Source organism: Abrus precatorius, unplaced genomic scaffold, assembly GCF_003935025.1.
Source record: "Abrus precatorius isolate BTA unplaced genomic scaffold, Abrus_2018 Scaffold7, whole genome shotgun sequence".
Lineage (NCBI taxonomy): Eukaryota > Viridiplantae > Streptophyta > Magnoliopsida > Fabales > Fabaceae > Abrus > Abrus precatorius.
This window is the reverse complement of record NW_020874417.1, coordinates 2,756,584-2,872,892: the sequence shown is the minus strand read 5'-3', so window position 1 is coordinate 2,872,892 and position 116,309 is coordinate 2,756,584. Positions and strand designations below refer to the sequence as shown.

The 116,309-nt window shown below is 30.0% G+C and overlaps 10 protein-coding genes across 18 annotated transcripts; 6 read left to right on the top strand and 4 right to left on the bottom strand.

The window, feature by feature from the left end:
- Positions 1–14,556: 14,556 nt before the first annotated feature.
- LOC113872922 (protein LIGHT-DEPENDENT SHORT HYPOCOTYLS 4-like) lies at positions 14,557–15,413 on the top strand. The gene is made up of 2 exons (XM_027510812.1): positions 14,557–14,957; positions 15,053–15,413. The coding sequence occupies exons 1-2, from the start codon at positions 14,695–14,697 to the stop codon at positions 15,411–15,413; spliced, it is 624 nt and encodes a 207-aa protein (XP_027366613.1). The 5' UTR covers positions 14,557–14,694.
- A 16,170-nt stretch (positions 15,414–31,583) lies between these two features.
- Positions 31,584–36,338, bottom strand: LOC113872146 (U-box domain-containing protein 3-like). Its single transcript, XM_027509460.1, has 5 exons — positions 36,109–36,338; positions 34,919–35,199; positions 34,612–34,728; positions 32,505–34,388; positions 31,584–32,148 (listed from the first exon to the last, which is right to left on the bottom strand). Exons 1-5 carry the CDS (start codon positions 36,116–36,118, stop codon positions 32,083–32,085), a joined length of 2,358 nt encoding a protein of 785 aa, XP_027365261.1. The 5' UTR covers positions 36,119–36,338; the 3' UTR covers positions 31,584–32,082.
- Positions 36,339–42,376: 6,038 nt separating this feature from the next.
- Positions 42,377–44,974, bottom strand: LOC113872360 (rho-N domain-containing protein 1, chloroplastic-like). Its single transcript, XM_027509860.1, has 2 exons — positions 44,845–44,974; positions 42,377–43,836 (listed from the first exon to the last, which is right to left on the bottom strand). The coding sequence occupies exons 1-2, from the start codon at positions 44,882–44,884 to the stop codon at positions 42,749–42,751; spliced, it is 1,128 nt and encodes a 375-aa protein (XP_027365661.1). The 5' UTR covers positions 44,885–44,974; the 3' UTR covers positions 42,377–42,748.
- Positions 44,975–46,489: 1,515 nt separating this feature from the next.
- On the bottom strand, positions 46,490–50,989 carry LOC113872831. The gene is made up of 5 exons (XM_027510668.1): positions 50,820–50,989; positions 49,736–49,908; positions 48,505–48,688; positions 47,245–47,351; positions 46,490–47,154 (listed from the first exon to the last, which is right to left on the bottom strand). The coding sequence occupies exons 1-5, from the start codon at positions 50,889–50,891 to the stop codon at positions 47,073–47,075; spliced, it is 618 nt and encodes a 205-aa protein (XP_027366469.1). The 5' UTR covers positions 50,892–50,989; the 3' UTR covers positions 46,490–47,072.
- A 3,718-nt stretch (positions 50,990–54,707) lies between these two features.
- Positions 54,708–70,427, top strand: LOC113872066 (structural maintenance of chromosomes protein 1). 2 transcript variants are annotated; one of them, XM_027509292.1, is made up of 18 exons: positions 54,708–55,414; positions 55,494–55,730; positions 57,415–57,648; positions 58,006–58,244; positions 58,944–59,210; positions 59,325–59,595; positions 60,311–60,435; positions 61,366–61,475; positions 61,821–61,928; positions 61,996–62,135; positions 66,783–66,872; positions 66,954–67,162; positions 67,875–68,044; positions 68,285–68,394; positions 68,473–68,849; positions 69,250–69,501; positions 69,761–69,988; positions 70,096–70,427. In XM_027509292.1, exons 1-18 carry the CDS (start codon positions 54,977–54,979, stop codon positions 70,166–70,168), a joined length of 3,678 nt encoding a protein of 1,225 aa, XP_027365093.1. In that variant the 5' UTR covers positions 54,708–54,976; the 3' UTR covers positions 70,169–70,427. The 2 variants fall into 2 exon arrangements, with proteins under 2 accessions (XP_027365093.1, XP_027365094.1); XM_027509293.1 differs by having other exon boundaries at positions 60,311–60,451; positions 61,367–61,475.
- Positions 70,428–72,245: 1,818 nt separating this feature from the next.
- Positions 72,246–74,072, top strand: LOC113870722 (patellin-4-like). The gene is made up of 4 exons (XM_027507154.1): positions 72,246–73,082; positions 73,186–73,310; positions 73,551–73,692; positions 73,809–74,072. Exons 1-4 carry the CDS (start codon positions 72,246–72,248, stop codon positions 74,070–74,072), a joined length of 1,368 nt encoding a protein of 455 aa, XP_027362955.1.
- Positions 74,073–81,400: 7,328 nt separating this feature from the next.
- Positions 81,401–84,148, top strand: LOC113872556 (glycinin G4-like). Its single transcript, XM_027510192.1, is given in 6 exon segments — positions 81,401–81,683; positions 82,022–82,278; positions 82,684–83,119; positions 83,152–83,251; positions 83,253–83,469; positions 83,759–84,148. Coding segments are annotated over 6 exon segments (1,683 nt in total).
- A 797-nt stretch (positions 84,149–84,945) lies between these two features.
- On the bottom strand, positions 84,946–88,536 carry LOC113872230 (protein root UVB sensitive 2, chloroplastic-like). Of its 7 annotated transcripts, none has more exons than XM_027509617.1 (10): positions 88,401–88,536; positions 88,197–88,319; positions 87,732–87,820; positions 87,563–87,647; positions 86,877–86,936; positions 86,690–86,783; positions 86,494–86,591; positions 86,117–86,296; positions 85,729–85,851; positions 84,946–85,628 (listed from the first exon to the last, which is right to left on the bottom strand). In XM_027509617.1, exons 1-10 carry the CDS (start codon positions 88,410–88,412, stop codon positions 85,203–85,205), a joined length of 1,290 nt encoding a protein of 429 aa, XP_027365418.1. In that variant the 5' UTR covers positions 88,413–88,536; the 3' UTR covers positions 84,946–85,202. The 7 variants fall into 7 exon arrangements, with proteins under 7 accessions (XP_027365418.1, XP_027365419.1, XP_027365423.1 ...); XM_027509618.1 differs by having other exon boundaries at positions 84,966–85,628; positions 88,222–88,319; positions 88,401–88,472; XM_027509622.1 differs by having other exon boundaries at positions 84,966–85,628; positions 88,258–88,319; positions 88,401–88,471.
- Positions 88,537–98,287: 9,751 nt separating this feature from the next.
- On the top strand, positions 98,288–101,701 carry LOC113872583 (chromatin modification-related protein MEAF6). 2 transcript variants are annotated; one of them, XM_027510247.1, is made up of 7 exons: positions 98,288–98,461; positions 98,546–98,640; positions 99,161–99,261; positions 99,836–99,905; positions 100,858–100,885; positions 100,968–101,028; positions 101,121–101,701. In XM_027510247.1, exons 1-7 carry the CDS (start codon positions 98,449–98,451, stop codon positions 101,224–101,226), a joined length of 474 nt encoding a protein of 157 aa, XP_027366048.1. In that variant the 5' UTR covers positions 98,288–98,448; the 3' UTR covers positions 101,227–101,701. The 2 variants fall into 2 exon arrangements, with proteins under 2 accessions (XP_027366048.1, XP_027366049.1); XM_027510248.1 differs by having other exon boundaries at positions 98,301–98,461; positions 98,554–98,640.
- A 1,163-nt stretch (positions 101,702–102,864) lies between these two features.
- Positions 102,865–106,178, top strand: LOC113872038 (inorganic phosphate transporter 1-4-like). The gene has a single exon (XM_027509220.1). The coding sequence runs from the start codon at positions 104,607–104,609 to the stop codon at positions 106,176–106,178; it is 1,572 nt and encodes a 523-aa protein (XP_027365021.1). The 5' UTR covers positions 102,865–104,606.
- The last annotated feature ends 10,131 nt before the right edge of the window (positions 106,179–116,309 follow it).

Here is a 116,309-nt window from a genome sequence, read left to right as displayed (position 1 = left end):
CTATTTTTAATATTATAATTTTATAAAATAATAAATCAGATATACTATTTAGAAGTATAATATCTAGCTAAAATACAATATTGAAAGATTTTTTTAAAAGAGAATGAAAAAGAATGAGGAAAAATAATGATTAATACGAAATTACTTAAATTAGGAAAATTTAAAATTATAAATTATAAAGAATTTCAAAGTATTTTTTCATCTAAAAACTTAAAATAATTATTATATAAGTTTCTTCCTTCCTTTTCTTTTTTATAAAACTAACTCTAATGAGTTAATCTTCTCACGTTAAACTTGAAATTCCCAACTCCTTACTACTAGCTCTGACATTTTGTCTTGGCAAGGGTATCACACAATTGTTGTAAGATCGTTCTTCAATTTTGTCGGCAGAACAATATGATTGGTCGACCACATAGCTAGCTAGCAGCTTCATATAATTAGGATAAAAAGTAAATAATTATTTAACAAAAGTACAAGTAAATGAGTTATGATAATCATAATGGTATATAGAAAGAGTACGAGGAAGAAAATATAAATATTGTTTCTATGAAAATCAAACTCAACTACCAACTTACAAAATTATCTTTATTTGGATTTAGTCTTTGAATTAAAAGCATAATTACTGTAACAAGCAAAGTGCAAATTTAAGAATCTTACAAAGTTAGGATATGATCCTCTTAAACCTTAAGTAATCAAATTCTTCTCAACTCAAGTTTTAACATCTAATTAAAAATTATTTATTATACTAGGTTAATTTTAATTTCTTGATAAGTAGCCGTTTTCTTCCACATTAGGAACTATAATTCATAAGATTTTCCTAATTGGAATAAGCCTTAGTTTCAAAAATGTATAGAATTACATAATTATCAAATTTTATTCTTAGGATATCAATAAGTATAATGAATTACTTCAACATTCAGTTCATTAGTCAATTTTTTAATTATAAAAGTGAATCTAATATTAATTAATGGTTGATCAACCAGAAGAACCATTAACAATAAAAGCTAACAAACACTTAATTGAAGAAAAAAAAACTAAAATTACAATAGAAGGATTCAATTGTGATTCATCATCTTAACCTATAAACCTAATTACACATGATAAAAGAAAATAAAATCATAAGAAAAAAAAAGAGCTCCACAAAAAATTGATAAATCTACAACTTAATTTTTAAATGTTGAATTTCACCAACAGTAACGGCGCGAAGAGGGAGACAAAATGTTGCAAAGAGAATTGAAATTTCTACTACACAAAATTTTATAAACAAACTTTAAAAACTCTTCCAATATGATTTTTGCCTCTTTTTAAAGAATTAAGCTTGAAACCAACGTTTCTAAAGATGTTTCTAGGGTTGCTAATGCTAGAGTGACAAAACTTGTCCTTTCTTTTCAAGAACAAGTGGTGTTCTCTTGTCTAAAATTGAATGTAGACATTTTTATTATTATATGAAATGATAAAATAAACTGAAATCAATACAAATTGAATAAAACTCTATCACTAAAACACTTATAAAAGTCATTTCATTTTTAATGACAATTAAGCACCAAAATTACTTTTTTTATATATAAATATTAAGAAAATATATAAACTCCTCTTACTTTTTTAAAAAAACAAGTATCATATTTAAGACGTCTCGTACGTTGTTGCGTTGCATTAATAAGCATAACCATGCTAGGAACCAAAATCATTATAATATATATTCATTTGTTTTTAAACTTGGGAACATGAATGAACAAGTTTAAAAGGTAAATAAAATTCATAACATCTCTTCGGCAGACCAAGAAGAGCATTAGAAGGTCAAATCACTGAGCCCGTTGCTTGCGCCTAAGAAGGTTTCAGAAGGGTCATTTTCCATAATGACTGGATTTATACAAGTTTTGATTGAGGAGAGATATTTATCAATCCCATACCAAATTACATATGCTTTGTTTAACTTGTATTTCCAAACACAATCACTAAAAACACTCACCAGAAGATTAATGATAAACAAACTACAGTTTTAGAGTTTCACATACCATTCAGCTTGCTAAATATTTTGTTTAACAAGAATAACTTTTATTCGATAATATTATTTTTTTAATTATTTTTCTTTTACCTCTTCAATTTTTAAAACTTTCTACCTTTACTCTTTTTCATGTTTAACTTTTTAAAATCACTTTCATCACTAAATTTTATTAAAATATAATTAAATCCTTGAATGTTTATTTTTAATATCAAATTAATAAAATAATAGCTTAAGTTCATTCACATTATCTCATTTTTAATAAAAATATTTTTAAAAAAGAGTAAAATTAAATAATTATAATTTTTTAAAAATTATAATTACTAAATTCAAAAATCAAAACTAAAAATTAATAATATTTTTATTTTTATTTTACATTTATCACCTAATTTAATAATTAATTTTCTAAAAAAATATTTTAATTAATTAACATTTAATTTTAACTTTCAGCTAATTATCTTTACTAAAAGTTCAAAGGTTCAAGGCATGGCTTTGACTAATTGGACATTCTATGCCATAAGATTAACTAGTATTTATAAATAGAGACAAAAATAAGTTATACTCTCTGATACAGTCTAACATTTTTAAAGGCTAAATTGACTTAACCTAAGTAATAAGTTTTAGATTTTTTTATAGACTTAATTAATTCAATAGGTGAGCTTAAAAAAAATTTATTAGACCTATTAAAATGACTAATTTTAAACCCATAAAATTTATAGTAATATATTAAATAATTTTATATAAAATTATAATATAATATTATATTAAATAAAATAAAATTTAAAATTAATAAAATTTTAAATTAAAAATTCTAATCTTTTTCATTAAAGTTAAAGAGTGTTTTTATTACATATCTATATGAGAAAGAGTCTTATTTACTAAAATCTTTTATATTATTGTCGTTTGGTTTATATTATAAGTATAATATTAATTTATTATCTTAATTACATTTATCACTAGTTCGTTTCATTCATTGTCTTTTTACATATTTTTTTATATTCTATTAAACTCTTTTTTTTTATTTTTAAATTAATAAAATATTTTCTTTAATTAAAAATAATAAAATAATTTATTTATTTAAATGTCTAAACACGAAGTAAGTCATTAAAAATATTAATAAACTAAAACAAATTTTTATAAAGGCTAAATTTAAGATTAATAAAAGATTCATAACAGATAATATATTAGACTTATATTTCAAAATTTTTAAGTAGATCAAGCTTATTTAGTTAAAGTTTAACCTAATATAACCTATTTCTATCCTTATTTACAAACAAAAAAAAAAAAAACTCAAATAAATGGGTATTTATTTCGCTCCTTCAAATTAAAATCCTTATCAAGTATGTATCCATTTGTCTCTTTTTCTTAACATTATCTAGTCAGCATCTCAATTCATCCCCCTTGTATATAGTCCAATTCACAAACTTTTCTTAGACGTTAGAAAATAAAATATTTATTATACTTTTATATTTTTATATAATAATATTTACTTTTTAGTAAAACTTTATCATTATTTAGTGCTTGAAATCAATCTTAAAAACTATTATTAAGAGTTTATTTGATTTAGTTTTGATTTTTAATTTTTAAAAATTATATTTTAAAACAATTTTATAAAATTATTTTTAGAAAAATAAAATAAAATAAATTTTGTTTGATAATTTAATTTTTAAAACTGCTTTTAGTTATATTTTTGTTAGTTTTAAAAAAAATATCTAAATAATACTTCTGTTTTTCAGGTTTAAAAATAAAAAATAAAAAATAATTTTTAAAACTTATATTAACAAGCAATTTTTTTTATTTTTTTATTTTAAAAACTAAAAACTCTATTTAAATAGAAAAAGCAAACAAGCTCTAAGTCTTTTCAATTTTTATTAAAGGAACATACAAGATTTTTGTGATCGTGAACTTATGGGACATGTCATATTCAACTGATAAATTTAATTAGTTTATCTAAGAAAATTCAACTAACTACAAACATAATGAGCCTCTTTATGATCAAACCATTCAGTTAAGAAAAATAATTTATTTCTTACCTTTAAATTTCTAAGTTTCAAAAAAAGCACTTAGATGTGCAATTTGATTAGATTAATAAAAATAAATAAAGACATTCGATTGAAAGTAAAACGTAGAAGCATAAAAAGGACAAGTAAAGGCAATGTAAAATTGGAATGATGAAGTTTAAAAAAACGATAATGCCTATGGAAATTCGCCCAACCTTTGTTGCTTGGGGTGTTTGATGCGTCCACAAAAGGGGTAACAAACAATTGCATATTTAATTAGCATTTATATGTCCATGTTAGCCACACTAAACTTATTCACTATGTTGATCAAAGGCTTAGCAAACGAAAATAACATAATAATTATCACGTTAATTAATTGTGATCACCTTGTTCTCTAATTAATGCCCAGAGTTTTCTCTTCTACTTCAGCTAATCATCCGGTTATGAAGAATTATAATTTCTTTAAAATTTTTAGAATGTTCTATTTTTTTTTTCTAAGATCTCTTTCTTTTTATATATATTTTTTCATATACTTTTGTTTTTTAATAAAAATAATAATAATATGACAATCCAAACTAACTATTATTTATTAGTTTGCATTCTTATAGAATTAGAACCAACACAAACCAATTATACCCTTAATTACAAGAGAAACATTGCCATATATTTTTTTTCTTTTCTAAAATCTTCATAAAAAGAAACCAAACTTTGCTTATTTTACAAAAATAAACAATTTACACAACCAAATGAATCATTCTCCCTCCCTCTTAAAGAGAGGAGCTTGAGATCAAAGTGTAAGAACTTAATAATAGATAAAAATAAGATATAATAATTTTTTATTATGTCTCATTTATTGTATTAATTTAATTAACAATGTGTTACTTTATACATTTTCCTCCCGCGTGATTGAGTAAAAAGCATATATCGTGATTTTCTCATCTCCAAATCCAACAGAAGTTTTGTGCACAGGAATATGTTCAAATAGGTACATCTATTTCTAATGAGTTTACTGTGTGTTAGTTATTTGTCGGCGAACCTTAACACCAAATGTCATGCCCAATGCCTACACCAATAAAAAGATTCTTTCAATCACACGTATTAGCTTTTACTTTAACAATACATTTACTTTTCCCTTTTTTCCAGACTTTTCTAAGGCTAAAAAATTATCAAAGTTAATATTTTTGAATAAGATATTTTTCATATACACTACAGGAATCCGAATCCTGAAGAGTGCAGTGTTTGTATTTTGTGTTGGCATTATTATTATTTTAGAAAGAGGTTCATTATTGAGGGAATTGATATACACTACTTCACCCTCATAGTCTCATATCATATCTGGCTTTCAGTTGATAAAGACGCTCCATAACCCTGCAGACATAAATAATTGAGTGGGGCGATGATTGAGGGACGGGAATTGTGGCCATTTCAGATCAACATTGCTTACACTGCATCACTATCTTCTCAGTTCCCAAATACTCTAACTCAACCATAACTATATTATTAATCTTAAGTTTATAATATACACACAAATTCTGTGTTATTACAAGTTTTTTTTTATTTAAATAAAATTAAATCAATTAATAATATATATTCGAGAAAAATGTTTGAAAAGTATACATAATTAATTCACTAACATTCCTTAAAATACTTCATATTGTAAAAAAGATATATATTGTTAATTTAGAAGAAAAAATTAAGAATGATGTGTGTGATTTTATAAAAGAGCATACTAAATACATGTTTGAATTATGTTGTGGGGAGATTCATGCTGATTTACAATTAATAGCATTAAAGTATGCATGCACTAAGAGCATGCTTTTTTCCTATACTATAGGTATCTTTTCTTTTTGAGTCACTCTTGTTTGAGCTGAATATAATCATTGTAGACAGTAAAGTTCTTCTTCCAAAAAAAAATAACATTTATTTAAAGTGAAACTCGAGACAACATGCTAAAATGAAACCATCTCTTATACATGTTCCATGGTTAAGAGTAAAATTTTGATATTTTTTATGTGTATCTAAACAAATAATAATTGATAATTTTTTTGCTAAAACATAAACTCACAAAGATAAATCTTTGAGAGAGATTAGTATCCATCAAAACAGGCCAAATTTTTTATCCTGCCTTTGGGCCCTAATAATTAGAGGGCCATATCTGTGCATTGCCCCATGGTTTCTGAAAAGTTGCTGTGCCATTTGGTTTACTCAATAGACAACAACAGCTTTCAGCACTGCTATGCCAAAATTATTTACGTATGAGTTTGCTTACTTTAATTAGGCAATAAGGATCTCACACCCTTCTTTTACGGGCCACAGCACCTCTTCCTTGAAGGTTGGGGCTTTGACCTTAGTAATATTCTTTTGTTGCTTTTCCTGAAAAAAAAACAGGGAATCAAATAAAGGGTGAAGTAGTGGATATGCTGTGCCATGTTATTCCTTTCAAGCCCAACCATATGGCCCCTAAAAAGTGAAGGTTCATAATGCAACAAAGTGGTACCCAGTTTCAGTTTCTTGCCCCAGTTGGTAACATATTACACTCTGCAAATTCTGGCACACTTGAATGTGATTATGTTTTCACTTTATTATTATCGTTATTCCATGCTATGGTTAACACCCTGTTGCCAATTCTTTCACTCTCTCCCTCAAAGATGGAGATGTTATTTTTAAGACTAACTTATTTTGGTTCCCATCTATATTTATTTTACAAGTGTCCAAAGTTAGACGTTAATTAATTAATAAATAGTAAACTTTCATTGAAAATTTGTAGCATTTAATGTTATCAGTTTATTAATTTTGTGATATCTTGTGATTTTTAATAAAATTTCGTGTGTATAAATTGTTACACATTAGAAATGTTGTTATTTTGTCACCATCAAGACTGAACAAAATATTCTAGTATTTATCTTTTATATTATTGTTGTTGATGTGTGAGCAAAAAAAAAAAAAGTTATAGTATTTCATACTTTACACTAAAAAACTCCAAAAAACATATGTATATATAAATGACACATTAAAAATAATCATAAAAATAACCTTAAAAATGGTGGTAATCCTAACGATTGTTCTAAGCTTCATTCTAGAGATCTTAGCTGAATTCTAGTATTTTCTCTAACTCCATTGTCACAGGTTCAAAAAAATTATAGTCACGGCTCTCCTTCAGATGCATCAGACTTTTCAACAACACTTTTGTAAGAGCAAAATTTATTTAAGTAAATTTTATGTAATTTATTATTATTATTTTTAAATTCACATAAATGAATCTAAATTTGTTGAAATGAAAATAGACTAGCCAAGAAAGATCGAATGCTTCTCGTAATCTAAAAGCTTAAAATCAAACTGCAGTGTGAGGCCCAAAAGAATGCTTCATAAAATTATTGGCCCAACTAAATACAACACATCAACCTATCATGACCCCAATTTTAGGAGAATATTCGTTTTTCTTTTTGTTTTAAAATAGTTTGTAGACAATAAAAAAAAATCTTTGGACAAATTTGTAAAAACTGCCTGGGCTACTGCACCTGAGGACTTTGGTTAAACTATCATTTACAATTTTAATATCACTCATCTTTTTCCTTTGTTAATTGAGTTACGTGCTGGTTGTCGAGGTATATATTAATTGTTATTGGTGATTTTTTTTATTTTATAATCATGGATCCCTTTTGTCTTTCTTTCAAGTTAAAAAAAAATCCTAATTAATTGCTTGATGGTGTTAAGAATGACACTAGATTAACAATTTTTAAACGTAAAATGGTAATAGACGTTTATGAACAAAATATTTATGTGTTTGATTTTTCAATAATTAAAGATTAGAATGTATAAAATTACTCATCTTATGTTTAAATAAAAAATGTTTATAGAACAACCCAAGAAAAACGATGAAGCATAGAATAAAAGTTTAAAATATTATCACTCTTCAAATCATGAGACTACGTATATATTGAAAAAAAAAATTTATATCAGTATAAGTCTAAAAACTCTTACATTTAATCTAAATGTTTCATTTAACTTAAATCTAATAAGTTATAATTTATTATATTTAAGTTAAATGGAAGGCTTAAATTGAGTGTAAAAATTTTTACTTACACTAGTGTAAGAAGATCTTGTTCTATATTTATATATATATATATATATATATATATATATATATTGAATTATGTTTATAATAAAGCAATATTCATAATAATTAATCATGATATTTTTTCTAATAATCATGATATTTTTTAAAGTTTTGGATTATGTTTTCTTATATGAAGCTAGATCCAAATGCCGATCAATTTTTTTTCTGTTACATATATATATATATTAAAAATAAAATTATATCATAACATCTAATACATAAATAGTTATATTTTTTTAATTATTATTTATTGAGCTTAGAAAATAAATCGTATCTCACTGGTGAATTCTAGCACAGATACAAGTGAATTTAATGTGTGATCGAAGAGGAAGATGACAGTGCGTTTGAGCAGAGATGGAAAGAATTGAATTGGGGTCAGATGAGAGAAGCATAGGACAAAATTGAATGCCTTTACCAGTTAGAATTGTACTGCCTTCAGATCAGTGGAACTTCTAGTCTACTAAGCAATAACACTAAAGTAACACCCAACCTCCTTTTTCTATTCATCATTTTCACAGGTATCAGTGAGATACTAGTTCCTCACTGCAACCAATGGTAGCCCCATAACATTTCAAGACTCTATACCAACAAAATTCATTGTTAAACTATAAATTTATAATATTTGCATTAATATTCTTTTTAGAACAAAGATATATAATAACACATCTTAGTCCTCGGCATTGTTCTTAGTGAATAAGAGAACATAAGAAAAATGGATATTAATGTTGAGCTTCTAATTGAAACATTTTCTAATTGAAACATCAGAAGATGGACAATCTTGAATCCAGGTGAGGAAACTGAAGGTGTCACAATTCACAACTGTTGAATGAAAATACCCATCTTCAGTGTTACAGATAAAGAAATGCTCATCCCAGGCCCCATAGGGAAATTTATTCTTGGGGTCGTTGTCAATTTCTATCACTTTATATTAAAGTCAAGTCATAAAAATTTATACCCTTGTACTCATCCTTTATATATAACTTAAATTAAACTTTTATATTCTTTTAACTAAATTTATGTTTGGTTTTAAATGTCTTTTAAAACCCATTTTTATGTATATTGTATCTCAACTGTGTTTGCTATATAAACACGAAAAAAAGAAGGTAAGGTGAGAGTGGGTGTGGGTTGGGTTGGTGTCCCAATGAATTTCTCCCACTTTAATGCAAGTGGGATCGGATATCAAATCTCCATTACCAATGAAAATTGGGGTGGCTTTCGAGAGGTGGAGGCACAACGAGTTGTATTTATATCAAATCTTCAATATGAATTTTTTTTATTGATATAATTATGAAAATTATAACTAATGTTATTTTATTTTATTATTAAAAATTATTCAGAAAGAAGGAAATAATAATTAATTATTATTTCTGTTTTTTAAAAAATAGTCTTTATAGTTCATTTTCTTTTCTTAAAATAATAATAATTTTATAATTTTAAAGTAGATTTTTTTATTTTATCCTTAAAATGATTATTATTTCAAAGTTTAATTTTACTTTTTTCTCTATTTATTTATTTTATAAACAAATTCTAAATTTGATATAATAAAACAATTTATAATAATAATTTAATAAAATGAATATAATTAAATATATATTTTTAATTTTGTGCTAGAATTTTAAATATTTTTTTAAGACGAAATAATTCGTTTCTTATAATTAATCATAATTTATCCAGCAAAACTTATTAATTACCTAAATAGATAATGTTTTAGTTCACAAAGTTTAGTTTTAAATTAAGAAGAAATCAATTGGTGTGTGTATGAATTTATGTGCCCTATCATTAGTTATCTACATAATTAAATTCATAGCGGTTGGAATCACTCTAAATATCAGTGTAGCATTGTTTTGGTAACCACAGTGCAATATAATCCAAGGGTTAATTATTTGACAAAAGATTTAATAAATTCATGGAATATCAAACAGTGAATTAAAAGTTGAAAAACTATTTGCTAGTTAAATGTTTTTAAATAAACTTTTTCAACTTATATTTCCATTCTTATATATATTGTTTAAAGTTTGTGCAATACATATATATTTTATTTTAAAATAAATATACACATAATATATAACATATTTATTTAAAATAATAATATTTAAAAATTATTTTAATTTAATTTTATGACTATAAATATATTCACAAAATTTTTTAAAAAATTATAAAATAATAAAAGAAAGTTAAATAACAACTTTTATCCCTAAAATTTATACTAAAATTAATAAAAATAATAATAATAAAAGTAAAATTTTTGTAGTATAAAACATGCAATTTAACATTATTTTTAGATAATTTTAATATTAAAATATACATGTGTAATTAAAAAAATGTAACGATTAAATATTTCACTTTTTAGACAAAATACTCTTAGTTATAATATAAAAGTTGATTGTTCATAATAATTTTTATATTAAGCACTTATTTAAAAAAATTATAAAGAATAATTTATGATTTTTATAATTTTTTTTTAACTTATTTCAATAAATTTATTAATATAGATTTTTAAAATAAATTATTTTTGAACTTCTTCAAATAAATTTTATTTTTAAATTCATGACATTAGTTATATTTTAAATAACTATCAAATAAATGCTTAAATGAGTAATTATTCAAATAAGTCATAATTATTAAAAATTAAAATTTATTATTTCTGTAATAATTTATGATTAGATCACTATCAATGTATTTAAAATAAAAGTTTTATTTACTTACTAAAAATTTAAGCTAGTTTTAATTATTAATGAATTTTTTCAATCATATTCTTATTTTAGAAAAAGCGAGAGAAAAATGATGACGGGTAATGTTAAAAATAATAATTATAAGAAAAAAATAACTTATTAAAAAACTATAAATATTATAATATAAACGAGAAGATTAATAAATGGAGGAAGTGACGAATAGTTTCAAGTAAAATTGATTATTAAATTAAGCGATAAATATGAAATGAAGTATAAAAACATATATATTTTTTTCAATTTTTTTATTTTATATAGAAAATATAGATAGTTATAGTGTTATGTTTTTTTTTAGTTAATTTCTAGCTCTTACAAAATTTTCATTATCAAATATTTTATTAAAAATCAGAAAAAACAATTTAAAGCATAGTAATTAAAATAAACAGTGTAGTATGAAATATAACCTCAAAAACAATAAAAATAGTGTGGTGATTAAAATAAACTATTGATCATCTTTTTATTTGTATTTGAATTTTTTAACTCCAAAATAATAAATAGAATCAACCTATCATCCTAAAACAAGAGGGAGTAAAAAGGGAATTTTTATTTTCAAAAGAAGATAAAAACAAAAAGTGATAATGTACAAGCTCTGAAGTTATTTTAATTAGAGCCTAAAAAAATGCTATGACGTATTAGAAAGCTAATTTATCAAAGTCCAAGATTTTGTTTAAATAAGCTCATAAACTAATTAAATAAAATATAAATGAGTTGAATGACCCACTAAAATGGGCAAGATTGGAGCTTCTAAATCTGCAAAACTCATTGTGATTGCAACAACTTCTAATTTATTACTTCTGCTCTTTTGTTGGTCTTCTTTTTACAAGAAAAAAAACACTTAAATTCTCACCGCATGTTAGCTAAAATTTTCAACGAGTTACTGGGCATCAAACACGCTTGTATGGAGTGTTTTGAGGGAATTGATTATCAATTTTATGATGTGAAAGGCATTTCATGAATTGTCAAGTGTGCTTGAAAGTTACATTTACTTTGAAATTCATGACATATAAAATGAGATACACACTCATAATCTTAGATCAACTAGCTAGAATGGTCCACCCACTAATCAAAACTTTTTTCTGGTGTGTTTATTACTTACTCATCTCCTACAAAATATTCAAAGAACCCATATACAATTTTTCAAATAATGTCTCTTGTTTTCCAATTTAATCTACGGGTGTACATTTTCTATTTGATAGACAAGAACATATACCTATAAACTAATCTGAGTACTGTTACGATTAGAATTAATTAAAAGATAGGGAGAAGTAACGAATATAACACTTCAGATTGGAATTTCTTTTGGCTTATATAAAAAAATTTGTTAAAGGCAAAGACAGTCAAAGATCACAGTACGAAAATTTTCATGGCCAGCCAAGCAAGAATTAAAAAATAATCAGAGACAAAAATTTCCCTATCAAGGAGGATCGAATCATTCAATTGCCCCCACTTGAATGTACGTAGTTGGAAAATTAAAACCATGGTCATGTAACCACATTTCTCTCTTTATCCTTTAATTTTAAATGAATTACATTAATGTTTTAACACTGGCCAAGATATCTTGTATAGGTAAGATGCACTTGCATATGGGGTTCAATTTTTTTTTTTAATTACCATATTAAAATCTCTAAACTTCTTTTAAAAATCTAAGTGCATTTTTGGATTGGACTATTTTTTGTAAAATAATCATTTACTTTTTTAAAATTCTAGTACAAAGTTATAAAAAAAAAAAAAATTATTTTCAAAATAAGCCTATCCCAATATGTATTAAGAGTTTCAATTAATTACAAAATCACAACTATATTGGGTCGAGGGAAATATAATTTTTTAAAAGAAAGGTTTTAATATATTTAAAAATATATAAATATAATGAAATTTTATTTTAGTTTTAACTTAATTATATTTTTAGTAGTTTCTATGTATAGTCTAGTTTGTTGTATCTTGTTTCTTCTAAATTTAATAGCTCAAATGGTTGAAATTAAGTCTTTCATCTATTAATCAACAAAATTATAATAAAGATGTAATATATCATTGACTTATACAATTTGTAAAAAATAATAATAATTAAATAAATAAAACTTTTATTATATTTTTATACATTATATTTATTATTTTTGTTTAACTATTATATATTTTTATCTACAAATTAGTACAGATCAATAATATATTACACTTTTATTATATTTTTGTTTAATTAAAATAAAGTAACTAAAAGTATAATTAAATTTTTAATTTTTTAAAAAATTTTAAAATACTCTTATTGGATTGATATGATTAATTTATTCGGTTGAAATGATATGTATACTAAATTTTTGGATTGAGTGATATATAATTCAAATAAATTATATAGGAATTCAGTCTGACAATATTAATATTTTTTATTAATTAATTAAGTGTACAGATTATTTGATTTATCATATCTATCCTGAAACAATTGAAGCAACAGATCGAACCCCTCAAGATCAAAAGACAAGTATACATCATCACTTTCATACTGTAATCAATTTTTTTTCATTGGCAATATTATAGCCTAAATTTCACTCACAATAAGTGTGGAATTCTAAATTAACTTTTTTTTTTCACTTTTTTATATTTTCTTTTTATATTTTTATTATATTACTCATTTTTCAATTTGTTTCTCTTTTCATTCATTTTACATGCACTTTTTTATGCGGTGTGAAAAAATTATTTTTATTTTCATACATCAAAAAATTTGTTGATTATTCTTTTAAATTTTCTAATTTATTCCTATGATGCATGGTAAGAATTTATATATAATATTTTTAGTAAAAATTATATAATATATTAATAATATTATATATTAATTTTTATTATTTATTAAAAGATAATACTATAGAAACTTTTTTTGGGATTTTCTTTGACACCAAAATTTGATTTCCATGTAGTGAATGTGAGAAAGAGGGAGACAAAACAGCATTTTCTTTAGGAATGGAAAGGCAAAAAAGGTGAAATTCACAGGGGCATTGCAGTCAATTAGCAAGGAACTGTCATTCAAAGTTCAATCTATAGTGTGGAGAAACAGAATCATGTTATTACCTCAATTTTTACCCTTCAAACTTTTTCCTGTCTCATCCATCTAAAACTATTGTACCACTCTTTCCTATTTTTTTCAAAAGCCCTAGCACCCTTCCCTTTTCTCTGTTTACCTACCTACATAAGGAGGAATATAAATATAACCATTAATATATGTGATCAAAGTCTGAATTTGCACCACCCTTTTAAGGAAAAATAAATCCAAAATCTTGGCAATCTCTGAATTCAAAAACTACCATAAAAAACCAACATTGCCCCGGCTAGTCTTAGAAGTTTTCTAGTATTACTCAATATATAAAAACTACAACTGCAAATAGTAAATAGGAAGAGTCCAATCACTCTCCCATCAATCTTACCACTTCCTCAAACACAAAAAAAATCTTCCATATCACTCTTCTCACATCTCTCCAAAAAAAATAATTAAAATTACAAGTCTGTAATATCAATCAAGAATCAGAGTTTGTTTCCTTCTCCCTTTCCTTTTTCATTTTCTTTCAAGGTAGTTGTTTTCCTTAACAGTAACCTCTAAAATGAAAAGACATTAAAAAAACAATTTTTATAGAGAACAACAATTTTGCTCCTCCACTGTTTCCCAAATTATAAGTATAGTACCCTTTTATCTCTGCTAATCTTCATCCATCCATCCATCCATTCCTCACTCTCACTCACTCACTCACTGTGGTCACTGTCTTAGGAACCCTAGAAGAAGAACCCAGGTAGCAAAGAGACAAACAACCTTGGATCTGCAAAACCCAATAGGTCAGCTCAAGTTCCAGCTAAACCCACCTTCTCTCCATGGATTCACTTCAAGAATTTATGGACTCGTGTAACTCAGACAACATGACCAACACAAACATCAGCACCACTAGCAGCAACAACAACAACGGCTTAATAATTGGTAGCTCCAATTCCCCTTCTGCTTCCTCCACCACAAGCAGTAGCCGCTATGAGAACCAAAAGCGCCGCGACTGGAACACCTTTGGCCAGTACCTCAAGAATCACCGTCCCCCTCTCTCCCTCTCAAGATGCAGTGGTGCACACGTCCTTGAATTTCTCAGGTACATATATAATAGTTAGTATATGTATGCAGTAAGCTTATATGCATGCACTTCTTATTTTTCTTTTCTTGTTGAATTGTTATTGTGATGTGTAGGTACTTAGACCAATTTGGAAAGACCAAAGTGCACACTCCGATCTGTCCCTTTTATGGACACCCGAACCCTCCAGCACCATGTCCATGCCCCCTAAGACAAGCATGGGGTAGCCTTGATGCTCTCATAGGTCGCTTAAGAGCAGCCTTTGAGGAAAATGGAGGGAAGCCAGAAACAAACCCTTTTGGTGCTCGAGCTGTGAGACTCTACCTTCGTGAGGTTCGTGATCTGCAGTCCAAAGCAAGAGGAATCAGCTATGAGAAGAAGAAACGGAAGCGTCCACCACCACAACCACTACAACAAATACCACAATCACTTCCACTACCTCATCACCAACTCCCTCCTCCAGGTGCAACTCAATAAGATTATGGCTATTCTCATTCCATGGAAAAAAGGGTCATTTCTTATGATCTTTTAATTAATTAAGTAGTACTAGTATCTTTAGGGTTTTCTTTCTTCTTCTTTTTTATGTTATTTTTTTCTGAAAGATTTCTGGTAGTCCATGTAGACTGCTTGTAGTTGTATCCTGTTTGCTCTGGCAGGAACAAAAGGTTAAAGATCGATGTGGGATTTGTTTTTATGAACCTGCTTTTAAGGAAGACAGTGTGGTACTGGGAGTAGACTGTTAGTGGGAGTACCCAAAAAGTGGTAGTGAGAGTGAATGAATGTACATGGAGGCCATGATATCCTTGTTTGGGAGCAACCGAAAAGCAACGTGTTATTCATAGTTCTATATAATTTGTATGTACTTCTATCATCCATATATGTCGAGTTTAATTAGACTTGCAGATTATGTATACATGCCTTTGATATTTCATTCTCACTTTTTGGGTTTAATTCTTAAATTGCTGATTTTGAATGGTTCAATTGTATATATATACTCCTTGGTCGCTAGAAGAATTCCATTGCTTCAAGTGGTTAATTTGATTGTTTGAAGCTATAGAATAATAGGTAGAGTCACTTCCGTTCATCTTCATGATTACCGCATTATTTTCATCTTCTGTATGTGTCTCATAATGATGCTCATTAATTAATGGTTTCGTATTCACAAATTTATTAATTAGATTATTATTTTTTTCACAGTTCCGTCTTTCGAAACGAATTGCCACTTTTTACCGTGTCCTTTTGTGTTGTGTGGAAAAAGAATGATAGAGCTCTTGAGGCTTAATCATAATCAGTTGTGTGCTTCAGATCACTGACAAGTTTTTTGGTTTTTCCCATCAAGACTAACTGCTGACCGTTACCTTGGTCAATTTGATTGATGATATTTGTTTATATATGCAGTAGTGCTGTCATTTCAACTGAAGGGAAATGTCGAAAAAAAGGAAAATTAATGGCAGACAATGTAATTAATTCCTCTATGACTAAATTTCTATTATTATTTGTGACTTACATATATAGTCATATACAGACATCAGATCCTAATTAATCTTACCAGTTTGCGAAGACTTCCAATTAATCAAAATTTCTTCCTTGATCATAATATGTCTTTAATTCCCTTGTTTCCATTTTAGCTGGGCTATGGCATCCAAACTGGAAAGTTTGAATGTTCAAAGCTTTTAATTAATAACAAATTAGGTAAGCTTAATAAATATTTTCACCTTACTTAGAAATAACAAAGGATGCATGTTGGAGGCTTATTACATCTACAAATCAAATGCCTAGCTTCTTCAAGGTGATTAATTAAGCAAATTTGTCGGTAAGAGAATACAAAAAGGTCAGCAACAAGGGTAGAAGGGAAAAGGTGAGAAATAGAGTGAAAGTACATTGACAGATCCTTAATATAAGAAATATTCTTAATCTATTTATCGAGCGGACAAACCTGTCTGTCTAATAAAATAGGTTTTGTGATTATTTTGGCCTTAAAAGATGAATTTTTCCGCAATCCCTCTGATCATGAAGAGGCACCTATTTGGCCAAGGCTAGGCGAATTATGCCCAATAGGACATTGGATAGATGCTAGAGAGATTAGAGAACCTTCATATTTTCCTTTTATGTGTGATTCTAGTGGGGTATGTATGACACTACCACTTTGAGACATAGAGGATCTATTCCTTCCTCTAATCATATTTAGGTATATATTATTTCGTTAGTTTAGACTTTAGGCAGTATACATATACTTTTTTATAATCAACGTTTGTCACAGAAGGTTCCCTTTAAAATATGCAGTAAAATTAATTAAGGATTATACGATGAAAGCATTATCTTTATGGGGTCATCATTGATTTGTTTATTAAGCGGTAGGTGAATGCTGTTAACATCGTACTATATTTACGAGGTCGCGCGGCTTCTTTATTGTTTTGTTAGTGTTTGATTCCCAAATGATTATTCTAATTAACAATCCTAGCTAGTTTCCACTTTGCATTGCTAGCTCCATATTAAGCAACTTTTAGAAATGTTAATTGCTTCAGTTTTATAGCTGCTCTATATTTTAATTTTGAAACATAAGTAGCCATTTTCTATAGTTGTATATCTTTCCTTTTCTTTTATTTTGAATATATATTCATGTCAAAACAACAATATTTTGGTTAATTAAATTCATAGAATAAACTCTTACTTTAGTTATCTTGAGATTGCGTAGGTCAAATATTCAGACTACGTTTTAATGTTTAATAAGTTAATTTTAAATTATGGTTTATATACTCCATAAATTTTAACCATAATATTTATTTTGAAAAATTATACTCAAAATTTCATTAAAATGAATTGACAAGAACTTGTGAAAATCATAAGCTCTTTTAAATAGATTTTTAAAATTTTATAATCTCTAACTTTGCAAAATGATATTTATTAAAATATTTTTACTTTAAAAAAAAATAAAAAATAAAAGAAAAACTAACATAAATTTTCTTAAATTTTCAAAAACTAATTCGTTGGACTAATATAATCTTGACGGTTGACTCGAGTTTTACTTTTAAAATTATATGTATGCGTGACAATTAACTTTATTTGTAAATGATTGCATAGACGAATTAAACACATCAATCATTCTTGTTATACAATTCAAGTTACAAAGCCATGGCTCCCAACAAACAATTGCTTAATCAATGAAATCATGGCTATTAGCTATAGATATATGGCAATGAATGCTAATCATGAAAGGAATATTTCCTTATACTAAAAGGTGAGAAAGAGAGGACGGGAGACTCATGATCACTTATAACATATATAATAACATTTAGTAACTTTTTATGAATAGTGTCTTTGTCACTTTAACTATTAAATTATTAATTTGTATGGAGTAAATTAAGTTAAGTAGTTAATTCTTTATTTAATTTTAAATATAATATGTTGTTTAAAAAATATTTGTTACCTGAAACTTCACTGTATTACTTTATATTAATATATGATATTTTTTTTAAATATAAGCAAATGTAAATAATTAAACTGTATATTTATACAAATTATAAATGTCATATTTATATTTAATTTTGTGATATTCTCAGCCATATTTGTATGATTTTAAAAAAAAACAAAAATTATGATAATGTTCACAGCATCTAAAATGTGTTCTGCTAACGTGTTTTGACGCCAATATGATGATTATATATATCTTACAATAATAATTATTTCACACCTAATATAGAAAGATATAAAATGAATAAAAAGAAGATAAGAAAATAAAATAAAAAATATATATTTTAAGTACTGTTTGAACGCATTCTAGTACAGTGATTATGTTAAAATAATGGTGCTTCTTTTATTACTCAAACACACGTATACATGACATAACCACGCTGCCTTTATTTGTTTGCACATTGCACCCATGCATTGAAAAACTCAACAATTTTTTTTTCCTTTTTTTTTTTTTTACTGTTTTCCACCGTTTTGATAGAGAAATTTCCATCTGAACTACGACGCATGCAAATTGCCAAGTATATTATTAGATTTTTCTTTGGTTTTGTTTGAAAATTTAGAGTAAGAAATAAATAAATAAAAAGAAAAGGAAAGAGCAGGATAAAAAAAATTAAAAATTAATTTGAAAAAAATTAAAAAATATAAATTATAAAAAAATTATAAAGAAAAATTATGGAGAAAACGGCTAATTAGTAGCCGTAGAAAGGTTATATTTTGGGGGAAGACGAAAATAATGTGCTATGTATTATTTATTTATTTATTTTAATAAATTATGGGATAGGCACATACGTACGTGCCAATTGTTCAGATGGTTTACGTGTGGGTATACAGAGAAAGGGATTCGTTTGTTCAAGAGTAAATTTTTAATTTATTTAGTTTAATACTTTTTTATTTTTTATAATTTAAATGATAATTTATGATAAATGAAGTTGGAGAGAATTTTTTTTATAAATATTAAATTTTATTAATTTGATTACTGAATTATGTAATGATATTTTTGTAATTATGCATGTAAAATTATAAACAAATTAAACATTTATAAATATATAATTTTATATTCTACATTTATTTTATTTTAAAAAGTATAACATCCATTAAATTTTATACAATTTTGTAGACTTAATTAATATACTAAGAACTGTTAAATCAATAGTTTAATGTGATTTAATATTTATAAAATTAATTATTAATATTATTATGATGATGTTAAATTTTAGATAAAATAAATAACTACAAATACAATTTAATAATTAATATTTTTTTATTTTAAAAAGTATATTATTTATTAAAATAAATTATTTGATAATATATTAAATAATTTTTAAATTTTTTACAATTGAATAATATATTGAAAATTTTCAAATTAATAGGTAAATTAATAAAATTCTGTATTGATATATATTCATTTTTAAACAAGGACAAATTATATTATTTTACACAATTAATAACATAATGTTAAAAAATAATTTTATCAATTTAATCATTAATTATAATTATATATTATTTAAATTATTCGAATCAAATTTTATTCAAATTAAACACAAGTAAGATTGCTATGAAAAGATCTTTATTTATATAAATTATAAAAGTATATATTACATTAATTTTAATAAATAAAATATTAAATAACTTTAAATTAATATATATAATATGTAATTAGAACTTTTAATTTAAAATTAAATTATTAAAAACTTGAACACCTACTTTTCTAAAGTGTAGATTATTCAAATAGTTTTTAACTGTCTTTCAATGGTTAAACAAACGGTCTTTTTAGTGACATAGTAGAACTTGAATTTTTTTAAAAAAATTATCCTTATCGTCATTTGAAGCTTTAATTTCACATTATACTCATAGATAAATTATTTCATCTATATTTAAATATTATATTTTTATTCAGACATTAAGAATCAATAACTTCAAACATTCTTAATTTTAACACAGCATATATGAGTGAGTGTATTGAAATTCGACATTCACTATATATACAGTCAAAGTGATATATTAACTGTAGAAATGATTAAATCAAATTTTTATGAAGATTTACACAATCTTTCCATTACAAACTAACTTTTAAAGGTGAACTAGAACTAATCTATATTCAAACATAATAAATATTTTTCTCATACAAACTTTCTTTTTTTTTTATATTTTCCTAAAAACAGCATAGTTTGCTTATTGCAGTAACACTGACTGGTATGGTTGAGTGTGTGTGTAAAATCCATATACGTATGAATAGACATTAACCATACCACCTTTCGTTGGGGCGAGTTATTAGTAGAAAAACATTGTAATTTTAATGTAAAAAAAGGGAGGAACATTGTCATCAAGAAATTATATGAATTGTATGAAAAACATATACATACGGTTTTTCATACAATATTAGTTTTTAAATATCCAAATAACATATATTTCTAATTTTAATACGAATTGTTGGTAATCGTACAACAATTAGCTACGTGCATCTAAATTTTCGTCTCATTAATTTGAGCTGAAATGATGTCTCATTAATTGTTTTAATTGTTTCCCGACATAAATTTATAGAGGGACCTATCTTTTCAAGCAACAATGAACAACTAAATCTAACGAATCTTTTAGATTGACTGGAAATTTGTTACTATGAATATAGTTTAAGTTTGTCATTCAAATAATCTTCATGCTTTGCTTGGATGTGAGGAAATAAATAGAGTGAGAAAAATAATAAAAGATAACATAAAAAAATAACTAAATTTTCTATTATTACTAGCTTGAACTGATACAAAAGGGAAAGAAGTAACATTTATATGCTTATAATATAATAAATATTATTAAAAAGGATATTTTCTATTAATATTTAAATCCTTTTTTACTTATCTATCTACAAAAAAAAGAAATTAAACAAGTAAAAAAATTCAATCATTTTATTGTAATTGCTTCATAAAATTTTTAATTTATTATTTAATTAGTACAAATACTTTATTTATTACACTTGATATTTTTATATGAACAAAAGGTATCAAACAAATACTAATTAACTTTACCTTAAATGTTTATATAAATAAATAAAAATAAATGCAACGTTTTTATTTCTTCCGTAGTTTTCTTTTCCTCACTCAATTTTCAGCCGTTATAAACGAATGAACTGGTCTCGAAATCTATATTATATGTTTCTGCCTTTTCTTTGTTTTGCTGTTGATTGGTTCCAAACAAAGAGTTAAGCAAATCAACGCTGAAATTAAGATTGCCCTTTTACCATTTGAGATAAAGCTGGTCTTGCTGAGTGCTTTAAATGGCCAACGGGGAAGAGGAATTGCCATAAAATAATTGAGTACAATCAGAATACTCATCATGTTCATGCATTCTAATTTCCTTTTTCTTTTCATAGCTCAAAATTAAATTTTAAAAATTCAGAAACGGAGGTAGGTTTTGGATGAGTTGAAGGATATTCCGAGCCATGTTTGGTCATTTATGCTAGATGTACGAGAACGTACTTGAACGCAAATCATACCATATAAGCGTGACGTTTTGAGATGGAACATTTCAACCAAACAACCTCCCATTATTGAAGACGAGCTTTTGATTATACATTTGCCTTGTAAACTATGTTATTCCAATTTGTTCGGTGGGATCATGACTGCAATATATTGTAACGGTACTCTTGTCTTGTTGAATGTTTATCATATTTCATAAACAATACAATCTCTTAATGCAATTTATAATAATCCTACCTTCCCTTAAAATTTCTTGCTTAGACGTCTCCTAATCAAAATCGATAAGTCTATGATATTAATTTCTTACTTAATTTGGATTAGACCAGTCTAACTCACATGTTAACATCTGGTACGAACAAATTGAAGATAAATTACTCGGGTCCAAATTTAATAGATATCTTTAATGGACAAAGTTTTTACTTGTCAAATGAAATTAAACTAATATATAAATAATTGTCAACAAAATTTTGTATGTGTGAATGCAAATTAAGTATCACATATTATATTTATCATATCTTATAGTTAAAAGATTAAAATTTTATTATTTAATGTTTTTTCAATTAAGTTGTAAATACTGTTTTTATCATTAATGTTAACATATAATAATATTTATATTTTATTAATCTGTCAAGTAAATGCAATAGGAGAGACCATCGGTGAGTTATTAGAAATGTGAATATAAATCTGAATACAAACATATAAACAAACACCCAATAAACTACAAGTGTATTAATTGATGTTACTACTGCCATAAATGCAAGTCGTTTTTTGAAAAAACAATTAATATCTTACACCTTATTCATTATCATTTTTAGAACAAACAGTCATGCCATAAAATGTTTTTCTTATTAAAAAAGGGGGTACAAAATTGAATAAAAAAGTTACCTGAACATTTGGCAACAGGAAGAAAGGAAGAAGATTAAAAAAGTGATATAGATAGAATTATGAGTGGGGGAGCAGTGTAATGTTGGAGGAGAAGCATGCAGAAACAGAGAGTTATTGAGTGATATGAGTTGGTAGTAGTAGTACTAGAGTAAGAGTAAGGGAGAAAAGATGGGGGGCAATAGAGGCCAAAAGGGACAGTAAAGCTGCACAAAGTTTACCTTCCCCATAACTGCGTGATTTAAGCTAGTGACTGCTATTTCTGATTAATCAAAGAAAGAGGGTTTCACCAATCCAAGGGACTAGCCACTGCACCCACCCTGCCCAACTCTGAACTCTTCCCACGTTATCAACAGTGTTTTGCAGATCCAACCACAATTATTGCTCCTCCAATTTCAACTCTTTCTTTTTCTCTCGACTCCACAAAACCAACCCCCCCCTAAACCATACAGCATAAACACGTCAAGAGACTCTACCCAATGCTACATTACAAGCAACCTTATGCTATACATATATATTGTTCAATTTGCATGCATATGTCAAAAACACCTCTCTCTCCGCTGCTAGCTTCTGCAGTTCGTAATTTTGTGCATCTTACATGCTAATTGACTAGGCTTGTCATCCCAAACTATAGTGCTCCACTACAGTCAAATTTTCGTCCTTATTCGTTTGCTTTAATAAATTTCACCACAAGAAATGTGAACATTTAGGAAAATTATAAAAGAATGTATGTAAAGATTTCTACGTTATTGATAACCTGATCATTCTTGACGGTAAGTCTTTGGGAAAAAGAAAAATTACTAAATTATAAAATATCTTACTAGAGGTAGAAAATAAATTATGTTCTTTGAAAGAGAAATATACTTCAAAGTTTAATAGCATAGACATAACTTTCAACTAAAAATCAAAGGATTTTAGGCTTTTACAATTTGACATAAATTTGTAAATTTATTCTAAAATTCTGTTAGAAGATCTATCTCTTTAAATATGTTATATTTCGAACAATTTTGACAAAATGTGAAGAGACCCAAAACTGGTAAAAGAAAAGACTAATAAAAAAATTATTCTAAGCTTACAAGACTGAAGTCTTTTTTAAAGAGTTTTTGACAATTTTTCTAGTCTCTGGATTGAAAATAACTAAAACTGATCAAAAAATAGGACTGATAAGAAAATATTCTAAGTAAGACTGAAAGACTTTTCGAGGAGTTTTTAAAAATTTTTAAGTTTCTAACACACAAAATTGGTCGAAAAGCAGGAACTGACAAGGAAAATATTCTAAGTTCACAAAACTAAGTAAGATCTCAATCTTTTCTCAGAATTACTCAAACAATATAAATTGATGAAAAAATTATTCTAATTACTCAAACAATATAAATTGATGAAAAAATTATTCTAAGTCCACAAGATTAAATGAGCTCCTAGATTTCCCTCAAAATTGCTCAAAAAATAAGAAATTACACAAAAATATCCTAAGTCCATGAGACTAAATGAACTTTCAAAGTTTTTCCAAAATTGGTTGAAAAGTAGAAACTAACGGAGAAATTATTCTAAGTTCAGAAGACTAAATGCACTTACAAATTTCTCTCAAAAATTGCTCGAAAAATAAGAACTTAAGAAAAAAATATTCTAAGTTCACAATAGACATGATAGAGCTCAAAAAGTGATTTTGAAAGAGTTATAAGACTCAAAGCAGTTATTAATGGTTACCATCAATAAAAAGTTCAAGACATGAAAAAAGATTGTGGGCGATAGCAGTTATAGAATAAGCCACAACCATAGTGCGATCATAAGCAATCGTGGATAATGAGCAGCAGCAATTGAAGGCAAGCATATATGGAAGACAGTTGCTAAGCAGTGCCGCAAAAAGAGAAGACTGGAAATAGTTCATTTGCCTATAAATACTACAAAGCTTTATATCATCGATGACGACTTTTTGCACATAAACACTGTACCTAAAAATCTCTGCACTCTGAAATTCTGCACTGAGACAAACACCAACTATTAGAGACACACAGTGGTTGTTATTTGTCGTTGCTAGGAGTTGTACATTATCTTTTTACAAATTTACATTTTTGCAATTTACCTTTCTGCTTTTAATATTTAATTTGTTTCTATAAGCTACATTCTGCTTAATACTATTTCATTATTTTAACTCTATTTCTATTCCATCATTATTATATTACTCTTACCTAATTTTGTCTTACAACATCAAATTTGATATATTACATTAACAACATACTTAAAAAAAATCTAAGAGGTCCTCTCTATATTGCTTTTAGCTTTATTTATTTATAATTGACATTTTTCACCATAAATAATAGATTTCTTGGATTAGCCTGCAATATATATATGAAACTATGCATGCTGATATAATGACAATGTAAGATTTTGTATTGACTATTTAATTATTACAATGACTCGCTGTGTTTTTTTTATTGTTTGGAAATAAGTGTTTTAACGACCGGTTAATTTTATTTTAAGATCTTATTCGGTGTAATTAAGGTTCGAGAGGTTTATTATACACGTAAACGCAATGAGAGTTTTATTATCCTTTCCTCTTATTAAGTGTGTTAAAAAGAGGTTTGAGTTTTCTACTTCTAATAATATATATTCAAAGTGGTTCCCTCATTCTTTCAAGTAATCTTCATTTTTCTATCATTATTCCTTGTTTTTCTATCACTAATTTTTTTCTTAGTAGTAATTGTGAGATTCAATTACATTTAATTTTAAGAGCATATGTTCAAGCATATTGCTATGTTAAATTTTTAAAAAAAATTGACTATCAAAGTACACTAGAAATTTGCCTAAAATTTATTTTTTAAGACAACAATTTTGATTACAATACAGCTATTTATTTTTTAGGATGCATGCTTTTTATACAAGACTAGTACACAAATTTAGTATGATATATAATAGAACTTTGTAACTAGTCGTTATTGTTCTTTTTCCACTGCGTTCTGAATCTCAATAATTGAAGCCTATTTTTTACTCCTTTGGGGTTCGCTCTTAATTTTCTGATCCACTGAGTCTTCTTCTGCATATTCCATGTTCTTTGCCTAATTAAGAGCCGAGAATTATATCGTGTCGTGTGAGCCTTGAGAAACAATATTGTCATATTACACCTTAATGCTCTAGAATTATCGGTCTAACATGATACATGATTTATAATGACCCCTTCACTGCATATTTCTCAGTTGTTTAAATGGTTTTAATTAAATACTTTTTATTAAAATTAATTATGATTAATTTATCACATATACGTATATATAGGACAGACAGACAAACAAAAAAATAAAGTTAAAATGTCTTTTGACATCTGAATGTGATGAAGGCATGTTGGCCAAACCTGCCCCACAAGGAAACTCGTACAGACACATGTAACTGCTGCTGTTCTCCTCAAGACCCAGAATTTCTTCCTTATCATTAATTTGTGTAACATTATATGATAGATTTTTACCATTTGTAATGTTATGTTGATTAGGATCTTTTCTTTTCTCTTTTCTCATACCACTCCTCTTATTTTATACATGTCTCCTTTTTCGTTTCTACAATCTTACGTTATAAAAGAAATTATTTTTATTGATATGACAATTGATGATTATATTAAGTATTTAAATTAAATTCTATAACAATTTACCGTGAGCTGTTTAAATTAAGAATAAATTGTAATTATCCACTTCAACTTTATACTTTATCCCCAGAAGTTTTAATTTTTGTCACTTTAACTTTAACATTTAGCAATCTTATTTTATTTTTCCAAAATCATAGCAAGTTTCCATACAACTTTAATAATGATAGGAAGTATTTGGCCGAAAAAATGAAAAAGAATCCTGATGATGTGTTTGACGTTGAGCATATAAAAGTAACCTTTAAAATAGTTTCTAAGGTTGATTTAAACTTAATTCAATTCTAGTATATAGCATAGTCACAAGGCTAGAAACATGGCCAAAGTTAGCCTTTATAAAACTTTAGTCATTCTTTGTTCTTTAACTTGCTTTTACATTAGGGTTGTATGAATGATAACATAGAGATTTAAATACATAACTTTTTTTTTTATTTAGATGAATAATAAAAAAAGGTAAAAATAAATAAGTAAGTTGTGTTAAAAAATATGATAATTTTAAAAACTTAATTAACTAATAAACAATATTTTTGTATCATGTAAAAATAATTTAAATTGAAATTAGTTTTAATTAAATAAAAAATAGCTATTCTCTTCTCTACTTTCTAATTTGTGAAAAAACATTTTTTTTAACAGGTCCTACCACTAAATTATTCCCTCCTTCTTGTCAAAATACATAATTCTTGTTTTCCTTTCTTCAACTTGCCTTGTGCATTTTCTTCTTTCAATCAATCAAAGTGTTAGGGTAGCGTTTGACTTGGTTTATTAGCTGAGTTTTAAATTTTTTATTGCTATATTTATCAAACTGTATTTTAATATTTGCTTAAATATACGTAATTAAAAATTAATAAATGGTAAATTTTATTAAAAATTATAACATTTTAAGAAAGTATATATATATTTTTAATTATTAAATTGTATTTTTAATAACCATTTATTGTGTATCTTTAGACGTGTTAAAAACACTGTTCATAAAATAAAGTCTTTAGTGGCAAACGTTTTAACCTGTTTATCAAATGTAAAAAATAATTACATCAACAAAATTAAACTATAATTTATATATATAAAAAAAACACACACATATATATACATATAATTTTTGTAATAATTTTTAATCACTTTTTTATGTAAAAATCTCTTAAGTCCTAGCCTATCTTCCAGTACAGAGACCACTATCCTGTGTTTTCTTTTTAAGTAATCATCATAATACTTTTAATTAAGAAGTCCCCTATAAAGTTTCATCAGAAAAAGAATATATATATATACTTATAAAATTGACTACCACATTTTGTGGCGTTAAATTTTCCATTATAGCTACATCAAAAAACCAAATCTCAATTATAGCAGCTATAATGAGTCCAAACAAAAACAGTTGTAAATTTCTAATCATCAACGCCATCATATGCCTAGCTAGCACCATTTAAAGGATATGTTTGATTGGGATTTGAAGGTTAATTTGCTTAATACTGGCTTGTTTTGAATTATGATATAATTTATTTTGATAGAATTAATTTTAAATGATTAAAATGTGTATATATTAATTTTAATTTGAAATTTATGTTATAGTGTGTAAAATTTATTTTGAGCACGACCTAAACAAACATATAACATATTCTTTTACATTTTTATTTTTTACATTTTTATTTATAACATTTTTAATTTTCTTTTGACGTAATTATATTTCTGGTATTTTATTTTGAATTTTGTGTAATTTTAATTGTTTAATTTTTTATAATCTATTAAATATCTTTATTTTAAATTTTGGACAAAATTGTCATCTGTCAAATTTTTTTACCCAAAATATTTATATTCTCATTTTTTACATAAATTAAATTATTTTTTGTTTAAAATATTTTAAAATATTAATTTTTACTATTAAAAAAACTTAAAATTTTCTATTCTCACTTTTAAACCCAAATTTTACTAATTTTTTTAACTTATTTTATATCTTTAAATATTTTGATGGAAGATAATTTAATTGGAAAAAAAATCAAATTTTCTGAATTTAAAAATAAAGATAAAATAAAAATTTATCAAAATTATAACAATCAAAAGTGTGATTAAACATTTTATTCTCCATATAAACATACCCTAAATGTAAGGTAACTAATTAACTCTTCAGATTATCTAGTATTGTAAGTCAAAGTTGATCTGACCATTGATTGGGATTATCTCACGATCAGGTGCATCTGAATCCCTCTGGTGCTATACCTCGATTGCAAAACTTCGGGACAATTTCATTTAGAAATTCAAATTTAGTAAAAAGAAAAATCGATGAGAATAAAGATAATAATAAATTTAAATCCTCTTATATTAAAATAGATATATTTTTTATCAAACAATTTATTTTAATTGATTATAAGTTTTATTAATTAAACATAATAAAAACCGTATTTTTCTAGATATGATCATATTAGCATGTTATTTATCAAGATGAGAAAATACAAATATGACAAGAACAAATAATAACCTTTTTTTCTCAAAATTTTTGAATATTCTGAAATCATGTGATCTTGTTATGTGTCTATTTTTTTTTATATATAAAAATACACATATGTTGTGCTACCGTTGGTTGAGACTATGAAAAAATTTCTCCTTCTCCTTTTTTAGCATTCCATATATAACATTCTAAGTATTTTTGAATAATTAATAATATAAATAACATTTTATTCTTAACATGATAAAAATAAGGAAAAAGTTATATATAAAGTAACCAAAAAATGTTTATGAAACATATTGGAGATAAGGACAAAATACACCTGCCAAAGAGATGAAGAGCCTAAATTCTATTTAAACTCTAAATTTGAAAAGAAATGGATACTAATACAATGACTGAATACCAATGATATAAATAAAAACAATTAAGAGAACATCTAAGGACATGTTTCTCCTTCTTTTACTGTGTTTGAAAAAGTTTCAAACCATAGTTTGAGTAAAAGTTGATGTCATGTAACTTTTACTCAAATACTAATTATGAAGTTCTCAAATGATTGATTGAGAGAAGGAATTGCTATTTGAAAGGCATGGCATGCAGCGTTAATTGTTTGAGATTCAAAGAGGAAAGGCTGCAAATATTTATAAGCCAGAATGAGGGAGAGTCCAAGTTTGTGTCTGCCACCATCTCTGCTTTCTTTCTCTCTTTCTTTTTTACAATTTTTCTCCCCAGAAAATCAAACCAATCACACACTAATTTTGGTAAACTTAAAAATGTTCAAAAGTCAATTTGTGCGCTGATTCATGAAAAAAGGGTCATTTTTAGATAGGAAAGTATTTTTATTTCAGATATTTCATATATAATAAAACTTATTTTGTATTTAGTTATAATTATAAAAAGTACTTTACCTTTAAAATAAGTTTATGTTCATTTTTTATCAATTGAACTGACTGGTCTAACATTGTAAATTTCCAATATCATATAAATCAGAATATTTTTGTGGAACAATACAAAATTAACCTCTGAATCATTGCCAACAACATGACATGTAATAGGTATTGCTGAACAGAAAAAAAAAATATTTAATTTGATATAGAAATCAATAAAATGTGGAAAATATCGCTTTACAACATATTATTTTCCTACAGAGATTTAACATGGAGAATTTGATAGGTTTAGAATGTTCACTTACTTAATTTTAATTTTCATCATATACTCTTTAACTACATTCATGTACAGTGACAATATTTATTTTGATATATACAAATAATTGAATTGAAGTAATAACAGCACTAATCTCTTGTTGGTTTTACATCTCACGTCTACTTAAATTATTAAAATGATATGAACTTCAGTCTTTGATGATAAATAATTGATAACAATGAAATTTTATTAAATGTGTATTTTTTTAATAAAAAATAGTTTATAAATACTTAAATTCAGAGGACTGATTTAACAAAATCTAATTATTAAATAGTTCCTTGCATTTCATCAATAACAAAAATAATTACATTGCCTTTATACCAAATAATTATTATATTAAGGTGGACCCTATGCAGAATCTGCATAGCTCCATGGTAATTGACGTGAAATGTCCTCATCATTATTTCATTATCTAATAAAGAATAATTTCATTTAGAAAAAGGAAAAATTTCTAAATTAATCAGTTTCTGTGCCAATGTATCTTCATCGTAAGGAAAGGACAGAAAGGTCAAACCGGGCCCCCATAATTCTTATTTCACTTTTTTTTTTATATATTTTTCTTTTGGAAAAGCATAAAGAGAACGAAATTGATCAGATCCAAGGGTTATAAAAGCGCCACGTGGATGGTAGGGATGCATTTTATTTACCTTGGGGAGGTCTTGTCACGAAACAGTGAGCAGAGAATAGCGACAAGTGTGGATGTGGGCCTTGCAGGGTCGTGGGGATCGCAAGTAGGACCCACTTTTTTTTTTTTTTTATTCTCCATTTCAGGACCTCAACTACTTTACATGATTTTATCATATAGTAAAAAAAAAAAAAAAAGATTAAATATTTTTTTATTCTTTCTATGATAACAATTTTTTTGGTTTAGAGTAAATATATTTAGTTTTACTTTTTATATTATCATTATTGTTATTATTATTAGCTTCTCTTATTGATATATAACAAAAAAAGTTGACATACGACAATCTCTTAATTATGTCAATAATAAAAAAAATTCAAAAAAATGTAGAAATAAAAATAAAAAAATATATTTAAAAGGAGTTAAAATAAAAATTATTAATATGAAAAACTAAAAATTCAAAGTAAATACTAATAACACACTTTTTACTGCATTTTAATTATTAATTAAAATTTATAAAAAATTATAAAAATTGAGTTCTAAGAGCAATAAATCGAGCCTTGCTAACCTAGTTAACCCACTATTTAGGCAAGTTGAATTGGGTGACTCAAAGCCACCAACCTGCTTCATCCATCTTATCAAACCTCTAAAGCCCAATGTTTATTTTAGTGAAGACAGCAAGGCCCTTTAGGTGATACATAATATACCCACGGTGAGAATTATGTTGGTTATGACAACAAGGCCCAGTGGGTAGCTTGAGTAACGTTGGAAAACAACCTCAACAACAATTATTATCATTATTATTATTTGGAGATAAAACATTAAAACTCTTCTATGCTTAATGAAACCCGTTTAACTAACCATAACATGTGTATTAACCATCTTGTGCATGAGCACAAAACTCTAACAAAAATTAGTGTATAGGAGCCTGAAAAATATAGGTTGACAAGGTTGAACAAATAGCAATAAAACAGCCCAAAAAATAGTACAAGGTACAATAATTTATAGTAGATCACAAGATTCTATAGTATATGTATAAATATGTACATCATTGACTTGGGACCACATCAGTTATGCTTTAGTAGATTAGCATTGAGGTTTACATCTTGCCAAGCTAAATGTTCATAAAGTAGCCTAACTCCTCTCAACAATAGCTACCAAAAGAAAAGGAAAAAATACAAGTCCACAAAAATAAATGGAAAATACTTAACAACCCTGTCATTAGGGGGACAAAAGAGGCAGCGTGGAAGTGATGTCCCATTTTGAAGTTGAGAATAAGCAATCACAAACCACTGAAAGATTAAAAAATAAACAGCTTTGCAAATTATACATGTAAAAATCAAAAGAATGCAATAAATAAAAGTCCTAAAGTCCTACACAGCAGCTATCACATTACTTAGGGGAGAAAAAATAAAGGCCAACGATATAACCAAAATTGTCTATTTTCATGACTTTCCCTTTGCACTAGCTCCTTCCCGCAGGTTACGAAAATGACTCAGAAGCTGTTGTGCCTGCATGAACATCTACATGTCAGTATTTTTTCTTAGACCTTACAGATTATGAGATACTGTATGCCATGACCACTAAAGTTTGTTGTGATAAATTTCATAAGTTACTACAATTGAAATCTTCCATGTTCATATAATAGAAGGGAAAAGCATGCACTATGAGAAAATATGGGAAAAAAAAGATTGAAGCCCCTAGTTTCAACAAAATGAGTGCATAATTATGGTTCACCCTTAAGGCTTCGACACTATGTTACCACATGAAAAGGACAAGACCTCAGCCAAATGCAGCAAACTGATATTGGTAGGTGTATTCACACAATAAAAATGTTAACCATCAATAAGGATGATAAGCTCCGCACCTTTTCTTTTGCTCTTGGTGTGCCAGATTGAGATAATGCAACAAGGGGAGGTACAGCTCCTTCTTGCAAAACCAGGGTACAGAACTTAGAACTATGAAAGCATAATTGCAAGAGAATGGAGGAAGCATTTTCCTTTCCTCTCTGGGAACCTGACTCAACAACTTCAACTATTAAGGGAATGCCCCCTTCCCTTGCAATTTCTAGTCGCCCCTCTGGAATTGTTGACAGGTTTGACAGAAGAGCAACAACCTTGTCAACCATTCCATCAGCAGGGTCCATTAACCGAACCAGAAACTTCACTGCTCCGGCTTGAACAATACGAGCTTTGTTCTCATGAAATATTGACAGGTTAAATAAAGCAGTAGCAGCATCCTTCTTTCCTCTGAAAGTTCCTGAGGCAAGAAGATCCACCAAAGCTTTAACTGCTCCAGAACGGCCAATTTTTTCCTTATTGTTCTCAATTACTGAGAGACTGAATAGAGTTGCTGCGGAATTTTCCTTGGCACTATCATTTCCTGTCTTCAAAACATGGATAAGTGGTTCTATAGCTCCTGCTTCCATAATCAAGGCCTTGTTGTTTTCATTAATAGATAAATTCAGCAGAGCTGTCACAGCATGTTCTTGTGTTTTCTTCATGTCTGAATATAGCAGCGAAATCAAAGGCATGACAGCCCCACATTTCCCTACTAAGATACGGTTTTCCATGTTATGCTTTGTAAGGAGCCTTAATTCTTCTGCAGCAGTAGTTTGCACCTCAATTGATTTGCTGTGTAGGTCTTCAATCAATTTATTGACACGAGATGAGGTGGTCAATTCATCCAATCCTGAGTTGACAACAGGATTGGAATCAACTCTTGAATGACTATTATTAGTATCACTATTGTTGGTATTTCCATTCTCCAACCCTCCCACATGTGATCCAGGGTTTTGAAATTGCTTTCCAGATAACCAAGGAGATATCTCTGATTGCTTATCACCATGACACACATTTGTTTTTTCTTCAGACAGCACCTTCACATTTTGATGCTTATTTGATATCCCAGACAACTCCTTCGAAACTGCAAGTGCACAATCAGCACTAGAAATTGAACTTGAAGATGATTCGCTTCTGCTGTGAATATATGGGGATTGTTGCTCACACTTTTCAGTTGCTCCACTCTGGCATCCATTGTATTCTCCACATGATCTGAAAGAGTTATCATCCTTTGCAGTTTGAAGAGACGATCTTGAAATGGAATTGCTACTAGATAAAGACACAACAGAACAATCATGAGTTAAATCTTGAGGCAATAATTGATTTGAGACGGACGTGATGTGGGAAGATTTATTGTGCTCAGAGTTACTGGAAAGTTTGACAGTATTTTCCTCACACCATGCTGCTATCATAGATTTGACAGCCAAATTGGAAGTGAGATTTCTATGCACAAGTCTCTGACCAGTTTTAGGACAAACAGTGAGCCCATTATCAAGCCATTTTTCAATAAATCGCCTCTCATATGTTTGACCTGAAGTCACAACAACAGGATCCAACATGAGTTCCATTGACAAAGGACAGCAGAATTCTGGAGGAATTGAGACACCACTCTTGAGTACAGGACCCTCAGTTTCCATCACATAACCACGTAAATTATGGACAAGGTTTACAATTTCTTTAATTTCTTCCAAGTCCACATTCATTTTGTTGCCTTCAGCATTCAACCTTTCTTTCTCCACAGCAATACTTTCTTTTACGAGTTCCTGTTTTGATGTTAATTTAAGTAACCCAATAATTTCTTTGAGATGCTCCTTGCAAGGTTCAATATTGTTTCTTTGGTTTCTCAGTGCTTCTTCTATACATACCATTGCCATTTCCTTCTTGAGACACTGAATTTCCTGGATATAGTGCTGAAAAAGTTGCTGGACATTAATGTCATATAAATAGATCAAAAAAACAACCGGAAAATTGACAATGATTTTTCTTGCTAAATACAGGATTTTGATATGTTTTTCTACTTTTGTTTTTGGGAGGTATGTGGGGTTGGAGAAAAATGATCAGGAAGCAAATCAACCAGAAGATTCTCCTAAATAAAGAAGAGATAGAGGAGGCAACCTCAATCTTTCCACATACCTGAAGATTAGCCAAAACTGATGCAGATGGAGGTGACTGAAAAGATCTAACTATCATGTGGCAAATATCTAGTGAAGTGCTCTGTAACTTTATCAACAACATCCCACCTTGTAGAACCTGAAAATAGAGTAATCCCGACAAAACAATCAAGGGGTTGCAATAACCTCACCCAGAGAATAAGATAAATGGTGGAGGTGTTGTCTCTTCCAACTTTCAAATGTCAATAAAGAAGCCAATGATCTTAAACAAGATGAAATTATAGCTGTTGGGTAATGGAATTTGACTAAGAATACAAGAAATTGCTTACGCTGTGAATCTTGCTCATCTTAGGACCCCATTTTTCAATGAAATCTCTAGCTTCATTAACTCGCATTTCCAATTCCTCACACTTTTCAAATAGATTCTCATCTAAAGGGATTTTGTAATCCACAACATCATCAAGCACTGGTTTCAAATGCTTTAACACCCCAACCATATTATTACAGATATTCTGGAGGGGCATAGGGTTCATTGTTTGGCAAGAAACCAGATGAATGAATCGAGAAATGCTGTTGATTAGACATTTCACAGAACTTCTGTCCATTTGACCTGCTCAAGGGAAACCATACAACAAACTAATATTACAGAAACAAGAGACTGATTCTAAATGAAGCATTATAAGATATACAGGGAATTGACTTAAATGTGTAAGATAGTCCCTTATTTTGTCCTATATTCATTTGAAACAATTAAATAGGACTCCAGTGCATGGTAGACTCCAATTTTGATCAATATTCTCACTGTAGACTCCAGTGCATATTTGAATATCACACTAAAGGAGACATTACACATAAACCTTGTTGAATCCAAAAGGTATATAGAATCCACTCATAGAAAGAACAGGTCTATTACAAAATTACAAAGAGGTTATTAATGATCAAGCAAAGGGTGCATGCGACATTACTTTTGTGGAAATAGTGACACAGGCCTATCCCAAATGAAAATGGTGCATGCAAGACAAGTCAATGTCCACAAAAGAAGAAAGAATTTTTGGTTCAAACATTACAGTAAAATATTCGTGGGAAGTCAACAACGTCCACTTAAAAGCACCAAACTCAACTACAAAGCTCAAAGAGAATTCTTCATCCGCATAAATAAAATATTCTAAATCACCCTCTTTTCTTAACAACTTATCCACAGATTTTCCACCAACACCCAAATGGAAAGCATGCAACTTTTTCCATTAACCAATCCAATAAATCAGTAACAAAGAGTTCTAACAACAACATAGCAAAAGTTACCCATTTGTTAAGGAGTTTTCATCAAACGCTTCCAAATTTATACCACCCAAAGCTCAGATTTTCAGTAAAAGTGATGGAAGAACTAATTGATCCACCAATAAATCAAAAACAAAAAAAGGGTACCCTGAGAAATCTACTAAAAAATATATTTTTTAAAATTAAAAATTACATTTTTTATGAGCCAAAACAAAAGGTTTGGATCATTGCATACTCATACCTATATGCATGGTCGTGAAACTGAAATGGGGCAGGTAAAACAGATCGTGATCAGCTTCAAACCATAAGGGAATGGAATGGAAGTTTCAAAAAGCATGTGATTTATGAATTGAAATCGTTGTCACTGAAGGCCATCATCTTCCTTCATCCATTCATTCATCCCAACAAAGCTGTCTGAAAAGCCTTGGAGAAAGGAGAGGGTCCGACAACAACACCACCAACAACAACGGAAAGATTTTAAAGAAAAAAATTACATAAAAATGGATTAATGTGGTGGGTCCTTCATGTCATACGGATACGGTTGCTAATTTTTTATGTTTTGCGTTACAAAATTTAATTAAGAAAATAATGAACACTGGTGAGAGGAGACAAATGCAGATTACATATTTGAGGTTTTATTTTATAGTTTTTTCATCAAATTAAAAGGCAGAAAACACAAAATAAAGACTATTTCAAAAAAATCTCTTCCTATTTTTTACATGTGAATATGATTATTCAAATATGAACGATTATTATTTATTAATATTGAGTGATGGTTTCGTTTCTTCCTACTGGATTAATGTTTCTTGCACATTCTTATCCTTTATGGCTTGATATTACTTCTTTAAAACAATTATCATATATTTTTGGTATTTAAGATTATTTATAAAAGTTCAAGAGTTTTTATTATTTTTTTACGTATTTATTTTTTATTATTGAACCTTTTTAACTTGCTAATAATTAATACTATTATAACAATAAAAATTAACTTTAATTAGAGATAAACTTAGTGATTTTTTCTACTTTAAAATGGACATCGTTTCCTTTCTTTAAAAAATTAGAAAAATATAATTAATATGTTATTTTTTTCATTTTTTTTCTTGCTGTAATACTATTACAATATTCCAAAGCTGTATATTTTTTCCCCCAAATCCAGGCATAAAAATTTCAAATCTCAGACAGCAAATTCCATTATTTGCATTTTCGGCTCAAACAAAAACCCTGTATTTGGCAAACACATTTTTCCCTTTGGCAAAAGTGGAAATTGATGCAAATCTCAACGACTTGTACTGTATGATATGCTGTCTCGCATCTTTGGACAGTTTGCGTCAAAAGGTTGGAGAAAATGAGAAATATTTTCTTAGAAAACAAAAGCTTATGTTGTTAATCTAAATTATAATTATAAAATATGTACATTACTGTGGTTTACATATTCACCACTCATCGGATATGGAAGATGAAAAAAAATATGTTGATGGTTTCTTTAACAACATTCTACATAGTATTTTTTAATGCTGCATATGTTTTTTAAAATTTGGTCAATTTAGAAAATAATAATAATAATAAATAAATAAATATATATATATATATATATATAGTTAGATTGAGTCAAATTTCTCTGTTAAATTTATGATTTAATTATCATAAAAAAATATTTATTAAATAATTAACTAATTATATTGTCTTACAAAACCCACAATTAATATGTTTCTTTCTTTTTCTACTTTTGAGATGAATGAGTTTCATGTTAAACACAAGCATTTAGATAAAAAGGTATACATATTTTTAGTTTCTTAAAATATACTCACACTTAATTAACTTGTGAGAAACTAAACTCCACACTCTTGACTCCTCCTTAGACTACATTTTATAATGATACAAATCTTCTTCCATTCCAACCTAACACAGGTTTATCATCAAAATTTGTATTCTATGTTGTTTGTTGCCATTGCAATAATCCTTAATGACCTAAGCAAGAAAAAATGACAAGTTTTATACTTTTTCAAATACAACAACATAGAGTTACAATTAAATGCCACTTTAAGTTCTTAAAAAAATGTTTCAACGATTTGGTTTTGGCAAGTGAAATTCCAAAATTATTATTTGTCATGAGTATAAATTTAATTATTATTTTTTAGTTTGTTTCCTGTTTAGAATCTGCTGATCTCAATTCTAAAACTGTGATTAGGATTCCAAGCCACAATTAAATGAATGTCTCTGTTTTTAGTAGATTGCAGACAACCTAATACCAACTGCAATCAAATGATTGACAAACTTTCCAAATTTTCATAATAATTTAATTTGGTCAAATAAAATAATGCCGACTTCTTTCAGAAAAGAATCTACACATGCATGAAATAAGAATAGTTTTTTTTTTTTCAAAAATCTTCTTACAATCATCTTATTACATGTAGATTGTATTAAATATTTTTAATTTTTTTTAAGAAACTAAATAGATTTACTTTTCCATTTTTTCCTAAATTTCGAGACCATAGGATGTCTCTAGATTTATATTTTCATTTAATATTTAACTTATTATAAGATAAAAAAAAATATAACACTACTCATGGAAATAAATTCCACCTTGCATGATTTTAGACTTCTCTGAGAGCTTATGGAAACTAAAACTCCTCATCCATATCTTATATAGTTTATATAATATAGAAAATGGTTAAAAGGCTTAAAATTGCAGAAAAGGAAACTGAAAGGGCCATTAAAAATAATTGCAACCTTTTTCATATACAGATAGGGGTAGTATTATGTTGATGGAGACAAATAACAACTTCATAAGGGTACTGTGGACTAATGCAACAAAATTAGCTAATTAAAACCTACTATGAATACAACTAATTTTTTATTTATAGTTAATATTTATAAATACAGATAATTTTGTCATCTTTACAAAATCTAACACAAAAATTATAACTAATAACATTAAAATAAATATAAACTCATATACATTTCAAACTTAAAACCAAACATAACATAAAACTAGTGTTTTTTCCAACAAAAACCTAGTCAACCTTTAGGTCCCAATCAATAGGGATCTGACACACTCAAACATTTAACTTTGTGTGTGACATTTGTGGCAAACATGTGAGGCTCACCATTCCATGACTTTCGACAGGTTCATCTTATTTCTCCACAAACAGGGAGGACTCATAGATAGGATTCAGTGTACTACGAGTAACTTTCAAATGATTCTCAACATTGCTCATTCTAGAAGCCACTTCATGCATGCTAAGAGATTGTGTGTTTAAATTATTTTACGCAGTTTAAAACATTCACTTATAACTTTTATAATTTTTTTAATTTATGTCAATAAATTTTATTGTCTAATTTATATTACAAATCTCTTGTATAATAAAAATTATTAAATAAGTGTTTGTTTAAATTGTTATCTAAATACACCTCAAGCAAATTAATAGACCCATGTTAATTAAGTCTGTTTCCTAACCTACTTAGGGTGTATTTAGTTAATCATTAGAAAATCATTGCATACGTTAAGGAAAGAAAATGTAAAAGATTTTTTTTTACATTGGTTCTAAACGTATGTTAAGTTTTATTCTAATAGAGAAACTACATACACACTTATGTTTTATTATTGTTTTCGTCGGCATCATCTATTACATATTTACAAAGTTCCAAATTTTAACAGGAAAAAAAGTGCAATAATGAGTTTTTATTCATAATTAAACTTATTAGATTATAATAAATAATGTGTTATAATAATAATTACGTTTCGTTGTGACAGCTTTATCTTTTTGTTCATAGCTGTATCGTTCTATAAAGTTGCACCAAAAAGTCCCTACCAACCTCCTCTACAGATAAAACCCCATAATTTTTTTGTGTGAAATGCCTTTAATTTAATCCTAACCTGTATATTATATCATTCCTCATTATAATGTTTCTAAACAGAAGCAATAAAGGGATTTTCTTCAGGCACAAACTCTCACTAACCTTCACAAAGCCTCAGAACTCAAGTAGACCATGATTATGCTAACTAACTAATTAAGATCTTAATATTAATGTCATGGATTACGTTTTAATTACTTATCTTGTTTGCCGTATACGTCATGATTTGTATTATAAATCATGAAAAGATTTGTTTCCCTTTCTCCTTCTTACGATGTGAGGGATTAAATTTGGATAGAAAAAAGAACACATTAGAACTCGTGTCCAACGTCACAAATTCAGCAACCCAAAATCCGTTCTTTGATATTTTATTTTATAATGTTAACTGCTATTGGAAGCAAGCAAAAGCATGCACGTGCTGTTGTTTCAGAAGAAAAGGAAAGGAAAATAGGAGTTTAATTATGGGCTCCAATCCAAACTCCAATTACATGACATAATAGTGGGTTTTAGATTCGGATAATAACTAATTATGGGCCTGTGAGATTCATCAAGGGCCATGCCCATTCCATTGTTATTATTTTAAATTATTAGTATTGATTACCTTAATTATTTATAATTTTTAAAATTTAAAAAGTTAGAATAATAATTCTATGAAGTTAAAGATTAAGATGACTTGTACTACAGTTTTAGAAATTAATCTAAGACTTTACATTTAATTTAACATGATTCGTTATAATTTTATTTAACTCACATACTCATTTTAATTTACTAAGTAATTTAAGAGTAAATATATTGTTATTTCAGTACACTATTACTCCCTTGGTAGGGGAACTCTTATTTTCCACCTTAAAAAACATCCAACTCGACCACTGTCCACGTTTGGTGGTGTACTGAAAATGAACTTCCTGTTAAAAAGAAAGAAAATAATGGTGCCGACATTCTAGGGTGTGTTTGCTCATATTTTAGATCGAACACATATTTTGACAAAAAAGAAAAAGATGGAACAAAATCAAAGAAAGGTCCTTCAAAGTAGAAAATGTTTCATTAAATTCGCCACATTCCTACAAGTTTGATTAGAATATTGATGAACAATTTTCCACATCATTTTCCTTTTCAATTGGTATTATAATCCTCATTCAATTGGCCGTTATATATTTCTTCATCCCAATTGTTGTGTACCTCTCCAAAAATATATAGTTGATTTAGTTTGTGATATATAGGATGAAAGGCTTTAGTTAAAAGAAAAAAAATATGAAGCTCGTATGAATTAATTTTAAGTGGTTAATCATACTACTAATAATTACAATGCAAATATGAAGGACATTATATATAGCTATATATTATCAATCTATATGTAATAAGGATGTTTAAAACCTGATCTTGTCTCCAAATTCATTTTAAATACTTATGATCAAGTCTGATATTGTTCTTTAAAAAAATATTTTGTTAATTTTTCAAATCATAACCTTGTGTTGACTTAAGAAAACTCCATATTAATACTTGAGTCACTTGATTCGACTTGCATATATATATATATATATATATATATATATATATATATATATATTCATTAATTCATATTATTTTCACTCTTAGAGCAAAAAAACCTGATTCGTCCATTCCTCTTTTCTTGATTTTGCTTCCCTCTCCGATTCTCCTTTCTTCACACATTGCTAGACTTGTAACTTCTCTTGTTGGCCATTAAAAAATATTTGTGAATTGCTCTACCATAATATTTTTTGTTATTTTTAGGTTGACATATGGTCATTATCATATTTACAAAATATTTTTCAAGTCAACCTGATTCTGTCATAATTAGCTCTAATCTTAGTTAGACCCTTAAGCATCAAATTCTGAATTTAAAGACGGGTTTAAATTAAAAAAAAGAAAAAAGAAGAAGTAACCTGATCAAAATTTAAGATCAAATAAAAGACAAATATAATCTATTCTGCAAACTAAATAATGAAGTTAAGGAGTCCTCTTTCTTTCATGGAAAATATAAGAGATAAGGTCGAAAATGATATCAGATTAATAGCATATTTGTTTCCATGTGTAACTAAGGCTCCAAAAGGCCATATTGCCAAAGTTTGGTTTTTGGTAATCATGCCTGATGCATCAGACCATGTGCCTACAGCAGGTGAACAAAATCGTAAACCAAAATGCAGCTAGACCCATTTTTTAAGCTACCTTAAGCCTGTTCTTGAGTAGTTTCATAAACAAAAACATGATTAGAACATGTTTGCATAAACAATTTAATTAAGTAGTTATTCAATAAAATCTTATCTAAATTTGACTATAAAACTAATTTTCTAACTTACTAAATAAATTAAAAAGAAATTATTTTGATATATTTCTCTATCAATCTCATAAAACAAGCCTCATACAAAACAGAGAAGAGCAAGATACGTGCATGAGGAAAGAAGAATGCGTTAGAAAAAAAGGAGTGATCTGTTAATATATAAGGTTTATAATAGATAAGGTTTAACCAAATAAAACTAATAGACAGAGTCAAAATATTAGAAAAATATAAGTTGGACCAAAGGACCAAGTAAAAAAATAATCTCAAAAAGTTTTAGATAAGATAAATTTTCTTATTTAAAAATAAATATTTCTTATTACTATTCACCTAGTGAATGTCAAAACAATTACTCGTAAAAAGTCCAACAACTTGCAGGACATTGATAGTAAACTCACTAGCCTGATAAACATTATCAATACCTAGTACCTGGATCACTTCATTCACCGACAATAGAGTCCCTGACAATATTTTTACAGATCTCACCATGGGAACAACTACAGATTTAAAAATCCTCCAAGGAAAAGATATCGTGATTACTCTAATGATCCACAAACTCTCAACCTCAAGTACTTGGAAGAATGAGATTAGGGGGAGAAAAAAAATAGAAGCAACACAAAGAAACATCAGATAGAATGTCAACTTAAAAACAAGGGGGGGGGGAAAACTAGTTTTACTATGACATGTGTTTCCCTCTCCCTTTTTCTTCTCGTATGTCATTCAAGCAGAATCAGCTCTCAGTTAGCAAGTTCGTGAGCTCACCCTTCTTCATTTTTGAGAACCCTTTCAGGCCTCGAGACTTTGCAAGTGCCCTCAACTCAGACAGCTTCAGTGCACTCAAATCCTCATGTTGAACCACTAGCTGCTCCTCCACATTCTCATCGTTATAGGTTTGCTCAGAATCATGAGAATCATCATCCTCTGACAATTCAGCCATCACTATATTTGGGAAGAACAGGTCGTCCTTTGAATCAACATCAGATTCAGAGTCAGGCTCTTGTTCATCATCAAGCTTCAAATCTATCTGATCCTCATTGTTCTCTCTATCCTCACTATCTACTGGCATTACATTCATATCATCCTCATTGTTAGAGACAGACTGATATTTTACACGAGGAACCGGGGACTTTCTTTGGAATTTTGACCGAGGCCTGGTTGCAGAGGAGATGTTGACTTTTGAGGATTCATCCTTTGGAGCACTATCCAAATCCAAAATTTTAGTGCTTTGTCCTCTGTCATATTGGTTACTTTCTTGTGACTGGTCTGAACTAAAATCTTTTCCTCTGGTTCCTCCACTGCTTCTCTTCACTTGCTCAACTGAGTGTTTCTTCAGTAGTTTGAGGAGGGAATCTACAGTACTGTTCTCTTTACCTTGCCCTTGAGAGGCTTCAACTCTCTTTTCTTCTTTGGTAGCAGCCCTCTCACGCAGGCGAGCCTGAACCTTCCTAAAGAGCTCAACAATCTCCTTCTCTCTAGGACCAGGGGCTGCAGTGGACTGGAATTTTCCTGAACCTGAAAGAGAAACAGGTGGTCCATTTTTCAAAGATAACATATCTTCTTCAAAGTTCTCAAAGCTATCTCTCCCATCGTTGTTCCTATTCCTGCTTCTGGAGAGCCCCTGCTTGTTTTGCCTTGAGAAATCTGGGCTCCTCCTTGCTTCACATACTAACGATGCACCCCTATAACTGCACTTCAGTCCTCTAACTTTCACATGAGAATGAATCCTGCGATGACCTAGAGAAGAGCAAGAATATACAGCAGCATTCCTTCCACAAACACCTGAGCACGGGAGACACTTGCCTTCTGCCATTCCACATCCTTCAATACCATAGAATCAATTTAATTACCACGAAGATATATGTGAAGTATGAGAACAGTGAAAAAAATTAAGATATCAAATGACACAAAACATGTCCCACCATGTAAACCCACTATAAGGTACCAACTACCAATTACACAACATCTGAATTTAGTGATGATAGACATCATGACTAATAGCAATAATGGGAAGCCAACTCTGGAAAAGGAAGCTTAAAAACAAACTATTCATGGCTTAACACTATTCTACAAGCAGCTTAAAGATGAAACGTGCAGATCCACATTGGTTCAATTGTCCAAGAACAAAAAAGTGACACACTTTCAGATTGGTGAGTGCCCCTCGAAGAGTCATCCACAACATAAAACATGTTCCCCATTCTCAATGAAGACCAATATATTTAAAACCACTACACTTCAATTATTCGCTTTCACTAAATGGATGCTGATAACCACGGTAGAAAATGATGTATAAAAAGTCAAAACTATCAAAAATTGCAAAATGCAGGACAAAGAAGATCATTAAGACAAGCAAAAATAACATAGAAAAAACTCAAAACAAACAAATAAAGTAGTTCAAAAGAAAGAAAAACCAATACTGGAGAAAAAGGGGGCACTTCCATTAATAATGCAAGTGTCGAATGGCTATGACTTAACACCCCCATTCCATCATTTCAACAAGCAGTAATATTACATCAACAAAAGTTTACTGATATTTTAATTACCAAATTTTCCCTTTGGTTAATGTTTACTTTAGTTGTTGAAAAACATATATATCGTTAGTTGGTTAACCACTGTAATTGGTAAACAATAATTCACATATCAAATTCTCAACAACCAAGATTAATCATGGATTAGCTACACACAAGTGACAACATACACGACGGGGTTAAGAAACCATTACAGTTGGAAAGAGACAGGACAATTAACCAACTAGAAACACAGTATTGAAAGCCCTAGCGTTAAATTTGTGTTTGTTTATGTTTGAATGAAAGAGAGAAAGAGACTAACCAAGGTTCTTGGGGACGAAGAGATGCAGTGTTTGGGACATGGTTTGAGCAGAGGAGAGGGAACACTCTCAATGCCGCTTTTACTGCTATTCGTAGGTTGTTTTGTTTGATAAGGGACATTCTCGGGAATTTGTTTTTCTTTAGGACCAGAGTTGTCATCATACACTCAGGTCAACCAAACTTGTGGGCTAAATCCACAACATTCTGTAAGAGGTTATTTTGTGTTTGGGCCTACACAGTAATAGTGTTAGGAAAAGTAAAAATTCATGTTGAAAATTGTAATAATACATTAATCCCATAACTTTTAATGAAAAATACTATTTATTAATTATTTAATTATTATTTTAATAATACTTATTAAAAAATTCATAATTTTAGATGTAAAATATTTCAAAAATAAAATACTCTAAATAGCTTATTTTAAGCATAGTTTTGGTAAAAATAATATTTTTCACATTAAAAGTACTCCTTGATCCATAGTTAGAGAATAATCTCTTTCAAGATAAAGATATTACAGCATCTTCCTTTCTAGTTTTTTTTAAATCACAAGTATCCTCTATTTGAAGTAATTTTATTCAAGTCCAATAAAATTATTATGGATGACAAAACCCTTACAAATCTTTTATACTAAATACAAAGCTTTGATATTTATGTTTAACTAAAACTTTAAAAAATTAAACTAAGAGAACATTCTTGAATTGGAAAATCGAACGTGCCGTCACATAGATTTTCTGAAAAAAACAATTTACCAATATTAATCCCTCAAAGTTCTGAAACACAATCATGTTAATTTTTCGAAGATTTTACCACAAAATTGTAATATATTTTGATTTTCCATTAGGAGCCTCAAAACCTTGGTCTGAGACTGTCCCATCGTATCCAAACATGTTATCCCTCCGCAAGGATAAATATCACCCATTTTAATTCTTTAAAAGATCATCTCACAAAACTTTTGAAAAGTCAAAATGACATTTTAAATATTTAAAGTTAATTTGACAACCAAAATATTTGGAAACCTAATATGATGGCACATAATTTTAACAAATCAGTTTAATTTATAGGTGTACTCTAAAAGAAGACAATAATTAACTCACTCTCAAAATGGTAAACTTTAATTAAATATATAAATACAACAATAGATCAGTTGTTATTTGAGAATCGAAAGAAAAAGGTTTAATATAAAAAATTTAAAAGACATTAATTCGAGAGAATATAAATAAAAAAATTGTAAAATACATGGAAAATTTTGAGATTAACTACTTTAAGAGTATCAATAAATAAATAAAGCACAAATTAATTTTTAAAAATCAAATAAATCACTAAACGATGATAAAATTCTTTATAAGAAAAGAAAATAATAAAATAAAAACTTATCCCACCTTCAATAATAAAAAGTGCGGATAAAAATAAAATGAGTATTTTATGATTACATTAGAATTCTGCAAATTATCATAATTTTTTTTTTGGGTCAATGAATTATCATAATGATTTAGAGCGAGCAATATAGCAATGCATGACTGAAGAATGAAAGTTTGTGAGGAAATGATGAATCTATATTATCAACAGACGATCCAAGTAATCCATTCCGCTCGTGGATGCATTATGTTAAAGCAGATCGTTAACCATAAATTTGGACGCAGAGAAGGAAAAGAAAAACAAATAAATTTTAGTAAAAGCAAGAATGTGTGCAAGTGTGATTCAACTAACTCAACAGACTAAAGAAAATAAAAATCAAGGATTATTCATCACCTCAGAAATAAAAAAATGGCAAGTGAACTCTTGGGGAATTTTTTCTAGTGGCACTAGCGACTTCACAACTTTTTATCACTGAGCAGCGAAGAAAATGGAAATATCTGGAACAATATTTTCTGACAATGCAGCATTTGATCATCCTCGACCATTGACAAGCTAACCAAAAATTGGTCAAAGTTTAGAGCCAAATGAATGACTTACAAATATAACAATACGCAGAGGAGTCCTAGCTAGAACTTCAGCTCACAATAATGTTGAAGTCAAGCTTTAACACAGGTTGCTTCAAATTTTGCGGTTGGGAAGAAAGTGCCAATCGTCTTATATGCAGAGCTAAGGACTTCCACATAACACCACCATCCCATTGCAACAATTTAAATATCATGTATTTTATTCTTCATTTGTGCTTCAAGGAAAATCCACAAGAAGAAACCAAGGCATAACAAAACTAAACAAGTTAGTGCTTCTCAGGACAGAAGTTTAGGCTTTGTGATTCTTTGCCATCTCATCAACATCAAGTTCTACTTCCAACACTGGTGTGTCCTTTCGCATGCCGAAATGACTGCGAAGGAGTAAAATAGATCAATAAATGATCAATTAAGAGCCATCCCCATCCGTGTGTGATAAAAATAGACTGAAAATTTTAGTTCACCTGTTCTGTACACGGCCATGGTCTACTGCAGTTCGCAGGCAATATATGACTCTGCCTACAATGTTTGTCATTTGAACTGGGCCAAATGTTCGACTATCATTTGCTTCCTGGAATTTGAGTTAGCAGCATTAAACAAAGAATAATTCCATGTTTTACAAGCAATTGAGGAGGCAAAAGCATTGCTAAAATGTCACAGCAGATGCTATTAGCCTTTATGGAAACATGCACAAAAGCTTAAAATGATAATTAATTGGTCACTTACAAAATTTCAAAGCTGAAAGGAGACGTAAAGGAAAAAAAGACTAACATGTCCCAGGTTCAAAATTAATTATAGTCTCAATTCCCACTTAACCATGCAGTGCTGTATAAAAAAATTGAGAATTGTTTCTGTTAAGAGTTGTTTTTTATTTCAGGTACAATTGCGGTTATTGTGTAAGAAGCAGCTAATTTGATATTACCAAAAAAAATTATGAAAGTCATGAGTGAAGTAAAACATGTATTGAAGATTTCCACTTGAAGACATCTAGCATCTAGTCATACCATAGGGTGCATTTGAGAACACGGTTTTATTTAGCTCTTATTGAATAAGCTCTCTTTATATCAAAGCTTATAACATAAATTTAACCATATAATCTTTTGAAATAGGCTAAAAAGACTTACTTTGATAATCTATACACAAATACTTATTGAAATAAGCTGACAACAGCTTATAAAAATTATAAGTTATTTGCATAAACTCTTTCAAATGCTCCCTAAACTGAATTGCAAAAGCTGCTTAACTAAATTGCCAGGCCAAGCTGTGAAATATTTCATTTCTATGTCTTGGAAAAATGGGGTTTAACTAGAAAATGAAGTCCAGAGCCAGTCAATAAAGTCAGATCCGTTGATACAAGTGTAAGAATTGGCTTACAACATCTATTAATTCATCATAGAAAAATATTTTAACAAATCAAACTGTAGAATCAAATACAGTTCTCATTTTCCTTTGTAACAATCCTGTTATCACATTAATCTTACACATAAAATTCAGAAATTTTAAATAACTCCAAGTACATGATCACTTTAAATGCTTGTCATCAATGGTAACTCGTGCTTGATTAAATGATATTTTAATCTAAATCTTCAACTATGACACTAGTACAGTAATACTGTTTGAAATTGCGGCAAAGGTGCATAATAATCAACCTAAGGATAACAAATGTGATATTAAATTGTCAATGTAAATATAATAATTAGTTTACAGAAAAGTAAAGTGTTTACCTTAGCTTTCAATTTTTCATTTTCAGCCACTACCCAGCATTGATCCTTCTCAAGAGTAAAGGGTTCATCCTTTTCATCAGCAGAAACCATTTCATAGCCTTCAATTGCAGCTAATCTTCTGACTAAGTGGTTGTCTGGCTTCTCAGGGTCCTTTAAAACAACAACATCTCCTACAAAAACTCGCCTGCCAAAGAAACATGTCTATCACTAACAAATAATGTTAATGAGAATACACTAATCAATGAGCTCTGGTTGAAAAAGTGAATTGGAAACCAATCTCCAACTTATGGAGAACTCAAGAATGGCAGGAACAAAATGGAGCAAGACCTAGCTTCAATATTTTTAAAATGACAGTCAGTTAACAATATTTTTTTTTTTCAGGAGACAGGGATCATGACTCATACCATCCATAAGCTTCAACCTGATAACAAATTATTTTTTTTAAAAAAATTCTACACGTAGCCATGGCACATGATAAGCATGAAGTTTGTCTCACCACAGGATGGCAGCTAATTTATAGTTCTATACTTTACATCTGCTAAAATCAAGCATGTCGCCAAACTGGAACTGCACCATATTCATGTTATAATACATCACAGACTCACAGGTAAAAATCAACCCAGAGTTTCAACTATTGAACTGACAAGTACAGGAATGTGAAAGTGTTTAAATATCTTCACAAAGAGTCAAATTCATTGTTACTATTATATTTTGTTACAACGAAAAAGAATATTGTCACTCACAAACTGTAGGCTCAAATCTCAATCATTATATATTGGCCAAACATTTAAGAACAATTATTTAACAGAAACAGTCCCAGATATCAATCTCCATGGGCCACTTATTGACAAGAAATCATTATCTGAACTCAAAAAGGAAAGTAAACCAATACTTCAGAGTTCCTCGCAGCTTCCAAGTTAATGACTATAGTGGCCCACCACAAATGTAGGGTTTGGGGAGAGTTAGATGCTCACAATCCAAATTCTTAGACCATGAGTTGGAAGGGTGTTTCCACAACAAGCACCTGACCACCAGGTTACAAAGAAGCTAAACTTAATGTCACTCCAAGGTTTACCCTAATGTGTTATTGATTAAGCACTAAAAAAAAAACTAGGAATAATACATCCAAGAAGATGACACAACATACTAAGAGTCCAAGAAAGTCATATAAAAGCAAGTAAATTTGCACAAAAGGGTAGTGTATGCAAATATTAGATGACTATAAAATTACGTTGGGTCTGCAGTTGGTAATTTCCGAACAAGCAGAGTTGCTCCGTTTCCAGCAATAGTAGGGGTCATCTCCTCTCCATTGTTCCAGTGCAAGTATGTCATCCTTCCTCGAAAGAAGTTTTTCCAAACAACATCACCTACCTCTCTGTCTGTAATTTGACCTCCTTTATAGTTCTGTTCACATTACAACATCGAATAGTTAGAAACCACTTCAAAGTAGGGGCTTTAAAAGTGCTAACAATATGAAATACAGCTGCAGAAAAGCGGAAAAACAGGTAAATCTAGCACTGGCACAGTTGTAGAACTTTAACTATGACAAAAGAATATTCCTACAAGTGCCATTGCCTCGTTGATAACTTTGTTATTGTTCCAAATGTTGATAAATGCTACCTTACCTTCAATATCTAAGCTAAAATATTCTCTTCATACAGTTACGTCTCAAATGTCCCCTAAGATAATCATCTAAAATTCAAATAGCAGAAATTCAACAGACATTATGGAAAAGGAGAAAAGAGAGAATATATATGTGTGTAAAACTATGAACAATTGCAACGTTGTGATACAAGACACTGACCTAATAACATTAAAATTCTCCAACAAATACAAGTATCAAGTAATTATGCCTAGCCCAAAAACACTCCTGAGACAATATTAATCTTAATAATCTGTAAGGAATTCATAACTCTTCTATTTGCTATATTTCCAACAAAAGAAGAGTAAAAGAAAGATAAATTAAAAAAACAAAAAACAAAAAACATAAGCACTTAAAAAAGAACTCCAAGAGCAAAGGATGAAAAAGCATGATATAGGAAGCTAGAAATCCTATGGCCCTCAAGTGCCTTGTTTTTCTAATGTTTCCTTAAGTTCTGATAAAATAAGATAGAAATCCCTTAACATTGCATACATCCTAATTGAAACCCCAGCACAGCAACGACGCAAGGAAGATAACAAAATTATTAGGAAAATTACAGCGGATAACAAATTGAAGAAACATACAGAAAAAGAAAAGGGTTGCATAATATTTAAAAGAATAATAGAATTAAAAGAAAGAAAAAGGAAAAGAGGAAATTGTTGCGAAGAGGAACCTTCCAGCTGAGGGAAACGGAGTATTCGAGCTTGTGGGCAATGTAGCGACACCATGTTGATAACGAAACCATTGCAGATTGCAGATTGCAGCCACTCTAGTGTTGTCACTCTGCAGAGGCACTGTCCAGAAACCCCAATTTCTTTCTTCTATTCTTCCGTTCTTGCGATTTTCTTATTACAAAGCGTTTATAATTTATCAAAACATCTTTCTTTAACAGTAATCCTTAAATAAATATATTACAATCTAATTTTAAAAATATTAAGCCTTCAATATTAAAAAAGTCATTACATAATTTAATAAATATTATAATAATTTTTAAAATATTTTCATTTAAAAATAAAAACTTAAATTTATAAATAATAAACTTTTATAATTATAAGAATAATTCATTAAAGTTATTATTAATACATATCTAAGAATAGACAACAAAAATATAACAATTAATTTTTTATTAAAATTTATAATAATATTAATATATTAAATTCTATAATTTTTAATAAATATTTAATATGTGACTTCAGATACATATTAAAAAAAATCGTTATATATACCAATGTGATTTATTTTCATTGCTTGAAAACGGAGTAACAGGAAGAGTAAATGCAAAAACAACCCGTTCCAAAGTTATAGGATATCTTTCATATAACATTTGTTAATAATGAAGTTTTTAAAAAATAACGGATTTCACTTTTCAAGCCTTTCAGCTATCATAAAACTTTTCAAGTCTATCAATGTAGCAATTTGCAATTGCATTTTATGCAAAAGTAAAAGTGTCTTAAGTTAGGTTTAGAGATAAGATAATAATATTAAAAAAGTTTCACATTTCTTCGCAGATGGAGTTTGAGCACAAAAATTAATTAAAATAATCTATCAATATTTATACTAAAAATTGGATTGATGTTTAAATAATTATATTTAAAAATATAAATCAAGATGTTAAATATTTATTATAAAATATTTTTATTTTTAATACACAATTAAGTTGAGTTATGTTAATCAAGTATATTCAATCTTTAAATATAAATTATCAATTTTGTATTTATAAAATTCAATTATTCAACTTAATTTGTCAATCTTTATTTTAATTAGGTTGAATTAGTCAATTTTATCTAAGTTGATAACAGTTTAAAAAATATATTAATTTTCATTATGTTTCATCTTTTATTTTACAATTTAAATAATGGACTTCAGATTTATTTTATTTTACTTCTCTTTATTATATTCTCTTTCGCTATTTTAATTTCGATATTAAATATGTACTTATTAATTTAAATGAATAGTATTCACAACCTTTCAAAGTTAAATATTATATAAAGAAGGTTAATAGCATATTTGGAGTTAGATAAATGGTCACCCAAATATTAATTGATCGTAGTCCCTCTCTTGGGTGTAACTATTTTTAATTTCCATTCTATTGCATTTGTGGAATTTCACTAATTAATATTTTTCTCTGATAACTAATAATAAGATAGTTCATCACTTTTAATTTGTGGAAACTCAACAACACAACATGGTCAATTTTTGTAAGTAAAATTTATTATTTTTAATTAAAGAAATTGCAAAAGCATATAATTTTAAAATATAAAAATTGTTAAATAAATATTTTTTAAATAAAATATATAATGTTCAAAGAAAAAAAACATTTAAATTATACTTTTAATTGTTTTGCCAAATATATCAATTAGCACAATATTTCAACAATCGACGATTAAATAATAAAAAAAATAAATAGCCAATGTCGGTGAAATAGAAAACCACCGCCTCGGCCATCCTATAAATTGCGCTGGAGCATAAAAAATATTCAAGATTCGTTGTCACTTACTTCAGCGTTCAATTTTAAAGAGTTTTATTCACACCTTAGAAAATGCAGAAGCTAGGGTTTCCAAACTCGAAGAATGTAGCTCAATTCAAAGATTGACATCTAAAACTGAAGACAGTGCTTTCCTCAAGTTCTTTCATGACATTACTGCATTTGTTATTCGCCGCAGGTTTCGATTAATTATAACTCGATGTCAGTTTCTCGTATATTTTGGTTTCTTTATGATTTACTATGAAAATAGGAAGTTCTTCTCGTAAGTTCTTGGACCTCTCCACGAAAGAGTGGAAATTCACAGTGGATTTTGATCGATGTTTCGCGGAAATTTTTTGATTTTTTTTTCCTGGTTTTCATTTTCACAAGTTTAAGCCAAAGGTACGGTCAATGATGCAATAAGGCATATTGCATAAACAGATTGTTGATTAAGATATTGACTTATAAATTATAATTTGATTGAAGAATGGATTTACTGATCTGTTGAAAAGGACCTAAAATTTTCTTAAACATCAATGAAGACTAATTTTTCTTTAAAAGATGGCTCTTCGGAAATCTCTTGCCGTTGAGGCATTATGAGGGCACCAGTGGCTAACCCTACCATTATGGCTGGTTTGTTCGATAATGGTGATTGCTGGGTTGATTTTTCTTAATTCTGTGCCGAGCACCACACGAATGGATCTTATCTTTATTCGTTAAGAGCTTATGTACTAGGGTGAGTTTTTTATCATATCATTGATTTGTTTTTGAAATTGTGTTTACGAAATAATTTAAAGCTAAATATAATCTCATACATCACCTTCGGTTCTGTTAAATTAAAGAGAAGAGTTTGGGAACACTGACTATGCTATGTTCGGTTCAGGAGATTTTAGGAAAATATACCTTCCATTTTTTGTTGTTGTTGTTAAAATTACATATACTAATTTGAAGAATTAATTGATGTAGACCTTTTTATATTCTGTCTTGACAAAAATCCCTTGTTTTACTATACCTAAAAATAAGATGTAGGTAACAAATTAATAAATAAGAGATATAATTATAGTTGTAAGTTGAAATGATTATCCTTAAATAACTGTTTAATTGAAAAATAAAAATAATCTTAAATATTAATTAAATAAAATTATTATAAATAGAAAATAAAATTAAAAAAAAAATCGAATAGAGAGTGTAAATTGTAAATTGTTCCATTAATTTCCTTCCAGATCAGCGACTATATTTACGGACATTAAATATTCATTGCATGTTTATTTGTGTTTTCATTTTTTTGGTTTATCTCGTAACACGTTACTTAAAAAAAGTATGTTTCTTTCTTTATTAATTTTTTTAATAATTTTTTTCACTTTTAGAATTTACTTGCACATTTAAATAAGTCTTCGAGAATTACATTTTTTGTTAATAAATATATTTTTGAAACTTTTTTGAATATACTAATTTATATAATTAATATTTTGTTAGAAGCGTGTATTGTCTTAAAGGCAAATAAAATGACATATTTTCATTCTCTTTTTCTGTCTCATAAACATTCTTATTCAACAATATCTCATTCATATTTTTTTTAAGTCTAAAATAAAAAACTATAAAATATTTTCAAGCTTAACAAAATTTAAAACTCTTTTTTTTCATGGTTCGTGATTATCATTTACTTGAAAAAAATTTGTATACAAAGAAATTTAAACATATAGTTTTCTTCTTTAAATAATTTAAAAATAATATTTTTGTTAAAAATCTATAATAAAAGTTTATGTAATTAATAATTTAAATAAATGCAGTATCTTAGAGACAAATAATAGGGTGAGGAAGTAGAATATATATTGTTTTTTTATCACATGATCAATTATATTTTTTATTTTTCTATTATTATTAACATTAAATATCCTGTTATATTAAATACAATTAGCTAAAAAATAAAATAAAAAATAATAAAATTTAATTATTAAAATTACTCTATTTGATACGACTTTTTAATATGTTGTTGTTTAAAAATTGATTCACAGATTGTATGTAAAAAAAAAATTTAAAACATATTTAACCAAAAATGTTCATTACATCCTAAATTTTTGGATAGAAACTCTGAAATGAAAATGAGATCAGCAAGGGGAAAAAGGCACTCGAAAACGGAAGATTAACGATAGCGGTACGACTCATGGTTGAATCATAGTTGCTTCTGCTACTTGCTGCTTGCTACTTGCATAACAATGTAACCCACTCTCTCCCAATTCCTAATTATCCTCCCGCCAAAATTTCCCTCTTCCTTTCAATTCCCAAACCCTAACCCCCTTCCCATTCTCTCCCAATTTCACTGCACTCTCACTTTCCACTTAGGGTTTCATTCCGATCACACAACCATGCCGTCGCTACTCTCTCCGGGCAAAATCCACCGTCTGGAGATGGATAATTTCAAGTCCTACAAGGGCTTCCAAGTCATCGGTCCCTTCTTCGACTTCACCGCCATCATTGGCCCCAACGGCGCCGGCAAGTCCAACCTCATGGACGCCATAAGCTTCGTCCTCGGCGTCAGAACCGGCCAACTCCGCGGTGCGCAACTCAAGGACCTCATCTACGCCTTCGACGACAAAGAGAAAGAGCAGAAAGGACGCAGAGCCTTCGTTCGCTTGGTCTACCAACTCGCTAACTCCACTGAGATCCAATTCACCCGAACCATCACCAGTGCCGGAGCTAGTGAGTACCGCGTGGACGGCAACGTTGTAAACTGGGATGCCTACAACGCCAGACTCAAATCCCTTGGCATTCTTGTCAAGGCTCGCAATTTCTTAGTCTTTCAGGTTCTGCTTCAGTTTTCTCTTTCTATCCCGCTCTGGTTTAGGTTTCAACCGTTCTGATTGACGCTGCTGTGTTGTGTAGGGTGACGTGGAATCCATTGCGTCGAAAAATCCGAAAGAGCTCACTGCGCTGATTGAGCAGATATCTGGTTCTGATGAGCTCAAGAGGGATTTTGAGCAGTTCGAAGAGGAAAAAGGTGCTGCTCAGGAAAAATCAGCGCTTGTTTATCAGAAGAAGAGGACGGTGGTTACGGAGAGAAAGCAGAAGAAAGCGCAAAAGGAAGAAGCAGAAAAACATCTACGCCTGCAGGATCAACTGGTAACTGTATCTCTTTGTTTGTACATAATATAAGACAAGGCTCCTAAGGTCTTTGTAAAGTGAAAAAGCAAGGGATTATTTATCATTGATTTATAATGTGTTTGATTTTGCGTCAAAATAGTCTGAACGCATGTGTATTCAACGCAACTCGGAGTGGTTTATATGGTATCTTACATGTTTTTAACAAGTACACAATGATACTAACCTACAAAGATCTAAAGGTGCATAATTGTTTTTTTTTTCATTTTACAAATAAACTCGCTTTAGAGGAGTTTTTCTTTTTTTTCCCCACGACATCTATGTGTAGGTTACTGATGGTTCCGTTTGGCCTGTTTTAATTTAATGCAATCTTAATTTTTTGTTTTATTGTGCTCTCGTTTGCCACATGCCTATTTGGACCGAGGCCAGGGTGGTAGTTTTATTAACCATAAAAAGTGTTAAAAGTGAAAAGAAAGATATTCACCTTCTGTTTTCCTGAAGCCCTCCTTACATCAATCATCAATGCTTCTGTGGCATAACTGCTTTTTTAAGTTCTTCCCTCCTTCGATGCTCCACATTGAACTTGTTGGGTACTTGATAGAGATAATTGATCAAAAGTAGATATTTTTCTTGATGATCCAAAGGCTACCATCAAATTGAAGGTGCCACATTGAGCGATCTCCATGTCCATGTGTTTCCCATTAATGTTTCCCCTTCGTTGTAATAGTTTATGCTGATTGTGAGCATATATTTACTATAAGCCCCTGCAAGGGTTGGGATTGGTTGCTAACTATACCACTACAACATGTTTGATCAAGTATCTATAGATATTATTTTCTTCCAACTAAAGTAATGATATGATTACATTCCTGAACAGCATTTATGCTCCATATTGTTGTTACCAAATTTGTTCACCTCTCCCACAAACTGTGAACTGGGGCGTGTATACCTATTGGAGTACTATTTTGTACCATTTTGTTCCTGTTCATGATTTGGGATGTAAGAATTGATGTTTGGGAAGCAAAACCAAGGAAGCACCATGATACCCAAGAGTCTTGATATTTTAGCTCATTGTTGCCTCATGAAATACTTTCAACATGGTGTTGTGACTCTCTGGCAGCATGTAAGGGGTGCAAAATTATAAAGTGCAATCATGGACTGGTCTGTTCTGTCTTTCCTCCACTGACATAGAATCCACCATGGACCACTCCCACAGACCGCCACCAACCATTAGCTTTTTCAGACCATGCCACCTAATCTCTGTGACTGTTCCTGACACCAGTTTGATGACCTCACCCAAATATCTTAGGGTCAAATCTACTTAATTATTTTGGGTTAGCCCATTTAGGTTGGGGGTTTAATTTGTGTGTTGGTCTGAATTGGGCTTAACTAAGCTAGAGGGGTTCAGCACAAGGTTTGAAAGGTTATTGGGCTCTTGCATTAGGCTAGGATAATTGATACAAAATATTAATAGTTTGAGCCCAAATAGTGTTATTCTTTGCATACCATATGTGATATATAGTAGCTTATTGCGTAGCGCGTACATGCACCAAATAGAATTACGAATTGGGTAACTATAACTATGCTTGATATTTCAACTCCTAGTTATGTGTGCAACTATCATTATTTCATGGATTGTCTCTTAATCTTGACCATATTGCCTATGGTGAAGTTCTCAAGTATCTATTTGTTTTTTCTCTTGCAGAAATCTATGAAGAAAGAGCATTTTTTGTGGCAATTGTTTAATATAGAAAATGATATTGTTAAAACAACTGATGATCTTGAAGATGAGAAAAAGAGTCGTGAAGGCATTATTGAAGAACTAGAAAAATTTGAAAATGAAGCTGGTAAAAAGAAAAAAGAACAGGCCAAATATCTGAAAGAGATTGCACTACGTGAAAAGAGAATTTCTGAGAAAAGCAACAAGCTTGACAAGAGTGTGAGTAATTTTTACTACATTTGGGGTGGGACAGGGGATTACAAGTGTAGATTATATGCTTTACTCTCTGAACCTTGTTGCTTTTAGTCATGTTTAATGTGAAGAAAACTGGGTAAAAAATTGCAGTTTTTTTGTTTGAAAAATGGTTTTGTTAATCGGGGAATCGCATGAATGGTAAAGGTGGCAACTTCTTTAGACACGAAAAAGAAAAAGAGCCAAAGAGCCAAAGAGCCAGGAGTACCTGAAAATCATCTTGCTAAGTTCTAGTTCTGTTCCTATTGTTGATTGTTTTGTTATGCTCTTAATGTACGAAGTAGTTTATGGAATTGTTTCTCTGGTTTTCTACCCTCCCTGCAGCAACCTGAGCTTCTTAAGTTAAAGGAGGAAATGAATCGAATCAATTCAAAAATAAAGAAAGGGAAGAAAGAGCTGGATAAAAAAAGGGAAGAACGGAGGAGGCATGCTGCTGATATAGCTGAGCTACAGAGGGGCATCCAGGATCTTTCTGCAAAGATGGCAGAGCTACAGGTAAAAGGTCGAGATGTTGGTGAACAGCTAAAGTTGGATGGCAATGACTTGGAAGAATATTTTCGAATGTGAGTGTATTTGCTGTAGCCATTTGTCACCGCCACTAGTCTACACATTGTTTTTTTAAAACAAAATACTTGCATTGTGCTGAGAGTAAACTTGAATGCTATTGAGTTTTGGGCTTTTGGCTAGCACTTAAAAATCTTGTCTGCCACATATCTACTGTGTACTTAATACTTATTTGATTATGCTAGCGATATAATTTGTCAGCTGGACTGGTAGCCTAATAGGTAAAACTATTTTGTTAATCCTATTTATCGTTTTCTCTTTTTGCTGAAGAAAAGTCGTTTAGGTCTTGTGAGTTAAAATTTAAAATTATGCATTAGTTGGTTAATGTTGAAATGAAAAGGAAAAAGAAAACAAGGGTCATTGGCCAGAAATTAGAACATGCACTAATTTTGACTAATATCAGGCAAAACTGTTGTAGTTGGTGTTGCTTGCATATTGTATTTTATTCAATGATGAATTGCCTGTCTTAATAGTTGGGCTACACATTCTTGACTGGAACATTCCTGATAAGCAATGAAAATAACTTACATAATTTTGTACTGAATTTGATCAATTCTGTATACTGGTAGCTCATTTTTTCTGCAAGGAATTAAAAATTATGTCTGTCAGTACTTAGTTGTTAGCATGCATATTAACTTATCATTTGTTAATAATTTTTCCTTCTGGAACTTGTGATAATGATGTTGTTGCTATTACAGCAAAGAGGAAGCTGGGATGAAAACTGCAAAGCTTAAGGAAGAAAAAGAGCTTCTAGATAGGCAACAACATGCTGATAGTGAAGCGCAAAAGAATTTAGAAGAAAATCTTCAACAGTTAAGAAACAGGGAGTCTGAATTGAATTCACAGGAAGAACAAATGCGAGCAAGGCTAAAAAAAATTCTTGATAATTCTACAAAAAATAAGGATGGCCTTGCAAACTTGAAAAAAGAACTACGTGTGATGCAGGACAAACATCGTGATTCCAAGTAAATTAACTTGTTAATAAGCATCTTTTTGGGAAAGCTTCCCACTGCATTAAACTGTTAAAGTACTTTGCTGAGGATATTTTTGAAATGGTGGGTGCTACTTTTGATCTGCAGGAAAAAATATGAAAATTTGAAGTTAAAAATTGGTGAATTAGAAAATCAACTACGAGAATTGAAGGCTGATAGATATGAAAATGAGAGAGATGCCAAATTGTCTCAAGCTGTAGAGACTCTGAAACGTCTGTTTCAAGGAGTTCACGGTCGCATGACTGATCTTTGTAGGCCAACACAGAAGAAGTATAACCTAGCTGTTACTGTTGCTATGGGTAGATTTATGGATGCAGTTGTAGTTGAGGATGAAAAGACTGGGAAAGAATGCATCAAGGTTCTAATGAGATTTCCTAATATTTCACTCAGTACCATTTTGGTTTTTGTTTTTAATTTTATGATTGAGAAGTTATCTTGTGGAACTCAATTTCTGTTTACGGTTGATGACTTTCGGTTGCTTTTGATTTGGATATCCTTTCTGTTCCTAATTTTGGTGATTACACAATATGAATAAACAATAAGAAAATAAAATAAAAGAAGCCAACACAACATTAATTGGTCTGGTGAATTGGTGATGTAAATGTACAAAAACACTGCTCGAGCTATGAAAAAATAAAAAAGCAAAATATAAATTTATTGTAGACATCAGAAATAGTACAGAAGTCATGTGCTGCATAAACCTAGTTAACTGAGATTCAAGCATCAAAGCTTGTTTGGTGCCTTTCAAGCTACTGGACCTTCGTTTTGTTTCCTTTTCATACTTGACAACTAGAATAATTACCTTTAACTTGCTGTTTCTATTAATCCTGTGGAATTTATGTCGTGTTTGACACATCTCTTTGGTTGCATTGACCAGATTGTTATAACAAGATCTTTTTGTTTAAAATTGTTTCTATGTTATTTCCTATTTGTTAACTAAATTGTTATAATTGTTGAAAGCTAGAAGGTTGGTGTTCAAATGTGCAATTTTGCATATTTGAACATTGAAGCTCTATGATTGGTTTCTTTGAGTTAATTGTGTTTTATATATTGATTTCTTTGCTTCTTTTCAGTATTTGAAAGATCAGAGGCTTCCTCCACAGACATTTATTCCTCTGCAGTCTGTTCGGGTGAAGCCAATTATGGAAAGATTGCGCACATTAGGGGGTACTGCAAAACTGGTTTTTGATGTGATTCAATATCCTTTTTCTCTAGTGGCTGCTTTGAAAATGTAGTTCTGAATGTGTTTACGATAGCTTCAAATTTTTTATATTGAAATTTTTTCTAGTAAAATCTGACAAATTTTTCTTTAAATTTTCCTTCTACAGCTAGCTTGTCCATCATGACACTATTATTTTGATTGATTTTAAAAATAAACAATTTTTGATGTTAGCTGTGTTTCTTGAAAATTTCTGAATATGGAGAGGCACATAAAAGTTATGGGTGGGCCACCCTTCACTACATCCAATACCATTTTATGTAGTGCGGTTTTTGGTTCATCCATTTTACACTAATTGAATGGTTTACATGATTCCTGCTGCATTTTAATTGGATGTTCAAAATCCTAGAGGAACTTTAGAAAACAAAATCATGTTAGCAGTTGTTTCTATGGGTTGAGTAATCTTGTCTGTTATTGTGATGGGTAGAGCTGCTGTCATCTCAACATTATTAAATTCTGTTGGTCATTTGGTCTCAGTTTTTTTGTTATGCTCTCACAGTTTGCTATTGTTACACTGTCTGCACCCAACTTGTGCTGTATTGCTAAATTATGCTTTAGCTTCTGTTGCCAGTGCTGTTTCCTGTAGCCCTCTCTAATCAAATCTTCTCCCTGGTTGGATTTATAGTTTTTTCACATGTGATCGATTTTGTTCAGTAGTTTCCTCTCATCAAAATGCTGTTGAGCGTTCTGTCAATTTAATGAATTCCTGTATGGACAGATACATTCTTGAATTTTAATTAGGTGGTCTATTAAGAATTGAACATGAATCATTCCTGTGCTTTCTCTTTCTCCTCTCTTTATGAATTCTCCATTATGAAGTTTTTAAGTTCATGGTTTTTGTTAATCGCTTAATTATACACCTCTAATGAACTGAAGAGTGCTTTAAGCTTTTCAACTTAACTAGTGCAAGTTTGATCCCTCCTTGGAGAAGGCAATTCTCTTTGCTGTTGGGAATACTCTTGTTTGTGATGATCTTGAGGAGGCCAAAATTTTAAGCTGGAGTGGTGAGAGGTTTAAAGGTAACAATGCCTTTCTTTCTTGTTATTCTCTACAGGAAACTGTATCTTCTTGCTGACATGGCAATGCCATTATATTGGGATTACTTGGAGTCTTGGATTTTCCTTTTTGATGGCCCACATGTTTTTCTCTCTGGCTTCTTCTCAACCCTTCTTTTTTGGCACCCAGTATAGTCTTTCCTTAACTCTGATTTTTGCAAATTTCAGTTTCTTTGTTCTGTAATTTTGTTACTTACCTAACAAGCCTTTTTGCTTCTGTAGAATCCTAGTGTACTTATTATGCATGTGAGTCATGTTTGTCAGAATGCAAATTAGTTAACATTGTTCTTTGTAATATGATTTGATTAGTTGTAACTGTGGATGGAATTCTGCTGACAAAATCGGGGACTATGACTGGTGGAACTAGTGGTGGAATGGAAGCTAGGTCAAAACAGTGGGATGACAAGAAAATTGAAGGTTTCTATCAGTTTTTTAAGAAGTTACTTGAAGGTTTTGTTCTTTTAATAAACATGCTGTTTTTCAGGACTTAATAAGAAGAAAGAGCAGTACGAACAAGAGTTGGAAGAGCTAGGATCAATAAGGGATATGCACCTTAAAGAGTCTGAAGCATCTGGAAAAATTAGTGGGCTTGAGAAGAAAATTCAATATGCTGAGATTGAAAAGGTACAATCAAGCATGCAATTTTTATTTCATTTTATTGTTGTGGTTTCATTTCTCTTTTTCTGTCTGTGGGAAACTTCTTCAGTTCTCCTGTAAATTAGCAAAACCCACCTATGGTGATATTTTCCCCTGATTTATGTTTTAAAATTAAAAATGAAGAAATTACTAAATGAGCAAAAGTAAATGCAAGAGAGTAAGGTACCATAGGATTATTGAAAATTTATTCCTGTCCTTTGATGTGCTTGCTATATGTGCATTCACAATCAGTTGAGGATGTGGTTCGTGTGGCACATTTTGGCTCTTTTGAGAAATAACAGTTTATAAGCATTTTGGTCCTGTTTGGATGAGTTTATCAAAATAGCTTTTGAAACATATGTAAGTTGAGTTGGGCTCATTTTCATTACCTAGAATAGAATTCAAAGCTTTTGAAAAGTGAAACAATTGTGAAAGCTAAATACAACTTAGGAGATGGCTCTTTTTATAATAATTTCTGACTAAATTAATTAACTTTAATGAATTGTAAAAATTTCATTTCTGCACAAGTCCTTTTGGATGTGTCTATTGAAGAGCTATTAAGCTTATCTTAGATTGCAAATGAAAGAGTAATCAAATAAGTACTTATTGAAGATATTTATGCACATGGGCTTTATGGCATTGTTCCCATGTTCTTGATATAGGTTTAGTTTCGGTAAACTTCTAAATAAACACTTATAGAAGAAGCAAATAAAATGTAAAAAAAAATAAAACTTCTCTCTAAAGTTAAAATCAAGTTATGCATCTCATGTTTCCAGGAAAGAAAAGAGGCATAAGGTGTTCTTAATTTATGAGAAGAAATTTGATCAATTTTATTTTCTTGTCTCATACAAGTATAGGTATTTATTGAGAAAATAATTCAAACTAGGTCATATTATATTAACTCAGTTCAAATTCAAAGGAACCAATAAATCATTTTGGATGCTTAAAATGTTGAAAGTTTTTGTGAATACAAAACAAGGTTAACAATTAACTACATTCCTATGTTGCATGGATATGGGTACGTCAATCAATATATATATATATATATATATATATATATATAATAAAAACACAAATTTTAGCATATTTGTGGCTTGCTGTTGCCCGAGATGGTTGCCAAACTTGCCACCGCTATCACCTTTTGTTGCTGCTTGCTTGTGAGGGTTGATGGTTGAGGTTTGAGATGGGAGGAGAAAAGCAGTAGTTTGCAGCCTATGGGTTTGTGGAGGTTGGAGGAAGTATGGATATGTGGAAGTTGGAGGGGAGAAAGAGACAATCGGGTTAGATTTTTGGGCACAAAAAAAAAATCAAAACCTTTTTGGTCCAAAAGTTCCATTTCTCGTAACCAAATCATACCTCCGTACCCATTTCCTGTACCCAATTCTTTTTTTTTCTTGCAAATTGTTTTGGGTATATACCTAGACTTACCCACAATGTACCAGTACCGGTACACCATGGGATATGTTGTACCCATGCTTCAAAGCCACATTCATGGCCTACATCCTCACCAATGTTTGTATGGGTTGATAGGATTTAAGAACAAGAATTGGAAGAAAGAATGAATTGTTCTTATTGATTATGAACAGAGAAACAGAAAAAGAGCTATAGCTCTGAAAGAGAAATAATTCCCTCTCATAATGGCTCTCATGAGTCCTAAACGCTGTTTCACAAATATCGTCTGTGCGCATTCGAATTTGATGGTATCTAGATTTTAAGTCCAATTTAGAAAAGAAATTGGAACCAAACAACTCATCTAGTAATTCCTCTACTACTAGAATAAGGAATTTATCTGGAATGGTTATGGAGTTTAAGGCCCGGTAGTCCACACACATTCGCCATGAGTTGTCCTTCTTTTTCACAAGAATCACAGGAGTGGTACTATGGCGAATAATTCCGTGAGACAATAAATCGTGCACCTATTTTTCGATCTTGTTTTTATGATGAGGGTATTTGTAGGGAGGAACATTTACTGGGTCTGACCCTTCTTTAAGGTTGATTGCATGTATTATGGAACGAGCGGGAGGAAGACCCTTAAGCTCCTCGAAAACCTCCTTGTACTGATCAAGAAGTACACCCGACTCTATTTGCTGTGAAGGAGATATATCGGCCTTAAAATTCAACCCCCACTGATCTGTCTTGTTCCACGAAATTCCCTCAATTGACAAGCCATCCGTGCCAGTTAAATTGTTCAAGGGTACAGTGTTCTTTACAGCCAACCCTCTCTTATTGCTTGACTTCTTTGACCCGACATCACGCAACTCAACAATCGTGTCTCCCCAAGAGAAAGACATGCTCATGTCACTCCAATTGACCACGACTTTGCCCAACGTCTTGAGTCAAGAAATGCCCAAAATGACATTAAGGCCCCCTAAATCTAACACATGAGCATCCAAACTTTAGCCACCTGAATAAGAACATTGGAATAGAATCCTTTCGTAAACACTACATGTCCATCGCCTAACCTGACTTGTAGTTTCGTTTCCTCCAAAATTTCTAGGCCTAATGCTTGCACCACTTGAGGGGCTACAAAATTGGCACTAGCTCCACTATCCACCAAAATTACTACTGGCACCCACCCCTCCTAACAGCCTGTTCAACTTCTTCACTTTGGCAACCTCCTGACTAGAACTAGAAAGGCCCAAAAATCTCATCACCTTGCATTTAAGCTCCTTGGTATCTTCTTCAGAACCATCAACTTCCAAAGGCTCCAAAAAAAAACTCCTCTTAGACCTCTTCATCCTCAACCATAATAGTCTAACGCAGGGACTTGTCTCTACATAGATGTCATGGACCAAACTTTTCCACACATAAAATAGAGGCCTAATCTGCTACATTCAAGCATTGCATCATGCAAAAGATGTCGAATTCCTCTGCTACAATTTCCTCCAAAACGATTATCTACACTAGTGTGAGCAACCCTGGATTACCCTGAACGAAGGCTCTTTGGGTCCCTAGGTAATGAAAGCCACCACCAAATGAGAACCCTCATGAGAAAATGCAAGAAAAGAGTCTCGTCGAAATCCTGAGCCATCGAAACTATTCCCCGAGGAAGATTTACCCCGCGATGTCACAACATCCCTAGACTTTACTAGCTCTACATCAAACTCCCTAGCCAACTTCATGGCTTGCTTCCTTGTTGTTGGATCCAAAGTAAGAACCCTGAGTAGCATGTCCTCTTTCAAGCCCCCCACAAAATAACCCAGATATTGAATTTGGGGTAATTTGGGAACTTGCGACGCCAATAACTTGAATTGTTGAATGAATTCTTCCACTGTGCCCTCCTGTTTCAGCAATTTCAGCTCTTTGAAAGGGTTACTGAGATGATCTCCTCCAAATCTCACAATTAGGGCTTGCTTAAGATTTTCCCAATTGGGAACATCTTCTTTTTCCCTCCACAAATTGAACCAATGGATTGTAATTCCTTGCATACAAATCTTGGCCAATTTGATTTTTGTAGCCTTGGAAGTCCCTTATACCTCAAAATACGTCTCCACTCGACAGATCCAACCTGCAAGATCCACACCATCGAACTGCGGTAACTCCACTTTCTTGATGGAAGAACGAAACTCATTGTCGTCATCAATATTATTGTCCATATGCAATGATCCCTCGTTCTCGTGAATCTCATCAATCCTATGTCCTATCAATTTCTGAACCGCACGCAACAAGACTTGCATCGTGACGTGTAAGGAGTTTTGCGAAGCCTGTACCCCATCCATCGACTCTTGTATCCCCTTCATCGTTTTCGCAAACGATTCTTGTCGCGCACTATGCTCTTGACCATTGGCCCGTAAATCATTGATAAATTTTTCCAATGCATCTAATCTCTCATTCGTTCTCGTACTCGTGGCGCAATTTTTTCGTATCCAACAGGTCAGACCAATTGATAGGATTCAAGAACAAGAATTGGAAGAAATAATGAATTGTTCTTATTGATTATGAACAGAGAAACAGAAAAAGAACTACAATAGTTCCTCAGAGCTATAGCTCCGAAAGCGAAATAATTCCCTCCAACTAACCAAGAATATTAATAACCCCCTTACAATGTAAACTAACTTGCTATTTATACATTCCTCCAATCTACTAACTGGGCCACTCATATTACTGCTTATTATTATTCCTCTTTCTAGTATATACTTTCCATACTTTGGGCTTCCTCGACTCATCAATAACCTGGTCCTGAATTCCCTCATTGGGCCTAACATGGGTAAATTGGAATTCTTTGGTCAAGAAAATATTGTCAATGTCCTGAATTTTGTATAGGATCAAGTCATTCTTGCTTGGAAATGTAAGTAGTTAATTCTTGTGAAACTTATATGTTACTGGATTCTAGCATGATCTCTCTCTCTGTGTACTTCTTATAAGTTAATGCTTATTCACCAAGGGATGTAGTGCTAAATTAATCCTACTGAATGAGGGAAGGGGGTAATAAATGTATGACCTGATGATTAATATGGTATTCAGTTGAATGATTTGAAATGAACTTTTTATGTATCTGTATAGATAGATGATTCTAGTTTTGGCTTGGCATGGGTTAGAGGAAGTGAGGAACCTTCACTACATTGACTGTTAGGTCTGCTGTTCCATATGGAATATTTCAAGTTTTTTATTCTTTATCCTCTTAATTTTTGCCAGCGAAGCATTGAAGATAAACTTTCAAATTTGAGCCAAGAAAAACAGACCATCAAAGAAGAAATTGAACGTATCAGTCCAGAACTGCAGAAGGTGATATTTGACATTTCCTTAGTTTAGTCATAGCACTATTCTTGCATACCTAACTGGTTACTTGGGCTTTATGCTCTGTAGTTAAATGACGCTGTTAACAAGAGGAATGCAGAAATACGTAAGATTGAGAAGAGGATAAATGAAATCACTGATCGCATATACAAAGACTTCAGCAAGTCAGTTGGGGTAGCAAACATCCGTGAATATGAAGAAAATCGACTCAAAGCTGCTCAAAATGTAGCAGAAGAGAGGCTGAACCTGAGTAGCCAACTTTCAAAATTGAAATATCAGTGTGTTCCTTCTTCCCTTTTACTGAAGTTACACAGTTTGTTATCTATTAAAAACTTGACCTACAAAAATTTTACATGAATGAATATATTCATGAGCTTGCATGCAAGTTGTATGTATGTGCTTTGCCTAAAGTTTGTTTAATACCAACTATAACACAAAAAAACTGCTATGAAATTGGAGGGAAAAAAAGATTTTTGGAAATGAAAAAGGAAAGAAAACTACAACAATTGTTGAAGTTCAACCAGGTCTAGGATGCTAAGCTATGATTTTTTTAAACAAAAATTGCTATATTATTTGAGGGATAGAAACACTAGTTTTAGGATGATGCATTGAAGTCTAGGTCTGTGTAATTGTTCAACTGTTGAAGTGGGTAAGTCAGCAATTGTCTATCTAATACTTATTTTGTTGCTGGGATCTATGACACTAGTAATTTTAGATTCGTAACTCTTTTGGGTTGGTCTAGCTCAAATTATAGTTTGTTATGTAGAAGTTAAGAGTCAATTCTGATGTACTGCATCAAAATTATTAATTCAACTGAAACTTTTTTTTATGTGATATGGAATATGGTCGTTGTTGCATATAAAATGTTCTCACCAAAAGTTTCTTTTACTCATCTCCTTGAGGTTCAGAAGGTTCAGTTATCTTGGAAAATTGGTATTTAATAAAGGGCAAAAATCATTTGTTAACACTTTTTTCGAAATTATTCTACAGGTTGGAGTATGAGCAAAATCGGGACATGAGTTCTCGAATTCAAGAATTGGAATCTTCTCTCAGTGCTTTAGAGAAGGATTTAAAACAGGTACAGAACAAAGAGGCTGAAGCAAAGTTAGCAGCTGAAAATGCTACTGAAGAGATTAATCAGTTTAAGGAAGAAACTAAAGGTATATTTTGCTGCAACCTGTGTTTACTTTATGATATTGATGAAAAACACATTACATAGTTGTGTTTCTTTGGATTTTCTCTCTTTTCCCATTCTTCATTTGAATTTGGGGGGTTGGGGAAGCTTGGTTATCTGGGTAGTGCTTTGTTTTACGGGAACACAGACCCATTATTACTTCAATTTGTTTATTTTTTCTGCCTTGAGAATCTTATTCTTTATCTTTCTCTTTCTACTCTTGTAGAGTGGAAATCAAAGTCAGAAGATTGTGAAAAGGAAATCCAAGACTGGAAGAAGAAAGCTTCTGCAGCCACAACAAACATATCCAAACTCAATCGTCTGATAAACTCTAAGGTTAGAAGGGCAACGTCTTGTCTCTTGTGTAACTTGCACACATAATGTAGATAACCAACATCTTTCTTGTCTTTACAGGAGGCACAGATTGAGCAGTTGATCGTGCAAAAGCAGGAAATATCAGATAAGTGTGAACTAGAACAGATTAGCCTTCCAATCATATCAGATCCCATGGATACTGGTAGCTCAACCCCAGGTCCAGTTTATGACTTTAATCAACTAAGTAGGGCACTGAGAGATAGGAGACACTCTGACAGGGATAAAATTGAGGTAGAATTTAAGCAAAAAATGGATGCCTTGATGTCCGAGATTGAAAGAACAGCACCAAATTTGAAGGCATTGGACCAGTATGATGCCCTGCTAGAAAAAGAAAGAGCTGTAACTGAAGAGTTTGAAGCTGTCAGGAAAGAGGGAGAGGAAAAAGCACAGAGATTCAATGACGTTAAGGAGAGGAGGTACAAGTTACCTTGTTCCATCTGTCTATTTGTTATATGTATGACATTAGTCTTCATAACCGATTGTTTTTTAGTGTGCATGGTTTAGGGGGACATATTAAGGAGTCTTAAAATTACATCAGAAAACATGGAAAGAAAAATGAAATGACTAGTTGTTTGTAGTAGTGAGGATTGATTTTTAACCGGTGATGCTGTGCTGAATTGAGTGTGATTTATCAAATTCGAGAAAACAGTGTGATGTGCTACTACACACACACGCATGATTTTGTTGACATAAATGCAGTGTTATATCTATTTGTAGGGGAAAGCTTTTTTTTGTAAAGTAATTGCAAGTGTGCAGGTAAAGTTAATTCATATTAGATTTTTATAACGAATAAGGCAAGGTTTATTTTGGATGCAGGTACCGCTTGTTCATGGAAGCTTTCCACCATATATCTAGTAATATAGATAAAATTTACAAACAACTCACCAAGAGCAACACACATCCACTGGGGGGAACAGCATACTTAAACTTGGAAAATGAGGATGATCCATTTCTACATGGCATCAAGTACACTGCTATGCCCCCAACAAAGCGCTTCCGTGATATGGAGCAACTATCTGGTGGGGAAAAGACAGTTGCTGCTCTTGCATTGCTATTTTCCATCCACAGGTATGAGTCAATTGAACATGTAAACCAAATACGCCTTCCCATATGCAGAGATGCATGCTTAGATATGGATCCGTTAGCTTTGAAGCATTTTCTGAAACTTGAATTTGAAAAAGAATGTTTTATAACTACTCTGAATTTGAGTTTCAATAATGAGAGTTCATCTAAGCAATATGCTAACACATCTAACATAAATCTATTTCACTGAAATTTAATCTTCATGTTCCATTTAACATGGTTCCCTACTTGCTTCTTGTTTCAGTTTTAAGCCTTCACCATTTTTTATATTGGATGAAGTTGATGCTGCGTTGGACAACTTGAATGTTGCTAAGGTTGCTGGCTTTATTCGTTCCAAATCTTGTGAAGGGGCGAGGGCTAGTCAAGATGCTGATGGTGGAAATGGTTTTCAGAGTATCGTGATATCACTGAAAGACACCTTCTATGACAAAGCCGAAGCATTAGTTGGGGTTTATAGGGACTCTGAAAGAGCGTAAGTTTTTTCATTAATGATTTAAAGTTTGTCATTATGCTGTTATTGCAAAAATCCAGTGAATTTACCTGCTTTTTATGGCTACGCAATAATTTTGCTTCTTGCAGGTGTTCGAGAACTCTCACATTTGATCTAACTAAATATCAAGAGTCCAAAAATTCATCCGCAGGGTCTAATTGATTAGCCGCCTGCTATGTACAGAGCTCGATTGCGTTTTTATTTCTTGTTTAAAGGTGGCCAAACCTATATGTATCTTCTTATCATCCCTCTTGTCAATTCCTTGTGTTTTAAGTTACCATTTGAGTTCTTTTTTAAAATTATTGTAAATAGGACTTCCTCACAGTAGATGCCCTTTTCTGCTACCATAAATGCAATGTAGAATACAGTGGCTAGATGTCCAAATGTTCTTGAAGTATTTTTTATTCATTCAACTTTCTCTGCGTTGAGCTTTACCCGTCTTATTTGTGATGTATAGTCCTCGTAAAGGTCAAACGGGCATAAGAATTGAATCATATGTTACTCAACGGAAGAAGAGTTAAGATAATTATGGAGAGGTCAACACCAGCTAGTGGGCTCGCGTGATGGACGATCGTTTATGACTTGCACGAAATTGTTGCTTATTGTGTTTTATTTTCATAAAACTTTTTTAAACAATAAGTTATTCTGGGCAAATGAATTTAACTAAGTATGATAAATAACTTGTTAAAGTCGCACTTTTATTTTTGGTCACGACCTCAATTAAATAGATGCCTATTTAGGTTCTCAAATTGTTAGCATTTATCACTTTATTTAAATTTATAAAAATCTCATTTTAATTTAGATTTTTATAAAATTTTATTTATTTTAGGTTTTTTAAAATGAAATTTAAATAACAATGACGTTAAAAGATTTAAATTAAGTGATTTTAAAATATTATTATTTAAATTGATATTTTTCAAGTTAGTGACTAAAATATTGATATTTATAATTTTAAAGACTAAAAATGAATATTTATTTATTTTTTAGTTTGAGGTCTTGTAAAAGAAAAATGCTAACAAATACTTTTAATACACTGAAAGTAAATTTTTAATTAAAAAAAATACAATGCTCTTAGTCTTCTAACTTTTTAATATATTTTGATCTAATTTTAATTGTAAACTATTATTTATCCTTTTAGGGCACTTTAGTCAGTAATAATATTTTACACATTTCTATCATGTCATTTATTTTTTATTTTTCCAAAATAACTTATTTATTAAGAGGGTTTGCAGAAAAATAAAGTTTTTGATCAATACTTTTAATGTTAGATTTTATTCTTATTTTTATTTTAGTATTTTAATATTACTGCTTAATGAATTAATAAATATTAGATTTTTATTAAAAATTACGTAGAGATAATAATATTTTTTATTTTAATAAAAAATAAACTATAATTTAGTAGTGATAAATGAATAGGATTTCAAGGAAGTTTATATAACAAATTTATTATAACTGACATTTTAATCTTGATTTAAATTTTAAGAATAAATAAAAATTTATACAATTTTTTTTTTGTGTTTTGATTTCTCATCTGTATAATCTGTATATTCAAATCTTGCTTAAGCGATACTGAACCGCTTGCTACTCAAATCAACTTTCGTTGATAAATTTTTAACGATTTAATTAATTTTGCAAAGACTTAAGATTCCTTATAATATTTAGGCATAAAAGGGAAGAGTTGTTTGTGTCTCTGGGAATTTAGGACATTGATCATGCATATAGAATTGAACGGTGATTCTAGCATTTATATATTTAACATTTGATGCGATAGAGCAAATTGTGTATATCAAACTTGGGAGATGAAGTGGATATGGTTGAAATGGATAAAACTTGTTCCTTGAAATTTTACCTTAGACCAGATTTTAAGATTCTAAACAAGAAATTGTGATAACTACAACGAAGTTTGTTGTGGATTGATTTGTGTTGCATGAAAAGAGTGATGGCGTTGCACCATGCCAACGTGGTTTAAATAATCGAAAAGCATTATTTGCCAATAAATATGAAACCAAACTTGATGATGCCACCGCAAGTACGCACACCAACTCTATATTTGGCACCACTCAACTAACGGTTGAGAATTGTGAATTTCTATCATCACTCAACATTATCGTACGTTGGCACAACGAAAACAAACAAGGTCTTCATGCAAGGCCCCGCCTTTCCTCTCTTCTCTCCCACCCTCCACTAAATGCTCGGTGCTTGAAAATCTAACCAACGAGGAGGGGGAGACATAGCAATCATGAGCGAAACCGATGAATGCAGTGATGAAAATGAGAAGACCCATTTTAGGTTGCCACTAGTTCTCATTGAAAATGAGAAAGTTGATGAAAAGAAAAGACCCCATGAGGACAATGATTCTGATCAAGAAGAAGATCTTGAGGTTGCATCACCTTTTGGAGATGGGCTTCCAAGTCCTGCTGAGATTAAGCTCAAGATGAAGAAGTCTTTGTTGGAATTCCGTTGCCAGGTTGAAGATGCCATTCTTGGGAACTATTTGTTAGGTGAACCTGATCATGAGAATGTTGCACCAGAAGAAATAGCAGTGGCAAGGGAACAGCTTAGAGATATTTCTCTCTGGGGTGTTCCATTGTTACCTAGCAAGGGTCATCAAGGCACCGATGTTGTCTTGAGGAAATTCTTGAAAGCCAAAGATTTCAAGGTCAATGATGCCTTTGACATGCTTCAGAAGACTTTGTTATGGAGAATTAAGAACAACATTGATGGTATCCTTGATGAAGATTTGGATCCTGAGTTTGAAAATGCTGGATTTTTATGCAGTAGGGATAGGGAAGGTCGTCCAGTTTGTTACCATGTTTGTGGGGTCTTCAGAGATAGGCATGTTTACAAGAAGACTTTTGGCACACAACACAGATGTGACCTGTTTTTGAGATGGAGAATTCAGTTGATGGAAAAGGCTGTGAAGAAGCTTTGCTTTAGAGAAGGAGGGGCTGATTCCATTATTCAGATTCTTGATTTAAAGAACACAACAATGCAAGGAACTAAGGAGCTTAACGCAGTCAACAAAAAAGCTTTGATACTGTGTCAGAATTACTATCCTGAGCTCATTCACAAAAATGTTAGTATATAAAAGTAGACTACAAGAGGAGAACCTAATCATAATTGAAACTGCAAAATTAATTTTTGTTTTTCCTTTCCCTCATTTTTTATTTGACTTGCAGATAGTAGTATATGCTCCATTTTGGTTCTACACGTCTCAAGTGCTAGTCTCAAGATTCATGAACCAGAGAAATAAAAAGAAGTTCATCTTAGCTAGGCCACAGAGGGTCACGCAGACACTTCTCAAGTGAGTTGCTCCTACCTTAAAGTATATTTGAGAAATGGGTTTATCCAAGGACAAATATTTTATTTTTAAATTAAGAAAATTATATCGTATTTATGAAAATAAATAAAATATTTTTTCATTTTATTTTTACATTTTATTAGAAATGATTTTTTATTTTTAAGAAAACCTAACACAAACACAGCCTAGTGTCCCATTGTGAATCTTATCTTACAACTACAGTTAACATTGTGATTTGTGAAGGTATATAGCCCCAGAACATCTTCCAGTTGAATATGGCGGTCTAAGGAGAAAAAATGATGAAGATTTTTCGCTTGCTGATAAGGTATTAGAGCATAAAATCAGAGGAAATGTGGTTTCTACAGTTGAATTTCCAATCCATGAGGTACTCAACATGAAATTTTGATTTTTTGTATAATTTTTTAAATGCACATGCACTTAAAAATGTGTTATTTTTTACCATGCTTTAATATGTTGTAATTTGATTTTTGATCTGCCTAGCCTGGAGTGACAGTGATGTGGGATGTAACTGTGGTTGGGTGGGATGTGTCCTACAAGGAAGAGTTCATTCCAGATGATGAAGGCTCATACACTATTTTACTTCAAAACCAAAGCATAGTGGGTGAAAGCACTAGAAACTCCTTTTACATCAGTGAACCTGGGAGGATTGTCATAACAATTGAAAATTGGACCTACAAGAAGAGGAAAATGTTCTATAGATCTAAAACCAGAACCACAGTTCCCATGTTCATCTTGTTATCATAGCCAATGCCTTGCTGGCTTCAACTTGATTTGAAAACATTGTATATTCACACACAAATAAATGGCTAAGCTACCAATGTGAAATTGCTGGCAGAATACACCCATTTTAGTCACTGCTAAAGGTTCACAATTTTTAGTTCATGGCTGCTAGAATTGATTGTTTACATAGCCGCAAGTTTCATGTTTGCAATGATTTTTTAACATTCGAACCTGAAAGCCATCAATTAATGAAATAGAAACTTTTATGTTATAGCTAGTTGTCTATTAGAATCACTATGACTTCGATTTATTTTAAGTCTTGCATTACGAACTTCGGGTCCTTTAGTATTAATTGGAGATAATTTTTGTTTTTTTTTTTGGGTGGGGGGGGGGGGTTAACTTGTTTAATAGACAAGAAAGTAGTTCAAATGCAGATAATTGGTTGCATCATTAAAATGAAAACAATTGATTAATACTAATGTACAATGCTGCTTTCAGGATTAAGAAAATTTAGTAAGTGAAAACAACATGAATATGCAATAGTTAAATAAAAGTTGATTATTTTACCACCGGACTCAGCAGCAACAACTAAAAGTTGCTGGAACCAGTTACCAGAACAAAATTCTTTTATAATCACAAGTAAATTCTGAAATTTGGATATTAAGAATGATGCTGAAAAGATGGAATGTTAGAGGTTAAATTTGTTCAAATATTATTAGTAAATGATGGAATGTTGTTACTAGTTATTCTAAATATTGTATGTATAATCATTTTTGTCAATTTAGGTGATAAATATAAACTTGTTACAATATAAATAGGTAATTTTTTTATTTTTGTAATAATAACATTTTCAAAAGAGAAACAAAGAAAAAGAGAAAGAGTCTAATGAGTCTAGTTTAATAGCAATATCTTGTAATTATTTCAAGACAACTCATTATATATTGCCAACATCTAGTTTCAAAGCTAGTTGATACAAGATGATAGCAAGTTTAAGTTTGGGAATGAAACATGTCCAACATATTCTAACTGTTGTCTTCAAGTTTGATGGTAGAAACAATTTTGCTATTTGGAAACATTTGATAGAGTTGTGTATAAAAACTAGCGATTACGGTGAGATCATAAAGAAAGGCTATGATGAACAAAAGAAAGGAAATGAAACAAAGATTAATATGAAGTAAATATATAAAGATCATCAATTCAATAAAAATGTTTTATTCTTAATAAAAGAATCTTGAGAAATCTTCTTCAAAACATATGAAGGTGCTACTCCAGTCAAACAAATGAGGTTGTAAAGCTTAAAATGGCAATTCAACTTGATGATAGAGCAAGGCAGAAATAAAAGTATTCGTGATTATTCTTTATGAATAGAGAAACTGGTCAATGACATGAAGAGCAATGGTGCTGATATAACAGAAAAAGAAGTCATGAAGAAAATTATGCACACTTTCACCACTCAAGTTGATTACGTGGTGACAATTGTTGAAGAAGGAAAAGATTTCAGCTCAATGACATTGAGTGATTTCCAAGTGTCATTGGAGTCAACGTAAAATGCGAATGAACAAAAAGTCAAGTATAAGTGAGTAAGCATTAAAAGCTCAAACACATACGAGAGACCTTTTCTAAGAAGGTAGAATTATAATCAAAGTGGTCAAAATTTTAGAAAAAAAGGGAATAACTTTAAAAATAATTTAAGTCAAGATATAAGAGGTAATGATAATTTTTAAAATAAGTCTAATATTTAATATTATAAATGTAATAGGTATGATCACTTTTAATAAGAATGCAAATCACATATCCAGTGTGATAATTGTAATAAATATAGTTATTATAATTGAAAATGACATGCTAAATAATTGAATATTAGGAAAAGTCACGCTCAAGTTGCAGAAAATAAAGATAATATAAAGACGAATGATAAAATGAAATTCGTGCTTATTACTACTGATGCAATTACTGATAAGAATGACAATCAATGACTATTAGATATAGGATACAATAATCATCTAAGTGAAAAATAAGTTATTTCTGACTTAGATAAAAGCTTCAAAACCACAGTTAAGTTTGGTAATAACTCAAAACTTCCCATTATTGAAAAAGGAAGGATTGCAATTAAATTGAAGGATGAGTCTTTGAACTTTATCTCTTATGTATTTTATGCACTTAGTATATGTCAAAATCTCTTGAGTGTGGGACCACTGGTGAAGAAAGGTTGACTTGCAATTTATTAAGAAATGATGCACTATAAATGATAACGAGATGAGTTTGATAGCAAAGACAAACATATTAAGCAACAAGCTATTCCCAATGAACATAAACTATAATGGTTCCTTATTTTGCGATGTTATGTCTGTTGATGATAATTAGCTTTGACATATGTAACTTGTGCACTTCAACTTTCAAAGTATCAAGTTTTTAGGCAAATAAAAAATGGGATGGGCTTACCAGACATCCAAATTCTTGACCAATTGTGTGAAACTTGTATAATTAATAAAAAGCACAAAGATATTTTTCCTAAAGGATGTGTATGAAGAGCAACAAAATGGCTTGAGTTGGTGCACTCATATTTATGCCATATAGATATCTCATCTAATGGAGGTAACAAATATTTTATTATTTTTATTGATGGTTTTAGTAGAAAGATGATAAGTTTATATTTTGCAGTATTTTTCCAGTTTAGTTTCATACACTTGATCCCTATTTGATGGAAATTTTGCATGGATTTTTTTGTTGATTTTACAGTTTAGCGTGAAATAGATTACCAGTGAAGTATGCAACATTTTTTTTTTTGGCCACAATTATATGAAATATGATGGAAAGTTAGGCTATATGTAGAAAAAAGCACAACCTTACTTCATAGGCAGCACTAGGCGTGCTTTAAGGACAAGCATGATCGTATTTGATGGTATACACGGCCATGCTACTTGCGTAGTAATTCAAATTAATTTTTTTTAGGATTTTGAGAATCCTATTTAATGAACAATGAGGGCCTGTAAGAAATAATATTTTCTTAATCACCTTTTGACAACTCTTATAGCTATTGGGTTGTGAGAATCATTGGTGAAGATATAGAATACCCTTCTGGAGTTTCAAAGTCTAAGCAAGTGATCGAGAATGCATCTTGGGATAAGAACTTTTCTCATCTCTTTTTTCTTGAGATTCCTCTAGTTTGTTTTTCTATTTCAAATGGATTTGATTTTTTTACAATTTCTTTTGTTGTTTACATAATTATGAGTAGCTAAATCTATAATTAAAACTTTGGTGGATCATTTGCATACTTTATATGATCTTTATGTTTAATAAAAAATTATGATTTCTTTTTTTAAATTGATTTTGCTCTAGCGTGTTTATATCCATATGTTTGGAATTGACGACTCTTAATATATCATAATTAATTACATTATTGACGATCATATAACATGTAATTAATATATTTATAGGGTAAAACGAGATAAAGAATTAACTAAATCAAGCTTAATTTTTCTCTTTCAATTATTATTAAATTAACAAACTTATAAGTTATTTATGTTTTTCCTCTTTCTTTGCCTTGCATAACCATTAATAATGATAGTTTAGGAAAAATGATGTTAATATTGCATGACTGTTAGATATTAATAGATTTTATATAAGTGATTGATAATCATAAATAAATTAAAATCAAAATTAATTAAAGTAAATATAAAGAAGTGTGAAGGTGAAATTATAAGTTCTAGGTTCATTTTGAATAATTTATTGTTAAAAGTTGCATTGTTTTCTTTACCGTTTGTTTACTTTCTTTTTACTTTTTATACATATTATTTAAGTTTAAATAATAAAATCACTATAGTCTTGTTAATTGAAAATTTTCATAGGACAATATTTTAGTAACTCAACTTGAAAACCTCTTTTATTATTATTCAATGAGTATATTTACCCACAAACAAAATATATGAGTTTATTTTTTGAAAAAACAAATATGATGCTTGTGATATATTAAAAAGTTTCATAAAATATATCAAAAGATAAGTTATAAATCTAATTATTTGTGACTTAAAGTTCAAAAAAAAAAAAGAGTATTGCATTTAAAATATAAAAGAATTTGATTTACATGAAAATTTTGTTTTTAACACTTTTATCTTTAAGAAAATCAAAAGAATATGTAATTACTGTATTTTGTTGAGAGTTGTTAGCTTTTAGAACCAATTTTCTTTTATTTTGACCTTGTAGGACTTAGAAAGTTTTTGAAAGATTTGACGTCTCTCAACCGTTCAGACTTTGGGGAAGCGCTCAGCAGATTGGAGACAGAGAGTAAGGTTTGGAAGCATGTCTTAACCGCTTAATTGTTTGTATAGGCGCTGAGTGGATTAGTTCCAGAGAGGATGAAGGTCTCGACCTTCAAAACACCCAATGTTTCTCTGGGTGCCTAGCGGTTTAGATTTCTTAATCATGGTGAATTCTCTAAACCACTTAACCATTTCTCAAGCACTGACCGGTTCACTCTCTCTCCTGATAGTATAAATAGAAAATAGAGAGAGAACGGAGGCAACGAACAGAGAAATAAAAAAAAAAAAAGGATCATGGAACTGGGCATTTAACTTGGGAATGGGAAGATTCATCATTTCATCTTCTTTTACTCCATTCTCTCTTGTATTTTGGGATTGACACTCATTATCATGAGTAGTTAAATCACTTTTTTGGTTGAAATTGAAGGTAATCTGTCAAACTCTCTTGTATTCCTTTTTTAATTATATTTATAATATTTATTATTCAATGTTAGTGATTGTGATTCTGCTCTAATGTTTTAGATGAACTGATCACTCGTCTTTTAATTTTTAACTTTGATTTCAATTGAAAAATATTTTCTAAGTCCAATCTGAATCATATCACCTAATAGCTTTAAATGCTAGCAATGATTTGGAGTTATTAGTTGGTTAAGTTCTTGAACTTAATGCAAGGATCATAATTTAATAAATTGAGGAATCGTTGTTAGATTATAATCTTTAGTAACTCTAAATGTAAGGAATTGATTTAGAGTAGCTTAAGAGAATTCAATAAGATTGATTAATAGAATCATATTTATATGACATTAGAGATCAATTGAGCTGAATAGATAAAATTCAATCTTAATAGTCTCTCTTGTTATTTTTTTAATTTTATTTACACTGTTTAATTTTAATCAATTTATAAATATCAAGATGTTCATATATAATGTGTATAGTTCTTTTCTTTAACTTTAAATAAGATATTAAAACCTACAATTATCTTACAAGTTTGTGTCGTTCCACGACTCTTATTTTATCTTTACTATTGCCATATATAAAAACTTGCTTAACACTTAATTAAAAACATTTGATGAACAAAATCATACATAATTTAAATTAAGGGAAAGAAGACAAATGTAATTAAATGCAAGAATTGTTCTGAGTGGAACAGGCCGAAAATTGATTTTGATTCCACCTTTTTTTCTTCTTTTTTCATCATCAAATTTGATGAGTTGGGATGCTGACATATATATATTCTCATTTTTTTTTTTTACCGAAATGGGCCACACCTTGTTGACAAAAAATACATGTTTTTATTTTTTTAATAATTACTATTTTTACCATTCTTTTTGGTTATTTGTAGTATTTTTTTTGTTATTTTTAACATTTTCTTTACAGTATATTAAATTCATTTCAAAAATTAAATTCTAAAATTTATTTGTAAATTATTTTAAAATTAAATTTCTAAAAACATATTAAACATACTTTAAAAATTAAAATTTAAAAGAATAAAAAAATAATATAACTTAAAAAAAATGTTGCAAAAATTAATCTCTTTATATGTTTGATAAAATAAAAAATGCTTACTTATATTAGTATTAATGCTCACAATGTATTAAAATTTTAAATGAAGAAATTGTTTTATCAATGATAACACATTGATGATTTTATAGAACAACTCCCTATTGTAAGAAAGCTCAGAAACCTTAAATATCAGGTACAAATAATTAATAAACTGAACATATTACAAGGAAGATGATTATGTTGTATAAACTCATGCATATAGATCCTGAATCGAAACAAAAATAGGTAACTGGATCCACCGAAATATAATAAATGCACACAATCGATGCTTCTTCATTTCTTGGACATAGCTCAATCCACACTAACCTAATAAAATAAGTGAGCTACGTGTAGGTTACTACGATGCCATAGCCATGCATTTGGTCACTGAAGACTGACTATATTGCATACGTGTAATCCATCTTCTCTGACGTGTCTCTCGGCCTTAGTGACCTTTCTTCATCGGTCATTTTCTAGCCTTGCTAGCTAAGCATAAACATGCATCACAAAACAAATTTTGCTCTTCTAAAATCAATAAGTGCTTAAAGTAAAAGAGTGAAAATAAAAATTTAAATTCAAATTACTCGTATCTTCCTTTTAAAAGAATTAAATCCTCCAAACAATTATTTGTAGCCACTAAATAAAATGTGCATGCAGACATACTTTAAGGGAATAAATAAATAAAATATTTAAATTAAGCGCATGAATTACACTTATCTATATATATTTTATAAATAATTTTTTAATTTGTACATAAGAACACATAAAATAAATTTTTATTAAAAATTATAATATCTAATAATATTAATACATTAAATTACATTAAATTCTATAACTTTTATTAAAGATTATTTATATAATTTTTTTTATGTCGTACAATATTGCACATTAATTTATTTTATAAAAAGAAAAAATTTATCAAATGAAACCTTAATTCTGTTAACAAAGTATGTAAACAGGCTGAACATCATTGACTCAATCATTATTAAATAAGTGTAATTAAAAAAAATCCACTAACCTCGCCATAAAATAATAGTATCCTTATTGCATATAAATGTGGGAGAAAGAAGAGGAGATGCCTTTGATATAATATCTCCTACTTATGTAGTTATAAACAACAGTATAGTTAGAAATTAAAATGAATTTTCAAGTCAAGACCACACTATAATTACAATAAGATAAAGATAGGGTATGCGGAGAATATGGTGGGAGAGGGACTCTCCTGAGTGCCTCATATTTTGAGCTGGTTCATTAATATTAACTAAGGTTAATTCCAAATATGAAGTAACAACATGTATAAGAACAATTTCATATAATTGTTTGGATCATTATTGGAAGCATGAAGCCAGTCTGAAAGCTTATGAGGTGTAAGAAATCAAGAATTGATAGCCATGCATGCTGAAGAATGTCATCAATTTAGCAACTCGACTTCAATGACGTGTCCTTCTATCATCCTTCTCTCATTGCTATAAATAGTCACGCCTTAGGTTCTTCACTTCACCAAGTCTTTCAGTGGTGTTTGTGTTCCCTCAGTGTAATATTATCTTCAATATGGCTAAGCTCATTATCCTCTCTCTTTCACTTTGCTTGCTACTCTTGGCTAGTTCTTGCTTAGGTAGCTTTGAGAGGTTCAACGAGTGCCAGCTGGATAATATCAATGCATTGAAACCTGATAATCGCGTTGAGACTGAGGGTGGAGTGATTGAGACTTGGAACTCCAAACATCCTGAGCTACGTTGCGTTGGTGTTTCTTTTGCCAAACGCATTCTCTTTCCCAATGGCCTTCACTTGGCGTCTTACTCGCCTTATCCCCAGATGATGATGATCATTCAGGGTAATCATTTCACTTCATTTATACAATATTTCCTTTCTCTTCGTATGGTATAACTTATTCATCATGAATTCACTTGTATAAGATTTGGATATATAATATCTTATTATATTAAAATATGATACTATACAATTTCGTATTAATAGATCAATTCTATTATCAACAGCTAATTAAAAATAGAGATATTTTGATTATACAATAACTTATATATCTCTTTTCGTCACATCACCTATATATTTTATGTAATAGATATATTTTTATTAAAATATTTGTCAAACTAATAAAACTTTGTTTTTTTTAAGATGCGATTGATTTGTGATACACATTGGTGTATAATACAGGGAAGGGAGCAGTGGGATTTGCATTTCCTGGATGTGGTGAGACATTTGAGGAGCCGCAAGCAGAATCTAAAGGAAGTCCACATTCACAACAACCACAGGATAGCCACCAGAAGATCCGTCATTTCAAGGAAGGTGACATAGTGTTGATTCCTACTGGAGTTCCTTACTGGACCTATAACTATGGCGATGAACCACTTGTTGCCATTAGTCTTCTTGACACCTCCAACTCACAAAACCAGCTTGATCAATCACCCAGAGTATGTCTACTTTAATTTACTAATCACTTCTCATTTCTTTTAGGGAAAGAAAATATTATTCTCATTTTGTCTATATATTCACACTGCCTCCCACTTTTTGAGGTATAGAAAAATGCTCACTTAAATATTACAAGCATGTTTGATTGAAATCATTTATCTCATGTTCCCTTTAGAATTTATTAAAGTGTTGAATCATTTGACAAGTAAAGAAAAATCTAGTCATAATATAACAATTAATAATATTTCATTAAAAAATAATCATATCTTACACTTTTTTTTACTTTTTTTTTTATAAAAAAAAAAATCTTGTTTTACACCTTTTATTATTATTATTATTATTATTTTCATTTAAAGATGTAAGAATAACATTAATCTTCTACCAACCATAAATATGGATTTGTATAGGTATTTTACATTGCTGGGAAGCCAGAGATAGAGCACCCAGAGACCCTAAAACAACAGTATCAGAGGCAAGGGAAACAGCAAGAGGAAGAAGAAGAAGAAGGTGGCAGCATACTGAGTGGCTTCAGCAAACACTTAATAGCACAAGCACTCAACACTGACGAGGATACAGCAGAACAACTTCAATCTCCCACTGACGAAATCAAGCAAATAGTCAAAGTTAAGGAAGGCCTCAGCATTATCAGTCCCAAATGGCAGCAACAACAGGAGGGAGAAGAGGAGGAGGAAGAAGAGGAGGAAGGAGAAGAAGGGGAAGAAGAAGAACAGAAACAACAACAAGAGAAAAAACAGAAACACCAACAGCGAGGCAGAAAAGAGAAAAAAGAAGAGAAAAAAGAGAAAGAAAAGCAAGGACAGAAGGAGCAAGAACACAAGGAGAGTAAACATGAGGAGGAGGAAGAGGAGATAGAGGAAGAAGAAGAGCCAGGACATCACAAGACAAGAGAATGGAGGAAGAGGCAAACACATCCCAAACAAGAAGAAGGAGAAACACAAGAGGAAGTAGAAGAAGTAGAAAAAGAAGAATGGGACTTAAAACCCAAAGGAAAGGGACATGGAAATGGGATAGACGAAACATGGTGCACATTGAAGCTTCATGAGAACATTGCAAGCCCTTCACGCGCTGACTTCTATAACCCTAAAGCTGGTCGCATTAGCACTATCAACAGCCTCACACTTCCTTCCCTTCGCTTCTTTGGACTCAGCGCCCAATATGTTGTCCTCTACAAGGTACCTAATACTTATGTTAACTACAAAACATACACATGCACTCTATATAAATATTTTTCACATCTGCATTCAATTAGTATTAGAGTCCCATTTCATTGATACAAGTCCATATAAGTTAAATGATATTTTAACTATAAATAATTGATTTAAATGTGTTTCTCTATATTTTTAGGAATGTTTTAGTTTCAATTAAAAAATGAAATAGGGTCTAATTATTAAAAACAAAATTTTGAAAAAACATATATTTAACATGCATGAGAGTAATGTATATACTTACATGTGCATACAGAATGGTATATATGCACCACATTGGACCCTCAATGCGAACGGTGTGATGTACGTGACAAGAGGGAGAGGAAATGTGAGAGTGGTGAATTGCCAAGGAAACTCAGTGTTCAACGGCGAGCTAAAGAGGGGACAGTTGCTGGTGGTGCCACAGAACTTTGTGGTGGCGGAAGAAGCAAGTGATGAAGGGTTTGAGTTCGTAGTATTCAAAACAAACGACAATGCTGTCACAACCCACTTCAAGGAGGCGTTAAGGGCATTACCCGCTGAGGTTGTTGCCAATTCTTTTGGCCTCCGTCAAAGTCAAGTCAGCGAACTCAAGTACAATGGAAACTGGGGCCCTTTGGTCAACCCACCTTCTCAGCATAATCGCAACTTTGTTCACATCGCATAAATAATCATTATCGTATAAATTAAGGTGGCTATCTTATAATAATATATATAATAATAAATTTTGTATTCCGGCACCGTAGTAGTAATAAGTATGTATGGCCTTGTATGCCATCCGAGCCTCCTTAACTATTTTAATATTATATATATATACATATATGTATGATATATGTATGAGTGGCGATGTAATGCAGAGTTTCCCAAATAATGGGCGTGCTGTTTTTGTACCTTTGATGATTTGCCTTAATAAAATAAGACTCTCGAAGTTTTGTCTTTAATTTGTTCTATTTTTTTGTGGGTGGATTTTTCCCTAAGTTTAATTAAGTGATGTTAAGTGTTTACGAGGCAATGTTTGATCTCCATTACATAGTGTTGTCTACTGAACTTAGTATTGTATACTGAACATAAAATAACCATTTTGAATCACTGTGAATACTTTTTCTCTAGTTGCAAGTAAAGAAAAAACTACAGGAAGTTACTCAAAACTTTTTTCACTTAAACTAATATAAACAGACATCTTTTTCTACAAGTTTTTTTTTTTTTTTTTTTGCCACTTCACTCTTATTTTTAAAAATTATTTAGTTGATTTTATTTTTCCGATTTTGTTATCAATCTTTTGAGCCGTTGAAAATACAAACACAAAATATAACTTCTTTTCCAAGAAAAATCTTCCCTTTTAGTTACTTAAATTCAATCCTAAATAATTTGATGACAAAATCATATTTTTAAATGTTTTTTAAGCTGACTTCACTTTGTTTCTCTGCATGCTCGCGATCTCATCAGTCAAACACCCCCCACAAGGCACAAAGTATGTCAAGGGTATTATTTATCAAATTCTGTCAATCATCAAAACATATACATCATTTTGTTCTGCACATTTATGGAAAGACCTATATTACATCCAAGCCAAAGGGTGTGACACGCCCCACAGCAATGCAATTAAATACAAACTGCTATATTAAGATTTAACTTAAGTAATCTGAACCATCATAAGTAATGCACCTATCTCTCAGAATCAATAAAGGCCTACTAGAGCCAATATATGATTAGTTTGAACACTACAACGCAAAGCGGCTCCCAGTTCCATCCAGAAAACGATCTGTATGCCACCCTTTGCTCTGTAATTCTTTTAAAAACACAGGAAAGACCTCATTCATTTTCTCATAGGCCTTTACCAGTGCACTGGTACTGATCTCAGGAGAGGACTTTTTAATTTGTACAGCATATGCAGCAACTAACCACCCTTTCAAAGCATCTTCACCAATAGCATCATGCTCCAATACCATGTCAATGCATCCATTTTCACCATTTAAAAGAAACTTCTCCCCGGGGAGTACTTGTTTTAGTTCAACAAACCTTGAAGGCTTAATAACCTTGTGCAAAGCCCTACCCACTCTTACATTTCCAGCATCTTTTACGAGTCGCTGGGGAAATAGCAAATCTTCTTGATATCTTAGATCAGCAGGACTTGATACATTTCCTGTCTGGTTTGAACTCAATTAACAGTCAAACAGCATTTCAGTTTTTCAAATACAGAAAGGAAACCAAGAGAGAATTCATTTACAAAAATAGTTGAGATCACACCTTGAGAAAATCAGCCACAATCATTGCAGTTCTTTGTGGATTTAAGGTATTGATAGGAGTTGCTCTCATTTCTTCAGAAACGCAGTATATGTGTATAATAGAAAGTAGCGGCCCCACAATCAACTAACATGAAATGTTTCGTAATTCATCAGTTTGGATTCATAAATACAATGCATATTTATGTCCCAAGAAGATAAAATAGCAAAAAGACTACTTGATTTCATGTTTTTGAATAATGCTTCTAACTTCAATTTCATGTTTTTGATAATGCTTCTAACTGGAAATAACCAATATGCATGCCTAAGCCCTTGTGCGGGAATTTTTATATATAATCTGGTCACCGGAACATAATTTTTGACAGTATGTTGCTCAAAGTTTGGGTGTATACCTTTCCTTGCATTGATGTACATATAGTAGACGCTAATTGAATTCCAACTCCAATCCCAACAACATTAAAGAGAGTTGAAATAGCCTCCCCTTTGGCAAATAGATCACTTAGATTTCCTTCTTTAGCAAATGAAGAATATATAGGTAATCTTGTAGCTCTTGCTGCCACAACTGCCATTCCCTGTTGACTCCAAAATAATGGAATTTATACCAAAAATGGAATAGTTTAAGGAACATATTCTTTCACAAGAATAAGAAAAGTTCTCTATCATGACATACATAGGCACAATGAAAATGAACAATTAGCATTATATTAACTTTCTATGACAACAGAAGCTACCGTGTAAAATTAATTTTAAAAACAATAAAAAATTACACCTTGGCAAAATTTCCTAGGCCTGCCATTTGAAGAAAGAGCTGTGGGCATAAGGGAGAAAACACTTCCAAACCAGTGCCTAAATCATAGAGCACATCAGCTGCAAGATGGAAGGTTGATCACAGTCATACACCATAGAATGTAACAAATAAGGCTAATATAGGGGGAAAAATGAAAAGTTTTAGCTTAAATGCAAACCTAAAATTCTCCAACGTTTAGGCTCTGAATCCATTCTTGCACCCAAATTACTACATATTAGCTTCCCTACATGTTCCATACCATCCTTTAAAATCTGAATATCAGCAAGAGAAACAAATTATGTATTAAATGCATGCCAGCATAACTAGTTTGAGAAATTGCAAATTGCAAAGTAGTATTAAATTACCCAACTAACAGCTGTTGCTTGTGCAGGAGTAGGCCGCAAGCCTGCCGCAAATAGCAGTGACTGCAGAAGTATAAGCATACAGACCAACAACACTAACAGAACTGGACCAGAAAATGAAGTAAACATGCAATCATTACTGGTAGACAATCCATGTTTAAATTGGTATCAGCGTGATACTGAGTGTGCAGAGACCAAAAACACTGTACGATACAGAAGTATAACTCTCTCCAGGTGAATATTCAAGAGACCTGACCTCTACCCTTTCTCTTTCTGTAAAAATTGAACCCCCTCACCCTCCATAACCAGCTCTATCTGTATAATAACCAAGTGGTCACTTCTATTATTCTGTTATTTTATTAACAACTTAGGACTCTAATTGTCTACACACTGCAAAGATTAGAATATAAAATTATAATTGTACATTCTAATTCTTTGAAGAATCAAAACATAGAAATTGTGATTCTAAACCATATTCAATTATAACAGAATTGGAATTAAAATTACAATTTTGAACTACAATTTCAATTTCATGCATCAAATGAGCCCTGAAAACAATCAAAACCAAAATGCACCAAGTTTCTATAACATGAAAGGAATAAATAAAGATTTTGAAAAACAGTTTAGTGTTAGTGGGTAGGAAAGCAGTTACATGACTTGCTGAGATTTTCAGGTTACTAGAAGAAGACCTGAGTTGATAGCACAGATAGCGCCGCACTGGCAATGTGTTGCAGTGCTCGAAACTGTGTGTATCTGAGGTAGCCTTCATTCACACTGTAAAACAAACACTAAAATTCACACTAGGTTCTCAAATAGATAACTATGGCATATAACATATTCAAGAAAAGACCAAACAACCTATATGGATATCCTGAGGGGAAAAATTTATTGAGGAAAGACTCAACTATCTTGTGGTATAATGGTCTGGAATCACCAACTAGCTTTACCTACAGAGAAAACCAACCAAGACTTGGACAAGTTAAGCCTCGTTAGTTACGGTTGTAAGCCTCATTATCTATATACTTTTAATTAAATACCAGTAAAAAAGTATGTAATTAATTATTAAAAAATTAGTTAAAATTGCGTTATTAAAGATAATTAGATTGTTTATCAATTTCTTAAGCAAGTAACACCCACGCTTTAGCTCCTTAATTTAAAAAAGAAATATCAGAGACTTTGAGAAAGTTTCAATCTTCTCAATCTTGGAACCAATTTATCTCTCCCACCCAATAACAAGATAGATTAAAATATTGCTTATTTGAGTATTTTGGAAAGATAATTCACCAAAAAAACAGAGATAGAGAGAGAGAGAGAGAGAGATACGGAAAGTTGGGAATTGGGTTCAAACTGGAAGCGGCGACAAACAGAGACAGAGGTTTCGAACCATAACAGGGGTGGACCTTCACCTTCTTTCTCTGTTTTTCTCTTCCAAATTTTAAGCTTCTCCTAGTTTTGCAAAACAAAAAACGAAGTTAGAAACCAAAACAAACAAAAGAAGAAGAACCCGAAAGATGATAGAGTAGATACCATGAAATCCATTAAGAGAATCTGAATTTGGAGAGAAAAGATAAGGACTTTCGCGTGTGATATGTTGATCAGTGTCACTTAAAACTTCAAAAATCTAAACTGGAACACCATGGATGAAAACGATTAGACACATGGTATTCTTACAAAAATATTTCTGTTTCATTTTATGCAAAAATATTCTTAATTTTCAATGTGTAATTTTTTTATTCGTCTATCTAAGATGTTTTTAAGGATATACGTTAAAAAATAAAAAATAATATTTTTTATTAAAAATTATAGTTTTTAATTTTATTGATGCCTTAAATTTTGTAATAGTCGATTATTTTTAATAAAATTCATTAAATTTTTATTGCATGCCATTAGACATATCTTAAAAAATTATTTAATAAAATAAATCATGATATATATATTTTTGACAATTGTATAAAGTATTATAGTTTTTTTTTTTTAAATATCACATACCAGAGGTTATTGTAACCCATTACTGAGTGTGCTTTTACTTTTTAAGAAAAATATTTAAAAAATTAAAAAATTTAATGAGTGTAGGTATCAATTGTATTCGAGATATTAACTAAGAATATCAAATTATATTCTGCAAACCCTTCATCCATTGTAACTAGTTGTTATATATATTCCTCATCCTTCTTTGAAACTGTCGCCAACTTCAATCAATTGAAATAGAAGCTTCAACAATTGACAGGGAAAAGGGTTTGACTTTAGACCATTTTTTCTTCTTTGGCTTTGGAAACAAAAGAACAGAGGTAGATTTTTTATTATTATTGTCAAGGATATGATCATAAATTTTAAAGCTTTTTAAAGCTGCCTCCCTTTTTGTCAAATTTAGGACAAATTTATTTTAATATTGTAATTTAAAAAATAATTTATTAGTGTGTAAATAATTTCATATTATTTTATTTTTTTGAGATTTTTGTGCTATGTGGACTCATTTTTCGCCATAACAATTGGTGAAAGTAATTTATTTTTAAATTTTATTTATTTATTTTGCCATAAAATGTATGAAATAAATAAGATAACACAATGTGTTAAATAAAGAGTAATTTTGCAACTTGATTGGCAAAATAATCACCAAGTTTTGCCGCAATCAAAGCACAATTAATTGGATAGTAACATATGACTATAACCAACCCTTGTTTTGTCATTAGAATCACGAAAGTCAATAAAATTAAAAATAATTCATAAAAATGAATTCAAAATAGACGGCTGGAAAGATTTTGATATATGTGGCAACATCCCAAATGATTCGCGCTGCTATTGGCAAAAGTGTATTTCGCTCTATCGTTAGCAAAATTATTCAAATTTTGACACGTGGCCAGCCAAACAGTAACCTTGTCCAACTTTCTTCCTCTTCTCCTCTCTTTCCATTTTCATTTCTCCTTCTTCGTTCTTCCATCGTACATGGTTATTCTTTCTAAAATTTGTCTAAAATTCTGTTTTGATTTGCATTGTGAAGGGTCAAAATTTTTACGAGTTTAAGAGGTATAGACATGTAATATGCATATTTTTATATTTTTTAATTTGATTTGTTAATTGAATAATCTGATAAATGGCAACAATTAATATTTTAATATTTTTTAATTGTATGCAGATGATTCAGTGGAGGTGAGTGAGAAAATAATTTAGCTGAAGGTTTATTAAGGTTAGTAAAAAAGAATTTAAATTTTAAATATTTTTTCATTTATTTGTATATAGATTAATATGTTTTTAGAAAAAATAAATTGTGATATAGTTGATTAAAATGTAAAATTATAATTAATTGTTAAAAAGATAGGTTAAATTAAAATTTATAAAATTTGTTTGCATAAATTGTTATATATATTTGTAAAAATATAGAATAATAGAAAATTAGTTAAATAAAATAATTTATACTTAGTTTTATTGTAATAAATAATTTTTACACAAAATTTTAAAATTATAAATCTTGAAATGCAGTAATAATGTAAAATAATTAAGATATAATCATAATTTGTATGAATTATATATATGTATAAAATTTCTATGTAAATAATTATATTTTTTACTTAAAAAAATGTAACATTATTTATATAATTATAAACTATATGTAATTTATGTAGATTTAAATTAGAAATATGAAAAAAAATATTTTATTTTATTTTATGTTGGTAATTAGAGTTTTGTATTTAAATAACGTAACATTATTTATATAAATTTTATTAAATACATTTTAATATGAAAAAAATTACAATAATTAAAAATTTATATATCTTTAGTAATATATATGAAAATATAAATAAGAATTTATTTATTTAAAATAAAATTGATACTACATAAATTATAATTTGTATAGAATATAAGTTAGTAATTTAGTTATTCATTTTGTAAAAAAAAGTATAGTTATGATTTAATTGATGAAATTATACCTGATTTTTGCATTTATAATATATTACAATGAATATATATTTATGTCATTACAATATGATAATGATTTGTTAGTAAATTTGTTTAACTATTATAAAATATGTATTATTAATATGTTAGTAAAATATACATTATTATTATTATTATTATTATTAAATGAAATTATCTTACTAATATTTTTTGTTGTTGCATAGATGACATCATCTTCATGGCAAAGTAGGGATGTTAATCCTGGGCAAGAAGATTCATCACTTCTTTGGTTTCAGAGTATTCATATTTCTGAACATATTTGAGATGGACGTGATCACCCGATATTGAAAGTCAGAAAGACCAAAATATTCCTGGTGAATTAGAGAGTGTTCCAAAAAAAATTATTCCACATCCAGAGTTAGCAGGTTTTATTGGAGTGACTAACTTGTCTCAACTTTCCGTAGATGTGGGATTGATTACTGCATTAGTAAAGAGGTGGAGGCTCGAGATGCACACCTTCCACATGCCCCTGGAGAGTGTACTATTAACCTTCAGGATGTTGCTATTCTCTTAGGATTACACATAGATGAGAGACCTGTTATAACACCCACTGGAGGTGACTGGGCATAGATTGTTGAAGACAGCCTAGGTATCAGACCAAGATCAGATGCTTTTATAGGGAGTTTCTTGAAGATGAGATGGTTGGACGAGCACTTCACTCATAATGCCATGCATAATTAGACTCCACTGCAGATTACTCGATTTGCTAGGACATATATATTGAGACTTATTGGAGGGTTCATGCTTCCTGATCACTCTAGTAGTAGGGTATCTGTGAGGTACTTGCCTTTGATTGAAAATTTTAAGTTGACCGGTCAATATAGTTAGAGTTCTGCAATTTTAGGTTATTTGTATCGAGAGCTATGCATGACCACCAATATTGATCGTGTTGCTATTGGAGGACTTGCTGCATTGATTGTGGCATGGGCATGGGATAGATTTCCCTAGATAGCACCTACCAATCCTTCCTATACACGTCTCTATCTTCCCTACAGTGTTAAGTAAGTTGTTATTATTATTGTTTTTCTACGCATTTGTGGTCAAAATTACTTTTATAATGTTATTTGTTTGACTTCATGTTTTTATGGTCAAAATTACTTACAGATGGTTATCCCACGGTATAAGAAAGGGAAAGAAAAATGTCCAATACTACAGATATATTTTTTATCGTTTAGCACGTGATGAGGTATTATAGCCAACTTTTATACTGAGTTACTTATTTAAATAACATGTATTAAATAGCGTATATTACACTAATTAATTTTGATTTTTTTATTAATCATATTTTTATGTCATCATACAGATTGTGTGGGTGTCATACAATATGGAACTCATCAATATATTATCACCTATTTGTAGAGACAGTATGGACTTATAGAGGGCAGTGGTGCTACTTATATGTTTTCAGGTATGTGAGTGGCATCAACCTGATAGAGTAATGCGTTCGTTTAGTATGGTTCAGCACATACCAAAGGCTCCTTACCAGCCTGACCAACTACATGACCTTACCCTTAGAGGAAAGATTGGAGAAGATTGGTCAGCCAAGTTCAGTGTTATATTAGAAATTTGGGAGAGTAGATGACTTTGGGTGATGACTAATAAGCCTCAGTATGGTTTACTGAGCTCAAATTCAAAGTACATGCGATGGCATGTTAGTCACACTCATCGTTGGATGACCAGGGATGCAGCTTTATCAACTTTGTCAGTATGTTGATAGAGTATTATATACTTTGTTCACTATTAATATTTTTTTATATACAAAATTACCGTAATGGTTACATTTTTATATTTTTTAGGTGATGTGATGGAGAGATTGCATTACTTAAGCACTGATGGATAGGATTGCTTTACTTTTAATGAATTAAAGGACTTGCCTGAGACTCTCCTATCACTGAAGAAGGAGCAAGATCGCGTATTAGAGCTTGTTTCATCTTCATATCCTCCAGACAAAGTGGTAATCTCATCGACCTAGACTTACACATAGATCAGCCGCATTAATGAAGAGAAGGAAGAGGTTTGGCACGTTGACGAAGATAAGTGCAGGCAGTAGAGTGGGCTATCCCGGCTATGCCAGAGCGACTTGATGGTATCTTTCCTGTACCATCACAGTTCCCTTTTCAGCCATCTCATTTTATTATTGTCCCAACCTGTTTCCATTCAGCACAGGGTATCCATCATCCATCACAACCCCCATCTTCACCATTTACAGGATCAGAAGATTACAGCTCACGACCTAATTTCTTTTGGACACCTCCTCATGAGCACCATTCCCTTTTGACTCCAAGTCTATAGAATCAGGTATTGATCTTAATACCGAGTTTGGTACGGTTGCTGATTTAGGAGAGGTTCGTTGGAACCCTTATCAAGGAGCTTGAGATAGACAGAGGCAATGCATCTTGACTCTAGAGGATCATGATCATCAGGCACATAGGGGGCAGCAATGACATGTTTATATGTAGTATTATTTTAGATCACATATTATGCTTTCGTGGCCTATATGCCGCCCCGACTTATTAATTAGTCTTAGCCTTTACTTGATATAGCATTTATGCTTTCATTATAATAATTAATGACAATTAGGATAAATAATAATCTCATTTAACAAATACATAAATTATGTATTTAACAAAAAAAATATATAAACACTAACTTATATGATATGGTTAACCAATATTGTTTTGTTGAGGACAATGACGTTGATTATGACCTACTTCGTTACATTTGGAACACCTTTGTCTAGTTTATGACTCAACCTAGTCCATTTCATTCCTAATACGAGTTGACTTTGGTTGGCCATTACCTCTTACTTTGTCAACATCAGGTACTAACTTCCATTCATTATTTGTAAGGATGTTGCATTCATTTCCAAGAGGAAACCACTATAGGGAGTATGCATTTACAACATATTGCATTGAATAAATTGGGTCCACATATTGCCACAAATTGATACTGACAACTATACAGACCGCTATCACATGTGAACAAGAAAATTGATAAGCTTAAAATCGTCCACATTCACAGAATCTCCTATCCAATATAATTGTCCATTTGTGTCTACCCCTTTGTGTTATTGGATTAAAAGCTTCTTCAACCTCAAAACTTTTTCTCTGTATATCATACCAACGAACTTGGTGTGATGAAACTTCTTGTTGATTTTTTTGAATTTGTAATATCACTTTATGACAGAACATGCTTCCATTGTGAAGGTCAGAGATGGCCTCTTCTCCATGCTTCACAAAATATTCAACCAATCGCCCATAGGTAGCTTTAACTAGTGCATTTATAGGCAGGTTTCTAGCACTTTTCAACACCTTATTTACTGATTTTGAAAGATTTGTAATCATGTGTCAATAACGTCGTCCTTCGTCATCATAAGATAATGCTCATTTCTCTTTTGATATGCAATCAATTCACCTTTGTATATCTTCAGATTCATTGCAAAATCTAGTAAACTTGTGCTGAAATATGACCTTTGATGGTGTATAACCTACATATACAACATTCAAAACATTAAAAGATGTATTAACAGATTCAATGGCTATCTAATACTTTAACAATAATCTAGATAAACAATACATACCCAATTTGATGAACTCTTTCTTCAATGCTATATTTTTAAACTGGTGACTAAAGTTGCTGACAATATGATGAATGCAATATACATGATACGTATTTGGAGGTTGCCACCCAATGTGTGGATTTGACACAGTCCCTTTTATACTTCAATGTCTAACTGATATCAAACAAATTCCTGATCTATCGGTAACATGCAAACAAATCAATGTCAAAAATCATTCTCATGCTGACAAGGTTTCTCCATCAACAATTGCAAAAGCTATTGGAAAGACACAATTGTTTCCATCTTGAGTTGTTGCAATGAGCAATATATAACAATACTTACTATATAAGAACGTCCTATCCACTTGTAATATAGGTTTGTAGAATTTAAAAGCCTCGTGACATTGTTGGAATGACCAGAATAACCGTTCAAATACTCTACACCTGTTATTCACTTGATGACTAACCACATACTCTTTTGTTTCAATTTTATAAACAGATCCAAGAGAATGTAATTGCATGTATTCTAACTAACGAGGCAAGGTAGCGTATGATTCATTCCAATCACCAAATACTTTAACAATGACTTTTTGCTTTGTCTTCCAAGCTTTTTTTATATGAAATTTTGTATCCAAACTGAACACATATTCGCTCTTGTATTAATGAAATATGTACGGACGATTCTTTGTTCACCATTCCTACATAAAATAAATTTTCTCAAGTTAATAAGAATGTCATTGTAAAAATAAAAAAATAAAAAATATTTGTCCTACCAAGAATATATGAACAAATTAAATTAGAATTTAATTTTTAATGATCTTAAAAAATTCTCATATTGACACATGTATGTGAATCACCCCACCTAATAATTTTTCACTTGTTTGAATTCTTCAACAATGAAGCCCTCACTCTCCATAGACAACCAGAGGTATGGTTTAAGCATTTAAAATACAAACATATTAGTTTAAACTCAGCCACAAAATAACTTTGATGAATCTTTATTGCGTAATGTTTTAATGCATTTTTCACATCTTCTTTACTGTCAAATAATAGGCTAACAAATAAAAGATCTCCTTCAACCCATGAATTGACTTCTTAAAGATGTTCTTCATTCACTTCTTGATTAGGATATTCCCAATTAATATACTTATACTTTGGAGTAACATTCCAAAAAAGAATTACAATATCTTTTGCATTATATTTAGCGTGAATATATAAATAAATAACTACAAAAAACAAAATTTTTATAATTATTCCACATTACCTCCTACATTTTCAATTGGTTGTATAACTGTCTAACAAAATTTCTGCTTCATCATCTCTATCAGTGTAACTCTCATAATCTGAGTGTTCATTATCTTCATCAACATCATTCCTAACTCCTTTATTGCAACAAATTTATCAGTTTTAATTTAGTCAATTACATATATTACTTAAAAGATATTATAACGTAAATAATTTTATCTTTATTATAATCACGACTCACAAGAGTCCTATCATTTTGCTGTGAAAGTGATAACTTTAAATTTATCACCTGTAAAGGCACTGATGAACTTCCACCAACAGCAATATCTACATATAACTGAATAATATTTCTACCAGATTATTTTTGAAATACACTTATCATGCAATCAATATCTTTATCATCACATATATCTAAAGCTGTATACTGTCTAATATTTTTATTAATGAAAAATTAAAAAATAAATTTAGAAATAACTTAATTATAGTTAAGATTAAGTTTCAGATGAATTTTTCTTTTCAATGTTTCATAACTTATTTCTTGTTTTATCTGAATTACTTTATTTCCTTCAAAACTTACTCCTTCATTTCCTTCATAGATTCTACCATTCCAATATATAATAATAACAATTTCACTCATCCCGCATTTTTACAAATAAACTTTATTTAATATTTAAATTTTAGAATAATTAACATAAATAAAATAAACAATACTCCTTAATTAATTTAACAATTTATTTAATTAAAAATAACTAAATTTATATATTAAAAATTGAATAATAAAATTATTAAATTAAACATACCTGATTTTCTTCTAATTTGCTCTTCTTTGATAAAAATGAGAGAAGGGTGGGTTATATATAATGTTCAAATTTCTCCATATAATTTGCAAATATTTTAGTAATTGTAGCCAATAAATTTCGCAGGTTGGATAGCGATTTCTGTAATAATTTTGCCACTAAAATTGCAAATTTAAACAACATGTTGACACATGTCGGACTCTCATTTGTTTCACCAATCTCGTGCAAAATTTATTTAAAAATAAATTAAAAAAAATATTTTTGCCATCAAATATGCGAAATTCTTCTAGACGTTACATGTGTCACATTCTTATTAATTTCACAACTTTCTTGACAAAATTCAATTAACAATAATAAAATGTATATATATATTTGCCAGACGAAATGGCAAAACTTATGGCCACATGACCCAAAAAAACCTAGAGTTGAAAATTATTTGAGATTACCAATAAAGTCATAAATTGTTTTTAAATTATAATATTAAAATAAATTTCCCCAAATTTAGACATTTAAATCTTTAAATAATTTTTTTATAAAATTCTTATATATATATATATATATTAAATTTTACACAATTTAAATATTTATAAATATATTATCTAAAATTTATTATTTATTTATATTTTAAAAATATAATACATATTAAAATAAAATAATAAAATAAAGTATTAATTAATTTTATTTTTATATAAAATTTTATATAGTTAATTTTTTTATTAAAATATTTCAAATTAACAAGTGGATTGAACATTTGTACATTTTATAAAAATTATAAAGTAATATAAATATTTAAATTTAACATTTGATATCAATAAATGTTAATTATATTTATATTTATTAAAATATTAAAATTTAATAAATATAAATTTAGCCCAACAACCATAAAAAAGATAAATAATCTTATTTAATGTATTAGTAACTAAAAAATGTTGTGAAACTGAAATGTTAAAATTTATTGCATAAAGAGAAATGTTAATAATACTCTTTTTAATATATTTTTAATTATTGAATAAAAATTATGAAAATAATATAAAATTTACATACTTTTAAATTATTTTTTCTTATATTTTTATTTTTTTTAATAAATCTTAATTAATAATTAAAAATATATTTAAAAGTGTATTTTTAGCATTTATTATAAAATTATTTGTAATATTTAATGACCGTGAAGTAGTAGTCATGATAAGACATGTAGATAAATAAAATGTTATATATATATATATATATATATATATATATAAAATATTATATCTACATTTTATAATAATATGTTAATTATTTTTTTATGTATTATTTTTCGTGTATAGAAAGTAATATTAGCCATTTCATTGTTAGAGATTAAAAATTCAAGTGGAGTAACTCTTCAGAGGAATATGAAAGCAATCATTCTTCTAGCATGTCTAATGTTCCTAATCTTATAGGTTTTCAAACATGTAGAGAGATTAATAATAGACCTTGCCTATATGATAATAATTCATGATAAAATTATTAAGTTAAAAGTTTGTTTTAATGTTTTATATTTTATTGGAAGTTAATATTTCAATTTAAAATTTTTATAATATTTATTTCTTTTATATTATATTTAAAAAAACTTCAATAAATACTTAATATTAAATTCTAAAAACGTATAAATTATATTTTAGTTGACTAAATTACTAATAATAAAAATAGGTGAAGACTCAATAAATATAAAAATAAAGATTAAATATTTTATTCAACAAAAATAAAAATAAATTATCTAATGTACCTAAAATCATTCTCGTTGTCATCTTAACTTCACCGCACACCGGTCGTTCATGCCCGTTCGGATCGAATCGCCACGTCTTTATCTACATCGATTCATACGACATCGTTTTTACACTTTTATGCCAATGGCTGACTTGGCGTAACATGATTGGTTTTAGTTAGCCCTGGGAGTTTCGAAGAAATCGAGCCAAACTCAGACTGAACCCTAGAAGGCGAAAATTGGGGATTTAGGGTTTTCGTTTTTCATATTCCTCAAGTATTTCGTTCTCTCGAAAATGGAATCGGAAGGTAATAATCATTTTTTACGTTACTCTCCGACTGAATTGAATTTAATTTGATTTTTTGGGGTTATAACACAATATCCTGTTTTAGGGCAAAAGGGTAATGTGAACCCGTCAGCAATGTTGGCTTCCCTGCTTAGTAGGAGAGCAAAGCTTCACGAGGAGCTTCGGAGCATTGAAAAGCAGGTAAAATTTCTACTTTGGCTTCTGGGGTTCCTTTGGTTTCTTCGAAAGGAGCGGAAACTGACTCTGAAAATACAAGGTTACAATTTGTTTTTGGGGTTCCCAAAAAGATTTGATTTTTCTTATGAATTATTAATTTAATTTTTAGAAAACTTGTGCTGTTTGTTTGGTTGGTTGATTCAATTCCGTGTGCAATGGGATAATTGGGCAAATTATAATTTAACCTAAGTTTTGGGCACTTTACTTGCTCAGTAATCTAATGTTCATGTACCATCTCTTGACTGGTGTTTGTCAGTTTGTCCTCTTTCATCTGCTTGATTTTAAATTATATGTAACTGAGTTTTCTTGTTGAATTGGGCATGCAGTGACGCACTTCTGGTGCAACAATATCTATGATGCTCAAATACCATTCCCATTCTTAAATTGATCTACTTGAAAAAAAAAAAGTGAAGTTAAGCACCTGAAAAGAAACATTCTGCATGATTTCTAGCAAGTAGTATCTGACATTTTGCCCTTAGCACAGGTATATGATATGGAGACAAGTTATTTACAGGATCCTGGACAATGTGGCAATGTATTAAAAGGATTTGAAGGGTTCCTATCTTCATCCAAGAACACTGCCCTGTGTGAATTTCTTCTCTCTGGATTTCTTTCTTTCATTTTTCTGAAACACAATTTTTTTCCTATCTTGACTTCTGATTATCAAACAACCACTTCTTTCAGTTCTTGTAGTTTCCAGAGTTCATTTAATTTATGCTGAAAAGAAATGGCATCCATATGTTCTGTCAAAAGCTGTTATGTACTTGATCTTTAACCATATTTATCAGGCATCTATTTGGATCTTAAATTGATTCATTGATTGTTGGATTTTGGAAGACTAACTCATGAGTTTGGTTACTTATATTGATTGCTGAAATTCTGCACAAAGTGATACCTTGTTGGGACTTGGCTAGATGCATTAGTATTTGAATCATGCTTATTTTAGATGATGAAATAGAATAGTTTGAAATGTTGAGAAGACAGGGAAGTTACATGGAGTGCATTATGTGTTTCTATGCTTTTATATGTCAGTGTCAGAGATGACGTAATGTATGAGCATGCATGTCTTATGTGTTTTAAGTGAGAAGTACATTTAATCATAGTTTGGCTTCAAGTTGATGCATGTATGACGTTGTTGAATCAAATTTCTTCATGGCAGGTTGAAGCGGTCTAGAAAGTTTCAGCCTGAAGATCGGCTCTTTTCATTATCATCAGTGACCTCACCGGCGGTATGTTTCTGCTATTCAGTGATATTCTGCCAACTAGGAGTAGGTGAAAGAATGTGCACTAATGAACGCTAAGTACTTTTTCTGTGTAAGAATAGGAAGAAGAGAACTTCTTTCACTTCATCTCATGTTCATTTTTTTCGTCCTTGTAATAGAAAATAATCATAGTACTTTTGTCTGATATAGAGTTTTGATACTGTTTAGCAATTAGCATGTTAATCATTCGGGAAAATAAGAGTTCTTATTGGTTGGAAGCATCAGTTTCCAAAATTTCAGAGTTAAGTATACATAATAATTCTGTACTATCTTGATTTACTTCTGCCAACTGTAATGGCAGAGCTCAGTTAGGAAGTTTGGCTAAGAATGCCTGATCTAATGGTACCATTTTGATCAATTTGGAGCAGAAAACATATTTCAGAGGCATATTTTATGGAAATGTAGAAATAGCCAAAATTGGAATTTCATGATAGCCTCAGTTGTATGATTGTACTGTATTTGGCGTTTTATACAAGTGGTACTCGAAACCTTTGTTAGTTTGCTATACATGGATCTAGAAGTCTTTTTCCCATTGGAAGAAGAGACATTAGAGCAGGTATTATGCTTATTAAGTTATTACCATATTAGAGCAGTAAATATTTGAAAATTTCAAAATTCAAGCATTAAAATATAAACATTGATTAAGAAATAAGAACATTTTTTGTGACAGATAGGATCCATAGAAGTTTCAAGCTGGCAAAACATAGATTTCTATTCTCTCCAACTGTGGATCCTTTAGCCGGCTCAATCCTTCCATCCTCTTGACACCCTTTTCAGTTTCCATAAAATAAATCATCTTTTTATGTTTTCTTTCATCCAATTCTATTTATTCATGGTCCATTTATTTAGTCTTGGCATCTTTTCACAAATTGGTTATTTCTGATTTGAAACATGCATTTTCTTTGTCTGTTTACTATAGGCAGAAGAGCTTGCAGCTGGACGAGATGGTGAGTTCATATAAGTGACCATTTCAATAACTTTATTGGCATGAATTTAGTTGTTTATTCATGGTATTTCTGTTTATCTTAGATGGTAGGTCAGATTATGGTCCTGCTCGTTCAAAAGGTGGAGGAATTTATGCTAATGGACAGTAAGCACTCAACTAATGTATCTGTGCTTCATTATTCTTGAATTAATTAACAGCTTAGTTAACACAAACTGTTCCATAAATCTGTCCCATAGGGGTAAACCAAAGAAAGGTAGAGGTGGGTCAAGAGATGCGAAGAGAATAAGGGTTTCAAGTGAACAAGATTTTGATTATGAAGATGATCCTGACCTGACCTTGTGATTAAAAATGCTGGTCCAACTTTCTGATAAACTATGTGCAATGTAAAAAGCCTGGAAAAACCTACTTTCGTACTGAATGGATAGGCACTTGGTGCTTTGCGGATCCTCATTCAATGTATATATTGTCCCAATAGTTGTGGATTTTTCACTTCTTGCGTGAACAAGGCCTACTTACTCATGTTTTATGAAAGGCATGAGGGACCTGTTGTATTGCAAAGCAGCCGGGATATGGCAAATGCTTCTTTGCACATGTTTTTGTTGATTGTTTTGTTAAACTTGTTCTTTATAGTATGATTTGTTAGTGTGATTGTAATTGTAATGTTGTACATAACTAAGAAATATGAAGTCAACTAACTTGTCTAGAAATTTATAGTTTCTGGTATGAATCCATAGCACTGCAGCCTAGCGAAGAAAAGTCTTTTACCCTCAGAAAATAGAGATGTCTGTTTTCATCTTGCATGTTTCAATTTACTTTGCCAAGTTAATGATAGAAAGTTGAAACCATATTTGAAGATGATTGGATCTTGAGACTGCATTGGGTTCAATTTTGATGACCCGGACAAGGGATTGATTACCATCCCATTTAATTGATTCGGTATTTGTGAGTTTGATTTAACTTATTTTTGTCTGCTTTCTGAGTGAATTTTTATATATAAAAAAAGCTATTACTTCTACAAAATTAACCTCAACCAAACATGCTACTCTGGTGGTCTTTTTTCACAGTAACATTACAATCCTGACTTCGTCATCTCTACTACCTTATCACTGCTCAAGTTTAATCGGTACATAGTTGTTTGATAGTTTTGAAATATATACATATACATACGTAAATGCATGATACACAAACATTATTTTTAGTAAAATATTATCATTTTGCAATGGTGATTTGAAATTATTTAGTTTGTTTATTTCTTTCGAAATTTTAATATTTGGAGTTGGATCCATCATTAAATAAAAAAAGGACTGGTATTTACACCTCCCCCTAGTGGTGAATTACAGGTTGTCGTTTTTTCCTGTCGGCCGCATGTAACATACTACACTCGTAATTATTCGAATCTGCATTTTTATTTGCATTGGGTTGAAAGTGTACAACACGTGGCATGCGATGCACAATGTCAATGGAACCAACAAGTACATCACAATCTGAACAACCACTGTGCTATATTTGGAGAAAAACATCATTACCCGTTCTTCTAAACAAATTCCTAACCCCCCAACAACAGCAAAGACAATTGGTGTATTTCAACACAAATTAAATTATTTAATACCATCGCCTATATATTGCTGCAGAATTGGAGGAATCATTATTCACACATTATTCACACATCAAATACTTACAGATTATTTATACACAATTTTTCTCTATTATATTATTTATTTTATGTCACATTCATTTTAAAATAAAATTTAAGTGTAATGTTTATAAGTCCTTTTAATGTTATAATTAATATTAAAATTTTATCTCAATATTTTATACTGAATTTTAATTTCAACTTTTATTTTATAAATTATTAAAAGAAACTTTTAATTTTAATAAAAAAAAACACTAAATGCATAGTTAATACTTCATTTAAGTTCTATCATTATTTATTTTTTTTTATCTTTTCTTTTGTAATTTTTTTTTTTTTTTGGTATAAATGTGACTGATACTGAGAAATGGGAACATATTATAGATGCTAACAGAATAACAAAAAAGAATAGTGAAATAGTAGAGAAATTAAGGGAGGGGATGTGACTTAGAAGAAAGAGGTGAAGGATATTGAATGGGGCGAAAAGGGCGCCAAAAAGGAGGGGTATATGCTGATGGAATATTTGGGGGAACTACGACTCTGTTGTGTTGCATTGCCTATAAATCATCAACTACTTCATTTACACTTTCACGTACACATCCATTTCTTCTCTTTCTTTTCTCTCTCCAAATTCATCACAACTTCTCTAGCACTTGCAGGTCAGCTTCATAATCATCTATCATTTCATTCTCATCCCAATCCCATGCATGCATTTCTTTTTGTGACCATCATCTTTTCCCTTTTTCATGACATCTGAAAAAACCAACATGCACGAATCATTTCTAGACGTAACATGCATGACTTAGATATGCACATCTTAGAATAGATTTAATGTTATCATTTCCACAAGAAAACTTAAAACATAGATATATATTTATATGACCATCAATTCTGTTTGCATATGTATGTTTTGTTCTAGTGGGGCAGAGGGGACTTTGCTCGTATTGAGTGTTGCATAGACTTTAATCACTTTATGTTATAGAAAGATTCAAATTTAGTTAAAGTTAATTTTTAACCCTTAAGATTATTTTTAAGATGTGAACGTATTTTTATTATAACAATATGTTTTCCATCAAAATGAGGAGAATTATTTTGTGAATGATAAAACAAATAAGCCTGAGTCTGTAGGACTCAGTTGTAAAATGACTTGAACGCGCTGTTCAAATCAGAATCCCGTTTCCGATGGCCCCGCAAGCCAGTTTGCGAAGAGTGAACTGAAATCTGGTTCTCTTTTTCGTTTATGAAAAATAACATTAAAAACGGCACCGTTTTTTGTGACTTTTTAATGTTTCGGATAAGCACACCGTGGTTGGTGGTTTTTACTTTCTAGTTACCAAGGCTAGGCTAAATTGTCACATCCTAAAAAGTACTATTAAGACGCTTAACATTTTTTTTTAAAAAAATAGTAGAAGATAGATTTCTAATTCTGTACAAGATATATCAAGTATATTTTCGTAATTTGTTAATCATTTTTTTTTTTTCAAAATATTTGTCGAGTAACTTTTATTAGCTTACTGATCATGTCTTTTCCTGATGGTGATAGTATTAGGCTTGATGGTTGATTGATCAGTAGGAGAATAATTAGTTTTAAACGTGGTTATGATGACTTGTGAATTTGTTCAGTATTCCTATCTTGAGCACCATATATTTAATATGTTATTTGTATGATATACTTGAAGTTATTTTTCATCATGGTTCTTATAATTTGGTATAATTTATGATTCACTAACAAAAATTAGCTCTGATGATTTATAATATGAATTGCGATTGTAGCTGAATCTTGTTGTTTGTATGCCTTATCTTTCTTATGGTCGTAATTGGATTAGAAGTTTACAGAAATAGATAATCTCACGGCTTGACTCAGTTATTATGGAGTTGTAGTGCTGGTATTGATAGGTTTTGCAATCTCCATAGTCATGATATGGTTGGTAGTCACCAATCAAGAAATTATTAACCTGAAATTGCATAATTGTGGCATGTTATTGCTCTTGATTTAAGACAAGTTTAACGTAATAATCTGTATGCATCTATTTTGCAGAGAAGTGAAGCATTTGGGAAAGAGAAAGTTCAAGAGAAGGAAAGTTTAGTTTTGATGGGGAAGGAGCAAATTCAGGTGCTAAATGCACTGGATGTGGCAAAAACACAATGGTATCATTTCACAGCAATCATAATTGCTGGAATGGGCTTTTTCACTGATGCCTATGATCTTTTCTGCATATCACTTGTGACAAAGCTACTTGGGCGCATATATTACCATGTTGATGGTGCACCAAAGCCTGGTACATTGCCTCCCAATGTGTCGGCTGCTGTGAATGGTGTAGCTTTCGTTGGAACACTTTCTGGGCAACTCTTCTTTGGCTGGCTCGGTGACAATTTGGGCCGAAAAAAAGTCTATGGCGTGACCCTCATGTTAATGGTAATATGTTCCATTGCTTCAGGTCTTTCTTTTGGACATAATGCAAAGACTGTGATGGCAACTCTTTGCTTTTTCCGGTTCTGGCTTGGTTTTGGGATTGGTGGAGACTACCCACTTTCTGCTACTATAATGTCTGAGTATTCTAATAAGAAGACTCGTGGTGCTTTTATCGCTGCAGTTTTTGCCATGCAGGGTTTTGGAATATTGGCTGGAGGTGTATTTGCCATTTTAATTTCATCTGCATTCAAGGCCAGGTTTGATGCTCCAGCATATGAGGTTGATGCATTCGGTTCAACTGTTCCACAAGCGGACTATGTTTGGAGAATAATTCTAATGGTGGGAGCACTTCCAGCTGCATTAACTTACTACTGGAGAATGAAGATGCCAGAAACTGCTCGTTACACTGCCCTGGTTGCTAAGAATATGGAACAAGCTGCAGCAGATATGTCTAAGGTTATGCAGGTGGAGATTCAAGCTGAACCAAAAAAGGAAGATAAGGCACAAGGTAAATCATATGGATTGTTCTCCAAGCAGTTCTTGAGTCACCATGGACTGCATCTACTTGGAACAACAACCACTTGGTTCTTGCTTGATATTGCATTTTACAGTCAGAATCTCTTCCAAAAGGATATCTTTAGTGCAGTTGGTTGGATTCCTGCTGCAAAAACGATGAACGCTCTTGAGGAGATTTATAGAATTGCAAGGGCTCAAACTCTTATTGCTCTTTGTAGTACAGTTCCTGGCTACTGGTTTACTGTGGCCTTCATTGACAGGATCGGAAGATTTACTATCCAATTGATGGGGTTCTTCTTTATGACTGTCTTTATGTTTGCTCTTGCCATTCCTTATGATCACTGGACTCATAAGGAGAATCGGATAGGATTTGTAGTCTTTTATTCTCTGACATTCTTCTTTGCAAACTTTGGGCCTAATGCTACCACGTTTGTGGTGCCAGCAGAGATTTTCCCAGCTAGATTCCGATCTACTTGCCATGGAATATCATCTGCATCTGGGAAGCTAGGGGCTATAGTTGGTGCATTTGGCTTCTTGTATTTGGCACAGAACCAGGACAAGAGCAAAACAGATGCAGGGTACCCTGCAGGCATTGGTGTGAGGAATTCGCTGCTTGTGTTAGGTGCGGTCAACATTTTAGGCTTCTTCTTTACTTTCTTGGTGCCTGAGGGAAAGGGTAAATCTTTGGAGGAGATTTCAGGTGAAAATGAAGAGGAAGTTGAGACCAAGGTATAGTCGTTGGGTCACAAAAGTCAAATGCTGAAAGGTAGCATTAGAATAATGTCATTGCCATATGTCTTTAGGTTATGACCATGTACTAGAACTAGAATAAAGTTGTGCCTTTGATCTGGCTAGGGAATTGTTACCAAACATTTCCCTTCCCGTATGCTTTATCTGTTTGGTTTAGTTTTATTGTGTTGTAATAGGGAACCTCAAGTACTCTTTGTTCTATGAATATTAGAAAATAGACGTTTGAATGTGTATTGTGTAGTTTTTCTTGTTCTTCGGTCTACTAAAATCATATCCTTGAAAACAAGAATTCTCTTTTGTGGGTAACAGGTCCCCTACCTTCATGAATCCAACAAGAGCCATTGAGAATTCAAGAAAAACTCTCTAAAACGTGTCAAAAGAAGGTCAAAAGTATTGTACTACAAAAATGGACAACTGAATAAAAAAATGGACCACAATTACAAAAACATGGTCGTGTTCTCCACAAGAAATCAAGTAATTTTTTTTTAGTGATGTTTCAAGAATATTTTGTTTCCTATTGAACATAGTTAAGGTTATACCTTTTAATATTATCTTTTTAATATACTCATGATTATCGGTTAAAAATTATTAAAATTTTAAAAGTATAAGAGAAAATTATTAAATTAAAAGCAAGAATAATTAAATTAAGAATGAAACTTACTATAATATTTGTAATTTTAAATAAATTTTAACAAATAATAAGTGTGTTGTTAATATTTTTTTGTGTATATTTTGTTCACTTTATTTTTAAAAAGTAATTTTTATTAACTTTTTCAAAAAAGTATAAAATAATTTTTTATCTAAAAAAAGTTATCAGTGATTATATTTAATGGTGATTTAAAGAAACTTAATTATGACATTCGAAATATTAGATATTCTAAATACGAATATCAAATATTGAAGAACATTATATCGCCAACATAAATAAAAGTAGAACTTTAAATAGGAAGAAAAATATTTAATGATGTAAATAATGCGCATGTTTGCAAACTTATATAGTTTTCTAATAAAAGAATGTAGAATGTGTTTGGCAACATTTTAAGTAATTGAATATTTATTTATTAGCTAAAAATTTATTTAATAAAAATAATATTGTTTGATAAAGTAGTTGAAATAGTTAATATTAATGTTTTTTTTAAACGCTATCATACTATTTTTTTTCTCGCTATTAAATGAAAGTGATTTTGTCATCTTTGTCTTCTTTGTCTTGATTGTTTTTAAGTAACTTTTTTATTCAATTTTTTAAACTTTAGTTTTATTACATTAAAAATGAAGAAAATATATCACAAATATAAATAAATAAATATCACAACATTTTAGGTTGTAAATGGTTTGCAAGATCAACCCTCTTTTAAGAGACATCATTTTAGGTCTGAATTTGGGTATACTAGGTTTTCCTAAACCCTCATCAATAGTTAGTTGGTGTACTTCTCTTTCTGTGGCAAAACAAATGTACAATACTAAGCTCAGTTTGAAGACGTTGTCTAGAATGTATGTCTCAATCAGCACTACCTTTTCAAGTATAAATTATCCATAATTTTATGTTGCAATCATCATCATGGTATTTCCAACAAGATTTTCTTGTTTGTTTGGAATACATCGATGTATAAAAGACATGATTTAACTGACCCAACACTTAGTTTTTATTAAAATGAGAATAATAAATATAAATAATTAGTCTTGTTTAAATGGAAAAAGATTAAAAAAATTTACATAACTTTTTAAATTTATCGTATGATCACTAACTTACTACTTTTTTATGTTGACTAATTATATATATAATTAATTATGTAATATAAAATTATTTTTTGCATTTTTAAAATAAAAATTAATCTCATTAAATACATTCCTATACATATGTTGTAGAAAAGTCTCCCATTTTAGTCCAAAAAAATTGACAGGATAATAAAAAACTTTCTGCCAAGGGCTTGTGTTGTTTTGGAAGAGAGAATGATTAATGTCACTAATGAAAGTGGTATAATTCAAAAGGCATATGTAATGCATAAAAATCACAAGTTTCTTCCTCCATATACTTGCCATGATGTTAGTCCATGTGCATTTCCTTTATCCCCTAAACAACTTCGGAGTTCAATTATGTCCATTTTTGAGGGCCATGGTTTAAAGTAGATAGAACTTGCTGGATTTTTCAATCTTCATCCTTAACCTCAAATCAGAGCTCCAACAGTGAAAGTTAGCCTTTCACCATTATTTTTTATAAAAATATCCAACGCACTATATACATATATAATGGACTGGTTGGTGGGTTTTGTCCTATTAAGCTCTTAATTTTGGGTGTGTTGGAGATCACCTTATAGCTTAGTGCGAAGTATAATTGAAAGCAAAACTGATGAACAAAGAAAAAGTCACTCATTTCGTGCTTGTTTGTTTAATCAATAAAACATAATTTATAAGATTTTCAAGGTAAAAACTACGGTCTGAACCATTTATTCTCAAACGATAAGATAAAATAAATTTAAATTGGAGTTAAGTTTGGTTCTAATCAATCTTTTATAAATACTCAAATAGTATTAATATTTATTTATTTATCTCTTTCTTGTCATTATATCATATCATTTATTGCATTTATTATTTTTTATTCTATCTTTACATCTTCTATCTTTTTCAAAATGTGAACATTCCAAAGAATATTCACCAAGCACTTTTCTTTATATTTGAAATACAAGCAAACTCTTCATCTATATTTAAACCACTAGAATTTTACTATTGGTAAACTACTTGAATATTTTGCATGAGATCTTATTTATACCTTTCTTAGACTTCAAAAATAAAATAAATCTCACTTCATGCCTCTAGTGATTTGGCATGGCAGAGAGGTGATTCTTGAAATTAAACGTATTGATTGCTTTAGCTCTTTATTTTATAAAACTTTTTGTTTTTGTTTAATTTTGCAACACATTATTTATTTTAGTCTTTTATATATAAAATGAAAAAAAAAGTATAAATAAATGAAAATGAATAATAATTTTTTATCAAGTAAAAAACTAACATAATAACTTTTCAAAGTCAAATGGTAAAGGAACTGAAACTTAGATATTGGAAAGGAAGTTTACTCCACATATGTTTGCAAGGTCCATGTTGGTAGGCTAGCTGAAAAAGAATGGCAAATACACTGAATTTTCTTTCAGAAGAGGAAAGTGCTCTCGTTGTTACCTTTTGGCTATTTTCAGGTGTCAAATCAAACTCACAAGTCAGGTAGTTTATGGAGGCCTAGGATCTAACTCATTTTTGTATATGAAATCTCAAATTTTCAGCCAAAGAAAAGCCCTTGAATCCATTGAATTAATTTATGAAAACAGAAACAGTAAAACACCACTAGTTGATTGATTGTGTCTGCATTATTCTGTATGCTTGTCATTGCCAGCTTAGTTTACTCATGAGGCCCCTCCCATTACAACCAAATAACTCATTTCTAGCAATTGTCAACTTACTAAACATGCAATTGTTAGATTTCTCTCAAATAAGGGAAGCAATTTGTTGGATCATAGTACCCACAGAAAAAATGCTATTAAAGTGCAAATAAATAGCGATTATCGACTCTACATTAGTTTATTTGCTCTCTTTTATATCCTCTCGATCTCCTGTATAGAAAAAAAAAAATTTGTTTTCAACTTTCATTTGAATATTTCATGCCCTAAATTTGGTGATTGTGATTGGCCAGATTTGAAATGGCTCGAATTCTAAAATTTATCAAATATTTTTAAAGCTTAAAATATCATTCATGAATAATAATAATAATAAATATTTGTATTAAAGTCCCTAGAAATTTATAATATTTTTAGATATAATATTTACAAATAAAGTTAAAATGACACATTAATTTATATCTTAATTAATAGCTGTGTCAACCTTAACAAATTTTATTTATTTTTCACTTAATTCTTACTTGTAACTAAAAAAGTCAAATAAAGAAGTTAGTATACTAAGACTTAAGCACCATCATTCTCATATACATGTAGATATAAACATATAGGTAATTAGTATTCAAGTCTTACGACATAGAACCTGCTAAATATTGCATTCAAAATAAAATTTTAAAAATCATAAGTTATGTATTAAACATATTACATTATATCATCCAACATGAAGCAATTGACATAAAATTATTTTATTTGAACTTAATTTAATTTTGAATTCAAGTTTTAATAAATATTATTGTGTTAAATTTTTGAAGAATTTTTTTTTTATCATTTATAATATTTTTACTCAATTCTAAAGTTTGAATAAAATTATCTCAATGATCTTGAAAGTAGATAAATCAATTTCATGATTCAATGTAATTATGATGAATTTTTACATGTCATGACCAATTTTTATGGTTAAAACTTCTAAAACTTAACATAATAAAAGTAGAAATTATTTCTTTTAAATTTACTAGTTTTACACAAAAATAATTTTCCTAACTCTTATAAGCATTTAAAATAAATTCTAAAATTTTTTAGTTTAATACTATCATAAATAAGATTACAAGAAGAATTTTTTTTCACTAAAAAACTGATCTCGTAACTCAGGTATCCACACTTTGCAGTAACTATAGCAAGAGAGTTTTCTATAAAAGACATCATCTTCAAATTAATGCATGGATCTCATTTATGAAATTTGAAGGCATGGTTTTAAAGGTTGAAGTGTCTACAATCATCATACACTCTTAAACTTAATTTATCTCATAATTTTAAGGGATAACATTTTATCAAACCTCTCGTGCGCAAAATTCTTTAATTTTCTCGAATTTTCAAATTTCTTTAATCCTTTTAACCACTCTAATGATAAAAGTAAATGACTTAATCCAATAACTTATTTTTCATAAAACATAACACATTTTCTCATAAGAATCGTGGTTCCCTCTTAAAGCCCTAATTTACCATAACTAAAATTATAAAGAAAATTAAAGAAATCTAATTTCACAAATAAAAAAAAGGGTATGAAATTAAAATCTGAACTTTAAATCCCTCGTCTCTTTGGTCTTTTAAATCAAACCCAAAAAATGTAGATGCAGTAAAATCCTCAAATTAACTTTCGTTTCGTTGGGTTGCATTTATTCAATTCTTCAATTACATCCATCTTCAAATAGATGGCTGTTCTTATATACAATTTTTATTTTTTTTGTAGAGCCTTGACTTGCCCAAATTGAACACAACCCTTCTTTGTTATATTAATTGCACTTTGCCCCTCCCTTTTTTTTTTTTTCTTTATTCGTTGTTTTTTAGCCACAATCATAATTTCAAGCATTTATATATTATTAGCAGATATCACAATAGATAGATAGATATTTATGATTTCAACAGAAGGTAACTGTTGTTTACATTGCTAAACAAATTATTTCAATACCAAATACTCAAATTATTTGAAACTGTATAAAAAGAATGTTTACTATTATTATTATGCGCACTGAAAACACCTTTAGCCTATAATTAAAGATTAATCCCTTTTAAGATATGAATTAAGATCGCCTAGATGAAGTTTAATTATTCCCCCTAAATTTTTTTGATACTTAACAACTGTTAACCAATCTCCAATCAACACAACTACTAATTATTCCGCCGACCTATGTTGGTCAAAGAGGACCATCGTAAATATAAAATGATATACACTAACCATCTTCTAAAAATTGATTAAATCTTAAACTGCATTGTTTAAGTGGAATGAAACACTGATTTTTCAAGCTTTATCAGAAAAGATAATGCATATTATCCTCTTGGACTGTTTGCGTTGAGTGCATGTACAGCGGAAAAGATTATAATCAAAGTTACGCACTGGTGGCCATCCTTTGAGGATGTTTTCAGTGTTCGTTCACTTCACACTTAGTTGTCAAAGGAAACAGTACCCTCTATATTCTGCACAGTACCCCCTCCAATACCAACCTCTATGTTGCTTCTCTCTTCCAAGCTCAACTATTCCTTAAATTTTGAGTAGAACTACATGCCTACAAGCGCAAAAACTATAAATAATTCGTTATTTACCAACAAAAATGTTGTAATACTATGCTAACATTATATATTAACCTTTTGTACTAATAAAATTGTTTGATAATATATATAGTATAAGATATTTTTGCAATTAGTGTAAATTTAAAAATTCTTACACTCAATTTGAGTTTTTTATTTAGTTTACATCTAATAGGTTATAATTTATTATTTTACTAAAAATTAGATTTAAGTTAAATAAAAAACTCAAGTTGAGTGTAAAATTTTTTATAGTTATACTAATATATATCATGTTATTAAAAAAAAAAACTAATAAAAGTTAGTTTAATAAAAATTATTAATAAATGACATTTGTTTTAAGTAAATGTCAATATGTTTCCAATAATCCTTACATCTGTAGGTTATTGGATGAGCCACCCGTCTCAAATGTAGGCATAGAATAGACATTCAACAACCATGCACAAAGGCAAGAAACAAGTCTGGATTAATGTGGTCTTGTGGATGCAAAATTACTGTAAATATTATGCTGTGTTTGATTTTGTATTAAAAAAATATGCATGAAAGCTTTAAATATATAAGTTACTCGGTGCAACGTTTAAAAGTTATGCACATTTAAACACATGTTACTCGTGTAATGAATTGAACTGAAGACCATTGGCATGCATTAAGTTACAGTGAATCAGTGACTTTTTAATTTATTGAAATATTTAAAATATTAGTATTAAATTAATTTTTAAAAATTAATTATAATATTTTTAAGTTACTGTTAAAGTTAAACTCTACTATTATATCAAGGATTTTGCTAACCAAATATTAGTATTAAAAATTATGAGATATTTTTTTTATATTTTTAATAAAAAAATTATTTTTTATTCTTTAATCAATGTCTTAAGAGTACTAGTTAGTATTTTTTATATTAATTATTACAAAGTTAAAAAAAATTATTAATGAAAGGCAATATGTACAAAATATAAATGCTCTTAAACATTTGTAAAGAGACTTATTAAAATGAATAAATAATTCTTATAAAAAAATAAAAGAGAGTATTTTATATTAGCTAGATCTAGATAGTGCATAAACCAAATTTTTTTTTTCTCGCATTAGTTTTGTCTTTCTTTCATAGTTTTACCGGAAAATAAAAATATTAAGTATATTTTTAGTCAATAAATTTTTTTATTTTAATTCTTAATTAAATTTTTTTTATTTTTAGTTCCTAAAAAATGCAGAAGTTATGTTTTTCAATCTCTGATGAGGAGCTAAAAATGCACTACTTTTTTAAATATAAGGACTAGGAAAAATAAAGACTTATGGTTAATAGAGTTAAGTAAGCCTTGGGATCCAAAGAAGATAAGCCCAAATGGAGTGAAGAAGGTATGGGCTAAATGAGCTGCAGCTACTCCAAAATTTTGCATATGATTGGCCAAACTTATGACGGGCCAAGTCTATTCATGCTCACTGGCCCTTGATATCCAAACATAAACCCTAAACCCAAAGAAGGCGGGTAAAGTTAAAAAAGGGCCTAATATGTGATTTGCAGGATAGCCCAAAATAATAGGCCCGGCCCGTCTGACAGCCCTAGCTGATATAAACCAACCTAAAATTTGGCCCAAAAAACCTTGAGTATAATAGATAAAGCTACAGAAGTAGATATCTTTTGATTTTGTCAGTGGAAATTAGTTTTGTCTATATGTCCTTTCATTATACTTTTTGGTCCAACATGGTTTTACATTTGTTTTTGTCAACAACTGGGTTTAGTTAAAAGACCAAAAACCATGTTTCAATTTCCAAAGTTTGTTTTATTTTGTTTGCGGAGCCCAGCCCATTCAGTCCTAGCACCAAACAATGGAGACTATGTCAGGGAAAAATTCACTAACGTAACGTCTATCAACTCATCAATTTCAAAGTATATATAAACAATCTAAAACACTAAAGCAAATTTTGTATAATCAGGTTTTTCCCACCGTTTTCTTTCAGTGTATTAAGAAAGAGAGGTATAATACACGTGGTTTCGAGAATCGAGGAATGATAGTATCATTATCTCTATATTGGTTAAAATTTATTAAAGATTAAAAAAATATTAATTTAAAAATAAAAAAAGTAAAAAAAAAACACAATTTTTTTAGTTTTTAATAAGCTTTATTTAATAATATAGAATATGTTACTAGCATTACTCTTCAAAAATATAATTAAAATAAAAAAAATTTCATTGACATCATTATTAATTTTTTTAAAAATACTAGTAACATTTTTTAAAATACTCTTAATTATTGATTAAAATTAATAAAAATTATTTAAATTTTATTTTTTAAATTAAAATTTATTTTTTATCTTGTATTTTTGTAATTTTTAATAAAATTTAGCTGGGAGTCAAAGAGTGTTTTGTTGCTGGTATTCCTCTCAATTTTACAGATAAAACTAGTGTTGGTTAGATGGCTTTTCTTGAGATATTTATACACTCATTTTCATCACTCTTATGCTGTGCATTTTATATAGTAGTATCCTTGGTCTCTTGGACTAACGAATCAATGCAGTAATTCTCAGATCTTAATATGTACATTAAAAAAAAACATTTTTACACTTCATGATATCATTCTTACACTATTTTATTATGTAAAAAGTATATAATCTTAATCTTTATACAAAAAAAGGTTCCTTGTTATTCGTTCAACAAGTACTATAAAAATGCAAGAAAACTGTTTATTTATTTAAAAACTTGGCAATAAGTGCTTGTTTGTTTATATTCAAAATCTTCTAAAACTATTTCTTAGGTGAAAATCAATATTCGTGGAATATTTATTTATTTATTTAATATTTTAAAAGTGATTCCTACTTAATAAATTTACCAACTATCAATAGAAGTTATTCCTACCTAATTGGTTGTTCGTGAGGAACCTATAACCCATCTTACATCACACTTGGATTAAATCAAACTTTTTTTAAAGGGTTAGTCAAACTAATTTAATATATAAACCAAGTTTTAAGAGCTCACAGTTTCTAAAAATCTTTTCAACTATTCTTTAAAATATTCAATCAAACTCACTGTAAAATCATTAGATGATAGTGTTTTTCAGAATCAATATGAATACAAATATTGCAAAGGTATGATTTTTTTTAGCTTCTGCATGCCCTTGCACTGGTTTGACCAAATGTTCTATGAATGGATATACCATCATATTCTGTATCAGTAGTCTCCTTTTGAAAAATGATTACTATATTAGAAAATATTAGTTTTTTTCCTGTCTTAAAATGGTGCTTTGAACAAAAATGGATTGCTGGAAACTAAAAAGGAGACATGTTTCTGGAAGGATTCCTATGTGTAAAGTAAAGGTGTGTGGCACAAAATGGTTGAATTTGACTCAATCGAGGTTTGGTGAGACTGAGGATTTGATTCGTGGAATAACCGATAATGAATGTAAAAAATATTAGAGGTGATTAATTAAGATGATACATGACCAAAGTCAGAAAGTCATTTTCAAACTTACCCCTATATCATATATAGTGTAGCTAATTTTATTTTATTTTTATTCTTTGTCAAAAGGACATATTAGAGTTCCACGCTGCAACACTTTTTTTTTTTTTAATTCTTGCAAATCGATTTTATATATATAAGAGGGTTATTTTGATTTGACACGATTCCATTTGAATGGCATGAGAACCTTTTAAATGTATTTTTCTCTCTCTTTCACCCTTACAACTCTTTGGATAATTATATTTTAAGTTCCTTTAACTATAATTTTAATTTAAATATAAATTTAAATGTTTTTATCTTTATATTTTATTAAAATTTTTGTTTTAATCTTTTAAATAATTTTTTTAACTTTTTTAAATTATTTTTAGTCCTTAACAGTCGTGTGATCAAACAAAAAATTGACACATTAGTATCTCAAGAGATCATATTAATATTTAAAATCAAAAATAAAAATTTATAAAAAAAACTAATAAAAAAACATTTAAAAGAACTAAAACTAAAAATTCATTAAAATATGAGGAATAAAGAACATATTATATCTAATTTGTTATTTGCACCGTATGTTAAATATAAATTAAAATTAAATCATATCTTACTTTTATCTTCTTTTTATAAATCTGTTTTGTGTCATATCTTTTCTTATCCGAGAGTTGAAATTGAAAAACAAAAGCTAGAATTTGAGCATGGAAAGATTCATGAATTGAA

What these genes read in the sequence shown, in the direction of transcription:
- LOC113870722 (XM_027507154.1), top strand. Translation starts at nt 72,246, where the DNA reads ATGAGCGAAACCGATGAATGCAGTGATGAAAATGAGAAGACCCATTTT. An exon ending in GTCACGCAGACACTTCTCAA is followed by an intron (nt 73,311 to 73,550) that starts GTGAGTTGCTCC and finishes TGATTTGTGAAG; the next exon opens with GTATATAGCCCCAGAACATC. An exon ending in TTGAATTTCCAATCCATGAG is followed by an intron (nt 73,693 to 73,808) that starts GTACTCAACATG and finishes TGATCTGCCTAG; the next exon opens with CCTGGAGTGACAGTGATGTG.
- LOC113872038 (XM_027509220.1), top strand. Translation starts at nt 104,607, where the DNA reads ATGGGGAAGGAGCAAATTCAGGTGCTAAATGCACTGGATGTGGCAAAA.
- LOC113872066 (XM_027509293.1), top strand. Translation starts at nt 54,977, where the DNA reads ATGCCGTCGCTACTCTCTCCGGGCAAAATCCACCGTCTGGAGATGGAT. An exon ending in AATATGCTGAGATTGAAAAG is followed by an intron (nt 62,136 to 66,782) that starts GTACAATCAAGC and finishes AATTTTTGCCAG; the next exon opens with CGAAGCATTGAAGATAAACT. An exon ending in CTTTCAAAATTGAAATATCA is followed by an intron (nt 67,163 to 67,874) that starts GTGTGTTCCTTC and finishes ATTATTCTACAG; the next exon opens with GTTGGAGTATGAGCAAAATC.
- LOC113872831 (XM_027510668.1), bottom strand. Translation starts at nt 50,891, where the DNA reads ATGGTTTCGTTATCAACATGGTGTCGCTACATTGCCCACAAGCTCGAA. An exon ending in CCGTTTCCCTCAGCTGGAAG is followed by an intron (nt 49,909 to 50,819) that starts GTTCCTCTTCGC and finishes TAATGTGAACAG; the next exon opens with AACTATAAAGGAGGTCAAAT. An exon ending in TTACCAACTGCAGACCCAAC is followed by an intron (nt 48,689 to 49,735) that starts GTAATTTTATAG and finishes TTTCTTTGGCAG; the next exon opens with GCGAGTTTTTGTAGGAGATG.
- LOC113872230 (XM_027509617.1), bottom strand. An exon ending in AACCCAATTCCCAACTTTCC is followed by an intron (nt 87,821 to 88,196) that starts GTATCTCTCTCT and finishes TTTTCTCTGTAG; the next exon opens with GTAAAGCTAGTTGGTGATTC. An exon ending in GTACATCAATGCAAGGAAAG is followed by an intron (nt 85,852 to 86,116) that starts GTATACACCCAA and finishes ATTTCATGTTAG; the next exon opens with TTGATTGTGGGGCCGCTACT.
- LOC113872146 (XM_027509460.1), bottom strand. An exon ending in AGATGAGCAAGATTCACAGC is followed by an intron (nt 34,729 to 34,918) that starts GTAAGCAATTTC and finishes CTCTATTTTCAG; the next exon opens with GTTCTACAAGGTGGGATGTT. An exon ending in CAGTTTTGGCTAATCTTCAG is followed by an intron (nt 34,389 to 34,611) that starts GTATGTGGAAAG and finishes CAACTTTTTCAG; the next exon opens with CACTATATCCAGGAAATTCA.
- LOC113872583 (XM_027510247.1), top strand. An exon ending in TCATCCAAGAACACTGCCCT is followed by an intron (nt 99,262 to 99,835) that starts GTGTGAATTTCT and finishes TCTTCATGGCAG; the next exon opens with GTTGAAGCGGTCTAGAAAGT. An exon ending in GGAATTTATGCTAATGGACA is followed by an intron (nt 101,029 to 101,120) that starts GTAAGCACTCAA and finishes TCTGTCCCATAG; the next exon opens with GGGTAAACCAAAGAAAGGTA.
- LOC113872922 (XM_027510812.1), top strand. Translation starts at nt 14,695, where the DNA reads ATGGATTCACTTCAAGAATTTATGGACTCGTGTAACTCAGACAACATG. An exon ending in CACGTCCTTGAATTTCTCAG is followed by an intron (nt 14,958 to 15,052) that starts GTACATATATAA and finishes TGTGATGTGTAG; the next exon opens with GTACTTAGACCAATTTGGAA.
- LOC113872360 (XM_027509860.1), bottom strand. Translation starts at nt 44,884, where the DNA reads ATGTCCCAAACACTGCATCTCTTCGTCCCCAAGAACCTTG. An exon ending in CTTCGTCCCCAAGAACCTTG is followed by an intron (nt 43,837 to 44,844) that starts GTTAGTCTCTTT and finishes ATGGTATTGAAG; the next exon opens with GATGTGGAATGGCAGAAGGC.